Source organism: Cavia porcellus, unplaced genomic scaffold (genome assembly GCF_034190915.1).
Source record: "Cavia porcellus strain 051 isolate PalLab524CR breed Dunkin Hartley unplaced genomic scaffold, mCavPor4.1 scaffold_41, whole genome shotgun sequence".
NCBI classification, from domain to species: domain Eukaryota; kingdom Metazoa; phylum Chordata; class Mammalia; order Rodentia; family Caviidae; genus Cavia; species Cavia porcellus.
This window is the reverse complement of record NW_026947524.1, coordinates 82,967-227,145: the sequence shown is the minus strand read 5'-3', so window position 1 is coordinate 227,145 and position 144,179 is coordinate 82,967.

Genomic DNA, 144,179 nt, shown 5'->3' with positions numbered 1-144,179 from the left:
GGTTTCTGTTGTCCTCTTTTTGGAAACAGCATCTTATGTAGTTGTTGAAAGAGGCCTTGAGATAAATTCGTAGCCCAAGATGGACTGGAACTCCCAAGGATCCTTCCACCTCAGCCCCCAGATTGCTGGGATTATAGGCATGAGCCACCATGCCAAGCATGTGCACAGAGATTCTTACATAATTTGTGAAATCCCACTACTGGTCTATAGGTAGCTTCTGTGCTTCAGGCTTTAGGAATATGCCTCTCTTTGTTTTGGCTCCCCTTGTTCAGGTGTCCATTTCTATTGGGATAAGCTCCAAGGACCCAGGCAAGGGGGGGGCTGCCCTTCCTCTGGTGTGTCCTTGGATGATTACAGCCCAGGTGAACAGGGTTCAAATATATTGGATCCTGTGCATTTGAAGAGGAAATGAGTAAAGATTCATGAGTTAATGTGGACCTGCCAGGGAATTGAGGGCCCATGATAGAGACAAAACTTCAGGCCATGGGCTGAAGGCTGAGGCTTCTGTACCTCTAGCTTCTTGAATAGTGGGCCTGCTGAGCAATTGTGTGCTCTCAAATGTAATTTGATGGGTTTTGTTTTAATTTATTTTGTTTTTTTGCTTTGGTTTTTTACATGGAAGGAACAGTACCATGGTTTGAAGAAGTTGGAGTGTCTTACCTAAGAGAAATTTGAAAAAAGGGACAATTCAGCAGCCAAGAATTTCTCAAATGCCCTTGTGGTTTTAAAAAAAGTGACATAAAGTTGAGCGCATCATGTCCATGTCTCTTTACAAAAGATTGTACCTCCTATGTCATAGGAATTACTGTTTCTTTGAAAGGTCAACCTGCACTGAAATAAAGATAATCCCTCCTTTCCTTATTCTGCTTGAAACCACATCCTTTGTTAGTTATATTTTCTTACCCAGAAACACTTGGAGATGACTACAGCAAGAGTTTCCCATTGGTGGAATTTCCACGGAGACACATGAAGTAATACTGCGCAACTTCAAGTGAAGTGCACTGTCCCTTGACAATGGCAAGTCTGGGCAAACCTCTAGTAACTGAAAACCTTAGAAAGTGTGAAAGTGAGTGAATGAAAATGGGCCTCTCCACATTTGGACAGGGCCTCTCCTGAAGCACACATTTGTGGAAAAAGTAATTATGAGAGAGGAATGAACTCGCAAAACGGAATGGAAATTTTCTTGTTTGGGCCTGGAACGCTATGGCCTGGAGCCCTGTGGTTCTAACTGGATGAGCAAAGTGTGAGCAGAGATCAAAGTAAAACGCACACCATTTAGGGAACTCGATATTTAACCAGGCGTCCAGAGTAGTGGCAAACTGTACTTGGGTCAATTTGCTCAAATCCTGTCTTCACACGAAGTAAATTCCAGCACGACCAGTGACTAAAGGAGGACACATTTCAAAGGACTTGTAAAAAGTCCAACACTGAATTTAGATGAAAAGTAGCAGAGTCTGTTTGTATTTCAAGTTTTAATAGCAGAAACTTATAACATGTAATAGCTGTTACATGAATAACTTCAGAGCTTTTGGAGAGGTCTAAATCACTATGAGTGAGGGCTTCCCTGAGTCACAAAGTTAAAAATAGTAAAAGAAACAATTTGAAAAACCAATCAACCAATAAAATACAAACACTAAGTCCAAAGGGTTTCACTGGTTTTAAAACCACTTATGGAATGCACAACCATTGAAGAGGCTTACTCTGCATTCTGCTTTACTCAGGCCCGGTACATGAGCAACTGTGAAAGCAAAATTCAAAATGTTATGTGAAGTGACCATTTCATTGTTGAAACCATGACCCAGTAGACATTTTCTCTTTTGAAACATCGTACATTATCCATATATGTTCTCAAATGGAAGGAATACACAGGATTTAGTCTGAATTTTTTTTTCAGTATTTTGTGTTCCACCAGATTTATCTGAAGATCTCCTGTCCTGCATCCACTGCCCAAAGCAGAAGGCCACACATAGGAGAACCAACATGAGAAGTTCACTTCTACAGCCTCATTATATCATAATGAGAATATAATTTTCCTTTCATCATCAAAGTTTTTTACGTCAGATTAACCAGCTCTCTTGCTTTCCCATGTTTTTCCCTGGTTTTTGTACCTTGAAATGGGTGTGCACTCTTCTCAGCCTTGATCTCCATCTTCCCCCATATTTCCAAACATATTCATCTGGGAAACATGTAAAGATCTTATTCAGGGCTTGTTTCATTGTTTTCAAATATCTGCCCTTGAAATTCAACTTCCACCACTGTCTCTCATATCCAAAGCTATGTGCTTGCAGAGGATTTCTGCTGAGAAATTTCACAGAAAACTCTTATACTGCATGTGAATGATGCCAGCAAGTCTTGACTGAATAGCTTAGGGAACAGGACTCAGCCAAATGACAGACATGACAAGGGAAAAGCGTATGCTCAAGGATAGGACATGGCAGAGATCATCTGCCAGGCCCTGTCATATTTCATATCCCATTGAAAGTACATCCATGTGTAGTTTGGCAAGCATTTCCATCCACAAATTCTGAGCAGTGAAGCCTTCAGAGAGAATATTGTGGCATACCAGGCCAAGAATATTCATCCTATTTAAATCTTGCCCTACAAGGTCCTCTTTGCCACTGAGGTCTCCATGGCAACGCCCAGCATTGTGACTCAGGTCTCCTACTGCACACTTGTATCCAAGAGCCTAAAGTCCAGCTCACAATGGTGCTCAGCCAATCACAGCCCAGTGTGGTTGCCTGGCAACCACAAGCTTGTGGATTTCTGTGAACTGTTTCAGCCCAACTCTGCAGCTTTCCACCTCATACAACCATAGCCATTCCAATCGTGCAATATTTGATTAGCCTCGCTATGTTGCCTCAGAATTTTTTTCACAGTTGTAGTGATCAAGAAAATTTGACATATTTTGAGAAGTGGAGGGAAGTAATTGGAAAACATTTTGGTATGTCTGAGGTCTATGGGTTCCATACTTGACTACCCCAGTCTTTTAAATTTGCAAACCTAGAGCCTAAAATCCACCTCACAGTGATGTTCAGCCAATCTCAGCCCAGTGTGGTTGCCTGGCAACCACAAGCCTGTGGATTTCTGTGAACAGTTTCAGCCCAAATCTGGAGCTTTCCACCTCATACAACCAAAGCCATTCCAATCATGCAGTATTTGATTCACCTCTCTAAGTTGCCTCAGAATTTTCTTTGAAGTTGTGGTGATCACACAAATTTGACATATTTTGACAAGTGGAGGGAAGTAATTGGCTCTGTCTTTAGCTCTGTTGGTGGTCTATGGGGTCCAAACTTGGCTAGCCCAGTCTATTCAATTTTCAAACTTAGAAAGCCAAATGTTTCAGGGGAGGAAAGAAAATGCCACAATTATTTGGGTTCTGCCAAGTTTCTGGTGGCTTGGGAAGCAAACCTGCAAACCATACATGCAGTCTCTGCTGGATTACTGCCACCATGGTAGTATCAGTTAGCACTAAATGCCAGCAACCAGAAGATGAGTCCCAAAATGAAAGTGAATCCTTGCAGTGCATGAATATTTGGAGTGCCTGCTTCAACTATCCAGCTTCCTCGGGGTTCACTTGTCTGCAATCGCTATTTCAAGGAGGTCTGCAGCCATTCCAGCATAACCCTGGACACTAAACATGAGGTACTAGCTCAATACCTAAACCAACATAATGCTAGATAGCTTATCACCAGCAGGTTTTCCCAGAATTCAAATGTAACATGGTGAAAGGGAAACCCTTAGAAAAGGGATGCAAATGCCCCTTTCTCTAAAAATCCCAGGTATTTTCTCATGGCATGGAATATTTAGACTCCACAACTCATGTAGTGAACCCAGGGACCTAGACCAAGTGTGTCTAGGTTTCTGTTGTCCTCTTTTTGGAAACAGCATTTATGTAGTTGTTGAAAGAGGCCTTGAGATAAATTCGTAGCCCAAGATGGACTGGAACTCCCAAGGATCCATCCACCTCAGCCCCCAGATTGCTGGGATTATAGGCATGAGCCACCATGCCAAGCATGTGCACAGAGATTCTTACATAATTTGTGAAATCCCACTACTGGTCTATAGGTAGCTTCTGTGCTTCAGGCTTTAGGAATATGCCTCTCTTTGTTTTGGCTCCCCTTGTTCAGGTGTCCATTTCTATTGTGAGAAGCTCCAGGCCGCAGGCAAGGGGGAGGCTGCCCTTCCTCTGGTGTGTCCTTGGAAGATTGCAGCCCAGGTGAACAGGGATCAAATATATTGGATCCTGTGCATTTGAAGAGGAAATGAGTAAAGATTCATGAGTTAATGTGGACATGCCAGGGAATTGAGGGCCCATGATAGAGACAAAACTTCAGGCCATGGGCTGAAGGCTGAGGATTCTGTACCTCTAGATTCTTGAATAGTGGGCCTGCTGAGCAATTGTGTGCTCTCAAATGTAATTTGATGGGTTTTGTTGTAATTTATTTTGTTTTTTTTGCTTTGTTTTTTTTACATGGAAGGAACAGGACCATGGTTTGAAGAAGTTGGAGTGTCTTACCTAAGAGAAATTTGAAAAAAGGGACAATTCAGCAGCCAAGAATTTCTCAAATGCCCTTGTCATTTTAAAAAAAGTGACATAAAGTTGAGCGCGTCATGTCCATGTCTCTTTACAAAAGATTTTACCTCCTATTTCATAGGAATTACTGTTTCTTTGAAAGGTCAACCTGCACTGAAATAAAGATAATCCCTCGTTTCCTCATTCTGCTTGAAACCACATCCTTTGTTAGTTATATTTTCTTACCCAGAAACACTTGGAGATGACTACAGCAAGAGTTTCCCATTGGTGGAATTTCCACGGAGACACATGAAGTAATACTGCACAACTTCAAGTGAAGTGCACTGTCCCTTGACAATGGCAAGTCTGGGCAAACCTCTAGTAACTGAAAACCTTAGAAAGTCTGAAAGTGAGTGAATGAAAATGGGCCTCTCCACATTTGGACAGGGCCTCTCCTGAAGCACACATTTGTGGAAAAAGTAATTATGAGAGAGGAATGAACTCCCAAAACGGAATGGAAATTTTCTTGTTTAGGCCTGGAACGCTATGGCCTGGAGCCCTGTGGTTCTAACTGGATGAGCAAAGTGTGAGCAGAGATCAAAGTAAAACGCACACCATTTAGGGAACTCGATATTTAACCAGGCGTGCAGAGTAGTGGCAAACTGTACTTGTGTCAATTTGCTCAAATCCTGTCTTCACAAGAAAGTAAATTCCAGCACGACCAGTGACTAGAGGAGGACACATTTCAAAGGACTTGGAAAAGTCCAACACTGAATTTAGCCCAAAACTGAATTTAGATGAAAAGTAGCAGAGTCTGTTTGTATTTCAAGTTTTAATAGCAGAAATTTATAACATGTAATAGCTGTTACATGAATAACTTCAGAGCTTTTGGAGAGGTCTAAATCACTATAAGTGAGGGCTTCCCTGAGTCACAAAGTTAAAAATAGTAAAAGAAACAATTTGAAAAACCAATCAACCAATAAATACAAACACTAAGTCCAAGGGTTTCACTGGTTTTAAAACCACTTATGGAATGCACAACTATTGAAGAGGCTTTCTCTGCATTCTGCTTTACTCAGGCCCGGTACATGAGCAACTGTGAAAACAAAATTCAAAATGTTATGTGAAGTGACCATTTCATTGTTGAAACCATGACGCAACAGACATTTTCTCTTTTGAAACTTCACACATTATCCATATATGTTCTCAAATGGAAGGAATACACAGGATTTAGGCTGAATTTTTTTTTTTCAGTATTTTGTGTTCCACCAGATTTATCTGAAGATCTCCTGTCCTGCATCCACTGGCCAATGCAGAAGGCCACACATAGGAGAACCAACATGAGAAGTTCACTTCTACAGCCTGATTATATCATCATGAGAATATAATTTTCCTTTCATCATCAAAGATTTTTACATCAGATTAACCAGCTCTCTTGCTTTCCCATGTTTTTCCCTGGTTTTTGTACCTTGAAATGGGTGTGCACTCTTCTCAGGCTTGATCTCCATCTTCCCCCGTATTTCCAAACATATTCGTCTGGGAAACATGTAAAGATCTTATTCGGGGCTTGTTTCATTGTTTTCAAATATCTGCCCTTGAAATTCAACTTCCACCACTGTCTCTCATATCCAAAGCTATGTGCTTGCAGAGGATTTCTGCTGAGAAATTTCACAGAAAACTCTTATACTGCAGGTGAATGATGCCAGCAAGTCTTGACTGAATAGCTTAGGGAACAGGACTCAGCCAAATGACAGACATGACAAGGGAAAAGCGTATGCTCAAGGATAGGACATGGGAGAGATCATCTGCCAGGCCCTGTCATATTTCATATCCCATTGAAAGTACATCCATGTGTAGTTTGGCAAGCATTTCCATCCACAAATTCTGAGCAGTGAAGCCTTCAGAGAGAATATTGTGGCATACCAGGCCAAGAATATTCATCCTATTTAAATCTTGCCCTACAAGGTCCTCTGTGCCACTGAGGTCTCCATGGCAACGCCCAGCATTGTGACTCAGGTCTCCTACTGCACACTTGTATCCAAGAGCCTAAAGTCCAGCTCACAATGGTGCTCAGCCAATCACAGCCCAGTGTGGTTGCCTGGCAACCACAAGCTTGTGGATTTCTGTGAACTGTTTCAGCCCAACTCTGCAGCTTTCCACCTCATAAAACCACAGCCATTCCAATCGTGCAATATTTGATTAGCCTCACTATGTTGCCTCAGAATTTTTTTCAGAGTTGTAGTGATCAAGAAAATTTGACATATTTTGAGAAGTGGAGGGAAGTAATTGGAAAACATTTTGGTATGTCTGAGGTCTATGGGTTCCAAACTTGACTACCCCAGTCTTTTAAATTTGCAAACCTAGAGCCTAAAATCCACCTCACAGTGATGTTCAGCCAATCTCAGCCCAGTGTGGTTGCCTGGCAACCACAAGCCTGTGGATTTCTGTGAACAGTTTCAGCCCAACTCTGGAGCTTTCCACCTCATACAACCAAAGCCATTCCAATCATGCAGTATTTGATTCACCTCTCTAAGTTGCCTCAGAATTTTCTTTGAAGTTGTGGTGATCACACAAATTTGACATATTTTGACAAGTGGAGGGAAGTAATTGGCTCTGTCTTTAGCTCTGTTGGTGGTCTATGGGGTCCAAACTTGGCTAGCCCAGTCTATTCAATTTTCAAACTTAGAAAGACAAATGTTTCAGGGGAGGAAAGAAAATGCCACAATGATTTGGGTTCTGCCAAGTTTCTGGTGGCTTGGGAAGCAAACCTGCAAACCATACATGCAGTCTCTGCTGGATTACTGCCACCGTGGTAGTATCAGTTAGCACTAAATGCCAGCAACCAGAAGATGAGTCCCAAAATGAAAGTGAATCCTTGCAGTGCATGAATATTTGGAGTGCCTGCTTCAACTATCCAGCTTCCTCGGGGTTCACTTGTCTGCAATCGCTATTTCAAGGAGGTCTGCAGCCATTCCAGCATAACCCTGGACACTAAACATGAGGTACTAGCTCAATACCTAAACCAACATAATGCTAGATAGCTTATCACCAGCAGGTTTTCCCAGAATTCAAATGTAACATGGTGAAAGGGAAACCCTTAGAAAAGGGATGCAAATGCACCTTTCCCTAAAAATCCCACGTATTTTCTCATGGCATGGAATATTTAGACTCCACAACTCATGTAGTGAACCCAGGGACATAGACCAAGTGTGTCTAGGTTTCTGTTGTCCTCTTTTTGGAAACAGCATCTTATGTAGTTGTTGAAAGAGGCCTTGAGATAAATTCGTAGCCCAAGATGGACTGGAACTCCCAAGGATCCATCCACCTCAGCCCCCAGATTGCTGGGATTATAGGCAGGAGCCACCATGCCAAGCATGTGCACAGAGATTCTTACATAATTTGTGAAATCCCACTACTGGTCTATAGGTAGCTTCTGTGCTTCAGGCTTTAGGAATATGCCTCTCTTTGTTTCGGCTCCCCTTGTTCAGGTGTCCATTTCTATTGTGAGAAGCTCCAGGCCGCAGGCAAGGGGGAGGCTGCCCTTCCTCTGGTGTGTCCTTGGATGATTACAGCCCAGGTGAACAGGGATCAAATATATTGGATCCTGTGCATTTGAAGAGGAAATGAGTAAAGATTCATGAGTTAATGTGGACATGCCAGGGAATTGAGGGCCCATGATAGAGACAAAACTTCAGGCCATGGGCTGAAGGCTGAGGCTTCTGTACCTCTAGCTTCTTGAATAGTGGGCCTGTGGAGCAATTGTGTGCTCTCAAATGTAATTTGATGGGTTTTGTTTTAATTTATTTTTTTTTTTGCTTTGTTTTTTTTACATGGAAGGAACAGGACCATGGTTTCAAGAAGTTGGAGTGTCTTACCTAAGAGAAATTTGAAAAAAGGGACAATTCAGCAGCCAAGAATTTCTCAAATGCCCTTGTCGTTTTAAAAAAAGTGACATAAAGTTGAGCGCGTCATGTCCATGTCTCTTTACAAAAGATTTTACCTCCTATTTCATAGGAATTACTGTTTCTTTGAAAGGTCAACCTGCACTGAAATAAAGATAATCCCTCCTTTCCTCATTCTGCTTGAAACCACATCCTTTGTTAGTTATATTTTCTTACCCAGAAACACTTGGAGATGACTACAGCAAGAGTTGCCCATTGGTGGAATTTCCACGGAGACACATGAAGTAATACTGCACAACTTCAAGTGAAGTGCACTGTCCCTTGACAATGGCAAGTCTGGGCAAACCTCTAGTAACTGAAAACCTTAGAAAGTCTGAAAGTGAGTGAATGAAAATGGGCCTCTCCACATTTGGACAGGGCCTCTCCTGAAGCACACATTTGTGGAAAAAGTAATTATGAGAGAGGAATGAACTCCCAAAACGGAATGGAAATTTTCTTGTTTAGGCCTGGAACGCTATGGCCTGGAGCCCTGTGGTTCTAACTGGATGAGCAAAGTGTGAGCAGAGATCAAAGTAAAACGCACACCATTTAGGGAACTCGATATTTAACCAGGCGTGCAGAGTAGTGGCAAACTGTACTTGTGTCAATTTGCTCAAATCCTGTCTTCACAAGAAAGTAAATTCCAGCACGACCAGTGACTAGAGGAGGACACATTTCAAAGGACTTGGAAAAGTCCAACACTGAATTTAGCCCAACACTGAATTTAGATGAAAAGTAGCAGAGTCTGTTGGTATTTCAAGTTTTAATAGCAGAAACTTATAACATGTAATAGCTGTTACATGAATAACTTCAGAGCTTTTGGAGAGGTCTAAATCACTATAAGTGAGGGCTTCCCTGAGTCACAAAGTTAAAAATAGTAAAAGAAACAATTTGAAAAACCAATCAACCAATAAATACAAACACTAAGTCCAAGGGTTTCACTGGTTTTAAAACCACTTATGGAATGCACAACTATTGAAGAGGCTTTCTCTGCATTCTGCTTTACTCAGGCCCGGTACATGAGCAACTGTGAAAACAAAATTCAAAATGTTATGTGAAGTGACCATTTCATTGTTGAAACCATGACGCAACAGACATTTTCTCTTTTGAAACTTCACACATTATCCATATATGTTCTCAAATGGAAGGAATACACAGGATTTTGGCTGAATTTTTTTTTCAGTATTTTGTGTTCCACCAGATTTATCTGAAGATCTCCTGTCCTGCATCCACTGGCCAATGCAGAAGGCCACACATAGGAGAACCAACATGAGAAGTTCACTTCTACAGCCTGATTATATCATCATGAGAATATAATTTTCCTTTCATCATCAAAGATTTTTACATCAGATTAACCAGCTCTCTTGCTTTCCCATGTTTTTCCCTGGTTTTTGTACCTTGAAATGGGTGTGCACTCTTCTCAGGCTTGATCTCCATCTTCCCCCGTATTTCCAAACATATTCATCTGGGAAACATGTAAAGATCTTATTTGGGGCTTGTTTCATTGTTTTCAAATATCTGCCCTTGAAATTCAACTTCCACCACTGTCTCTCATATCCAAAGCTATGTGCTTGCAGAGGATTTCTGCTGAGAAATTTCACAGAAAACTCTTATACTGCAGGTGAATGATGCCAGCAAGTCTTGACTGAATAGCTTAGGGAAAAGGACTCAGCCAAATGACAGACATGACAAGGGAAAAGCGTATGCTCAAGGATAGGACATGGCAGAGATCATCTGCCAGGCCCTGTCATATTTCATATCCCATTGAAAGTACATCCATGTGTAGTTTGGCAAGCATTTCCATCCACGAATTCTGAGCAGTGAAGCCTTCAGAGAGAATATTGTGGCATACCAGGCCAAGAATATTCATCCTATTTAAATCTTGCCCTACAAGGTCCTCTGTGCCACTGAGGTCTCCATGGCAACGCCCAGCATTGTGACTCAGGTCTCCTACTGCACACTTGTATCCTAGAGCCTAAAGTCCAGCTCACAATGGTGCTCAGCCAATCACAGCCCAGTGTGGTTGCCTGGCAACCACAAGCTTGTGGATTTCTGTGAACTGTTTCAGCCCAACTCTGCAGCTTTCCACCTCATACAACCACAGCCATTCCAATCGTGCAATATTTGATTAGACTCGCTATGTTGCCTCAGAATATTTTTTACAGTTGTAGTGATCAAGAAAATTTGACATATTTTGAGAAGTGGAGGGAAGTAATTGGAAAACATTTTGGTATGTCTGAGGTCTATGGGTTCCAAACTTGAGTACCCCAGTCTTTTAAATTTGCAAACCTAGAGCCTAAAATCCACCTCACAGTGATGTTCAGCCAATCTCAGCCCAGTGTGGTTGCCTGGCAACCACAAGCCTGTGGATTTCTGTGAAGAGTTTCATCCCAACTCTGGAGCTTTCCACCTCATACAACCAAAGCCATTCCAATCATGCAGTATTTGATTCACCTCTCTAAGTTGCCTCAAAATTTTCTTTGAAGTTGTGGTGATCAGGCAAATTTGACATATTTTGACAAGTGGAGGGAAGTAATGGGCTCTGTCTTTAGCTCTGTTGGTGGTCTATGGGGTCCAAACTTGACTAGCCCAGTCTATTCAATTTTCAAACTTAGAAAGCCAAATGTTTCAGGGGAGGAAAGAAAATGCCACAATGATTTGGGTTCTGCCAAGTTTCTGGTGGCTTGGGAAGCAAACCTGCAAACCATACATGCAGTCTCTGCTGGATTACTGCCACCATGGTAGTATCAGTTAGCACTAAATGCCAGCAACCAGAAGATGAGTCCCAAAATGAAAGTGAATCCTTGCAGTGCATGAATATTTGGAGTGCCTGCTTCAACTATCCAGCTTCCTCGGGGTTCACTTGTCTGCATTCGCTATTTCAAGGAGGTCTGCAGCCATTCCAGCATAACCCTGGACACTAAACATGAGGTACTGGCTCAATACCTAAACCAACATAATGCTAGATAGCTTATCACCAGCAGGTTTTCCCAGAATTCAAATGTAACATGGTGAAAGGGAAACCCTTAGAAAAGGGACGCAAATGCCCCTTTCCCTAAAAATCCCAGGTATTTTCTCATGGCATGGAATATTTAGACTCCACAACTCATGTAGTGAACCCAGGGACCTGGACCAAGTGTGTCTAGGTTTCTGTTGTGCTCTTTTTGGAAACAGCATCTTATGTACTTGTTGAAAGAGGCCTTGAGATAAATTCGTAGGCCAAGATGGACTGGAACTCCCAAGGATCCTTCCACCTCAGCCCCCAGATTGCTGAGATTATAGGCATGAGCCACCATGCCAAGCATGTGCACAGAGATTCTTACATAATTTGTGAAATCCCACTACTGGTCTATAGGTAGCTTCTGTGCTTCAGGCTTTAGGAATATGCCTCTCTTTGTTTTGGCTCCCCTTGTTCAGGTGTCCATTTCTATTGTGATAAGCTCCATGGCCCCAGGCAAGGGGGTGGCTGCTCTTCCTCTGGTGTGTCCTTGGATGATTACAGCCCAGGTGAACAGGGTTCAAATATATTGGATCCTGTGCATTTGAAGAGGAAATGAGTAAAGATTCATGAGTTAATGTGGACATGCCAGGGAATTGAGGGCCCATGATAGAGACAAAACTTCAGGCCATGGGCTGAAGGCTGAGGTTTCTGTACCTCGAGCTTCTTGAATAGTGGGCCTGCTGAGCAATTGTGTGCTCTCAAATGTAATTTGATGGGTTTTGTTTTAATTTATTTTGTTTTTTTGCTTTGGTTTTTTACATGAAAGGAACAGTACCATGGTTTGAAGAAGTTGGAGTGTCTTACCTAAGAGAAATTTGAAAAAAGGGACAATTCAGCAGCCAAGAATTTCTCAAATGCCCTTGTCGTTTTAAAAAAAAAGTGACATAAATTTGAGCGCCTCATGTCCATGTCTCTTTACAAAAGATTGTACCTCCTATGTCATAGGAATTACTGTTTCTTTGAAAGGTAACCTGCACTGAAATAAAGATAATCCCTCCTTTCCTTATTCTGCTTGAAACCACATCCTTTGTTAGTTATATTTTCTTACCCAGAAACACTTGGAGATGACTACAGCAAGAGTTTCCCATTGGTGGAATTTCCACGGAGACACATGAAGTAATACTGCACAACTTCAAGTGAAGTGCACTGTCCCTTGACAATGGCAAGTCTGGGAAAACCTCTAGTAACTGAAAACCTTAGAAAGTCTGAAAGTGAGTGAATGAAAATGGGCCTCTCCACATTTGGACAGGGCCTCTCCTGAAGCACACATTTGTGGAAAAATTAATTATGAAAGAGGAATGAACTCGCAAAACGGAATGGAAATTTTCTTGTTTGGGCCTGGAACGCTATGGCCTGGAGCCCTGTGGTTCTAACTGCATGAGCAAAGTGTGAGCAGAGATCAAAGTAAAATGCACACCATTTAGGGAACTCGATATTTAACCAGGCGTCCAGAGTAGTGGCAAACTGTACTTGGGTCAATTTGCTCAAATCCTGTCTTCACACGAAGTAAATTCCAGCACGACCAGTGACTAAAGGAGGACACATTTCAAAGGACTTGTAAAAAGTCCAACACTGAATTTAGCCCAACACTGAATTTAGATGAAAAGTAGCAGAGTCTGTTTGTATTTCAAGTTTTAATAGCAGAAACTTATAACATGTAATAGCTGTTACATGAATAACTTCAGAGCTTTTGGAGAGGTCTAAATCACTATGAGTGAGGGCTTCCCTGAGTCACAAAGTTAAAAATAGGAAAAGAAACAATTTGAAAAACCAATCAACCAATAAAATACAAACACTAAGTCCAAAGGGTTTCACTGGTTTTAAAACCACTTATGGAATGCACAACTATTGAAGAGGCTTTCTCTGCATTCTGCTTTACTCAGGCCCGGTACATGAGCAACTGTGAAAGCAAAATTCAAAATGTTATGTGAAGTGACCATTTCATTGTTGAAACCATGATGCAATAGACATTTTCTCTTTTGAAACTTCGTACATTATCCATATATGTTCTCAAATGGAAGGAATACACAGGATTTAGGCTGAATTTTTTTTTTCAGTATTTTGTGTTCCACCAGATTTATCTGAAGATCTCCTGTCCTGCATCCACTGGCCAATGCAGAAGGCCACACATAGGAGAACCAACATGAGAAGTTCACTTCTACAGCCTGATTATATCATCATGAGAATATAATTTTCCTTTCATCATCAAAGATTTTTACATCAGATTAACCAGCTCTCTTGCTTTCCCATGTTTTTCCCTGGTTTTTGTACCTTGAAATGGGTGTGCACTCTTCTCAGCCTTGTTCTCCATCTTCCCCCGTATTTCCAAACATATTCATCTGGGAAACATGTAACGATCTTATTCGGGGCTTGTTTCATTGTTTTCAAATATCTGCCCTTGAAATTCAACTTCCACCACTGTCTTTCATATCCAAAGCTATGTGCTTGCAGAGGATTTCTGCTGAGAAATTTCACAGAAAGCTCTTATACTGCATGTGAATGATGCCAGCAAGTCTTGACTGAATAGCTTAGGGAACAGGACTCAGCCAAATGACAGACATGACAAGGGAAAAGCGTATGCTCAAGGATAAGACATGGCAGAGATCATCTGCCAGGCCCTGGCATATTTCATATCCCATTGAAAGTACATCCATGTGTAGTTTGGCAAGCATTTCCATCCACGAATTCTGAGCAGTGAAGCCTTCAGAGAGAATATTGTGGCATACCAGGCCAAGAATATTCATCCTATTTAAATCTTGCCCTACAAGGTCCTCTGTGCCACTGAGGTCTCCATGGCAACGCCCAGCATTGTGACTCAGGTCTCCTACTGCACACTTGTATCCTAGAGCCTAAAGTCCAGCTCACAATGGTGCTCAGCCAATCACAGCCCAGTGTGGTTGCCTGGCAACCACAAGCTTGTGGATTTCTGTGAACTGTTTCAGCCCAACTCTGCAGCTTTCCACCTCATACAACCACAGCCATTCCAATCGTGCAATATTTGATTAGACTCGCTATGTTGCCTCAGAAGCTTTTTTACAGTTGTAGTGATCAAGAAAATTTGACATATTTTGAGAAGTGGAGGGAAGTAATTGGAAAACATTTTGGTATGTCTGAGGTCTATGGGTTCCAAACTTGACTACCCCAGTCTTTTAAATTTGCAAACCTAGAGCCTAAAATCCACCTCACAGTGATGTTCAGCCAATCTCAGCCCAGTGTGGTTGCCTGGCAACCACAAGCCTGTGGATTTCTGTGAACAGTTTCAGCCCAAATCTGGAGCTTTCCACCTCATACAACCAAAGCCATTCCAATCATGCAGTATTTGATTCACCTCTCTAAGTTGCCTCAGAATTTTCTTTGAAGTTGTGGTGATCATGCAAATTTGACATATTTTGACAAGTGGAGGGAAGTAATGGGCTGTCTTTAGCTCTGTTGGTGGTCTATGGGGTCCAAACTTGACTAGCCCAGTCTATTCAATTTTCAAACTTAGAAAGCCAAATGTTTCAGGGGAGGAAAGAAAATGCCACAATGATTTGGGTTCTGCCAAATTTCCGGTGGCTTGGGAAGCAAACCTGCAAACCATACATGCAGTCTCTGCTGGATTACTGCCACCATGGTAGTATCAGTTAGCACCAAATGCCAGCAACCAGAAGATGAGTCCCAAAATGAAAGTGAATCCTTGCAGTGCATGAATATTTGGAGTGCCTGCTTCAACTATCCAGCTTCCTTGGGGTTCACTTGTCTGCAATCGCTATTTCAAGGAGGTCTGCAGCCATTCCAGCATAACCCTGGACACTAAACATGAGGTACTGGCTCAATACCTAAACCAACATAATGCTAGATAGCTTATCACCAGCAGGTTTTCCCAGAATTCAAATGTAACATGGTGAAAGGGAAACCCTTAGAAAAGGGACGCAAATGCCCCTTTCCCTAAAAATCCCAGGTATTTTCTCATGGCATGGAATATTTAGACTCCACAACTCATGTAGTGAACCCAGGGACCTAGACCAACTGTGTCTAGGTTTCTGTTGTCCTCTTTTTGGAAACAGCATCTTATGTAGTTGTTGAAAGAGGCCTTGAGATAAATTCGTAGCCCAAGATGGACTGGAACTCCCAAGGATCCATCCACCTCAGCCCCCAGATTGCTGGGATTATAGGCATGAGCCACCATGCCAAGCATGTGCACAGAGATTCTTACATAATTTGTGAAATCCCACTACTGGTCTATAGGTAGCTTCTGTGCTTCAGGCTTTAGGAGTATGCATCTCTTTGTTTTGGCTCCCCTTGTTCAGGTGTCCATTTCTATTGTGATAAGCTCCAAGGCCCCAGCCAAGGGGGTGGCTGCCCTTAATCTGGTGTGTCCTTGGATGATTACAGCCCAGGTGAAAAGGGTTCAAATATATTGGATCCTGTGCATTTGAAGAGGAAATGAGTAAAGATTCATGAGTTAATGTGGACATGCCAGGGAATTGAGGGCCCATGATAGAGACAAAACTTCAGGCCATGGGCTGAAGGCTGAGGCTTCTGTACCTCTAGCTTCTTGAATATTGGGCCTGCTGAGCAATTTTGTGCTCTCAAATGTAATTTGATGGGTTTTGTTTTAATTTATTTTGTTTTTTTGCTTTGATTTTTTACATGGAAGGAACAGTACCATGGTTTGAAGAAGTTGGAGTGTCTTACCTAAGAGAAATTTGAAAAAAGGGACAATTCAGCAGCCAAGAATTTGTCAAATGCCCTTGTCGTTTTAAAAAAAAGTGACATAAAGTTGAGCGCGTCATGTCCATGTCTCTTTACAAAAGATTGTACCTCCTATGTCATAGGAATTACTGTTTCTTTGAAAGGTCAACCTGCACTGAAATAAAGATAATCCCTCCTTTCCTTATTCTGCTTGAAACCACATCCTTTGTTAGTTATATTTTCTTACCCAGAAACACTTGGAGATGACTACAGCAAGAGTTTCCCATTGGTGGAATTTCCACGGAGACACATGAAGTAATACTGCACAACTTAAAGTGAAGTGCACTGTCCCTTGACAATGGCAAGTCTGGGCAAACCTCTAGTAACTGAAAACCTTAGAAAGTCTGAAAGTGAGTGAATGAAAATGGGCCTCTCCACATTTGGACAGGGCCTCGCCTGAAGCACACATTTGTGGAAAAAGTAATTATGAGAGAGGAATGAACTCGCAAAACGGAATGGAAATTTTCTTGTTTGGGCCTGGAACGCTATGGCCTGGAGCCCTGTGGTTCTAACTGGATGAGCAAAGTGTGAGCAGAGATCAAAGTAAAACGCACACCACTTAGGGAACTCGATATTTAACCAGGCGTCCAGAGTAGTGGCAAACTGTACTTGGGTCAATTTGCTCAAATCCTGTCTTCACACGAAGTAAATTCCAGCACGACCAGTGACTAAAGGAGGACACATTTCAAAGGACTTGTAAAAAGTCCAACACTGAATTTAGCCCAACACTGAATTTAGATGAAAAGTAGCAGAGTCTGTTTGTATTTCAAGTTTTAATAGCAGAAACTTATAACATGTAATAGCTGTTACATGAATAACTTCAGAGCTTTTGGAGAGGTCTAAATCACTATGAGTGAGGGCTTCCCTGAGTCACAAAGTTAAAACTAGTAAAAGAAACAATTTGAAAAACCAATCAACCAATAAAATACAAACACTAAGTCCAAAGGGTTTCACTGGTTTTAAAACCACTTATGGAATGCACAACTATTGAAGAGGCTTTCTCTGCATTCTGCTTTACTCAGGACCGGTACATGAGCAACTGTGAAAGCAAAATTCAAAATGTTATGTGAAGTGACCATTTCATTGTTGAAACCATGATCCAGTAGACATTTTCTCTTTTGAAACTTCGTACATTATCCATATATGTTCTCAAATGGAAGGAATACACAGGATTTAGGCTGAATTTTTTTTTCAGTATTTTGTGTTCCACCAGATTTATCTGAAGATCTCCTGTCCTGCATCCACTGCCCAAAGCAGAAGGCCACACATAGGAGGACCAACATGAGAAGTTCACTTCTACAGCCTCATTATATCATAATGAGAATATAATTTTCCTTTCATCATCAAAGATTTTTACGTCAGATTAACCAGCTCTCTTGCTTTCCCATGTTTTTCCCTGGTTTTTGTACCTTGAAATGGGTGTGCACTCTTCTCAGCCTTGATCTCCATCTTCCCCCATATTTCCAAACATATTCATCTGGGAAACATGTAAAGATCTTATTCGGGGCTTGTTTCATTGTTTTCAAATATCTGCCCTTGAAATTCAACTTCCACCACTGTCTCTCATATCCAAAGCTATGTTCTTGCAGAGGATTTCTGCTGAGAAATTTCACAGAAAACTCTTATACTGCAGGTGAATGATGCCAGCAAGTCTTGACTGAATAGCTTAGGGAACAGGACTCAGCCAAATGACAGACATGACAAGGGAAAAGCGTATGCTCAAGGATAAGACATGGCAGAGATGATCTGCCAGGTCCTGGCATATTTCATATCCCATTGAAAGTACATCCATGTGTAGTTTGGCAAGTATTTCCATCCACGAATTCTGAGCAGTGAAGCCTTCAGAGAGAATATTGTGGCATACCAGGCCAAGAATATTCATCCTATTTAAATCTTGCCCTACAAGGTCCTCTGTGCCACTGAGGTCTCCATGGCAACGCCCAGCATTGTGACTCAGGTCTCCTACTGCACACTTGTATCCTAGAGCCTAAAGTCCAGCTCACAATGGTGCTCAGCCAATCACAGCCCAGTGTGGTTGCCTGGCAACCACAAGCTTGTGGATTTCTGTGAACTGTTTCAGCCCAACTCTGCAGCTTTCCACCTCATACAACCACAGCCATTCCAATCGTGCAATATTTGATTAGCCTCGCTATGTTGCCTCAGAATATTTTTCACAGTTGTAGTGATCAAGAAAATTTGACATATTTTGAGAAGTGGGGTTCAATTGTCTGCATTCGCTATTTCAAGGAGGTCTGCAGCCATTCCAGCATAACCCTGGACGTTAAACATGAGGTACTGGCTCAATACCTAAACCAACATAATGCTAGATAGCTTATCACCAGCAGGTTTTCCCAGAATTCAAATGTAACATGGTGAAAGGGAAACCCTTAGAAAAGGGATGCAAATGCCCCTTTCCCTAAAAATCACAGGTATTTTCTCATGGCATGGAATATTTAGAATCCACAACTCATGTAGTGAACCCAGGGACCTAGACCAACTGTGTCTAGGTTTCTATTGTCCTCTTTTTGGAAACAGCATCTTATGTAGTTGTTGAAAGAGGCCTTGAGATAAATTCGTAGGCCAAGATGGACTGGAACTCCCAAGGATCCTTCCACCTCAGCCCCCAGATTGCTGGGATTATAGGCATGAGCCACCATGCCAAGCATGTGCACAGAGATTCTTACATAATTTGTGAAATCCCACTACTGGTCTATAGGTAGCTTCTGTGCTTCAGGCTTTAGGAATATGCCTCTCTTTGTTTTGGCTCCCCTTGTTCAGGTGTCCATTTCTATTGTGATAAGCTCCAAGGCCCCAGGCAAGGGGGTGGCTGCCCTTCCTCTGGTGTGTCCTTGGATGATTACAGCCCAGGTGATCAGGGTTCAAATATATTGGATCCTGTGCATTTGAAGAGGAAATGAGTAAAGATTCATGAGTTAATGTGGACATGCCAGGGAATTGAGGGCCCATGATAGAGACAAAATTTCAGGCCATGGGCTGAAGGCTGAGGCTTCTGTACCTCTAGCTTCTTGAATAGTGGGCCTGCTGAGAAATTGTGTGCTCTCAAATGTAATTTGATGGGTTTTGTTTTAATTTATTTTGTTTTTTTGCTTTGATTTTTTACATGGAAGGAACAGTACCATGGTTTGAAGAAGTTGGAGTGTCTTACCTAAGAGAAATTTGAAAAAAGGGACAATTCAGCAGCCAAGAATTTGTCAAATGCCCTTGTCGTTTTAAAAAAAAGTGACATAAAGTTGAGCGCGTCATGTCCATGTCTCTTTACAAAAGATTGTACCTCCTATGTCATAGGAATTACTGTTTCTTTGAAAGGTCAACCTGCACTGAAATAAAGATAATCCCTCCTTTCCTTATTCTGCTTGAAACCACATCCTTTGTTAGTTATATTTTCTTACCCAGAAACACTTGGAGATGACTACAGCAAGAGTTTCCCATTGGTGGAATTTCCACGGAGACACATGAAGTAATACTGCACAACTTCAAGTGAAGTGCACTGTCCCTTGACAATGGCAAGTCTGGGCAAACCTCTAGTAACTGAAAACCTTGGAAAGTCTGAAAGTGAGTGAATGAAAATGGGCCTCTCCACATTTGGACAGGGCCTCTCCTGAAGCACACATTTGTGGAAAAAGTAATTATGAGAGAGGAATGAACTCGCAAAACGGAATGGAAATTTTCTTGTTTGGGCCTGGAACGCTATGGCCTGGAGCCCTGTGGTTCTAACTGGATGAGCAAAGTGTGAGCAGAGATCAAACTAAAACGCACACCACTTAGGGAACTCTATATTTAACCAGGCGTCCAGAGTAGTGGCAAACTGTACTTGGGTCAATTTGCTCAAATCCTGTCTTCACACGAAGTAAATTCCAGCACGACCAGTGACTAAAGGAGGACACATTTCAAAGGACTTGTAAAAAGTCCAACACTGAATTTAGCCCAACACTGAATTTAGATGAAAAGTAGCAGTGTCTGTTTGTATTTCAAGTTTTAATAACAGAAACTTATAACATGTAATAGCTGTTACATGAATAACTTCAGAGCTTTTGGAGAGGTCTAAATCACTATGAGTGAGGGCTTCCCTGAGTCACAAAGTTAAAACTAGTAAAAGAAACAATTTGAAAAACCAATCAACCAATAAAATACAAACACTAAGTCCAAAGGGTTTCACTGGTTTTAAAACCACTTATGGAATGCACAACTATTGAAGAGGCTTTCTCTGCATTCTGCTTTACTCAGGCCCGGTACATGAGCAACTGTGAAAGCAAAATTCAAAATGTTATGTGAAGTGACCATTTCATTGTTGAAACCATGATCCAGTAGACATTTTCTCTTTTGAAACTTCGTACATTATCCATATATGTTCTCAAATGGAAGGAATACACAGGATTTAGTCTGAATTTTTTTTTCAGTATTTTGTGTTCCACCAGATTTATCTGAAGATCTCCTGTCCTGCATCCACTGCCCAAAGCAGAAGGCCACACATAGGAGAACCAACGTGAGAAGTTCACTTCTACAGCCTCATTATATCATAATGAGAATATAATTTTCCTTTCATCATCAAAGTTTTTTACGTCAGATTAACCAGCTCTCTTGCTTTCCCATGTTTTTCCCTGGTTTTTGTACCTTGAAATGGGTGTGCACTCTTCTCAGCCTTGATCTCCATCTTCCCCCATATTTCCAAACATATTCATCTGGGAAACATGTAAAGATCTTATTCGGGGCTTGTTTCATTGTTTTCAAATATCTGCCCTTGAAATTCAACTTCCACCACTGTCTCTCATATCCAAAGCTATGTGCTTGCAGAGGATTTCTGCTGAGAAATTTCACAGAAAGCTCTTATACTGCAGGTGAATGATGCCAGCAAGTCTTGACTGAATAGCTTAGGGAACAGGACTCAGCCAAATGACAGACATGACAAGGGAAAAGCGTATGCTCAAGGATAAGACATGGCAGAGATGATCTGCCAGGTCCTGCCATATTTCATATCCCATTGAAAGTACATCCATGTGTAGTTTGGCAAGTATTTCCATCCACGAATTCTGAGCAGTGAAGCCTTCAGAGAGAATATTGTGGCATACCAGGCCAAGAATATTCATCCTATTTAAATCTTGCCCTACAAGGTCCTCTGTGCCACTGAGGTCTCCATGGCAACGCCCAGCATTGTGACTCAGGTCTCCTACTGCACACTTGTATCCTAGAGCCTAAAGTCCAGCTCACAATGGTGCTCAGCCAATCACAGCCCAGTGTGGTTGCCTGGCAACCACAAGCTTGTGGATTTCTGTGAACTGTTTCAGCCCAACTCTGCAGCTTTCCACCTCATACAACCACAGCCATTCCAATCGTGCAATATTTGATTAGCCTCGCTATGTTGCCTCAGAATATTTTTCACAGTTGTAGTGATCAAGAAAATTTGACATATTTTGAGAAGTGGGGTTCACTTGTCTGCATTCGCTATTTCAAGGAGGTCTGCAGCCATTCCAGCATAACCCTGGACGTTAAACATGAGGTACTGGCTCAATACCTAAACCAACATAATGCTAGATAGCTTATCACCAGCAGGTTTTCCCAGAATTCAAATGTAACATGGTGAAAGGGAAACCCTTAGAAAAGGGATGCAAATGCCCCTTTCCCTAAAAATCACAGGTATTTTCTCATGGCATGGAATATTTAGAATCCACAACTCATGTAGTGAACCCAGGGACCTAGACCAACTGTGTCTAGGTTTCTATTGTCCTCTTTTTGGAAACAGCATCTTATGTAGTTGTTGAAAGAGGCCTTGAGATAAATTCGTAGGCCAAGATGGACTGGAACTCCCAAGGATCCTTCCACCTCAGCCCCCAGATTGCTGGGATTATAGGCATGAGCCACCATGCCAAGCATGTGCACAGAGATTCTTACATAATTTGTGAAATCCCACTACTGGTCTATAGGTAGCTTCTGTGCTTCAGGCTTTAGGAATATGCCTCTCTTTGTTTTGGCTCCCCTTGTTCAGGTGTCCATTTCTATTGTGATAAGCTCCAAGGCCCCAGGCAAGGGGGTGGCTGCCCTTCCTCTGGTGTGTCCTTGGATGATTACAGCCCAGGTGATCAGGGTTCAAATATATTGGATCCTGTGCATTTGAAGAGGAAATGAGTAAAGATTCATGAGTTAATGTGGACATGCCAGGGAATTGAGGGCCCATGATAGAGACAAAATTTCAGGCCATGGGCTGAAGGCTGAGGCTTCTGTACCTCTAGCTTCTTGAATAGTGGGCCTGCTGAGAAATTGTGTGCTCTCAAATGTAATTTGATGGGTTTTGTTTTAATTTATTTTGTTTTTTTGCTTTGATTTTTTACATGGAAGGAACAGTACCATGGTTTGAAGAAGTTGGAGTGTCTTACCTAAGAGAAATTTGAAAAAAGGGACAATTCAGCAGCCAAGAATTTGTCAAATGCCCTTGTCGTTTTAAAAAAAAGTGACATAAAGTTGAGCGCGTCATGTCCATGTCTCTTTACAAAAGATTGTACCTTCTATGTCATAGGAATTACTGTTTCTTTGAAAGGTCAACCTGCACTGAAATAAAGATAATCCCTCCTTTCCTTATTCTGCTTGAAACCACATCCTTTGTTAGTTATATTTTCTTACCCAGAAACACTTGGAGATGACTACAGCAAGAGTTTCCCATTGGTGGAATTTCCACGGAGACACATGAAGTAATACTGCACAACTTCAAGTGAAGTGCACTGTCCCTTGACAATGGCAAGTCTGGGCAAACCTCTAGTAACTGAAAACCTTGGAAAGTCTGAAAGTGAGTGAATGAAAATGGGCCTCTCCACATTTGGACAGGGCCTCTCCTGAAGCACACATTTGTGGAAAAAGTAATTATGAGAGAGGAATGAACTCGCAAAACGGAATGGAAATTTTCTTGTTTGGGCCTGGAACGCTATGGCCTGGAGCCCTGTGGTTCTAACTGGATGAGCAAAGTGTGAGCAGAGATCAAACTAAAACGCACACCACTTAGGGAACTCGATATTTAACCAGGCGTCCAGAGTAGTGGCAAACTGTACTTGGGTCAATTTGCTCAAATCCTGTCTTCACACGAAGTAAATTCCAGCACGACCAGTGACTAAAGGAGGACACATTTCAAAGGACTTGTAAAAAGTCCAACACTGAATTTAGCCCAACACTGAATTTAGATGAAAAGTAGCAGTGTCTGTTTGTATTTCAAGTTTTAATAACAGAAACTTATAACATGTAATAGCTGTTACATGAATAACTTCAGAGCTTTTGGAGAGGTCTAAATCACTATGAGTGAGGGCTTCCCTGAGTCACAAAGTTAAAACTAGTAAAAGAAACAATTTGAAAAACCAATCAACCAATAAAATACAAACACTAAGTCCAAAGGGTTTCACTGGTTTTAAAACCACTTATGGAATGCACAACTATTGAAGAGGCTTTCTCTGCATTCTGCTTTACTCAGGCCCGGTACATGAGCAACTGTGAAAGCAAATTCAAAATGTTATGTGAAGTGACCATTTCATTGTTGAAACCATGATCCAGTAGACATTTTCTCTTTTGAAACTTCGTACATTATCCATATATGTTCTCAAATGGAAGGAATACACAGGATTTAGTCTGAATTTTTTTTTCAGTATTTTGTGTTCCACCAGATTTATCTGAAGATCTCCTGTCCTGCATCCACTGCCCAAAGCAGAAGGCCACACATAGGAGAACCAACGTGAGAAGTTCACTTCTACAGCCTCATTATATCATAATGAGAATATAATTTTCCTTTCATCATCAAAGTTTTTTACGTCAGATTAACCACCTCTCTTGCTTTCCCATGTTTTTCCCTGGTTTTTGTACCTTGAAATGGGTGTGCACTCTTCTCAGCCTTGATCTCCATCTTCCCCCATATTTCCAAACATATTCATCTGGGAAACATGTAAAGATCTTATTCGGGGCTTGTTTCATTGTTTTCAAATATCTGCCCTTGAAATTCAACTTCCACCACTGTCTCTCATATCCAAAGCTATGTGCTTGCAGAGGATTTCTGCTGAGAAATTTCACAGAAAGCTCTTATACTGCAGGTGAATGATGCCAGCAAGTCTTGACTGAATAGCTTAGGGAACAGGACTCAGCCAAATGACAGACATGACAAGGGAAAAGCGTATGCTCAAGGATAAGACATGGCAGAGATGATCTGCCAGGTCCTGCCATATTTCATATCCCATTGAAAGTACATCCATGTGTAGTTTGGCAAGTATTTCCATCCACGAATTCTGAGCAGTGAAGCCTTCAGAGAGAATATTGTGGCATACCAGGCCAAGAATATTCATCCTATTTAAATCTTGCCCTACAAGGTCCTCTGTGCCACTGAGGTCTCCATGGCAACGCCCAGCATTGTGACTCAGGTCTCCTACTGCACACTTGTATCCTAGAGCCTAAAGTCCAGCTCACAATGGTGCTCAGCCAATCACAGCCCAGTGTGGTTGCCTGGCAACCACAAGCTTGTGGATTTCTGTGAACTGTTTCAGCCCAACTCTGCAGCTTTCCACCTCATACAACCACAGCCATTCCAATCGTGCAATATTTGATTAGCCTCGCTATGTTGCCTCAGAATATTTTTCACAGTTGTAGTGATCAAGAAAATTTGACATATTTTGAGAAGTGGGGTTCACTTGTCTGCATTCGCTATTTCAAGGAGGTCTGCAGCCATTCCAGCATAACCCTGGACGTTAAACATGAGGTACTGGCTCAATACCTAAACCAACATAATGCTAGATAGCTTATCACCAGCAGGTTTTCCCAGAATTCAAATGTAACATGGTGAAAGGGAAACCCTTAGAAAAGGGATGCAAATGCCCCTTTCCCTAAAAATCCCAGGTATTTTCTCATGGCATGGAATATTTAGAATCCACAACTCATGTAGTGAACCCAGGGACCTAGACCAACTGTGTCTAGGTTTCTATTGTCCTCTTTTTGGAAACAGCATCTTATGTAGTTGTTGAAAGAGGCCTTGAGATAAATTCGTAGGCCAAGATGGACTGGAACTCCCAAGGATCCTTCCACCTCAGCCCCCAGATTGCTGGGATTATAGGCATGAGCCACCATGCCAGGCATGTGCACAGAGATTCTTACATAATTTGTGAAATCCCACTACTGGTCTATAGGTAGCTTCTGTGCTTCAGGCTTTAGGAATATGCCTCTCTTTGTTTTGGCTCCCCTTGTTCAGGTGTCCATTTCTATTGTGATAAGCTCCAAGGCCCCAGGCAAGGGGGTGGCTGCCCTTCCTCTGGTGTGTCCTTGGATGATTACAGCCCAGGTGATCAGGGTTCAAATATATTGGATCCTGTGCATTTGAAGAGGAAATGAGTAAAGATTCATGAGTTAATGTGGACATGCCAGGGAATTGAGGGCCCATGATAGAGACAAAACTTCAGGCCATGGGCTGAAGGCTGAGGTTTCTGTACCTCGAGCTTCTTGAATAGTGGGCCTGCTGAGCAATTGTGTGCTCTCAAATGTAATTTTCTGGGTTTTGTTTTAATTTATTTTGTTTTTTGCTTTGGTTTTTTACATGGAAGGAACAGTACCATGGTTTGAAGAAGTTGGAGTGTCTTACCTAAGAGAAATTTGAAAAAAGGGACAATTCAGCAGCCAAGAATTTCTCAAATGCCCTTGTCGTTTTAAAAAAAAGTGACATAAAGTTGAGCGCGTCATGTCCATGTCTCTTTACAAAAGATTTTACCTCCTATTTCATAGGAATTACTGTTTCTTTGAAAGGTCAACCTGCACTGAAATAAAGATAATCCCTCCTTTCCTTATTCTGCTTGAAATCACATCCTTTGTTAGTTATATATTCTTACCCAGAAACACTTGGAGATGACTACAGCAAGAGTTTCCCATTGGTGGAATTTCCACGGAGACACATGAAGTAATACTGCACAACTTCAAGTGAAGTGCACTGTCACTTGACAATGGCAAGTCTGGGCAAACCTCTAGTAACTGAAAACCTTAGAAAGTCTGAAAGTGAGTGAATGAAAATGGGCCTCTCCACATTTGGACAGGGCCTCTCCTGAAGCACACATTTGTGGAAAAAGTAATTATGAGAGAGGAATGAATTCGCAAAATGGAATGGAAATATTCTTGTTTGGGCCTGGAACGCTATGGCCTGGAGCCCTCTGGTTCTAACTGGATGAGCAAAGTGTGAGCAGAGATCAAAGTAAAATGCACACCATTTAGGGAACTCGATATTTAACCAGGCGTCCAGAGTAGTGGCAAACTGTACTTGTGTCAATTTGCTCAAATCCTGTCTTCACAAGAAAGTAAATTCCAGCAGGACCAGTGACTAGAGGAGGACACATTTCAAAGGACTTGTAAAAAGTCCAACACTGAATTTAGCCCAACACTGAATTTAGATGAAAAGTAGCAGAGTCTGTTTGTATTTCAAGTTTTAATAGCAGAAACTTATAACATGTAATAGCTGTTACATGAATAACTTCAGAGCTTTTGGAGAGGTCTAAATCACTATAAGTGAGGACTTCCCTGAGTGACAAAGTTAAAAATAGTAAAAGAAACAATTTGAAAAACCAATCAACCAATAAAATACAAACACTAAGTCCAAGGGTTTCACTGGTTTTAAAACCACTTATTTAATGCACAACTATTGAAGAGGCTTTCTCTGCATTCTGCTTTACTCAGGCCCGGTACATGAGCAACTGTGAAAACAAAATTCAAAATGTTATGTGAAGTGACCATTTCATTGTTGAAACCATGACGCAATAGACATTTTCTCTTTTGAAACTTCATACATTATCCATATATGTTCTCAAATGGAAGGAATACACAGGATTTAGGCTGAATTTTTTTTTTCAGTATTTTGTGTTCCACCAGATTTATCTGAAGATCTCCTGTCCTGCATCCACTGGCCAATGCAGAAGGCCACACATAGGAGAATCAACATGAGAAGTTCACTTCTACAGCTGATTATATCATCATGAGAATATAATTTTCCTTTCATCATCAAAGATTTTTACATCAGATTAACCAGCTCTCTTGCTTTCCCATGTTTTTCCCTGGTTTTTGTACCTTGAAATGGTTGTGCACTCTTCTCAGGCTTGATCTCCATCTTCCCCCGTATTTCCAAACATATTCATCTGGGAAACATGTAAAGATCTTATTCGGGGCTTGTTTCATTGTTTTCAAATATCTGCCCTTGAAATTCAACTTCCACCACTGTCTCTCATATCCAAAGCTATGTGCTTGCAGAGGATTTCTGCTGAGAAATTTCACAGAAAGCTCTTATACTGCAGGTGAATGATGCCAGCAAGTCTTGACTGAATAGCTTAGGGAACAGGACTCAGCCAAATGACAGACATGACAAGGGAAAAGCGTTTGCTCAAGGATAAGACATGGCAGAGATCATCTGCCAGGCCCTGGCATATTTCATATCCCATTGAAAGTACATCCATGTGTAGTTTGGCAAGCATTTCCATCCACGAATTCTGAGCAGTGAAGCCTTCAGAGAGAATATTGTGGCATACCAGGCCAAGAATATTCATCCTATTTAAATCTTGCCCTACAAGGTCCTCTGTGCCACTGAGGTCTCCATGGCAACGCCCAGCATTGTGACTCAGGTCTCCTACTGCACACTTGTATCCTAGAGCCTAAAGTCCAGCTCACAATGGTGCTCAGCCAATCACAGCCCAGTGTGGTTGCCTGGCAACCACAAGCTTGTGGATTTCTGTGAACTGTTTCAGCCCAACTCTGCAGCTTTCCACCTCATACAACCACAGCCATTCCAATCGTGCAATATTTGATTAGACTCGCTATGTTGCCTCAGAATTTTTTTTACAGTTGTAGTGATCAAGAAAATTTGACATATTTTGAGAAGTGGAGGGAAGTAATTGGAAAACATTTTGGTATGTCTGAGGTCTATGGGTTCCAAACTTGACTACCCCAGTCTTTAAATTTGCAAACCTAGAGCCTAAAATCCACCTCACAGTGATGTTCAGCCAATCTCAGCCCAGTGTGGTTGCCTGGCAACCACAAGCCTGTGGATTTCTGAGAACAGTTTCAGCCCAACTCTGGAGCTTTCCACCTCATACAACCAAAGCCATTCCAATCATGCAATATTTGATTCACCTCTCTAAGTTGCCTCAGAATTTTCTTTGAAGTTGTGGTGATCACTCAAATTTGACATATTTTGACAAGTGGAGGGAAGTAATGGGCTCTGTCTTTAGCTCTGTTGGTGGTCTAGGGGGTCCAAACTTGACTAGCCCAGTCTATTCAATTTTCAAACTTAGAAAGCCAAATGTTTCAGGGGAGGAAAGGAAATGCCACAATGATTTGGGTTCTGCCAAGTTTCTGGTGGCTTGGGAAGCAAACCTGCAAACCATACATGCAGTCTCTGCTGGATTACTGCCACCATGGTAGTATCAGTTAGCACTAAATGCCAGCAACCAGAAGATGAGTCCCAAATTGAAAGTGAATCCTTGCAGTGCATGAATATTTGGAGTGCCTGCTTCAACTATCCAGCTTCCTCGGGGTTCACTTGTCTGCATTCGCTATTTCAAGGAGGTCTGCAGCCATTCCAGCATAACCCTGGACATTAAACATTGAGGTACTGGCTCAATACCTAAACCAACATAATGCTAGATAGCTTATCACCAGCAGGTTTTCCCAGAATTCAAATGTAACATGGTGAAATGGAAACCCTTAGAAAAGGGATGCAAATGCCCCTTTCCCTAAAAATCCCAGGTATTTTCTCATGGCATGGAATATTTAGACTCCACAACTCATGTAGTGAACCCAGGGACCTGGACCAAGTGTGTCTAGGTTTCTGTTGTCCTCTTTTTGGAAACAGCATCTTATGTAGTTGTTGAAAGAGGCCTTGAGATAAATTCGTAGGCCAAGATGGACTGGAACTCCCAAGGATCCTTCCACCTCAGCCCCCAGATTGCTGGGATTATAGGCATGAGCCACCATGCCAAGCATGTGCACAGAGATTCTTACATAATTTGTGAAATCCCACTACTGGTCTATAGGTAGCTTCTGTGCTTCAGGCTTTAGGAATATGCCTCTCTTTGTTTTGGCTCCCCTTGTTCAGGTGTCCATTTCTATTGTGATAAGCTCCAAGGCCCCAGGCAAGGGGGTGGCTGCCCTTCCTCTGGTGTGTCCTTGGATGATTACAGCCCAGGTGAACAGGGTTCAAATATATTGGATCCTGTGCATTTGAAGAGGAAATGAGTAAAGATTCATGAGTTAATGTGGACATGCCAGGGAATTGAGGGCCCATGATAGAGACAAAACTTCAGGCCATGGGCTGAAGGCTGAGGTTTCTGTACCTCGAGCTTCTTGAATAGTGGGCCTGCTGAGCAATTGTGTGCTCTCAAATGTAATTTTCTGGGTTTTGTTTTAATTTATTTTGTTTTTTGCTTTGGTTTTTTACATGGAAGGAACAGTACCATGGTTTGAAGAAGTTGGAGTGGCTTACCTAAGAGAAATTTGAAAAAAGGGACAATTCAGCAGCCAAGAATTTCTCAAATGCCCTTGTCGTTTTAAAAAAAAGTGACATAAAGTTGAGCGCGTCATGTCCATGTCTCTTTACAAAAGATTTTACCTCCTATTTCATAGGAATTACTGTTTCTTTGAAAGGTCAACCTGCACTGAAATAAAGATAATCCCTCCTTTCCTTATTCTGCTTGAAATCACATCCTTTGTTAGTTATATATTCTTACCCAGAAACACTTGGAGATGACTACAGCAAGAGTTTCCCATTGGTGGAATTTCCACGGAGACACATGAAGTAATACTGCACAACTTCAAGTGAAGTGCACTGTCACTTGACAATGGCAAGTCTGGGCAAACCTCTAGTAACTGAAAACCTTAGAAAGTCTGAAAGTGAGTGAATGAAAATGGGCCTCTCCACATTTGGACAGGGCCTCTCCTGAAGCACACATTTGTGGAAAAAGTAATTATGAGAGAGGAATGAATTCGCAAAATGGAATGGAAATATTCTTGTTTGGGCCTGGAACGCTATGGCCTGGAGCCCTCTGGTTCTAACTGGATGAGCAAAGTGTGAGCAGAGATCAAAGTAAAATGCACACCATTTAGGGAACTCGATATTTAACCAGGCGTCCAGAGTAGTGGCAAACTGTACTTGTGTCAATTTGCTCAAATCCTGTCTTCACAAGAAAGTAAATTCCAGCAGGACCAGTGACTAGAGGAGGACACATTTCAAAGGACTTGTAAAAAGTCCAACACTGAATTTAGCCCAACACTGAATTTAGATGAAAAGTAGCAGAGTCTGTTTGTATTTCAAGTTTTAATAGCAGAAACTTATAACATGTAATAGCTGTTACATGAATAACTTCAGAGCTTTTGGAGAGGTCTAAATCACTATAAGTGAGGACTTCCCTGAGTGACAAAGTTAAAAATAGTAAAAGAAACAATTTGAAAAACCAATCAACCAATAAAATACAAACACTAAGTCCAAGGGTTTCACTGGTTTTAAAACCACTTATTTAATGCACAACTATTGAAGAGGCTTTCTCTGCATTCTGCTTTACTCAGGCCCGGTACATGAGCAACTGTGAAAACAAAATTCAAAATGTTATGTGAAGTGACCATTTCATTGTTGAAACCATGACGCAATAGACATTTTCTCTTTTGAAACTTCATACATTATCCATATATGTTCTCAAATGGAAGGAATACACAGGATTTAGGCTGAATTTTTTTTTTCAGTATTTTGTGTTCCACCAGATTTATCTGAAGATCTCCTGTCCTGCATCCACTGGCCAATGCAGAAGGCCACACATAGGAGAATCAACATGAGAAGTTCACTTCTACAGCTGATTATATCATCATGAGAATATAATTTTCCTTTCATCATCAAAGATTTTTACATCAGATTAACCAGCTCTCTTGCTTTCCCATGTTTTTCCCTGGTTTTTGTACCTTGAAATGGTTGTGCACTCTTCTCAGGCTTGATCTCCATCTTCCCCCGTATTTCCAAACATATTCATCTGGGAAACATGTAAAGATCTTATTCGGGGCTTGTTTCATTGTTTTCAAATATCTGCCCTTGAAATTCAACTTCCACCACTGTCTCTCATATCCAAAGCTATGTGCTTGCAGAGGATTTCTGCTGAGAAATTTCACAGAAAGCTCTTATACTGCAGGTGAATGATGCCAGCAAGTCTTGACTGAATAGCTTAGGGAACAGGACTCAGCCAAATGACAGACATGACAAGGGAAAAGCGTTTGCTCAAGGATAAGACATGGCAGAGATCATCTGCCAGGCCCTGGCATATTTCATATCCCATTGAAAGTACATCCATGTGTAGTTTGGCAAGCATTTCCATCCACGAATTCTGAGCAGTGAAGCCTTCAGAGAGAATATTGTGGCATACCAGGCCAAGAATATTCATCCTATTTAAATCTTGCCCTACAAGGTCCTCTGTGCCACTGAGGTCTCCATGGCAACGCCCAGCATTGTGACTCAGGTCTCCTACTGCACACTTGTATCCTAGAGCCTAAAGTCCAGCTCACAATGGTGCTCAGCCAATCACAGCCCAGTGTGGTTGCCTGGCAACCACAAGCTTGTGGATTTCTGTGAACTGTTTCAGCCCAACTCTGCAGCTTTCCACCTCATACAACCACAGCCATTCCAATCGTGCAATATTTGATTAGACTCGCTATGTTGCCTCAGAATTTTTTTTACAGTTGTAGTGATCAAGAAAATTTGACATATTTTGAGAAGTGGAGGGAAGTAATTGGAAAACATTTTGGTATGTCTGAGGTCTATGGGTTCCAAACTTGACTACCCCAGTCTTTAAATTTGCAAACCTAGAGCCTAAAATCCACCTCACAGTGATGTTCAGCCAATCTCAGCCCAGTGTGGTTGCCTGGCAACCACAAGCCTGTGGATTTCTGAGAACAGTTTCAGCCCAACTCTGGAGCTTTCCACCTCATACAACCAAAGCCATTCCAATCATGCAATATTTGATTCACCTCTCTAAGTTGCCTCAGAATTTTCTTTGAAGTTGTGGTGATCACTCAAATTTGACATATTTTGACAAGTGGAGGGAAGTAATGGGCTCTGTCTTTAGCTCTGTTGGTGGTCTAGGGGGTCCAAACTTGACTAGCCCAGTCTATTCAATTTTCAAACTTAGAAAGCCAAATGTTTCAGGGGAGGAAAGGAAATGCCACAATGATTTGGGTTCTGCCAAGTTTCTGGTGGCTTGGGAAGCAAACCTGCAAACCATACATGCAGTCTCTGCTGGATTACTGCCACCATGGTAGTATCAGTTAGCACTAAATGCCAGCAACCAGAAGATGAGTCCCAAATTGAAAGTGAATCCTTGCAGTGCATGAATATTTGGAGTGCCTGCTTCAACTATCCAGCTTCCTCGGGGTTCACTTGTCTGCATTCGCTATTTCAAGGAGGTCTGCAGCCATTCCAGCATAACCCTGGACATTAAACATGAGGTACTGGCTCAATACCTAAACCAACATAATGCTAGATAGCTTATCACCAGCAGGTTTTCCCAGAATTCAAATGTAACATGGTGAAATGGAAACCCTTAGAAAAGGGATGCAAATGCCCCTTTCCCTAAAAATCCCAGGTATTTTCTCATGGCATGGAATATTTAGACTCCACAACTCATGTAGTGAACCCAGGGACCTGGACCAAGTGTGTCTAGGTTTCTGTTGTCCTCTTTTTGGAAACAGCATCTTATGTAGTTGTTGAAAGAGGCCTTGAGATAAATTCGTAGGCCAAGATGGACTGGAACTCCCAAGGATCCTTCCACCTCAGCCCCCAGATTGCTGGGATTATAGGCATGAGCCACCATGCCAAGCATGTGCACAGAGATTCTTACATAATTTGTGAAATCCCACTACTGGTCTATAGGTAGCTTCTGTGCTTCAGGCTTTAGGAATATGCCTCTCTTTGTTTTGGCTCCCCTTGTTCAGGTGTCCATTTCTATTGTGATAAGCTCCAAGGCCCCAGGCAAGGGGGTGGCTGCCCTTCCTCTGGTGTGTCCTTGGATGATTACAGCCCAGGTGAACAGGGTTCAAATATATTGGATCCTGTGCATTTGAAGAGGAAATGAGTAAAGATTCATGAGTTAATGTGGACATGCCAGGGAATTGAGGGCCCATGATAGAGACAAAACTTCAGGCCATGGGCTGAAGGCTGAGGTTTCTGTACCTCGAGCTTCTTGAATAGTGGGCCTGCTGAGCAATTGTGTGCTCTCAAATGTAATTTTCTGGGTTTTGTTTTAATTTATTTTGTTTTTTGCTTTGGTTTTTTACATGGAAGGAACAGTACCATGGTTTGAAGAAGTTGGAGTGGCTTACCTAAGAGAAATTTGAAAAAAGGGACAATTCAGCAGCCAAGAATTTCTCAAATGCCCTTGTCGTTTTAAAAAAAAGTGACATAAAGTTGAGCGCGTCATGTCCATGTCTCTTTACAAAAGATTTTACCTCCTATTTCATAGGAATTACTGTTTCTTTGAAAGGTCAACCTGCACTGAAATAAAGATAATCCCTCCTTTCCTTATTCTGCTTGAAATCACATCCTTTGTTAGTTATATATTCTTACCCAGAAACACTTGGAGATGACTACAGCAAGAGTTTCCCATTGGTGGAATTTCCACGGAGACACATGAAGTAATACTGCACAACTTCAAGTGAAGTGCACTGTCACTTGACAATGGCAAGTCTGGGCAAACCTCTAGTAACTGAAAACCTTAGAAAGTCTGAAAGTGAGTGAATGAAAATGGGCCTCTCCACATTTGGACAGGGCCTCTCCTGAAGCACACATTTGTGGAAAAAGTAATTATGAGAGAGGAATGAATTCGCAAAATGGAATGGAAATATTCTTGTTTGGGCCTGGAACGCTATGGCCTGGAGCCCTCTGGTTCTAACTGGATGAGCAAAGTGTGAGCAGAGATCAAAGTAAAATGCACACCATTTAGGGAACTCGATATTTAACCAGGCGTCCAGAGTAGTGGCAAACTGTACTTGTGTCAATTTGCTCAAATCCTGTCTTCACAAGAAAGTAAATTCCAGCAGGACCAGTGACTAGAGGAGGACACATTTCAAAGGACTTGTAAAAAGTCCAACACTGAATTTAGCCCAACACTGAATTTAGATGAAAAGTAGCAGAGTCTGTTTGTATTTCAAGTTTTAATAGCAGAAACTTATAACATGTAATAGCTGTTACATGAATAACTTCAGAGCTTTTGGAGAGGTCTAAATCACTATAAGTGAGGACTTCCCTGAGTGACAAAGTTAAAAATAGTAAAAGAAACAATTTGAAAAACCAATCAACCAATAAAATACAAACACTAAGTCCAAGGGTTTCACTGGTTTTAAAACCACTTATTTAATGCACAACTATTGAAGAGGCTTTCTCTGCATTCTGCTTTACTCAGGCCCGGTACATGAGCAACTGTGAAAACAAAATTCAAAATGTTATGTGAAGTGACCATTTCATTGTTGAAACCATGACGCAATAGACATTTTCTCTTTTGAAACTTCATACATTATCCATATATGTTCTCAAATGGAAGGAATACACAGGATTTAGGCTGAATTTTTTTTTTCAGTATTTTGTGTTCCACCAGATTTATCTGAAGATCTCCTGTCCTGCATCCACTGGCCAATGCAGAAGGCCACACATAGGAGAATCAACATGAGAAGTTCACTTCTACAGCCTGATTATATCATCATGAGAATATAATTTTCCTTTCATCATCAAAGATTTTTACATCAGATTAACCAGCTCTCTTGCTTTCCCATGTTTTTCCCTGGTTTTTGTACCTTGAAATGGTTGTGCACTCTTCTCAGGCTTGATCTCCATCTTCCCCCGTATTTCCAAACATATTCATCTGGGAAACATGTAAAGATCTTATTCGGGGCTTGTTTCATTGTTTTCAAATATCTGCCCTTGAAATTCAACTTCCACCACTGTCTCTCATATCCAAAGCTATGTGCTTGCAGAGGATTTCTGCTGAGAAATTTCACAGAAAGCTCTTATACTGCAGGTGAATGATGCCAGCAAGTCTTGACTGAATAGCTTAGGGAACAGGACTCAGCCAAATGACAGACATGACAAGGGAAAAGCGTTTGCTCAAGGATAAGACATGGCAGAGATCATCTGCCAGGCCCTGGCATATTTCATATCCCATTGAAAGTACATCCATGTGTAGTTTGGCAAGCATTTCCATCCACGAATTCTGAGCAGTGAAGCCTTCAGAGAGAATATTGTGGCATACCAGGCCAAGAATATTCATCCTATTTAAATCTTGCCCTACAAGGTCCTCTGTGCCACTGAGGTCTCCATGGCAACGCCCAGCATTGTGACTCAGGTCTCCTACTGCACACTTGTATCCTAGAGCCTAAAGTCCAGCTCACAATGGTGCTCAGCCAATCACAGCCCAGTGTGGTTGCCTGGCAACCACAAGCTTGTGGATTTCTGTGAACTGTTTCAGCCCAACTCTGCAGCTTTCCACCTCATACAACCACAGCCATTCCAATCGTGCAATATTTGATTAGACTCGCTATGTTGCCTCAGAATTTTTTTTACAGTTGTAGTGATCAAGAAAATTTGACATATTTTGAGAAGTGGAGGGAAGTAATTGGAAAACATTTTGGTATGTCTGAGGTCTATGGGTTCCAAACTTGACTACCCCAGTCTTTAAATTTGCAAACCTAGAGCCTAAAATCCACCTCACAGTGATGTTCAGCCAATCTCAGCCCAGTGTGGTTGCCTGGCAACCACAAGCCTGTGGATTTCTGAGAACAGTTTCAGCCCAACTCTGGAGCTTTCCACCTCATACAACCAAAGCCATTCCAATCATGCAATATTTGATTCACCTCTCTAAGTTGCCTCAGAATTTTCTTTGAAGTTGTGGTGATCACTCAAATTTGACATATTTTGACAAGTGGAGGGAAGTAATGGGCTCTGTCTTTAGCTCTGTTGGTGGTCTAGGGGGTCCAAACTTGACTAGCCCAGTCTATTCAATTTTCAAACTTAGAAAGCCAAATGTTTCAGGGGAGGAAAGGAAATGCCACAATGATTTGGGTTCTGCCAAGTTTCTGGTGGCTTGGGAAGCAAACCTGCAAACCATACATGCAGTCTCTGCTGGATTACTGCCACCATGGTAGTATCAGTTAGCACTAAATGCCAGCAACCAGAAGATGAGTCCCAAATTGAAAGTGAATCCTTGCAGTGCATGAATATTTGGAGTGCCTGCTTCAACTATCCAGCTTCCTCGGGGTTCACTTGTCTGCATTCGCTATTTCAAGGAGGTCTGCAGCCATTCCAGCATAACCCTGGACATTAAACATGAGGTACTGGCTCAATACCTAAACCAACATAATGCTAGATAGCTTATCACCAGCAGGTTTTCCCAGAATTCAAATGTAACATGGTGAAAGGGAAACCCTTAGAAAAGGGATGCAAATGCCCCTTTCCCTAAAAATCCCAGGTATTTTCTCATGGCATGGAATATTTAGACTCCACAACTCATGTAGTGAACCCAGGGACCTGGACCAAGTGTGTCTAGGTTTCTGTTGTCCTCTTTTTGGAAACAGCATCTTATGTAGTTGTTGAAAGAGGCCTTGAGATAAATTCGTAGGCCAAGATGGACTGGAACTCCCAAGGATCCTTCCACCTCAGCCCCCAGATTGCTGGGATTATAGGCATGAGCCACCATGCCAAGCATGTGCACAGAGATTCTTACATAATTTGTGAAATCCCACTACTGGTCTATAGGTAGCTTCTGTGCTTCAGGCTTTAGGAATATGCCTCTCTTTGTTTTGGCTCCCCTTGTTCAGGTGTCCATTTCTATTGTGATAAGCTCCAAGGCCCCAGGCAAGGGGGTGGCTGCCCTTCCTCTGGTGTGTCCTTGGATGATTACAGCCCAGGTGAACAGGGTTCAAATATATTGGATCCTGTGCATTTGAAGAGGAAATGAGTAAAGATTCATGAGTTAATGTGGACATGCCAGGGAACTGAGGGCCCATGATAGAGACAAAACTTCAGGCCATGGGCTGAAGGCTGAGGTTTCTGTACCTCGAGCTTCTTGAATAGTGGGCCTGCTGAGCAATTGTGTGCTCTCAAATGTAATTTTCTGGGTTTTGTTTTAATTTATTTTGTTTTTTGCTTTGGTTTTTTACATGGAAGGAACAGTACCATGGTTTGAAGAAGTTGGAGTGTCTTACCTAAGAGAAATTTGAAAAAAGGGACAATTCAGCAGCCAAGAATTTCTCAAATGCCCTTGTCGTTTTAAAAAAAAGTGACATAAAGTTGAGCGCGTCATGTCCATGTCTCTTTACAAAAGATTTTACCTCCTATTTCATAGGAATTACTGTTTCTTTGAAAGGTCAACCTGCACTGAAATAAAGATAATCCCTCCTTTCCTTATTCTGCTTGAAATCACATCCTTTGTTAGTTATATATTCTTACCCAGAAACACTTGGAGATGACTACAGCAAGAGTTTCCCATTGGTGGAATTTCCACGGAGACACATGAAGTAATACTGCACAACTTCAAGTGAAGTGCACTGTCACTTGACAATGGCAAGTCTGGGCAAACCTCTAGTAACTGAAAACCTTAGAAAGTCTGAAAGTGAGTGAATGAAAATGGGCCTCTCCACATTTGGACAGGGCCTCTCCTGAAGCACACATTTGTGGAAAAAGTAATTATGAGAGAGGAATGAATTCGCAAAATGGAATGGAAATATTCTTGTTTGGGCCTGGAACGCTATGGCCTGGAGCCCTCTGGTTCTAACTGGATGAGCAAAGTGTGAGCAGAGATCAAAGTAAAATGCACACCATTTAGGGAACTCGATATTTAACCAGGCGTCCAGAGTAGTGGCAAACTGTACTTGTGTCAATTTGCTCAAATCCTGTCTTCACAAGAAAGTAAATTCCAGCAGGATCAGTGACTAGAGGAGGACACATTTCAAAGGACTTGTAAAAAGTCCAACACTGAATTTAGCCCAACACTGAATTTAGATGAAAAGTAGCAGAGTCTGTTTGTATTTCAAGTTTTAATAGCAGAAACTTATAACATGTAATAGCTGTTACATGAATAACTTCAGAGCTTTTGGAGAGGTCTAAATCACTATAAGTGAGGACTTCCCTGAGTGACAAAGTTAAAAATAGTAAAAGAAACAATTTGAAAAACCAATCAACCAATAAAATACAAACACTAAGTCCAAGGGTTTCACTGGTTTTAAAACCACTTATTTAATGCACAACTATTGAAGAGGCTTTCTCTGCATTCTGCTTTACTCAGGCCCGGTACATGAGCAACTGTGAAAACAAAATTCAAAATGTTATGTGAAGTGACCATTTCATTGTTGAAACCATGACGCAATAGACATTTTCTCTTTTGAAACTTCATACATTATCCATATATGTTCTCAAATGGAAGGAATACACAGGATTTAGGCTGAATTTTTTTTTTCAGTATTTTGTGTTCCACCAGATTTATCTGAAGATCTCCTGTCCTGCATCCTGGCAAATGCAGAAGGCCACACATAGGAGAATCAACATGAGAAGTTCACTTCTACAGCCTGATTATATCATCATGAGAATATAATTTTCCTTTCATCATCAAAGATTTTTACATCAGATTAACCAGCTCTCTTGCTTTCCCATGTTTTTCCCTGGTTTTTGTACCTTGAAATCGTTGTGCACTCTTCTCAGGCTTGATCTCCATCTTCCCCCGTATTTCCAAACATATTCATCTGGGAAACATGTAAAGATCTTATTCGGGGCTTGTTTCATTGTTTTCAAATATCTGCCCTTGAAATTCAACTTCCACCACTGTCTCTCATATCCAAAGCTATGTGCTTGCAGAGGATTTCTGCTGAGAAATTTCACAGAAAGCTCTTATACTGCAGGTGAATGATGCCAGCAAGTCTTGACTGAATAGCTTAGGGAACAGGACTCAGCCAAATGACAGACATGACAAGGGAAAAGCGTTTGCTCAAGGATAAGACATGGCAGAGATCATCTGCCAGGCCCTGGCATATTTCATATCCCATTGAAAGTACATCCATGTGTAGTTTGGCAAGCATTTCCATCCACGAATTCTGAGCAGTGAAGCCTTCAGAGAGAATATTGTGGCATACGAGGCCAAGAATATTCATCCTATTTAAATCTTGCCCTACAAGGTCCTCTGTTCCACTGAGGTCTCCATGGCAACGCCCAGCATTGTGACTCAGGTCTCCTACTGCACACTTGTATCCTATAGCCTAAAGTCCAGCTCACAATGGTGCTCAGCCAATCACAGCCCAGTGTGGTTGCCTGGCAACCACAAGCTTGTGGATTTCTGTGAACTGTTTCAGCCCAACTCTGCAGCTTTCCACCTCATACAACCACAGCCATTCCAATCGTGCAATATTTGATTAGACTCGCTATGTTGCCTCAGAATTTTTTTTACAGTTGTAGTGATCAAGATAATTTGACATATTTTGAGAAGTGGAGGGAAGTAATTGGAAAACATTTTGGTATATCTGAGGTCTATGGGTTCCAAACTTGACTACCCCAGTCTTTAAATTTGCAAACCTAGAGCCTAAAATCCACCTCACAGTGATGTTCAGCCAATCTCAGCCCAGTGTGGTTGCCTGGCAACCACAAGCCTGTGGATTTCTGAGAACAGTTTCAGCCCAACTCTGGAGCTTTCCACCTCATACAACCAAAGCCATTCCAATCATGCAGTATTTGATTCACCTCTCTAAGTTGCCTCAGAATTTTCTTTGAAGTTGTGGTGATCACGCAAATTTGACATATTTTGACAAGTGGAGGGAAGTAATGGGCTGTCTTTAGCTCTGTTGGTGGTCTATGGGGTCCAAACTTGACTAGCCCAGTCTATTCAATTTTCAAACTTAGAAAGCCAAATGTTTCAGGGGAGGAAAGAAAATGCCACAATGATTTGGGTTCTGCCAAGTTTCCGGTGGCTTGGGAAGCAAACCTGCAAACCATACATGCAGTCTCTGCTGGATTACTGCCACCATGGTAGTATCAGTTAGCACTAAATGCCAGCAACCAGAAGATGAGTCCCAAAATGAAAGTGAATCCTTGCAGTGCATGAATATTTGGAGTGCCTGCTTCAACTATCCAGCTTCCTCGGGGTTCACTTGTCTGCATTCGCTATTTCAAGGAGGTCTGCAGCCATTCCAGCATAACCCTGGACATTAAACATGAGGTACTGGCTCAATACCTAAACCAACATAATGCTAGATAGCTTATCACCAGCAGGTTTTCCCAGAATTCAAATGTAACATGGTGAAAGGGAAACCCTTAGAAAAGGGATGCAAATGCCCCTTTCCCTAAAAATCCCAGGTATTTTCTCATGGCATGGAATATTTAGACTCCACAACTCATGTAGTGAACCCAGGGACCTGGACCAAGTGTGTCTAGGTTTCTGTTGTCCTCTTTTTGGAAACAGCATCTTATGTAGTTGTTGAAAGAGGCCTTGAGATAAATTCGTAGGCCAAGATGGACTGGAACTCCCAAGGATCCTTCCACCTCAGCCCCCAGATTGCTGGGATTATAGGCATGAGCCACCATGCCAAGCATGTGCACAGAGATTCTTACATAATTTGTGAAATCCCACTACTGGTCTATAGGTAGCTTCTGTGCTTCAGGCTTTAGGAATATGCCTCTCTTTGTTTTGGCTCCCCTTGTTCAGGTGTCCATTTCTATTGTGATAAGCTCCAAGGCCCCAGGCAAGCGGGTGGCTGCCCTTCCTCTGGTGTGTCCTTGGATGATTACAGCCCAGGTGAACAGGGTTCAAATATATTGGATCCTGTGCATTTGAAGAGGAAATGAGTAAAGATTCATGAGTTAATGTGGACATGCCAGGGAATTGAGGGCCCATGATAGAGACAAAACTTCAGGCCATGGGCTGAAGGCTGAGGTTTCTGTACCTCGAGCTTCTTGAATAGTGGGCCTGCTGAGCAATTGTGTGCTCTCAAATGTAATTTTCTGGGTTTTGTTTTAATTTATTTTGTTTTTTGCTTTGGTTTTTTACATGGAAGGAACAGTACCATGGTTTGAAGAAGTTGGAGTGTCTTACCTAAGAGAAATTTGAAAAAAGGGACAATTCAGCAGCCAAGAATTTCTCAAATGCCCTTGTCGTTTTAAAAAAAAGTGACATAAAGTTGAGCGCGTCATGTCCATGTCTCTTTACAAAAGATTTTACCTCCTATTTCATAGGAATTACTGTTTCTTTGAAAGGTCAACCTGCACTGAAATAAAGATAATCCCTCCTTTCCTTATTCTGCTTGAAATCACATCCTTTGTTAGTTATATATTCTTACCCAGAAACACTTGGAGATGACTACAGCAAGAGTTTCCCATTGGTGGAATTTCCACGGAGACACATGAAGTAATACTGCACAACTTCAAGTGAAGTGCACTGTCACTTGACAATGGCAAGTCTGGGCAAACCTCTAGTAACTGAAAACCTTAGAAAGTCTGAAAGTGAGTGAATGAAAATGGGCCTCTCCACATTTGGACAGGGCCTCTCCTGAAGCACACATTTGTGGAAAAAGTAATTATGAGAGAGGAATGAATTCGCAAAATGGAATGGAAATATTCTTGTTTGGGCCTGGAACGCTATGGCCTGGAGCCCTCTGGTTCTAACTGGATGAGCAAAGTGTGAGCAGAGATCAAAGTAAAATGCACACCATTTAGGGAACTCGATATTTAACCAGGCGTCCAGAGTAGTGGCAAACAGTACTTGTGTCAATTTGCTCAAATCCTGTCTTCACAAGAAAGTAAATTCCAGCAGGACCAGTGACTAGAGGAGGACACATTTCAAAGGACTTGTAAAAAGTCCAACACTGAATTTAGCCCAACACTGAATTTAGATGAAAAGTAGCAGAGTCTGTTTGTATTTCAAGTTTTAATAGCAGAAACTTATAACATGTAATAGCTGTTACATGAATAACTTCAGAGCTTTTGGAGAGGTCTAAATCACTATAAGTGAGGACTTCCCTGAGTGACAAAGTTAAAAATAGTAAAAGAAACAATTTGAAAAACCAATCAACCAATAAAATACAAACACTAAGTCCAAGGGTTTCACTGGTTTTAAAACCACTTATTTAATGCACAACTATTGAAGAGGCTTTCTCTGCATTCTGCTTTACTCAGGCCCGGTACATGAGCAACTGTGAAAACAAAATTCAAAATGTTATGTGAAGTGACCATTTCATTGTTGAAACCATGACGCAATAGACATTTTCTCTTTTGAAACTTCATACATTATCCATATATGTTCTCAAATGGAAGGAATACACAGGATTTAGGCTGAATTTTTTTTTTCAGTATTTTGTGTTCCACCAGATTTATCTGAAGATCTCCTGTCCTGCATCCACTGGCCAATGCAGAAGGCCACACATAGGAGAATCAACATGAGAAGTTCACTTCTACAGCCTGATTATATCATCATGAGAATATAATTTTCCTTTCATCATCAAAGATTTTTACATCAGATTAACCAGCTCTCTTGCTTTCCCATGTTTTTCCCTGGTTTTTGTACCTTGAAATGGTTGTGCACTCTTCTCAGGCTTGATCTCCATCTTCCCCCGTATTTCCAAACATATTCATCTGGGAAACATGTAAAGATCTTATTCGGGGCTTGTTTCATTGTTTTCAAATATCTGCCCTTGAAATTCAACTTCCACCACTGTCTCTCATATCCAAAGCTATGTGCTTGCAGAGGATTTCTGCTGAGAAATTTCACAGAAAGCTCTTATACTGCAGGTGAATGATGCCAGCAAGTCTTGACTGAATAGCTTAGGGAACAGGACTCAGCCAAATGACAGACATGACAAGGGAAAAGCGTTTGCTCAAGGATAAGACATGGCAGAGATCATCTGCCAGGCCCTGGCATATTTCATATCCCATTGAAAGTACATCCATGTGTAGTTTGGCAAGCATTTCCATCCACGAATTCTGAGCAGTGAAGCCTTCAGAGAGAATATTGTGGCATACCAGGCCAAGAATATTCATCCTATTTAAATCTTGCCCTACAAGGTCCTCTGTGCCACTGAGGTCTCCATGGCAACGCCCAGCATTGTGACTCAGGTCTCCTACTGCACACTTGTATCCTAGAGCCTAAAGTCCAGCTCACAATGGTGCTCAGCCAATCACAGCCCAGTGTGGTTGCCTGGCAACCACAAGCTTGTGGATTTCTGTGAACTGTTTCAGCCCAACTCTGCAGCTTTCCACCTCATACAACCACAGCCATTCCAATCGTGCAATATTTGATTAGACTCGCTATGTTGCCTCAGAATTTTTTTTACAGTTGTAGTGATCAAGAAAATTTGACATATTTTGAGAAGTGGAGGGAAGTAATTGGAAAACATTTTGGTATGTCTGAGGTCTATGGGTTCCAAACTTGACTACCCCAGTCTTTTAAATTTGCAAACCTAGAGCCTAAAATCCACCTCACAGTGATGTTCAGCCAATCTCAGCCCAGTGTGGTTGCCTGGCAACCACAAGCCTGTGGATTTCTGAGAACAGTTTCAGCCCAACTCTGGAGCTTTCCACCTCATACAACCAAAGCCATTCCAATCATGCAATATTTGATTCACCTCTCTAAGTTGCCTCAGAATTTTCTTTGAAGTTGTGGTGATCACTCAAATTTGACATATTTTGACAAGTGGAGGGAAGTAATGGGCTCTTTCTTTAGCTCTGTTGGTGGTCTAGGGGGTCCAAACTTGACTAGGCAAGTCTATTCAATTTTCAAACTTAGAAAGCCAAATGTTTCAGGGGAGGAAAGGAAATGCCACAATGATTTGGGTTCTGCCAAGTTTCTGGTGGCTTGGGAAGCAAACCTGCAAACCATACATGCAGTCTCTGCTGGATTACTGCCACCATGGTAGTATCAGTTAGCACTAAATGCCAGCAACCAGAAGATGAGTCCCAAATTGAAAGTGAATCCTTGCAGTGCATGAATATTTGGAGTGCCTGCTTCAACTATGCAGCTTCCTCGGGGTTCACTTGTCTGCATTCGCTATTTCAAGGAGGTCTGCAGCCATTCCAGCATAACCCTGGACATTAAACATGAGGTACTGGCTCAATACCTAAACCAACATAATGCTAGATAGCTTATCACCAGCAGGTTTTCCCAGAATTCAAATGTAACATGGTGAAAGGGAAACCCTTAGAAAAGGGATGCAAATGCCCCTTTCCCTAAAAATTGCAGCTATTTTCTCATGGCATGGAATATTTAGACTCCACAACTCATGTAGTGAACCCAGGGACCGGGACCAAGTGTGTCTAGGTTTCTGTTGTCCTCTTTTTGGAAACAGCATCTTATGTAGTTGTTGAAAGAGGCCTTGAGATAAATTCGTAGGCCAAGATGGACTGGAACTCCCAAGGATCCTTCCACCTCAGCCCCCAGATTGCTGGGATTATAGGCATGAGCCACCATGCCAAGCATGTGCACAGAGATTCTTACATAATTTGTGAAATCCCACTACTGGTCTATAGGTAGCTTCTGTGCTTCAGGCTTTAGGAATATGCCTCTCTTTGTTTTGGCTCCCCTTGTTCAGGTGTCCATTTCTATTGTGATAAGCTCCAAGGCCCCAGGCAAGGGGGTGGCTGCCCTTCCTCTGGTGTGTCCTTGGATGATTACAGCCCAGGTGAACAGGGTTCAAATATATTGGATCCTGTGCATTTGAAGAGGAAATGAGTAAAGATTCATGAGTTAATGTGGACATGCCAGGGAATAGAGGGCCCATGATAGAGACAAAACTTCAGGCCATGGGCTGAAGGCTGAGGTTTCTGTACCTCGAGCTTCTTGAATAGTGGGCCTGCTGAGCAATTGTGTGCTCTCAAATGTAATTTTCTGGGTTTTGTTTTAATTTTTTTTGTTTTTTTGCTTTGGTTTTTTACATGGAAGGAACAGTACCATGGTTTGAAGAAGTTGGAGTGTCTTACCTAAGAGAAATTTGAAAAAAGGGACAATTCAGCAGCCAAGAATTTCTCAAATGCCCTTGTCGTTTTAAAAAAAAGTGACATAAAGTTGAGCGCGTCATGTCCATGTCTCTTTAGAAAAGATTTTACCTCCTATTTCATAGGAATTACTGTTTCTTTGAAAGGTCAACCTGCACTGAAATAAAGATAATCCCTCCTTTCCTTATTCTGCTTGAAATCACATCCTTTGTTAGTTATACATTCTTACCCAGAAACACTTGGAGATGACTACAGCAAGAGTTTCCCATTGGTGGAATTTCCACGGAGACACATGAAGTAATACTGCACAGCTTCAAGTGAAGTGCAATGTCCCTTGACAATGGCAAGTCTGGGCAAACCTCTAGTAACTGAAAACCTTAGAAAGTCTGAAAGTGAGTGAATGAAAATGGGCCTCTCCACATTTGGACAGGGCCTCTCCTGAAGCACACATTTGTGGAAAAAGTAATTATGAGAGAGGAATGAACTCGCAAAATGGAATGGAAATTTTCTTGTTTGGGCCTGGAACGCTATGGCCTGGAGCCCTCTGGTTCTAACTGGATGAGCAAAGTGTGACCAGAGATCAAAGTAAAATGCACACCATTTAGGGAACTCGATATTTAACCAGGCATCCAGAGTAGTGGCAAACTGTACTTGTGTCAATTTGCTCAAATCCTGTCTTCACAAGAAAGTAAATTCCAGCAGGACCAGTGACTAGAGGAGGACACATTTCAAAGGACTTGTAAAAAGTCCAACACTGAATTTAGCCCAACACTGAATTTAGATGAAAAGTAGCAGAGTCTGTTTGTATTTCAAGTTTTAATAGCAGAAACTTATAACATGTAATAGCTGTTACATGAATAACTTCAGAGCTTTTGGAGAGGTCTAAATCACTATGAGTGAGGGCTTCCCTGAGTCACAAAGTTAAAAATAGTAAAAGAAACAATTTGAAAAACCAATCAACCAATAAAATACAAACACTAAGTCCAAGGGTTTCACTGGTTTTAAAACCACTTATTTAATGCACAACTATTGAAGAGGCTTTCTCTGCATTCTGCTTTACTCAGGCCCGGTACATGAGCAACTGTGAAAACAAAATTCAAAATGTTATGTGAAGTGACCATTTCATTGTTGAAACCATGACGCAATAGACATTTTCTCTTTTGAAACTTCATACATTATCCATATATGTTCTCAAATGGAAGGAATACACAGGATTTAGGCTGAATTTTTTTTTTCAGTATTTTGTGTTCCACCAGATTTATCTGAAGATCTCCTGTCCTGCATCCACTGGCCAATGCAGAAGGCCACACATAGGAGAATCAACATGAGAAGTTCACTTCTACAGCCTGATTATATCATCATGAGAATATAATTTTCCTTTCATCATCAAAGATTTTTACATCAGATTAACCAGCTCTCTTGCTTTCCCATGTTTTTCCCTGGTTTTTGTACCTTGAAATGGTTGTGCACTCTTCTCAGGCTTGATCTCCATCTTCCCCCGTATTTCCAAACATATTCATCTGGGAAACATGTAAAGATCTTATTCGGGGCTTGTTTCATTGTTTTCAAATATCTGCCCTTGAAATTCAACTTCCACCACTGTCTCTCATATCCAAAGCTATGTGCTTGCAGAGGATTTCTGCTGAGAAATTTCACAGAAAGCTCTTATACTGCAGGTGAATGATGCCAGCAAGTCTTGACTGAATAGCTTAGGGAACAGGACTCAGCCAAATGACAGACATGACAAGGGAAAAGCGTTTGCTCAAGGATAAGACATGGCAGAGATCATCTGCCAGGCCCTGGCATATTTCATATCCCATTGAAAGTACATCCATGTGTAGTTTGGCAAGCATTTCCATCCACGAATTCTGAGCAGTGAAGCCTTCAGAGAGAATATTGTGGCATACCAGGCCAAGAATATTCATCCTATTTAAATCTTGCCCTACAAGGTCCTCTGTGCCACTGAGGTCTCCATGGCAACGCCCAGCATTGTGACTCAGGTCTCCTACTGCACACTTGTATCCTAGAGCCTAAAGTCCAGCTCACAATGGTGCTCAGCCAATCACAGCCCAGTGTGGTAGCCTGGCAACCACAAGCTTGTGGATTTCTGTGAACTGTTTCAGCCCAACTCTGCAGCTTTCCACCTCATACAACCACAGCCATTCCAATCGTGCAATATTTGATTAGACTCGCTATGTTGCCTCAGAATTTTTTTTACAGTTGTAGTGATCAAGAAAATTTGACATATTTTGAGAAGTGGAGGGAAGTAATTGGAAAACATTTTGGTATGTCTGAGGTCTATGAGTTCCAAACTTGACTACCCCAGTCTTTTAAATTTGCAAACCTAGAGCCTAAAATCCACCTCACAGTGATGTTCAGCCAATCTCAGCCCAGTGTGGTTGCCTGGCAACCACAAGCCTGTGGATTTCTGAGAACAGTTTCAGCCCAACTCTGGAGCTTTCCACCTCATACAACCAAAGCCATTCCAATCATGCAATATTTGATTCACCTCTCTAAGTTGCCTCAGAATTTTCTTTGAAGTTGTGGTGATCACTCAAATTTGACATATTTTGACAAGTGGAGGGAAGTAATGGGCTCTGTCTTTAGCTCTGTTGGTGGTCTAGGGGGTCCAAACTTGACTAGCCCAGTCTATTCAATTTTCAAACTTAGAAAGCCAAATGTTTCAGGGGAGGAAAGGAAATGCCACAATGATTTGGGTTCTGCCAAGTTTCTGGTGGCTTGGGAAGCAAACCTGCAAACCATACATGCAGTCTCTGCTGGATTACTGCCACCATGGTAGTATCAGTTAGCACTAAATGCCAGCAACCAGAAGATGAGTACCAAATTGAAAGTGAATCCTTGCAGTGCATGAATATTTGGAGTGCCTGCTTCAACTATGCAGCTTCCTCGGGGTTCACTTGTCTGCATTCGCTATTTCAAGGAGGTCTGCAGCCATTCCAGCATAACCCTGGACATTAAACATGAGGTACTGGCTCAATACCTAAACCAACATAATGCTAGATAGCTTATCACCAGCAGGTTTTCCCAGAATTCAAATGTAACATGGTGAAAGGGAAACCCTTAGAAAAGGGATGCAAATGCCCCTTTCCCTAAAAATCACAGGTATTTTCTCATGGCATGGAATATTTAGAATCCACAACTCATGTAGTGAACCCAGGGACCTAGACCAAGTGTGTCTAGGTTTCTGTTGTCCTCTTTTTGGAAACAGCATCTTATGTAGTTGTTGAAAGAGGCCTTGAGATAAATTCGTAGGCCAAGATGGACTGGAACTCCCAAGGATCCTTCCACCTCAGCCCCCAGATTGCTGGGATTATAGGCATGAGCCACCATGCCAAGCATGTGCACAGAGATTCTTACATAATTTGTGAAATCCCACTACTGGTCTATAGGTAGCTTCTGTGCTTCAGGCTTTAGGAATATGCCTCTCTTTGTTTTGGCTCCCCTTGTTCAGGTGTCCATTTCTATTGTGATAAGCTCCAAGGCCCCAGGCAAGGGGGTGGCTGCCCTTCCTCTGGTGTGTCCTTGGATGATTACAGCCCAGGTGAACAGGGTTCAAATATATTGGATCCTGTGCATTTGAAGAGGAAATGAGTAAAGATTCATGAGTTAATGTGGACATGCCAGGGAATAGAGGGCCCATGATAGAGACAAAACTTCAGGCCATGGGCTGAAGGCTGAGGTTTCTGTACCTCGAGCTTCTTGAATAGTGGGCCTGCTGAGCAATTGTGTGCTCTCAAATGTAATTTTCTGGGTTTTGTTTTAATTTATTTTGTTTTTTTGCTTTGGTTTTTTACATGGAAGGAACAGTACCATGGTTTGAAGAAGTTGGAGTGTCTTACCTAAGAGAAATTTGAAAAAAGGGACAATTCAGCAGCCAAGAATTTCTCAAATGCCCTTGTCGTTTTAAAAAAAAGTGACATAAAGTTGAGCGCGTCATGTCCATGTCTCTTTAGAAAAGATTTTACCTCCTATTTCATAGGAATTACTGTTTCTTTGAAAGGTCAACCTGCACTGAAATAAAGATAATCCCTCCTTTCCTTATTCTGCTTGAAATCACATCCTTTGTTAGTTATATATTCTTACCCAGAAACACTTGGAGATGACTACAGCAAGAGTTTCCCATTGGTGGAATTTCCACGGAGACACATGAAGTAATACTGCACAGCTTCAAGTGAAGTGCAATGTCCCTTGACAATGGCAAGTCTGGGCAAACCTCTAGTAACTGAAAACCTTAGAAAGTCTGAAAGTGAGTGAATGAAAATGGGCCTCTCCACATTTGGACAGGGCCTCTCCTGAAGCACACATTTGTGGAAAAAGTAATTATGAGAGAGGAATGAACTCGCAAAATGGAATGGAAATTTTCTTGTTTGGGCCTGGAACGCTATGGCCTGGAGCCCTCTGGTTCTAACAGGATGAGCAAAGTGTGAGCAGAGATCAAAGTAAAATGCACACCATTTAGGGAACTCGATATTTAACCAGGCGTCCAGAGTAGTGGCAAACTGTACTTGTGTCAATTTGCTCAAATCCTGTCTTCACAAGAAAGTAAATTCCAGCAGGACCAGTGACTAGAGGAGGACACATTTCAAAGGACTTGTAAAAAGTCCAACACTGAATTTAGCCCAACACTGAATTTAGATGAAAAGTAGCAGAGTCTGTTTGTATTTCAAGTTTTAATAGCAGAAACTTATAACATGTAATAGCTGTTACATGAATAACTTCAGAGCTTTTGGAGAGGTCTAAATCACTATGAGTGAGGGCTTCCCCGAGTCACAAAGTTAAAAATAGTAAAAGAAACAATTTGAAAAACCAATCAACCAATAAAATACAAACACTAAGTCCAAGGGTTTCACTGGTTTTAAAACCACTTATTTAATGCACAACTATTGAAGAGGCTTTCTCTGCATTCTGCTTTACTCAGGCCCGGTACATGAGCAACTGTGAAAACAAAATTCAAAATGTTATGTGAAGTGACCATTTCATTGTTGAAACCATGACGCAATAGACATTTTCTCTTTTGAAACTTCATACATTATCCATATATGTTCTCACATGGAAGGAATACACAGGATTTAGGCTGAATTTTTTTTTCAGTATTTTGTGTTCCACCAGATTTATCTGAAGATCTCCTGTCCTGCATCCACTGGCCAATGCAGAAGGCCACACATAGGAGAATCAACATGAGAAGTTCACTTCTACAGCCTGATTATATCATCATGAGAATATAATTTTCCTTTCATCATCAAAGATTTTTACATCAGATTAACCAGCTCTCTTGCTTTCCCATGTTTTTCCCTGGTTTTTGTACCTTGAAATGGTTGTGCACTCTTCTCAGGCTTGATCTCCATCTTCCCCCGTATTTCCAAACATATTCATCTGGGAAACATGTAAAGATCTTATTCGGGGCTTGTTTCATTGTTTTCAAATATCTGCCCTTGAAATTCAACTTCCACCACTGTCTCTCATATCCAAAGCTATGTGCTTGCAGAGGATTTCTGCTGAGAAATTTCACAGAAAGCTCTTATACTGCAGGTGAATGATGCCAGCAAGTCTTGACTGAATAGCTTAGGGAACAGGACTCAGCCAAATGACAGACATGACAAGGGAAAAGCGTTTGCTCAAGGATAAGACATGGCAGAGATCATCTGCCAGGCCCTGGCATATTTCATATCCCATTGAAAGTACATCCATGTGTAGTTTGGCAAGCATTTCCATCCACGAATTCTGAGCAGTGAAGCCTTCAGAGAGAATATTGTGGCATACCAGGCCAAGAATATTCATCCTATTTAAATCTTGCCCTACAAGGTCCTCTGTGCCACTGAGGTCTCCATGGCAACGCCCAGCATTGTGACTCAGGTCTCCTACTGCACACTTGTATCCTAGAGCCTAAAGTCCAGCTCACAATGGTGCTCAGCCAATCACAGCCCAGTGTGGTAGCCTGGCAACCACAAGCTTGTGGATTTCTGTGAACTGTTTCAGCCCAACTCTGCAGCTTTCCACCTCATACAACCACAGCCATTCCAATCGTGCAATATTTGATTAGACTCGCTATGTTGCCTCAGAATTTTTTTTACAGTTGTAGTGATCAAGAAAATTTGACATATTTTGAGAAGTGGAGGGAAGTAATTGGAAAACATTTTGGTATGTCTGAGGTCTATGAGTTCCAAACTTGACTACCCCAGTCTTTTAAATTTGCAAACCTAGAGCCTAAAATCCACCTCACAGTGATGTTCAGCCAATCTCAGCCCAGTGTGGTTGCCTGGCAACCACAAGCCTGTGGATTTCTGAGAACAGTTTCAGCCCAACTCTGGAGCTTTCCACCTCATACAACCAAAGCCATTCCAATCATGCAATATTTGATTCACCTCTCTAAGTTGCCTCAGAATTTTCTTTGAAGTTGTGGTGATCACTCAAATTTGACATATTTTGACAAGTGGAGGGAAGTAATGGGCTCTGTCTTTAGCTCTGTTGGTGGTCTAGGGGGTCCAAACTTGACTAGCCCAGTCTATTCAATTTTCAAACTTAGAAAGCCAAATGTTTCAGGGGAGGAAAGAAAATGCCACAATGATTTGGGTTCTGCCAAGTTTCTGGTGGCTTGGGAAGCAAACCTGCAAACCATACATGCAGTCTCTGCTGGATTACTCCCACCATGGTAGTATCAGTTAGCACTAAATGCCAGCAACCAGAAGATGAGTCCCAAAATGAAAGTGAATCCTTGCAGTGCATGAATATTTGGAGTGCCTGCTTCAACTATCCAGCTTCCTGGGGGTTCACTTGTCTGCAATCGCTATTTCAAGGAGGACTGCAGCCATTCCAGCATAACCCTGGACATTAAACATGAGGTACTGGCTCAATACCTAAACCAACATAATGCTAGATAGCTTATCACCAGCAGGTTTTCCCAGAATTCAAATGTAACATGGTGAAAGGGAAACCCTTAGAAAAGGGACGCAAATGCCCCTTTCCCTAAAAATCACAGGTATTTTCTCATGGCATGGAATATTTAGACTCCACAACTCATGTAGTGAACCCAGGGACCTAGACCAAGTGTGTCTAGGTTTCTGTTGTCCTCTTTTTGGAAACAGCATCTTATGTAGTTGTTGAAAGAGGCCTTGAGATAAATTCGTAGGCCAAGATGGACTGGAACTCCCAAGGATCCTTCCACCTCAGCCCCCAGATTGCTGGGATTATAGGCATGAGCCACCATGCCAAGCATGTGCACAGAGATTCTTACATAATTTGTGAAATCCCACTACTGGTCTATAGGTAGCTTCTGTGCTTCAGGCTTTAGGAATATGCCTCTCTTTGTTTTGGCTCCCCTTGTTCAGGTGTCCATTTCTATTGTGATAAGCTCCAAGGCCCCAGGCAAGGGGGTGGCTGCCCTTCCTCTGGTGTGTCCTTGGATGATTACAGCCCAGGTGAACAGGGTTCAAATATATTGGATCCTGTGCATTTGAAGAGGAAATGAGTAAAGATTCATGAGTTAATGTGGACATGCCAGGGAATAGAGGGCCCATGATAGAGACAAAACTTCAGGCCATGGGCTGAAGGCTGAGGTTTCTGTACCTCGAGCTTCTTGAATAGTGGGCCTGCTGAGCAATTGTGTGCTCTCAATTGTAATTTTCTGGGTTTTGTTTTAATTTATTTTGTTTTTTTGCTTTGGTTTTTTACATGGAAGGAACAGTACCATGGTTTGAAGAAGTTGGAGTGTCTTACCTAAGAGAAATTTGAAAAAAGGGACAATTCAGCAGCCAAGAATTTCTCAAATGCCCTTGTCGTTTTAAAAAAAAGTGACATAAAGTTGAGCGCGTCATGTCCGTGTCTCTTTACAAAAGATTTTACCTCCTATTTCATAGGAATTACTGTTTCTTTGAAAGGTCAACCTGCACTGAAATAAAGATAATCCCTCCTTTCCTTATTCTGCTTGAAATCACATCCTTTGTTAGTTATATATTCTTACCCAGAAACACTTGGAGATGACTACAGCAAGAGTTTCCCATTGGTGGAATTTCCACGGAGACACATGAAGTAATACTGCACAGCTTCAAGTGAAGTGCAATGTCCCTTGACAATGGCAAGTCTGGGCAAACCTCTAGTAACTGAAAACCTTAGAAAGTCTGAAAGTGAGTGAATGAAAATGGGCCTCTCCACATTTGGACAGGGCCTCTCCTGAAGCACACATTTGTGGAAAAAGTAATTATGAGAGAGGAATGAACTCGCAAAACGGAATGGAAATTTTCTTGTTTGGGCCTGGAACGCTATGGCCTGGAGCCCTGTGGTTCTAACTGGATGAGCAAAGTGTGAGCAGAGATCAAAGTAAAACGCACACCATTTAGGGAACTCGATATTTAACCAGGCGTCCAGAGTAGTGGCAAACTGTACTTGGGTCAATTTGCTCAAATCCTGTCTTCACAAGAAAGTAAATTCCAGCAGGACCAGTGACTAGAGGAGGACACATTTCAAAGGACTTGTAAAAAGTCCAACACTGAATTTAGCCCAACACTGAATTTAGATGAAAAGTAGCAGAGTCTGTTTGTATTTCAAGTTTTAATAGCAGAAACTTATAACATGTAATAGCTGTTACATGAATAACTTCAGAGCTTTTGGAGAGGTCTAAATCACTATGAGTGAGGGCTTCCCTGAGTCACAAAGTTAAAAATAGTAAAAGAAACAATTTGAAAAACCAATCAACCAATAAAATACAAACACTAAGTCCAAGGGTTTCACTGGTTTTAAAACCACTTATTTAATGCACAACTATTGAAGAGGCTTTCTCTGCATTCTGCTTTACTCAGGCCCGGTACATGAGCAACTGTGAAAGCAAAATTCAAAATGTTATGTGAAGTGACCACTTCATTGTTGAAACCATGACGCAATAGACATTTTCTCTTTTGAAACTTCATACATTATCCATATATGTTCTCAAATGGAAGGAATACACAGGATTTAAGCTGAATTTTTTTTTCAGTATTTTGTGTTCCACCAGATTTATCTGAAGATCTCCTGTCCTGCATCCACTGGCCAATGCAGAAGGCCACACATAGGAGAATCAACATGAGAAGTTCACTTCTACAGCCTGATTATATCATCATGAGAATATAATTTTCCTTTCATCATCAAAGATTTTTACATCAGATTAACCAGCTCTCTTGCTTTCCCATGTTTTTCCCTGGTTTTTGTACCTTGAAATGGTTGTGCACTCTTCTCAGCCTTGATCTCCATCTTCCCCCGTATTTCCAAACATATTCATCTGGGAAACATGTAAAGATCTTATTCGGGGCTTGTTTCATTGTTTTCAAATATCTGCCCTTGAAATTCAACTTCCACCACTGTCTCTCATATCCAAAGCTATGTGCTTGCAGAGGATTTCTGCTGAGAAATTTCACAGAAAACTCTTATACTGCAGGTGAATGATGCCAGCAAGTCTTGACTGAATAGCTTAGGGAACAAGACTCAGCCAAATGACAGACATGACAAGGGAAAAGCGTTTGCTCAAGGATAAGACATGGCAGAGATCATCTGCCAGGCCCTGGCATATTTCATATCCCATTGAAAGTACATCCATGTGTAGTTTGGCAAGCATTTCCATCCACGAATTCTGAGCAGTGAAGCCTTCAGAGAGAATATTGTGGCATACCAGGCCAAGAATATTCATCCTATTTAAATCTTGCCCTACAAGGTCCTCTGTGCCACTGAGGTCTCCATGGCAACGCCCAGCATTGTGACTCAGGTCTCCTACTGCACACTTGTATCCTAGAGCCTAAAGTCCAGCTCACCATGGTGCTCAGCCAATCACAGCCCAGTGTGGTTGCCTGGCAACCACAAGCTTGTGGATTTCTGTGAACTGTTTCAGCCCAACTCTGCAGCTTTCCACCTCATACAACCACAGCCATTCCAATCGTGCAATATTTGATTAGACTCGCTATGTTGCCTCAGAATATTTTTTACAGTTGTAGTGATCAAGAAAATTTGACATATTTTGAGAAGTGGAGGGAAGTAATTGGAAAACATTTTGGTATGTCTGAGGTCTATGGGTTCCAAACTTGACTACACCAGTCTTTTAAATTTGCAAACGTAGAGCCTAAAATCCACCTCACAGTGATGTTCAGCCAATCTCAGCCCAGTGTGGTTGCCTGGCAACCACAAGCCTGTGGATTTCTGTGAACAGTTTCAGCCCAACTCTGGAGCTTTTCACCTCATACAACCAAAGCCATTCCAATCATGCAGTATTTGATTCACCTCTCTAAGTTGCCTCAGAATTTTCTTTGAAGTTGTGGTGATCATGCAAATTTGACATATTTTGACAAGTGGAGGGAAGTAATTTGCTCTGTCTTTAGCTCTGTTGGTGGTATATGGGGTCCAAACTTGACTAGCCCAGTCTATTCAATTTTCAAACTAAGAAAGCCAAATGTTTCAGGGGAGGAAAGAAAATGCCACAATGATTTGGGTTCTGCCAAGTTTCTGGTGGCTTGGGAAGCAAACCTGCAAACCATACATGCAGTCTCTGCTGGATTACTGCCACCATGGTAGTATCAGTTAGCACTAAATGCCAGCAACCAGAAGATGAGTCCCAAAATGAAAGTGAATCCTTGCAGTGCATGAATATTTGGAGTGCCTGCTTCAACTATCCAGCTTCCTCGGGGTTCACTTGTCTGCATTCGCTATTTCAAGGAGGTCTGCAGCCATTCCAGCATAACCCTGGACACTAAACATGAGGTACTGGCTCAATACCTAAACCAACATAATGCTAGATAGCTTATCACCAGCAGGTTTTCCCAGAATTCAAATGTAACATGGTGAAAGGGAAACCCTTAGAAAAGGGACGCAAATGCCCCTTTCCCTAAAAATCCCAGGTATTTTCTCATGGCATGGAATATTTAGAATCCACAACTCATGTAGTGAACCCAGGGACCTAGACCAAGTGTGTCTAGGTTTCTGTTGTCCTCTTTTTGGAAACAGCATCTTATGTAGTTGTTGAAAGAGGCCTTGAGATAAATTCGTAGGCCAAGATGGACTGGAACTCCCAAGGATCCTTCCACCTCAGCCCCCAGATTGCTGGGATTATAGGCATGAGCCACCATGCCAAGCATGTGCACAGAGATTCTTACATAATTTGTGAAATCCCACTACTGGTCTATAGGTAGCTTCTGTGCTTCAGGCTTTAGGAATATGCCTCTCTTTGTTTTGGCTCCCCTTGTTCAGGTGTCCATTTCTATTGTGAGAAGCTCCAAGGCCCCAGGCAAGGGGGTGGCTGCCCTTCCTCTGGTGTGTCCTTGGATGATTACAGCCCAGGTGAACAGGGTTCAAATATATTGGATCCTGTGCATTTGAAGAGGAAATGAGTAAAGATTCATGAGTTAATGTGGACATGCCAGGGAATAGAGGGCCCATGATCGAGACAAAACTTCAGGCCATGGGCTGAAGGCTGAGGTTTCTGTACCTCGAGCTTCTTGAATAGTGGGCCTGCTGAGCAATTGTGTGCTCTCAAATGTAATTTTCTGGGTTTTGTTTAAATTTATTTTGTTTTTTTGCTTTGGTTTTTTACATGGAAGGAACAGTACCATGGTTTGAAGAAGTTGGAGTGTCTTACCTAAGAGAAATTTGAAAAAAGGGACAATTCAGCAGCAAAGAATTTCTCAAATGCCCTTGTCGTTTTAAAAAAAAGTGACATAAAGTTGAGCGCGTCATGTCCATGTCTCTTTAGAAAAGATTTTACCTCCTATTTCATAGGAATTACTGTTTCTTTGAAAGGTCAACCTGCACTGAAATAAAGATAATCCCTCCTTTCCTTATTCTGCTTGAAATCACATCCTTTGTTAGTTATATATTCTTACCCAGAAACACTTGGAGATGACTACAGCAAGAGTTTCCCATTGGTGGAATTTCCACGGAGACACATGAAGTAATACTGCACAGCTTCAAGTGAAGTGCAATGTCCCTTGACAATGGCAAGTCTGGGCAAACCTCTAGTAACTGAAAACCTTAGAAAGTCTGAAAGTGAGTGAATGAAAATGGGCCTCTCCACATTTGGACAGGGCCTCTCCTGAAGCACACATTTGTGGAAAAAGTAATTATGAGAGAGGAATGAACTCGCAAAACGGAATGGAAATTTTCTTGTTTGGGCCTGGAACGCTATGGCCTGGAGCCCTGTGGTTCTAACTGGATGAGCAAAGTGTGAGCAGAGATCAAAGTAAAACGCACACCATTTAGGGAACTCGATATTTAACCAGGCGTCCAGAGTAGTGGCAAACTGTACTTGGGTCAATTTGCTCAAATCCTGTCTTCACAAGAAAGTAAATTCCAGCAGGACCAGTGACTAGAGGAGGACACATTTCAAAGGACTTGTAAAAAGTCCAACACTGAATTTAGCCCAACACTGAATTTAGATGAAAAGTAGCAGAGTCTGTTTGTATTTCAAGTTTTAATAGCAGAAACTTATAACATGTAATAGCTGTTACATGAATAACTTCAGAGCTTTTGGAGAGGTCTAAATCACTATGAGTGAGGGCTTCCCTGAGTCACAAAGTTAAAAATAGTAAAAGAAACAATTTGAAAAACCAATCAACCAATAAAATACAAACACTAAGTCCAAGGGTTTCACTGGTTTTAAAACCACTTATTTAATGCACAACTATTGAAGAGGCTTTCTCTGCATTCTGCTTTACTCAGGCCCGGTACATGAGCAACTGTGAAAACAAAATTCAAAATGTTATGTGAAGTGACCACTTCATTGTTGAAACCATGACGCAATAGACATTTTCTCTTTTGAAACTTCATACATTATCCATATATGTTCTCAAATGGAAGGAATACACAGGATTTAAGCTGAATTTTTTTTTTCAGTATTTTGTGTTCCACCAGATTTATCTGAAGATCTCCTGTCCTGCATCCACTGGCCAATGCAGAAGGCCACACATTGGAGAATCAACATGAGAAGTTCACTTCTACAGCCTGATTATATCATCATGAGAATATAATTTTCCTTTCATCATCAAAGATTTTTACATCAGATTAACCAGCTCTCTTGCTTTCCCATGTTTTTCCCTGGTTTTTGTACCTTGAAATGGGTGTGCACTCTTCTCAGCCTTGATCTCCATCTTCCCCCGTATTTCCAAACATATTCATCTGGGAAACATGTAAAGATCTTATTCGGGGCTTGTTTCATTGTTTTCAAATATCTGCCCTTGAAATTCAACTTCCACCACTGTCTCTCATATCCAAAGCTATGTGCTTGCAGAGGATTTCTGCTGAGAAATTTCACAGAAAACTCTTATACTGCAGGTGAATGATGCCAGCAAGTCTTGACTGAATAGCTTAGGGAACAAGACTCAGCCAAATGACAGACATGACAAGGGAAAAGCGTTTGCTCAAGGATAAGACATGGCAGAGATCATCTGCCAGGCCCTGGCATATTTCATATCCCATTGAAAGTACATCCATGTGTAGTTTGGCAAGCATTTCCATCCACGAATTCTGAGCAGTGAAGCCTTCAGAGAGAATATTGTGGCATACCAGGCCAAGAATATTCATCCTATTTAAATCTTGCCCTACAAGGTCCTCTGTGCCACTGAGGTCTCCATGGCAACTCCCAGTATTGTGACTCAGGTCTCCTACTGCACACTTGTATCCTAGAGCCTAAAGTCCAGCTCACAATGGTGCTCAGCCAATCACAGCCCAGTGTGGTTGCCTGGCAACCACAAGCTTGTGGATTTCTGTGAACTGTTTCAGCCCAACTCTGCAGCTTTCCACCTCATACAACCACAGCCATTCCAATCGTGCAATATTTGATTAGACTCGCTATGTTGCCTAAGAATTTTTTTTACAGTTGTAGTGATCAAGAAAATTTGACATATTTTGAGAAGTGGAGGGAAGTAATTGGAAAACATTTTGGTATGTCTGAGGTCTGTGGGTTCCAAACTTGACTACCCCAGTCTTTTAAATTTGCAAACCTAGAGCCTAAAATCCACCTCACAGTGATGTTCAGCCAATCTCAGCCCAGTGTGGTTGCCTGGCAACCACAAGCCTGTGGATTTCTGTGAACAGTTTCAGCCCAACTCTGGAGCTTTCCACCTCCTACAACCAAAGCCATTCCAATCATGCAGTATTTGATTCACCTCTCTAAGTTGCCTCAGAATTTTCTTTGAAGTTGTGGTGATCACGCAAATTTGACATATTTTGACAAGTGGAGGGAAGTAATTGGCTCTGTCTTTAGCTCTGTTGCTGGTATATGGGGTCCAAACTTGACTAGCCCAGTCTATTCAATTTTCAAACTTAGAAAGCCAAATGTTTCAGGGGAGGAAAGAAAATGCCACAATGATTTGGGTTCTGCCAAGTTTCTGGTGGCTTGGGAAGCAAACCTGCAAACCATACATGCAGTCTCTGCTGGATTACTGCCACCATGGTAGTATCATTTAGCACTAAATGCCAGCAACCAGAAGATGAGTCCCAAAATAAAAGTGAATCCTTGCAGTGCATGAATATTTGGAGTGCCTGCTTCAACTATCCAGCTTCCTCGGGGTTCACTTGTCTGCAATCGCTATTTCAAGGAGGTCTGCAGCCATTCCAGCATAACCCTGGACATTAAACATGAGGTACTGGCTCAATACCTAAACCAACATAATGCTAGATAGCTTATCACCAGCAGGTTTTCCCAGAATTCAAATGTAACATGGTGAAAGGGAAACCCTTAGAAAAGGGATGCAAATGCCCCTTTCCCTAAAAATCACAGGTATTTTCTCATGGCATGGAATATTTAGAATCCACAACTCATGTAGTGAACCCAGGGACCTAGACCAAGTGTGTCTAGGTTTCTGTTGCCCTCTTTTTGGAAACAGCATCTTATGTAGTTGTTGAAAGAGGCCTTGAGATAAATTCGTAGGCCAAGATGGACTGGAACTCCCAAGGATCCTTCCACCTCAGCCCCCAGATTGCTGGGATTATAGGCATGAGCCACCATGCCAAGCATGTGCACAGAGATTCTTACATAATTTGTGAAATCCCACTACTGGTCTATAGGTAGCTTCTGTGCTTCAGGCTTTAGGAATATGCCTCTCTTTGTTTTGGCTCCCCTTGTTCAGGTGTCCATTTCTATTGTGAGAAGCTCCAAGACCCCAGGCAAGGGGGTGGCTGCCCTTCCTCTGCTGTGTCCTTGGATGATTACAGCCCAGGTGAACAGGGTTCAAATATATTGGATCCTGTGCATTTGAAGAGGAAATGAGTAAAGATTCATGAGTTAATGTGGACATGCCAGGGAATAGAGGGCCCATGATAGAGACAAAACTTCAGGCCATGGGCTGAAGGCTGAGGTTTCTGTACCTCTAGCTTCTTGAATAGTGGGCCTGCTGAGCAATTGTGTGCTCTCAAATGTAATTTTCTGGGTTTTGTTTTAATTTATTTTGTTTTTTTGCTTTGGTTTTTTACATGGAAGGAACAGTACCATGGTTTGAAGAAGTTGGAGTGTCTTACCTAAGAGAAATTTGAAAAAAGGGACAATTCAGCAGCCAAGAATTTCTCAAATGCCCTTGTCGTTTTAAAAAAAAGTGACATAAAGTTGAGCGCGTCATGTCCATGTCTCTTTAGAAAAGATTTTACCTCCTATTTCATAGGAATTACTGTTTCTTTGAAAGGTCAACCTGCACTGAAATAAAGATAATCCCTCCTTTCCTTATTCTGCTTGAAATCACATCCTTTGTTAGTTATATATTCTTACCCAGAAACACTTGGAGATGACTACAGCAAGAGTTTCCCATTGGTGGAATTTCCACGGAGACACATGAAGTAATACTGCACAGCTTCAAGTGAAGTGCAATGTCCCTTGACAATGGCAAGTCTGGGCAAACCTCTAGTAACTGAAAACCTTAGAAAGTCTGAAAGTGAGTGAATGAAAATGGGCCTCTCCACATTTGGACAGGGCCTCTCCTGAAGCACACATTTGTGGAAAAAGTAATTATGAGAGAGGAATGAACTCGCAAAATGGAATGGAAATTTTCTTGTTTGGGCCTGGAACGCTATGGCCTGGAGCCCTCTGGTTCTAACTGGATGAGCAAAGTGTGAGCAGAGATCAAAGTAAAATGCACACCATTTAGGGAACTCGATATTTAACCAGGCGTCCAGAGTAGTGGCAAACTGTACTTGTGTCAATTTGCTCAAATCCTGTCTTCACAAGAAAGTAAATTCCAGCAGGACCAGTGACTAGAGGAGGACACATTTCAAAGGACTTGTAAAAAGTCCAACACTGAATTTAGCCCAACACTGAATTTAGATGAAAAGTAGCAGAGTCTGTTTGTATTTCAAGTTTTAATAGCAGAAACTTATAACATGTAATAGCTGTTACATGAATAACTTCAGAGCTTTTGGAGAGGTCTAAATCACTATGAGTGAGGGCTTCCCTGAGTCACAAAGTTAAAAATAGTAAAAGAAACAATTTGAAAAACCAATCAACCAATAAAATACAAACACTAAGTCCAAGGGTTTCACTGGTTTTAAAACCACTTATTTAATGCACAACTATTGAAGAGGCTTTCTGTGCATTCTGCTTTACTCAGGCCCGGTACATGAGCAACTGTGAAAACAAAATTCAAAATGTTATGTGAAGTGACAATTTCATTGTTGAAACCATGACGCAATAGACATTTTCTCTTTTGAAACTTCATACATTATCCATATATGTTCTCAAATGGAAGGAATACACAGGATTTAGGCTGAATTTTTTTTTCAGTATTTTGTGTTCCACCAGATTTATCTGAAGATCTCCTGTCCTGCATCCACTGGCCAATGCAGAAGGCCACACATAGGAGAATCAACATGAGAAGTTCACTTCTACAGTCTGATTATATCATCATGAGAATATAATTTTCCTTTCATCATCAAAGATTTTTACATCAGATTAACCAGCTCTCTTGCTTTCCCATGTTTTTCCCTGGTTTTTGTACCTTGAAATGGTTGTGCACTCTTCTCAGCATTGATCTCCATCTTCCCCCGTATTTCCAAACATATTCATCTGGGAAACATGTAAAGATCTTATTCGGGGCTTGTTTCATTGTTTTCAAATATCTGCCCTTGAAATTCAACTTCCACCACTGTCTCTCATATCCAAAGCTATGTGCTTGCAGAGGATTTCTGCTGAGAAATTTCACAGAAAGCTCTTATACTGCAGGTGAATGATGCCAGCAAGTCTTGACTGAATAGTTTAGGGAACAGGACTCAGCCAAATGACAGACATGACAAGGGAAAAGCGTTTGCTCAAGGATAAGACATGGCAGAGATCATCTGCCAGGCCCTGGCATATTTCATATCCCATTGAAAGTACATCCATGTGTAGTTTGGCAAGTATTTCCATCCACGAATTCTGAGCAGTGAAGCCTTCAGAGAGAATATTGTGGCATACCAGGCCAAGAATATTCATCCTATTTAAATCTTGCCCTACAAGGTCCTCTGTGCCACTGAGGTCTCCATGGCAACGCCCAGCATTGTGACTCAGGTCTCCTACTGCACACTTGTATTCTAGAGGCTAAAGTCCAGCTCACAATGGTGCTCAGCCAATCACAGCCCAGTGTGGTTGCCTGGCAACCACAAGCTTGTGGATTTCTGTGAACTGTTTCAGCCCAACTCTGCAGCTTTCCACCTCATACAACCACAGCCATTCCAATCGTGCAATATTTGATTAGACTCGCTATGTTGCCTCAGAATTTTTTTTACAGTTGTAGTGATCAAGAAAATTTGACATATTTTGAGAAGTGGAGGGAAGTAATTGGAAAACATTTTGGTATGTCTGAGGTCTATGGGTTCCAAACTTGACTACCCCAGTCTTTTAAATTTGCAAACCTAGAGCCTAAAATCCACCTCACAGTGATGTTCAGCCAATCTCAGCCCAGTGTGGTTGCCTGGCAACCACAAGCCTGTGGATTTCTGTGAACAGTTTCAGCCCAACTATGGAGCTTTCCACCTCATACAACCAAAGCCATTCCAATCATGCAGTATTTGATTCACCTCTATAAGTTGCCTCAGAATTTTCTTTGAAGTTGTGGTGATCACGCAAATTTGACATATTTTGACAAGTGGAGGGAAGTAATGGGCTCTGTCTTTAGCTCTGTTGCTGGTATATGGGGTCCAAACTTGACTAGCCCAGTCTATTCAATTTTCAAACTTAGAAAGCCAAATGTTTCAGGGGAGGAAAGAAAATGCCACAATGATTTGGGGTCTGCCAAGTTTCTGGTGGCTTGGGAAGCAAACCTGCAAACCATACATGCAGTCTCTGCTGGATTACTGCCACCATGTTAGTATCAGTTAGCACTAAATGCCAGCAACCAGAAGATGAGTCCCAAAATGAAAGTGAATCCTTGCAGTGCATGAATATTTGGAGTGCCTGCTTCAACTATCCAGCTTCCTCGGGGTTCACTTGTCTGCAATCGCTATTTCAAGGAGGTCTGCAGCCATTCCAGCATAACCCTGGACATTAAACATGAGGTACTGTCTCAATACCTAAACCAACATAATGCTAGATAGCTTATCACCAGCAGGTTTTCCCAGAATTCAAATGTAACATGGTGAAAGGGAAACCCTTAGAAAAGGGATGCAAATGCCCCTTTCCCTAAAAATCACAGGTATTTTCTCATGGCATGGAATATTTAGAATCCACAACTCATGTAGTGAACCCAGGGACCTAGACCAAGTGTGTCTAGGTTTCTGTTGTCCTCTTTTTGGATACAGCATCTTACGTAGTTGTTGAAAGAGGCCTTGAGATAAATTCGTAGGCCAAGATGGACTGGAACTCCCAAGGATCCTTCCACCTCAGCCCCCAGATTGCTGGGATTATAGGCATGAGCCACCATGCCAAGCATGTGCACAGAGATTCTTACATAATTTGTGAAATCCCACTACTGGTCTATAGGTAGCTTCTGTGCTTCAGGCTTTAGGAATATGCCTCTCTTTGTTTTGGCTCCCCTTGATCAGGTGTCCATTTCTATTGTGAGAAGCTCCAAGGCCCCAGGCAAGGGGGTGGCTGCCCTTCCTCTGGTGTGTCCTTGGATGATTACAGCCCAGGTGAACAGGGTTCAAATATATTGGATCCTGTGCATTTGAAGAGGAAATGAGTAAAGATTCATGAGTTAATGTGGACATGCCAGGGAATAGAGGGCCCATGATCGAGACAAAACTTCAGGCCATGGGCTGAAGGCTGAGGTTTCTGTACCTCGAGCTTCTTGAATAGTGGGCCTGCTGAGCAATTGTGTGCTCTCAAATGTAATTTTCTGGGTTTTGTTTTAATTTATTTTGTTTTTTTGCTTTGGTTTTTTACATGGAAGGAACAGTACCATGGTTTGAAGAAGTTGGAGTGTCTTACCTAAGAGAAATTTGAAAAAAGGGACAATTCAGCAGCCAAGAATTTCTCAAATGCCCTTGTCGTTTTAAAAAAAAGTGACATAAAGTTGAGCGCGTCATGTCCATGTCTCTTTAGAAAAGATTTTACCTCCTATTTCATAGGAATTACTGTTTCTTTGAAAGGTCAACCTGCACTGAAATAAAGATAATCCCTCCTTTCCTTATTCTGCTTGAAATCACATCCTTTGTTAGTTATATATTCTTACCCAGAAACACTTGGAGATGACTACAGCAAGAGTTTCCCATTGGTGGAATTTCCACGGAGACACATGAAGTAATACTGCACAGCTTCAAGTGAAGTGCAATGTCCCTTGACAATGGCAAGTCTGGGCAAACCTCTAGTAACTGAAAACCTTAGAAAGTCTGAAAGTGAGTGAATGAAAATGGGCCTCTCCACATTTGGACAGGGCCTCTCCTGAAGCACACATTTGTGGAAAAAGTAATTATGAGAGAGGAATGAACTCGCAAAATGGAATGGAAATTTTCTTGTTTGGGCCTGGAACGCTATGGCCTGGAGCCCTCTGGTTCTAACTGGATGAGCAAAGTGTGAGCAGAGATCAAAGTAAAATGCACACCATTTAGGGAACTCGATATTTAACCAGGCGTCCAGAGTAGTGGCAAACTGTACTTGTGTCAATTTGCTCAAATCCTGTCTTCACAAGAAAGTAAATTCCAGCAGGACCAGTGACTAGAGGAGGACACATTTCAAAGGACTTGTAAAAAGTCCAACACTGAATTTAGCCCAACACTGAATTTAGATGAAAAGTAGCAGAGTCTGTTTGTATTTCAAGTTTTAATAGCAGAAACTTATAACATGTAATAGCTGTTACATGAATAACTTCAGAGCTTTTGGAGAGGTCTAAATCACTATGAGTGAGGGCTTCCCTGAGTCACAAAGTTAAAAATAGTAAAAGAAACAATTTGAAAAACCAATCAACCAATAAAATACAAACACTAAGTCCAAGGGTTTCACTGGTTTTAAAACCACTTATTTAATGCACAACTATTGAAGAGGCTTTCTGTGCATTCTGCTTTACTCAGGCCCGGTACATGAGCAACTGTGAAAACAAAATTCAAAATGTTATGTGAAGTGACAATTTCATTGTTGAAACCATGACGCAATAGACATTTTCTCTTTTGAAACTTCATACATTATCCATATATGTTCTCAAATGGAAGGAATACACAGGATTTAGGCTGAATTTTTTTTTCAGTATTTTGTGTTCCACCAGATTTATCTGAAGATCTCCTGTCCTGCATCCACTGGCCAATGCAGAAGGCCACACATAGGAGAATCAACATGAGAAGTTCACTTCTACAGTCTGATTATATCATCATGAGAATATAATTTTCCTTTCATCATCAAAGATTTTTACATCAGATTAACCAGCTCTCTTGCTTTCCCATGTTTTTCCCTGGTTTTTGTACCTTGAAATGGTTGTGCACTCTTCTCAGCATTGATCTCCATCTTCCCCCGTATTTCCAAACATATTCATCTGGGAAACATGTAAAGATCTTATTCGGGGCTTGTTTCATTGTTTTCAAATATCTGCCCTTGAAATTCAACTTCCACCAGTGTCTCTCATATCCAAAGCTATGTGCTTGCAGAGGATTTCTGCTGAGAAATTTCACAGAAAGCTCTTATACTGCAGGTGAATGATGCCAGCAAGTCTTGACTGAATAGTTTAGGGAACAGGACTCAGCCAAATGACAGACATGACAAGGGAAAAGCGTTTGCTCAAGGATAAGACATGGCAGAGATCATCTGCCAGGCCCTGGCATATTTCATATCCCATTGAAAGTACATCCATGTGTAGTTTGGCAAGTATTTCCATCCACGAATTCTGAGCAGTGAAGCCTTCAGAGAGAATATTGTGGCATACCAGGCCAAGAATATTCATCCTATTTAAATCTTGCCCTACAAGGTCCTCTGTGCCACTGAGGTCTCCATGGCAACGCCCAGCATTGTGACTCAGGTCTCCTACTGCACACTTGTATTCTAGAGCCTAAAGTCCAGCTCACAATGGTGCTCAGCCAATCACAGCCCAGTGTGGTTGCCTGGCAACCACAAGCTTGTGGATTTCTGTGAACTGTTTCAGCCCAACTCTGCAGCTTTCCACCTCATACAACCACAGCCATTCCAATCGTGCAATATTTGATTAGACTCGCTATGTTGCCTCAGAATTTTTTTTACAGTTGTAGTGATCAAGAAAATTTGACATATTTTGAGAAGTGGAGGGAAGTAATTGGAAAACATTTTGGTATGTCTGAGGTCTATGGGTTCCAAACTTGACTACCCCAGTCTTTTAAATTTGCAAACCTAGAGCCTAAAATCCACCTCACAGTGATGTTCAGCCAATCTCAGCCCAGTGTGGTTGCCTGGCAACCACAAGCCTGTGGATTTCTGTGAACAGTTTCAGCCCAACTATGGAGCTTTCCACCTCATACAACCAAAGCCATTCCAATCATGCAGTATTTGATTCACCTCTATAAGTTGCCTCAGAATTTTCTTTGAAGTTGTGGTGATCACGCAAATTTGACATATTTTGACAAGTGGAGGGAAGTAATGGGCTCTGTCTTTAGCTCTGTTGCTGGTATATGGGGTCCAAACTTGACTAGCCCAGTCTATTCAATTTTCAAACTTAGAAAGCCAAATGTTTCAGGGGAGGAAAGAAAATGCCACAATGATTTGGGGTCTGCCAAGTTTCTGGTGGCTTGGGAAGCAAACCTGCAAACCATACATGCAGTCTCTGCTGGATTACTGCCACCATGGTAGTATCAGTTAGCACTAAATGCCAGCAACCAGAAGATGAGTCCCAAAATGAAAGTGAATCCTTGCAGTGCATGAATATTTGGAGTGCCTGCTTCAACTATCCAGCTTCCTCGGGGTTCACTTGTCTGCAATCGCTATTTCAAGGAGGTCTGCAGCCATTCCAGCATAACCCTGGACATTAAACATGAGGTACTGTCTCAATACCTAAACCAACATAATGCTAGATAGCTTATCACCAGCAGGTTTTCCCAGAATTCAAATGTAACATGGTGAAAGGGAAACCCTTAGAAAAGGGATGCAAATGCCCCTTTCCCTAAAAATCACAGGTATTTTCTCATGGCATGGAATATTTAGAATCCACAACTCATGTAGTGAACCCAGGGACCTAGACCAAGTGTGTCTAGGTTTCTGTTGTCCTCTTTTTGGATACAGCATCTTACGTAGTTGTTGAAAGAGGCCTTGAGATAAATTCGTAGGCCAAGATGGACTGGAACTCCCAAGGATCCTTCCACCTCAGCCCCCAGATTGCTGGGATTATAGGCATGAGCCACCATGCCAAGCATGTGCACAGAGATTCTTACATAATTTGTGAAATCCCACTACTGGTCTATAGGTAGCTTCTGTGCTTCAGGCTTTAGGAATATGCCTCTCTTTGTTTTGGCTCCCCTTGATCAGGTGTCCATTTCTATTGTGAGAAGCTCCAAGGCCCCAGGCAAGGGGGTGGCTGCCCTTACTCTGGTGTGTCCTTGGATGATTACAGCCCAGGTGAACAGGGTTCAAATATATTGGATCCTGTGCATTTGAAGAGGAAATGAGTAAAGATTCATGAGTTAATGTGGACATGCCAGGGAATAGAGGGCCCATGATCGAGACAAAACTTCAGGCCATGGGCTGAAGGCTGAGGTTTCTGTACCTCGAGCTTCTTGAATAGTGGGCCTGCTGAGCAATTGTGTGCTCTCAAATGTAATTTTCTGGGTTTTGTTTTAATTTATTTTGTTTTTTTGCTTTGGTTTTTTACATGGAAGGAACAGTACCATGGTTTGAAGAAGTTGGAGTGTCTTACCTAAGAGAAATTTGAAAAAAGGGACAATTCAGCAGCCAAGAATTTCTCAAATGCCCTTGTCGTTTTAAAAAAAAGTGACATAAAGTTGAGCGCGTCATGTCCATGTCTCTTTAGAAAAGATTTTACCTCCTATTTCATAGGAATTACTGTTTCTTTGAAAGGTCAACCTGCACTGAAATAAAGATAATCCCTCCTTTCCTTATTCTGCTTGAAATCACATCCTTTGTTAGTTATATATTCTTACCCAGAAACACTTGGAGATGACTACAGCAAGAGTTTCCCATTGGTGGAATTTCCACGGAGACACATGAAGTAATACTGCACAGCTTCAAGTGAAGTGCAATGTCCCTTGACAATGGCAAGTCTGGGCAAACCTCTAGTAACTGAAAACCTTAGAAAGTCTGAAAGTGAGTGAATGAAAATGGGCCTCTCCACATTTGGACAGGGCCTCTCCTGAAGCACACATTTGTGGAAAAAGTAATTATGAGAGAGGAATGAACTCGCAAAATGGAATGGAAATTTTCTTGTTTGGGCCTGGAACGCTATGGCCTGGAGCCCTCTGGTTCTAACTGGATGAGCAAAGTGTGAGCAGAGATCAAAGTAAAATGCACACCATTTAGGGAACTCGATATTTAACCAGGCGTCCAGAGTAGTGGCAAACTGTACTTGTGTCAATTTGCTCAAATCCTGTCTTCACAAGAAAGTAAATTCCAGCAGGACCAGTGACTAGAGGAGGACACATTTCAAAGGACTTGTAAAAAGTCCAACACTGAATTTAGCCCAACACTGAATTTAGATGAAAAGTAGCAGAGTCTGTTTGTATTTCAAGTTTTAATAGCAGAAACTTATAACATGTAATAGCTGTTACATGAATAACTTCAGAGCTTTTGGAGAGGTCTAAATCACTATGAGTGAGGGCTTCCCTGAGTCACAAAGTTAAAAATAGTAAAAGAAACAATTTGAAAAACCAATCAACCAATAAAATACAAACACTAAGTCCAAGGGTTTCACTGGTTTTAAAACCACTTATTTAATGCACAACTATTGAAGAGGCTTTCTGTGCATTCTGCTTTACTCAGGCCCGGTACATGAGCAACTGTGAAAACAAAATTCAAAATGTTATGTGAAGTGACAATTTCATTGTTGAAACCATGACGCAATAGACATTTTCTCTTTTGAAACTTCATACATTATCCATATATGTTCTCAAATGGAAGGAATACACAGGATTTAGGCTGAATTTTTTTTTCAGTATTTTGTGTTCCACCAGATTTATCTGAAGATCTCCTGTCCTGCATCCACTGGCCAATGCAGAAGGCCACACATAGGAGAATCAACATGAGAAGTTCACTTCTACAGTCTGATTATATCATCATGAGAATATAATTTTCCTTTCATCATCAAAGATTTTTACATCAGATTAACCAGCTCTCTTGCTTTCCCATGTTTTTCCCTGGTTTTTGTACCTTGAAATGGTTGTGCACTCTTCTCAGCATTGATCTCCATCTTCCCCCGTATTTCCAAACATATTCATCTGGGAAACATGTAAAGATCTTATTCGGGGCTTGTTTCATTGTTTTCAAATATCTGCCCTTGAAATTCAACTTCCACCACTGTCTCTCATATCCAAAGCTATGTGCTTGCAGAGGATTTCTGCTGAGAAATTTCACAGAAAGCTCTTATACTGCAGGTGAATGATGCCAGCAAGTCTTGACTGAATAGTTTAGGGAACAGGACTCAGCCAAATGACAGACATGACAAGGGAAAAGCGTTTGCTCAAGGATAAGACATGGCAGAGATCATCTGCCAGGCCCTGGCATATTTCATATCCCATTGAAAGTACATCCATGTGTAGTTTGGCAAGCATTTCCATCCACGAATTCTGAGCAGTGAAGCCTTCAGAGAGAATATTGTGGCATACCAGGCCAAGAATATTCATCCTATTTAAATCTTGCCCTACAAGGTCCTCTGTGCCACTGAGGTCTCCATGGCAACGCCCAGCATTGTGACTCAGGTCTCCTACTGCACACTTGTATTCTAGAGCCTAAAGTCCAGCTCACAATGGTGCTCAGCCAATCACAGCCCAGTGTGGTTGCCTGGCAACCACAAGCTTGTGGATTTCTGTGAACTGTTTCAGCCCAACTCTGCAGCTTTCCACCTCATACAACCACAGCCATTCCAATCGTGCAATATTTGATTAGACTCGCTATGTTGCCTCAGAATTTTTTTTACAGTTGTAGTGATCAAGAAAATTTGACATATTTTGAGAAGTGGAGGGAAGTAATTGGAAAACATTTTGGTATGTCTGAGGTCTATGGGTTCCAAACTTGACTACCCCAGTCTTTTAAATTTGCAAACCTAGAGCCTAAAATCCACCTCACAGTGATGTTCAGCCAATCTCAGCCCAGTGTGGTTGCCTGGCAACCACAAGCCTGTGGATTTCTGTGAACAGTTTCAGCCCAACTATGGAGCTTTCCACCTCATACAACCAAAGCCATTCCAATCATGCAGTATTTGATTCACCTCTATAAGTTGCCTCAGAATTTTCTTTGAAGTTGTGGTGATCACGCAAATTTGACATATTTTGACAAGTGGAGGGAAGTAATGGGCTCTGTCTTTAGCTCTGTTGCTGGTATATGGGGTCCAAACTTGACTAGCCCAGTCTATTCAATTTTCAAACTTAGAAAGCCAAATGTTTCAGGGGAGGAAAGAAAATGCCACAATGATTTGGGGTCTGCCAAGTTTCTGGTGGCTTGGGAAGCAAACCTGCAAACCATACATGCAGTCTCTGCTGGATTACTGCCACCATGGTAGTATCAGTTAGCACTAAATGCCAGCAACCAGAAGATGAGTCCCAAAATGAAAGTGAATCCTTGCAGTGCATGAATATTTGGAGTGCCTGCTTCAACTATCCAGCTTCCTCGGGGTTCACTTGTCTGCAATCGCTATTTCAAGGAGGTCTGCAGCCATTCCAGCATAACCCTGGACATTAAACATGAGGTACTGTCTCAATACCTAAACCAACATAATGCTAGATAGCTTATCACCAGCAGGTTTTCCCAGAATTCAAATGTAACATGGTGAAAGGGAAACCCTTAGAAAAGGGATGCAAATGCCCCTTTCCCTAAAAATCGCAGGTATTTTCTCATGGCATGGAATATTTAGAATCCACAACTCATGTAGTGAACCCAGGGACCTAGACCAAGTGTGTCTAGGTTTCTGTTGTCCTCTTTTTGGATACAGCATCTTACGTAGTTGTTGAAAGAGGCCTTGAGATAAATTCGTAGGCCAAGATGGACTGGAACTCCCAAGGATCCTTCCACCTCAGCCCCCAGATTGCTGGGATTATAGGCATGAGCCACCATGCCAAGCATGTGCACAGAGATTCTTACATAATTTGTGAAATCCCACTACTGGTCTATAGGTAGCTTCTGTGCTTCAGGCTTTAGGAATATGCCTCTCTTTGTTTTGGCTCCCCTTGTTCAGGTGTCCATTTCTATTGTGAGAAGCTCCAAGGCCCCAGGCAAGGGGGTGGCTGCCCTTCCTCTCGTGTGTCCTTGGATGATTACAGCCCAGGTGAACAGGGTTCAAATATATTGGATCCTGTGCATTTGAAGAGGAAATGAGTAAAGATTCATGAGTTAATGTGGACATGCCAGGGAATAGAGGGCCCATGATCGAGACAAAACTTCAGGCCATGGGCTGAAGGCTGAGGTTTCTGTACCTCTAGCTTCTTGAATAGTGGGCCTGCTGAGCAATTGTGTGCTCTCAAATGTAATTTTCTGGGTTTTGTTTTAATTTATTTTGTTTTTTTGCTTTGGTTTTTTACATGGAAGGAACAGTACCATGGTTTGAAGAAGTTGGAGTGTCTTACCTAAGAGAAATTTGAAAAAAGGGACAATTCAGCAGCCAAGAATTTCTCAAATGCCCTTGTCGTTTTAAAAAAAAGTGACATAAAGTTGAGCGCGTCATGTCCATGTCTCTTTAGAAAAGATTTTACCTCCTATTTCATAGGAATTACTGTTTCTTTGAAAGGTCAACCTGCACTGAAATAAAGATAATCCCTCCTTTCCTTATTCTGCTTGAAATCACATCCTTTGTTAGTTATATATTCTTACCCAGAAACACTTGGAGATGACTACAGCAAGAGTTTCCCATTGGTGGAATTTCCACGGAGACACATGAAGTAATACTGCACAGCTTCAAGTGAAGTGCAATGTCCCTTGACAATGGCAAGTCTGGGCAAACCTCTAGTAACTGAAAACCTTAGAAAGTCTGAAAGTGAGTGAATGAAAATGGGCCTCTCCACATTTGGACAGGGCCTCTCCTGAAGCACACATTTGTGGAAAAAGTAATTATGAGAGAGGAATGAACTCGCAAAACGGAATGGAAATTTTCTTGTTTGGGCCTGGAACGCTATGGCCTGGAGCCCTGTGGTTCTAACTGGATGAGCAAAGTGTGAGCAGAGATCAAAGTAAAACGCACACCATTTAGGGAACTCGATATTTAACCAGGCGTCCAGAGTAGTGGCAAACTGTACTTGGGTCAATTTGCTCAAATCCTGTCTTCACAAGAAAGTAAATTCCAGCAGGACCAGTGACTAGAGGAGGACACATTTCAAAGGACTTGTAAAAAGTCCAACACTGAATTTAGCCCAACACTGAATTTAGATGAAAAGTAGCAGAGTCTGTTTGTATTTCAAGTTTTAATAGCAGAAACTTATAACATGTAATAGCTGTTACATGAATAACTTCAGAGCTTTTGGAGAGGTCTAAATCACTATGAGTGAGGGCTTCCCTGAGTCACAAAGTTAAAAATAGTAAAAGAAACAATTTGAAAAACCAATCAACCAATAAAATACAAACACTAAGTCCAAGGGTTTCACTGGTTTTAAAACCACTTATTTAATGCACAACTATTGAAGAGGCTTTCTCTGCATTCTGCTTTACTCAGGCCCGGTACATGAGCAACTGTGAAAACAAAATTCAAAATGTTATGTGAAGTGACCACTTCATTGTTGAAACCATGACGCAATAGACATTTTCTCTTTTGAAACTTCATACATTATCCATATATGTTCTCAAATGGAAGGAATACACAGGATTTAAGCTGAATTTTTTTTTTCAGTATTTTGTGTTCCACCAGATTTATCTGAAGATCTCCTGTCCTGCATCCACTGGCCAATGCAGAAGGCCACACATTGGAGAATCAACATGAGAAGTTCACTTCTACAGCCTGATTATATCATCATGAGAATATAATTTTCCTTTCATCATCAAAGATTTTTACATCAGATTAACCAGCTCTCTTGCTTTCCCATGTTTTTCCCTGGTTTTTGTACCTTGAAATGGGTGTGCACTCTTCTCAGCCTTGATCTCCATCTTCCCCCGTATTTCCAAACATATTCATCTGGGAAACATGTAAAGATCTTATTCGGGGCTTGTTTCATTGTTTTCAAATATCTGCCCTTGAAATTCAACTTCCACCACTGTCTCTCATATCCAAAGCTATGTGCTTGCAGAGGATTTCTGCTGAGAAATTTCACAGAAAACTCTTATACTGCAGGTGAATGATGCCAGCAAGTCTTGACTGAATAGCTTAGGGAACAGGACTCAATCAAATGACAGACATGACAAGGGAAAAGCGTTTGCTCAAGGATAAGACATGGCAGAGATCATCTGCCAGGCCCTGGCATATTTCATATCCCATTGAAAGTACATCCATGTGTAGTTTGGCAAGCATTTCCATCCACGAATTCTGAGCAGTGAAGCCTTCAGAGAGAATATTGTGGCATACCAGGCCAAGAATATTCATCCTATTTAAATCTTGCCCTACAAGGTCCTCTGTGCCACTGAGGTCTCCATGGCAACTCCCAGTATTGTGACTCAGGTCTCCTACTGCACACTTGTATCCTAGAGCCTAAAGTCCAGCTCACAATGGTGCTCAGCCAATCACAGCCCAGTGTGGTTGCCTGGCAACCACAAGCTTGTGGATTTCTGTGAACTGTTTCAGCCCAACTCTGCAGCTTTCCACCTCATACAACCACAGCCATTCCAATCGTGCAATATTTGATTAGACTCGCTATGTTGCCTCAGAATTTTTTTTACAGTTGTAGTGATCAAGAAAATTTGACATATTTTGAGAAGTGGAGGGAAGTAATTGGAAAACATTTTGGTATGTCTGAGGTCTGTGGGTTCCAAACTTGACTACCCCAGTCTTTTAAATTTGCAAACCTAGAGCCTAAAATCCACCTCACAGTGATGTTCAGCCAATCTCAGCCCAGTGTGGTTGCCTGGCAACCACAAGCCTGTGGATTTCTGTGAACAGTTTCAGCCCAACTCTGGAGCTTTCCACCTCCTACAACCAAAGCCATTCCAATCATGCAGTATTTGATTCACCTCTCTAAGTTGCCTCAGAATTTTCTTTGAAGTTGTGGTGATCACGCAAATTTGACATATTTTGACAAGTGGAGGGAAGTAATTGGCTCTGTCTTTAGCTCTGTTGCTGGTATATGGGGTCCAAACTTGACTAGCCCAGTCTATTCAATTTTCAAACTTAGAAAGCCAAATGTTTCAGGGGAGGAAAGAAAATGCCACAATGATTTGGGTTCTGCCAAGTTTCTGGTGGCTTGGGAAGCAAACCTGCAAACCATACATGCAGTCTCTGCTGGATTACTGCCACCATGGTAGTATCATTTAGCACTAAATGCCAGCAACCAGAAGATGAGTCCCAAAATAAAAGTGAATCCTTGCAGTGCATGAATATTTGGAGTGCCTGCTTCAACTATCCAGCTTCCTCGGGGTTCACTTGTCTGCAATCGCTATTTCAAGGAGGTCTGCAGCCATTCCAGCATAACCCTGGACATTAAACATGAGGTACTGGCTCAATACCTAAACCAACATAATGCTAGATAGCTTATCACCAGCAGGTTTTCCCAGAATTCAAATGTAACATGGTGAAAGGGAAACCCTTAGAAAAGGGATGCAAATGCCCCTTTCCCTAAAAATCACAGGTATTTTCTCATGGCATGGAATATTTAGAATCCACAACTCATGTAGTGAACCCAGGGACCTAGACCAAGTGTGTCTAGGTTTCTGTTGCCCTCTTTTTGGAAACAGCATCTTCTGTAGTTGTTGAAAGAGGCCTTGAGATAAATTCGTAGGCCAAGATGGACTGGAACTCCCAAGGATCCTTCCACCTCAGCCCCCAGATTGCTGGGATTATAGGCATGAGCCACCATGCCAAGCATGTGCACAGAGATTCTTACATAATTTGTGAAATCCCACTACTGGTCTATAGGTAGCTTCTGTGCTTCAGGCTTTAGGAATATGCCTCTCTTTGTTTTGGCTCCCCTTGTTCAGGTGTCCATTTCTATTGTGAGAAGCGCCAAGACCCCAGGCAAGGGGGTGGCTGCCCTTCCTCTGCTGTGTCCTTGGATGATTACAGCCCAGGTGAACAGGGTTCAAATATATTGGATCCTGTGCATTTGAAGAGGAAATGAGTAAAGATTCATGAGTTAATGTGGACATGCCAGGGAATAGAGGGCCCATGATAGAGACAAAACTTCAGGCCATGGGCTGAAGGCTGAGGTTTCTGTACCTCTAGCTTCTTGAATAGTGGGCCTGCTGAGCAATTGTGTGCTCTCAAATGTAATTTTCTGGGTTTTGTTTTAATTTATTTTGTTTTTTTGCTTTGGTTTTTTACATGGAAGGAACAGTACCATGGTTTGAAGAAGTTGGAGTGTCTTACCTAAGAGAAATTTGAAAAAAGGGACAATTCAGCAGCCAAGAATTTCTCAAATGCCCTTGTCGTTTTAAAAAAAAGTGACATAAAGTTGAGCGCGTCATGTCCATGTCTCTTTAGAAAAGATTTTACCTCCTATTTCATAGGAATTACTGTTTCTTTGAAAGGTCAACCTGCACTGAAATAAAGATAATCCCTCCTTTCCTTATTCTGCTTGAAATCACATCCTTTGTTAGTTATATATTCTTACCCAGAAACACTTGGAGATGACTACAGCAAGAGTTTCCCATTGGTGGAATTTCCACGGAGACACATGAAGTAATACTGCACAGCTTCAAGTGAAGTGCAATGTCCCTTGACAATGGCAAGTCTGGGCAAACCTCTAGTAACTGAAAACCTTAGAAAGTCTGAAAGTGAGTGAATGAAAATGGGCCTCTCCACATTTGGACAGGGCCTCTCCTGAAGCACACATTTGTGGAAAAAGTAATTATGAGAGAGGAATGAACTCGCAAAATGGAATGGAAATTTTCTTGTTTGGGCCTGGAACGCTATGGCCTGGAGCCCTCTGGTTCTAACTGGATGAGCAAAGTGTGAGCAGAGATCAAAGTAAAATGCACACCATTTAGGGAACTCGATATTTAACCAGGCGTCCAGAGTAGTAGCAAACTGTACTTGTGTCAATTTGCTCAAATCCTGTCTTCACAAGAAAGTAAATTCCAGCAGGACCAGTGACTAGAGGAAGACACATTTCAAAGGACTTGTAAAAAGTCCAACACTGAATTTAGCCCAACACTGAATTTAGATGAAAAGTAGCAGAGTCTGTTTGTATTTCAAGTTTTAATAGCAGAAACTTATAACATGTAATAGCTGTTACATGAATAACTTCAGAGCTTTTGGAGAGGTCTAAATCACTATGAGTGAGGGCTTCCCTGAGTCACAAAGTTAAAAATAGTAAAAGAAACAATTTGAAAAACCAATCAACCAATAAAATACAAACACTAAGTCCAAGGGTTTCACTGGTTTTAAAACCACTTATTTAATGCACAACTATTGAAGAGGCTTTCTGTGCATTCTGCTTTACTCAGGCCCGGTACATGAGCAACTGTGAAAACAAAATTCAAAATGTTATGTGAAGTGACAATTTCATTGTTGAAACCATGACGCAATAGACATTTTCTCTTTTGAAACTTCATACATTATCCATATATGTTCTCAAATGGAAGGAATACACAGGATTTAGGCTGAATTTTTTTTTCAGTATTTTGTGTTCCACCAGATTTATCTGAAGATCTCCTGTCCTGCATCCACTGGCCAATGCAGAAGGCCACACATAGGAGAATCAACATGAGAAGTTCACTTCTACAGTCTGATTATATCATCATGAGAATATAATTTTCCTTTCATCATCAAAGATTTTTACATCAGATTAACCAGCTCTCTTGCTTTCCCATGTTTTTCCCTGGTTTTTGTACCTTGAAATGGTTGTGCACTCTTCTCAGCATTGATCTCCATCTTCCCCCGTATTTCCAAACATATTCATCTGGGAAACATGTAAAGATCTTATTCGGGGCTTGTTTCATTGTTTTCAAATATCTGCCCTTGAAATTCAACTTCCACCACTGTCTCTCATATCCAAAGCTATGTGCTTGCAGAGGATTTCTGCTGAGAAATTTCACAGAAAGCTCTTATACTGCAGGTGAATGATGCCAGCAAGTCTTGACTGAATAGTTTAGGGAACAGGACTCAGCCAAATGACAGACATGACAAGGGAAAAGCGTTTGCTCAAGGATAAGACATGGCAGAGATCATCTGCCAGGCCCTGGCATATTTCATATCCCATTGAAAGTACATCCATGTGTAGTTTGGCAAGCATTTCCATCCACGAATTCTGAGCAGTGAAGCCTTCAGAGAGAATATTGTGGCATACCAGGCCAAGAATATTCATCCTATTTAAATCTTGCCCTACAAGGTCCTCTGTGCCACTGAGGTCTCCATGGCAACGCCCAGCATTGTGACTCAGGTCTCCTACTGCACACTTGTATTCTAGAGCCTAAAGTCCAGCTCACAATGGTGCTCAGCCAATCACAGCCCAGTGTGGTTGCCTGGCAACCACAAGCTTGTGGATTTCTGTGAACTGTTTCAGCCCAACTCTGCAGCTTTCCACCTCATACAACCACAGCCATTCCAATCGTGCAATATTTGATTAGACTCGCTATGTTGCCTCAGAATTTTTTTTACAGTTGTAGTGATCAAGAAAATTTGACATATTTTGAGAAGTGGAGGGATGTAATTGGAAAACATTTTGGTATGTCTGAGGTCTATGGGTTCCAAACTTGACTACCCCAGTCTTTTAAATTTGCAAACCTAGAGCCTAAAATCCACCTCACAGTGATGTTCAGCCAATCTCAGCCCAGTGTGGTTGCCTGGCAACCACAAGCCTGTGGATTTCTGTGAACAGTTTCAGCCCAACTATGGAGCTTTCCACCTCATACAACCAAAGCCATTCCAATCATGCAGTATTTGATTCACCTCTATAAGTTGCCTCAGAATTTTCTTTGAAGTTGTGGTGATCACGCAAATTTGACATATTTTGACAAGTGGAGGGAAGTAATGGGCTCTGTCTTTAGCTCTGTTGCTGGTATATGGGGTCCAAACTTGACTAGCCCAGTCTATTCAATTTTCAAACTTAGAAAGCCAAATGTTTCAGGGGAGGAAAGAAAATGCCACAATGATTTGGGGTCTGCCAAGTTTCTGGTGGCTTGGGAAGCAAACCTGCAAACCATACATGCAGTCTCTGCTGGATTACTGCCACCATGGTAGTATCAGTTAGCACTAAATGCCAGCAACCAGAAGATGAGTCCCAAAATGAAAGTGAATCCTTGCAGTGCATGAATATTTGGAGTGCCTGCTTCAACTATCCAGCTTCCTCGGGGTTCACTTGTCTGCAATCGCTATTTCAAGGAGGTCTGCAGCCATTCCAGCATAACCCTGGACATTAAACATGAGGTACTGTCTCAATACCTAAACCAACATAATGCTAGATAGCTTATCACCAGCAGGTTTTCCCAGAATTCAAATGTAACATGGTGAAAGGGAAACCCTTAGAAAAGGGATGCAAATGCCCCTTTCCCTAAAAATCACAGGTATTTTCTCATGGCATGGAATATTTAGAATCCACAACTCATGTAGTGAACCCAGGGACCTAGACCAAGTGTGTCTAGGTTTCTGTTGTCCTCTTTTTGGATACAGCATCTTACGTAGTTGTTGAAAGAGGCCTTGAGATAAATTCGTAGGCCAAGATGGACTGGAACTCCCAAGGATCCTTCCACCTCAGCCCCCAGATTGCTGGGATTATAGGCATGAGCCACCATGCCAAGCATGTGCACAGAGATTCTTACATAATTTGTGAAATCCCACTACTTGTCTATAGGTAGCTTCTGTGCTTCAGGCTTTAGGAATATGCCTCTCTTTGTTTTGGCTCCCCTTGTTCAGGTGTCCATTTCTATTGTGAGAAGCTCCAAGGCCCCAGCCAAGGGGGTGGCTGCCCTTCCTCTGGTGTGTCCTTGGATGATTACAGCCCAGGTGAACAGGGTTCAAATATATTGGATCCTGTGCATTTGAAGAGGAAATGAGTAAAGATTCATGAGTTAATGTGGACATGCCAGGGAATTGAGGGCCCATGATCGAGACAAAACTTCAGGCCATGGGCTGAAGGCTGAGGTTTCTGTACCTCTAGCTTCTTGAATAGTGGGCCTGTTGAGCAATTGTGTGCTCCCAAATGTAATTTTCTGGGTTTTGTTTTAATTTATTTTGTTTTTTTGCTTTGGTTTTTTACATGGAAGGAACAGTACCATGGTTTGAAGAAGTTGGAGTGTCTTACCTAAGAGAAATTTGAAAAAAGGGACAATTCAGCAGCCAAGAATTTCTCAAATGCCCTTGTCGTTTTAAAAAAAAGTGACATAAATTTGAGCGCATCATGTCCATGTCTCTTTAGAAAAGATTTTACCTCCTATTTCATAGGAATTACTGTTTCTTTGAAAGGTCAACCTGCACTGAAATAAAGATAATCCCTCCTTTCCTTATTCTGCTTGAAATCACATCCTTTGTTAGTTATATATTCTTACCCAGAAACACTTGGAGATGACTACAGCAAGAGTTTCCCATTGGTGGAATTTCCACGGAGACACATGAAGTAATACTGCACAACTTCAAGTGAAGTGCAATGTCCCTTGACAATGGCAAGTCTGGGCAAACCTCTAGTAACTGAAAACCTTAGAAAGTCTGAAAGTGAGTGAATGAAAATGGGCCTCTCCACATTTGGACAGGGCCTCTCCTGAAGCACACATTTGTGGAAAAAGTAATTATGAGAGAGGAATGAACTCGCAAAATGGAATGGAAATATTCTTGTTTGGGCCTGGAACGCTATGGCCTGGTGCCCTGTGGTTCTAACTGGATGAGCAAAGTGTGAGCAGAGATCAAAGTAAAACACACACCATTTAGGGAACTCGATATTTAACCAAGCATCCAGAGTAGTGGCAAACTGTACTTGGGTCAATTTGCTCAAATCCTGTCTTCACAAGAAAGTAAATTCCAGCAGGACCAGTGACTAGAGGAGAACACATTTCAAAGGACTTGTAAAAAGTCCAACACTAAATTTAGCCCAACACTGAATTTAGATGAAAAGTAGCAGAGTCTGTTTGTATTTCAAGTTTTAATAGCAGAAACTTATAACATGTAATAGCTGTTACATGAATAACTTCAGAGCTTTGGAGAGGTCTAAATCACTATGAGTGAGGGCTTCCCTGAGTCACAAAGTTAAAAATAGTAAAAGAAACAATTTGAAAAACCAATCAACCAATAAAATACAATCACTAAGTCCAAAGGGTTTCACTGGTTTTAAAACCACTTATGGATGCACAACCATTGAAGAGGCTTACTCTGCATTCTGCTTTACTCAGGCCCGGTACATGAGCAACTGTGAAAGCAAAATTCAAAATGTTATGTGAAGTGACCATTTCATTGTTGAAACCATGACCCAATAGACATTTTCTCTTTTGAAACTTCGTACATTATCCATATATGTTCTCAAAAAGAAGGAATACACAGGATTTAGGCTGAATTTTTTTTTCAGTATTTTGTGTTCCACCAGATTTATCTGAAGATCTCCTGTCCTGCATCCACTGCCCAAAGCAGAAGGCCACACTTAGGAAAACCAACATGAGAAGTTCACTTCTACAGCCTCATTATATCATAATGAGAATATAATTTTCCTTTCATCATCAAAGTTTTTTACGTCAGATTAACCAGCTCTCTTGCTTTCCCATGTTTTTCCCTGGTTTTTGTACCTTGAAATGGGTGTGCACTCTTCTCAGCCTTGATCTCCATCTTCCCCCGTATTTCCAAACATATTCATCTGGGAAACATGTAAAGATCTTATTCAGGGCTTGTTTCATTGTTTTCAAATATCTGCCCTTGAAATTCAACTTCCACCACTGTCTCTCATATCCAAAGCTATGTGCTTGCAGAGGATTTCTGCTGAGAAATTTCACAGAAAGCTCTTATACTGCAGGTGAATGATGCCAGCAAGTCTTGACTGAATAGCTTAGGGAACAGGACTCAGCCAAATGACAGACATGACAAGGGAAAAGCGTATGCTCAAGGATAAGACATGGCAGAGATCATCTGCCAGGCCCTGGCATATTTCATATCCCATTGAAAGTACATCCATGTGTAGTTTGGCAAGCATTTCCATCCACGAATTCTGAGCAGTGAAGCCTTCAGAGAGAATATTGTGGCATACCAGGCCAAGAATATTCATCCTATTTAAATCTTGCTCTACAAGGTCCTCTGTGCCACTGAGGTCTCCATGGCAACGCCCAGCATTGTGACTCAGGTCTCCTACTGCACACTTGTATCCTAGAGCCTAAAGTCCAGCTCACAATGGTGCTCAGCCAATCACAGCCCAGTGTGGTTGCCTGGCAACCACAAGCTTGTGGATTTCTGTGAACTGTTTCAGCCCAACTCTGCAGCTTTCCACCTCATACAACCACAGCCATTCCAATCGTGCAATATTTGATTAGACTCGCTATTTTGCCTCAGACTTTTTTTTACAGTTGTAGTGATCAAGAAAATTTGACATATTTTGAGAAGTGGAGGGAAGTAATTGGAAAACATTTTGGTATGTCTGAGGTCTATGGGTTCCAAACTTGACTACCCCAGTCTTTTAAATTTGCAAACCTAGAGCCTAAAATCCACCTCACAGTGATGTTCAGCCAATCTCAGCCCAGTGTGGTTGCCTGGCAACCACAAGCCTGTGGATTTCTGTGAACAGTTTCAGCCCAACTCTGGAGCTTTCCACCTCATACAACCAAAGCCATTCCAATCATGCAGTATTTGATTCACCTCTCTAAGTTGCCTCAGAATTTTCTTTGAAGTTGTGGTGATCACGCAAATTTGACATATTTTGACAAGTGGAGGGAAGTAATGGGCTCTGTCTTTAGCTCTGTTGGTGGTATATGGGGTCCAAACTTGACTAGCCCAGTCTATTCAATTTTCAAACTTAGAAAGCCAAATGTTTCAGGGGAGGAAAGAAAATGCCACAATGATTTGGGTTCTGCCAAGTTTCTGGTGGCTTGGGAAGCAAACCTGCAAACCATACATGCAGTCTCTGCTGGATTACTGCCACCATGGTAGTATCAGTTAGCACTAAATGCCAGCAACCAGAAGAAGAGTCCCAAAATGAAAGTGAATCCTTGCAGTGCATGAATATTTGGAGTGCCTGCTTCAACTATCTAGCTTCCTCGGGGTTCACTTGTCTGCAATCGCTATTTCAAGGAGGTCTGCAACCATTCCAGCATAACCCTGGACATTAAACATGAGGTACTGGCTCAATACCTAAACCAACATAATGCTAGATAGCTTATCACCAGCAGGTTTTCCCAGAATTCAAATGTAACATGGTGAAAGGGAAACCCTTAGAAAAGGGATGCAAATGCCCGTTTCCCTAAAAATCCCAGGTATTTTCTCATGGCATGGAATATTTAGAATCCACAACTCATGTAGTGAACCCAGGGACCTAGATCAAGTGTGTCTAGGTTTCTGTTGTCCTCTTTTTGGAAACAGCATCTTATGTAGTTGTTGAAAGAGGCCTTGAGATAAATTCGTAGGCCAAGATGGACTGGAACTCCCAAGGATCCTTCCACCTCAGCCCCCAGATTGCTGGGATTATCAGGCATGAGCCACCATGCCAAGCATGTGCACAGAGATTCTTACATAATTTGTGAAATCCCACTACTGGTCTATAGGTAGCTTCTGTGCTTCAGGCTTTAGGAATATGCCTCTCTTTGTTTTGGCTCCCCTTGTTCAGGTGTCCATTTCTATTGTGATAAGCTCCAAGGCCCCAGCCAAGGGGGTGGCTGCCCTTCCTCTGGTGTGTCCTTGGATGATTACAGCCCAGGTGAACAGGGTTCAAATATATTGGATCCTGTGCATTTGAAGAGGAAATGAGTAAAGATTCATGAGTTAATGTGGACATGCCAGGGAATAGAGGGCCCATGATAGAGACAAAACTTCAGGCCATGGGCTGAAGGCTGAGGCTTCTGTATCTCTAGCTTCTTGAATAGTGGGCCTGCTGAGCAATTGTGTGCTCTCAAATGTAATTTGATGGTTTTTGTTTTAATTTATTTTGTTTATTTGCTTTGATTTTTTACATGGAAGGAACAGTACCATGGTTTGAAGAAGTTGGAGTGTCTTACCTAAGAGAAATTTGAAAAAAGGGACAATTCAGCAGCCAAGAATTTCTCAAATGCCCTTGTCGTTTTAAAAAAAAGTGACATAAAGTTGAGCGCGTCATGTCCATGTCTCTTTACAAAAGATTGTACCTCCTATGTCATAGGAATTACTGTTTCTTTGAAAGGTCAACCTGCACTGAAATAAATATAATCCCTCCTTTCCTTATTCTGCTTGAAACCACATCCTTTGTTAGTTATATTTTCTTACCCAGAAACACTTGGAGATGACTACAGCAAGAGTTTCCCATTGGTGGAATTTCCACGGAGACACAAGAAGTAATACTGCAAAACTTCAAGTGAAGTGCACTGTCACTTGACAATGGCAAGTCTGGGCAAACCTCTTGTAACTGAAAACCTTAGAAAGTCTGAAAGTGAGTGAATGAAAATGGGCCTCTCCACATTTGGACAGGGCCTCTCCTGAAGCACACATTTGTGGAAAAAGTAATTATGAGAGAGGAACGAACTCGCAAAACGGAATGGAAATTTTCTTGTTTGGGCCTGGAACGCTATGGCCTGGAGCCCTGTGGTTCTAACTGGATGAGCAAAGTGTGAGCAGAGATCAAAGTAAAACGCACACCATTTAGGGAACTCGATATTTAACCAGGCGTCCAGAGTAGTGGCAAACTGTACTTGGGTCAATTTGCTCAAATCCTGTCTTCACAGGAAGTAAATTCCAGCACGACCAGTGACTAAAGGAGGACACATTTCAAAGGACTTGTAAAAAGTCCAACACTGAATTTATCCCAACACTGAATTTAGATGAAAAGTAGCAGAGTCTGCTTGTATTTCAAGTTTTAATAGCAGAAACTTATAACATGTAATAGATGTTACATGAATAACTTCAGAGCTTTTGGAGAGGTCTAAATCACTATGAGTGAGGGCTTCCCTGAGTCACAAAGTTAAAAATAGTAAAAGAAACAATTTGAAAAACCAATCAACCAATAAAATACAAACACTAAGTCCAAGGGTTTCACTGGTTTTAAAACCACTTATTTAATGCACAACTATTGAAGAGGCTTTCTCTGCATTCTGCTTTACTCAGGCCCGGTACATGAGCAACTGTGAAAACAAAATTCAAAATGTTATGTGAAGTGACCATTTCATTGTTGAAACCATGACGCAATAGACATTTTCTCTTTTGAAACTTCATACATTATCCATATATGTTCTCAAATGGAAGGAATACACAGGATTTAGGCTGAATTTTTTTTTTCAGTATTTTGTGTTCCACCAGATTTATCTGAAGATCTCCTGTCCTGCATCCACTGGCCAATGCAGAAGGCCACACATAGGAGAACCAACATGAGAAGTTCACTTCTACAGCCTGATTATATCATCATGAGAATATAATTTTCCTTTCATCATCAAAGATTTTTACATCAGATTAACCAGCTCTCTTGCTTTCCCATGTTTTTCCCTGGTTTTTGTACCTTGAAATGGGTGTGCACTCTTCTCAGCCTTGATCTCCATCTTCCCCCATATTTCCAAACATATTCATCTGGGAAACATGTAAAGATCTTATTCGGGGCTTGTTTCATTGTTTTCAAATATCTGCCCTTGAAATTCAACTTCCACCACTGTCTCTCATATACAAAGCTATGTGCTTGCAGAGGATTTCTGCTGAGAAATTTCACAGAAAGCTCTTATACTGCAGATGAATGATGCCAGCAAGTCTTGACTGAATAGCTTAGGGAACAGGACTCAGCCAAATGACAGACATGACAAGGGAAAAGCGTATGCTCAAGGATAGGACATGGCAGAGATCATCTGCCAGGCCCTGGCATATTTCATATCCCATTGAAAGTACATCCATGTGTAGTTTGGCAAGCATTTCCATCCACAAATTCTGAGCAGTGAAGCCTTCAGAGAGAATATTGTGGCATACCAGGCCAAGAATATTCATCCTATTTAAATCTTGCCCTACAAGGTCCTCTGTGCCACTGAGGTCTCCATGGCAACGCCCAGCATTGTGACTCAGGTCTCCTACTGCACACTTGTATCCAAGAGCCTAAAGTCCAGCTCACAATGGTGCTCAGCCTATCACAGCCCAGTGTGGTTGCCTGGCAACCACAAGCTTGTGGATTTCTGTGAACTGTTTCAGCCCAACTCTGCAGCTTTCCACCTCATACAACCACAGCCATTCCAATCGTGCAATATTTGATTAGCCTCGCTATGTTGCCTCAGAATTTTTTTCACAGTTGTAGTGATCAAGAAAATTTGACATATTTTGAGAAGTGGAGGGAAGTAATTGGAAAACATTTTGGTATGTCTGAGGTCTATGGGTTCCAAACTTGACTACCCCAGTCTTTTAAATTTGCAAACCTAGAGCCTAAAATCCACCTCACAGTGATGTTCAGCCAATCTCAGCCCAGTGTGGTTGCCTGGCAACCACAAGCCTGTGGATTTCTGTGAACAGTTTCAGCCCAACTCTGGAGCTTTCCACCTCATACAACCAAAGCCATTCCAATCATGCAATATTTGATTCACCTCTCTAAGTTGCCTCAGAATTTTCTTTGAAGTTGTGGTGATCACTCAAATTTGACATATTTTGACAAGTGGAGGGAAGTAATGGGCTCTGTCTTTAGCTCTGTTGGCGGTCTATGGGGTCCAAACTTGACTAGCCCAGTCTATTCAATTTTCAAACTTAGAAAGCCAAATGTTTCAGGGGAGGAAAGAAAATGCCACAATGATTTGGGTTCTGCCAAGTTTCTGGTGGCTTGGGAAGCAAACCTGCAAACCATACATGCAGTCTCTGCTGGATTACTGCCACCATGGTAGTATCAGTTAGCACTAAATGCCAGCAACGAGATGATGAGTCCCAAAATGAAAGTGAATCCTTGCAGTGCATGAATATTTGGAGTGCCTGCTTCAACTATCCAGCTTCCTCGGGGTTCACTTGTCTGCATTCGCTATTTCAAGGAGGTCTGCAGCCATTCCAGCATAACCCTGGACATTAAACATGAGGTACTGGCTCAATACCTAAACCAACATAATGCTATATAGCTTATCACCAGCAGGTTTTCCCAGAATTCAAATGTAACATGGTGAAAGGGAAACCCTTAGAAAAGGGATGCAAATGCCCCTTTCCTAAAAATCCCAGGTATTTTCTCATGGCATGGAATATTTAGAATCCACAACTCATGTAGTGAACCCAGGGACCTAGACCAAGTGTGTCTAGGTTTCTGTTGTCCTCTTTTTGGAAACAGCATCTTATGTAGTTGTTGAAAGAGGCCTTGAGATAAATTCGTAGGCCAAGATGGACTGGAACTCCCAAGGATCCTTCCACCTCAGCCCCCAGATTGCTGGGATTATAGGCATGAGCCACCATGCCAAGCATGTGCACAGAGATTCTTACATAATTTGTGAAATCCCACTACTGGTCTATAGGTAGCTTCTGTGCTTCAGGCTTTAGGAATATGCCTCTCTTTGTTTTGGCTCCCCTTGTTCAGGTGTCCATTTCTATTGGGATAAGCTCCAAGGCCCCAGCCAAGGGGGTGGCTGCCCTTCCTCTGGTGTGTCCTTGGATGATTACAGCCCAGGTGAACAGGGTTCAAATATATTGGATCCTGTGCATTTGAAGAGAAAATGAGTAAAGATTCATGAGTTAATGTGGACATGCCAGGGAATTGAGGGCCCATGACAGAGACAAAACTTCAGGCCATGGGCTGAAGGCTGAGGTTTCTGTACCTTGAGCTTCTTGAATAGTGGGCCTGCTGAGCAATTGTGTGCTCTCAAATGTAATTTTCTGGGTTTTATTTTAATTTATTTTGTTTTTTTGCTTTGGTTTTTTACATGGAAGGAACAGTACCATGGTTTGAAGAAGTTGGAGTGTCTTACCTAAGAGAAATTTGAAAAAAGGGACAATTCAGCAGCCAAGAATTTCTCAAATGCCCTTGTCGTTTTGAAAAAAAGTGACATAAAGTTGAGCGCGTCATGTCCATGTCTCTTTACAAAAGACTTTACCTCCTATTTCATAGGAATTACTGTTTCTTTGAAAGTTCAACCTGCACTGAAATAAAGATAATCCCTCCTTTCCTTATTCTGCTTGAAATCACATCCTTTGTTAGTTATATTTTCTTACCCAGAAACACTTGGAGATGACTACAGCAAGAATTTCCCATTGGTGGAATTTCCACGGAGACACATGAAGTAATACTGCACAACTTCAAGTGAAGTGCAATGTCCCTTGACAATGGCAAGTCTGGGCAAACCTCTAGTAACTGAAAACCTTAGAAAGTCTGAAAGTGAGTGAATGAAAATGGGCCTCTCCACATTTGGACAGGGCCTCTCCTGAAGCACACATTTGTGGAAAAAGTAATTATGAGAGAGGAATGAACTCGCAAAATGGAATGGAAATTTTCTTGTTTGGGCCTGGAACGCTATGGCCTGGAGCCCTGTGGTTCTAACTGGATGAGCAAAGTGTGAGCAGAGATCAAAGTAAAATGCACACCATTTAGGGAACTCCATATTTAACCAGGCGTCCAGAGTAGTGGCAAACTGTACTTGTGTCAATTTGCTCAAATCCTGTCTTCACAAGAAAGTAAATTCCAGCAGGACCAGTGACTAGAGGAGGACACATTTCAAAGGACTTGTAAAAAGTCCAACACTGAATTTAGCCCAACACTGAATTTCGATGAAAAGTAGCAGAGTCTGTTTGTATTTCAAGTTTTAATAGCAGAAACTTATAACATGTAATAGCTGTTACATGAATAACTTCAGAGCTTTTGGAGAGGTATAAATCACTATAAGTGAGGGCTTCCCTGAGTCACAAAGTTAAAAATAGTAAAAGAAACAAGTTGAAAAACCAATCAACCAATAAAATACAAACACTAAGTCCAAGGGTTTCACTGGTTTTAAAACCACTTATTTAATGCACAACTATTGAAGAGGCTTTCTCTGCATTCTGCTTTACTCAGGCCCGGTACATGAGCAACTGTGAAAACAAAATTCAAAATGTTATGTGAAGTGACCATTTCATTGTTGAAACCATGACGCAATAGACATTTTCTCTTTTGAAACTTCATACATTATCCATATATGTTCTCAAATGGAAGGAATACACAGGATTTAGGCTGAATTTTTTTTTCAGTATTTTGTGTTCCACCAGATTTATCTGAAGATCTCCTGTCCTGCATCCACTGGCCAATGCAGAAGGCCACACATAGGAGAACCAACATGAGAAGTTCACTTCTACAGCCTGATTATATCATCATGAGAATATAATTTTCCTTTCATCATCAAAGATTTTTACATCAGATTAACCAGCTCTCTTGCTTTCCCATGTTTTTCCCTGGTTTTTGTACCTTGAAATGGGTGTGCACTCTTCTCAGCCTTGATCTCCATCTTCCCCCATATTTCCAAACATATTCATCTGGGAAACATGTAAAGATCTTATTCAGGGCTTGTTTCATTGTTTTCAAATATCTGCCCTTGAAATTCAACTTCCACCACTGTCTCTCATATACAAAGCTATGTGCTTGCAGAGGATTTCTGCTGAGAAATTTCACAGAAAGCTCTTATACTGCAGATGAATGATGCCAGCAAGTCTTGACTGAATAGCTTAGGGAACAGGACTCAGCCAAATGACAGACATGACAAGGGAAAAGCGTATGCTCAAGGATAGGACATGGCAGAGATCATCTGCCAGGCCCTGGCATATTTCATATCCCATTGAAAGTACATCCATGTGTAGTTTGGCAAGCATTTCCATCCACAAATTCTGAGCAGTGAAGCCTTCAGAGAGAATATTGTGGCATACCAGGCCAAGAATATTCATCCTATTTAAATCTTGCCCTACAAGGTCCTCTGTGCCACTGAGGTCTCCATGGCAACGCCCAGCATTGTGACTCAGGTCTCCTACTGCACACTTGTATCCAAGAGCCTAAAGTCCAGCTCACAATGGTGCTCAGCCTATCACAGCCCAGTGTGGTTGCCTGGCAACCACAAGCTTGTGGATTTCTGTGAACTGTTTCAGCCCAACTCTGCAGCTTTCCACCTCATACAACCACAGCCATTCCAATCGTGCAATATTTGATTAGCCTCGCTATGTTGCCTCAGAATTTTTTTCACAGTTGTAGTGATCAAGAAAATTTGACATATTTTGAGAAGTGGAGGGAAGTAATTGGAAAACATTTTGGTATGTCTGAGGTCTATGGGTTCCAAACTTGACTACCCCAGTCTTTTAAATTTGCAAACCTAGAGCCTAAAATCCACCTCACAGTGATGTTCAGCCAATCTCAGCCCAGTGTGGTTGCCTGGCAACCACAAGCCTGTGGATTTCTGTGAACAGTTTCAGCCCAACTCTGGAGCTTTCCACCTCATACAACCAAAGCCATTCCAATCATGCAATATTTGATTCACCTCTCTAAGTTGCCTCAGAATTTTCTTTGAAGTTGTGGTGATCACTCAAATTTGACATATTTTGACAAGTGGAGGGAAGTAATGGGCTCTGTCTTTAGCTCTGTTGGCGGTCTATGGGGTCCAAACTTGACTAGCCCAGTCTATTCAATTTTCAAACTTAGAAAGCCAAATGTTTCAGGGGAGGAAAGAAAATGCCACAATGATTTGGGTTCTGCCAAGTTTCTGGTGGCTTGGGAAGCAAACCTGCAAACCATACATGCAGTCTCTGCTGGATTACTGCCACCATGGTAGTATCAGTTAGCACTAAATGCCAGCAACGAGATGATGAGTCCCAAAATGAAAGTGAATCCTTGCAGTGCATGAATATTTGGAGTGCCTGCTTCAACTATCCAGCTTCCTCGGGGTTCACTTGTCTGCATTCGCTATTTAAAGGAGGTCTGCAGCCATTCCAGCATAACCCTGGACATTAAACATGAGGTACTGGCTCAATACCTAAACCAACATAATGCTATATAGCTTATCACCAGCAGGTTTTCCCAGAATTCAAATGTAACATGGTGAAAGGGAAACCCTTAGAAAAGGGATGCAAATGCCCCTTTCCTAAAAATCCCAGGTATTTTCTCATGGCATGGAATATTTAGAATCCACAACTCATGTAGTGAACCCAGGGACCTAGACCAAGTGTGTCTAGGTTTCTGTTGTCCTCTTTTTGGAAACAGCATCTTATGTAGTTGTTGAAAGAGGCCTTGAGATAAATTCGTAGGCCAAGATGGACTGGAACTCCCAAGGATCCTTCCACCTCAGCCCCCAGATTGCTGGGATTATAGGCATGAGCCACCATGCCAAGCATGTGCACAGAGATTCTTACATAATTTGTGAAATCCCACTACTGGTCTATAGGTAGCTTCTGTGCTTCAGGCTTTAGGAATATGCCTCTCTTTGTTTTGGCTCCCCTTGTTCAGGTGTCCATTTCTATTGGGATAAGCTCCAAGGCCCCAGCCAAGGGGGTGGCTGCCCTTCCTCTGGTGTGTCCTTGGATGATTACAGCCCAGGTGAACAGGGTTCAAATATATTGGATCCTGTGCATTTGAAGAGAAAATGAGTAAAGATTCATGAGTTAATGTGGACATGCCAGGGAATTGAGGGCCCATGACAGAGACAAAACTTCAGGCCATGGGCTGAAGGCTGAGGTTTCTGTACCTCGAGCTTCTTGAATAGTGGGCCTGCTGAGCAATTGTGTGCTCTCAAATGTAATTTTCTGGGTTTTATTTTAATTTATTTTGTTTTTTTGCTTTGGTTTTTTACATGGAAGGAACAGTACCATGGTTTGAAGAAGTTGGAGTGTCTTACCTAAGAGAAATTTGAAAAAAGGGACAATTCAGCAGCCAAGAATTTCTCAAATGCCCTTGTCGGTTTGAAAAAAAGTGACATAAAGTTGAGCGCGTCATGTCCATGTCTCTTTACAAAAGATTTTACCTCCTATTTCATAGGAATTACTGTTTCTTTGAAAGTTCAACCTGCACTGAAATAAAGATAATCCCTCCTTTCCTTATTCTGCTTGAAATCACATCCTTTGTTAGTTATATATTCTTACCCAGAAACACTTGGAGATGACTACAGCAAGAATTTCCCATTGGTGGAATTTCCACGGAGACACATGAAGTAATACTGCACAACTTCAAGTGAAGTGCAATGTCCCTTGACAATGGCAAGTCTGGGCAAACCTCTAGTAACTGAAAACCTTAGAAAGTCTGAAAGTGAGTGAATGAAAATGGGCCTCTCCACATTTGGACAGGGCCTCTCCTGAAGCACACATTTGTGGAAAAAGTAATTATGAGAGAGGAATGAACTCGCAAAATGGAATGGAAATTTTCTTGTTTGGGCCTGGAACGCTATGGCCTGGAGCCCTCTGGTTCTAACTGGATGAGCAAAGTGTGAGCAGAGATCAAAGTAAAACACACACCATTTAGGGAACTCCATATTTAACCAGGCGTCCAGAGTAGTGGCAAACTGTACTTGTGTCAATTTGCTCAAATCCTGTCTTCACAAGAAAGTAAATTCCAGCAGGACCAGTGACTAGAGGAGGACACATTTCAAAGGACTTGTAAAAAGTCCAACACTGAATTTAGCCCAACACTGAATTTAGATGAAAAGTAGCAGAGTCTGTTTGTATTTCAAGTTTTAATAGCAGAAACTTATAACATGTAATAGCTGTTACATGAATAACTTCAGAGCTTTTGGAGAGGTATAAATCACTATAAGTGAGGGCTTCCCTGAGTCACAAAGTTAAAAATAGTAAAAGAAACAAGTTGAAAAACCAATCAACCAATAAAATACAAACACTAAGTCCAAGGGTTTCACTGGTTTTAAAACCACTTATTTAATGCACAACTATTGAAGAGGCTTTCTCTGCATTCTGCTTTACTCAGGTCCGGTACATGAGCAACTGTGAAAACAAAATTCAAAATGTTATGTGAAGTGACCATTTCATTGTTGAAACCATGACGCAATAGACATTTTCTCTTTTGAAACTTCATACATTATCCATATATGTTCTCAAATGGAAGGAATACACAGGATTTAGGCTGAATTTTTTTTTCAGTATTTTGTGTTCCACCAGATTTATCTGAAGATCTCCTGTCCTGCATCCACTGGCCAATGCAGAAGGCCACACATAGGAGAACCAACATGAGAAGTTCACTTCTACAGCCTGATTATATCATCATGAGAATATAATTTTCCTTTCATCATCAAAGATTTTTACATCAGATTAACCAGCTCTCTTGCTTTCCCATGTTTTTCCCTGGTTTTTGTACCTTGAAATGGGTGTGCACTCTTCTCAGCCTTGATCTCCATCTTCCCCCATATTTCCAAACATATTCATCTGGGAAACATGTAAAGATCTTATTCGGGGCTTGTTTCATTGTTTTCAAATATCTGCCCTTGAAATTCAACTTCCACCACTGTCTCTCATATCCAAAGCTATGTGCTTGCAGAGGATTTCTGCTGAGAAATTTCACAGAAAGCTCTTATACTGCAGATGAATGATGCCAGCAAGTCTTGACTGAATAGCTTAGGGAACAGGACTCAGCCAAATGACAGACATGACAAGGGAAAAGCGTATGCTCAAGGATAGGACATGGCAGAGATCATCTGCCAGGCCCTGGCATATTTCATATCCCATTGAAAGTACATCCATGTGTAGTTTGGCAAGCATTTCCATCCACAAATTCTGAGCAGTGAAGCCTTCAGAGAGAATATTGTGGCATACCAGGCCAAGAATATTCATCCTATTTAAATCTTGCCCTACAAGGTCCTCTGTGCCACTGAGGTCTCCATGGCAACGCCCAGCATTGTGACTCAGGTCTCCTACTGCACACTTGTATCCAAGAGCCTAAAGTCCAGCTCACAATGGTGCTCAGCCAATCACAGCCCAGTGTGGTTGCCTGGCAACCACAAGCTTGTGGATTTCTGTGAACTGTTTCAGCCCAACTCTGCAGCTTTCCACCTCATACAACCACAGCCATTCCAATCGTGCAATATTTGATTAGCCTCGCTATGTTGCCTCAGAATTTTTTTCACAGTTGTAGTGATCAAGAAAATTTGACATATTTTGAGAAGTGGAGGGAAGTAATTGGAAAACATTTTGGTATGTCTGAGGTCTATGGGTTCCAAACTTGACTACCCCAGTCTTTTAAATTTGCAAACCTAGAGCCTAAAATCCACCTCACAGTGATGTTCAGCCAATCTCAGCCCAGTGTGGTTGCCTGGCAACCACAAGCCTGTGGATTTCTGTGAACAGTTTCAGCCCAACTCTGGAGCTTTCCACCTCATACAACCAAAGCCATTCCAATCATGCAATATTTGATTCACCTCTCTAAGTTGCCTCAGAATTTTCTTTGAAGTTGTGGTGATCACTCAAATTTGACATATTTTGACAAGTGGAGGGAAGTAATGGGCTCTGTCTTTAGCTCTGTTGCTGGTATATGGGGTCCAAACTTGACTAGCCCAGTCTATTCAATTTTCAAACTTAGAAAGCCAAATGTTTCAGGGGAGGAAAGAAAATGCCACAATGATTTGGGTTCTGCCAAGTTTCTGGTGGCTTGGGAAGCAAACCTGCAAACCATACATGCAGTCTCTGCTGGATTACTGCCACCATGGTAGTATCAGTTAGCACTAAATGCCAGCAACCAGAAGATGAGTCCCAAAATGAAAGTGAATCCTTGCAGTGCATGAATATTTGGAGTGCCTGCTTCAACTATCCAGCTTCCTCGGGGTTCACTTGTCTGCAATCGCTATTTCAAGGAGGTCTGCAGCCATTCCAGCATAGCCCTGGACATTAAACATGAGGTACTGGCTCAATACCTAAACCAACATAATGCTAGATAGCTTATCACCAGCAGGTTTTCCCAGAATTCAAATGTAACATGGTGAAAGGGAAACCCTTAGAAAAGGGACGCAAATGCCCCTTTCCCTAAAAATCCCAGGTATTTTCTCATGGCATGGAATATTTAGAATCCACAACTCATGTAGTGAACCCAGGGACCTAGACCAAGTGTGTCTAGGTTTCTGTTGTCCTCTTTTTGGAAACAGCATCTTATGTAGTTGTTGAAAGAGGCCTTGAGATAAATTCGTAGGCCAAGATGGACTGGAACTCCCAAGGATCCTTCCACCTCAGCCCCCAGATTGCTGGGATTATAGGCATGAGCCACCATGCCAAGCATGTGCACAGAGATTCTTACATAATTTGTGAAATCCCACTACTGGTCTATAGGTAGCTTCTGTGCTTCAGGCTTTAGGAATATGCCTCTCTTTGTTTTGGCTCCCCTTGTTCAGGTGTCCATTTCTATTGTGATAAGCTCCAAGGCCCCAGCCAAGGGGGTGGCTGCCCTTCCTCTGGTGTGTCCTTGGATGATTACAGCCCAGGTGAACAGGGTTCAAATATATTGGATCCTGTGCATTTGAAGAGGAAATGAGTAAAGATTCATGAGTTAATGTGGACATGCCAGGGAATTGAGGGCCCATGATAGAGACAAAACTTCAGGCCATGGGCTGAAGGCTGAGGTTTCTGTACCTCGAGCTTCTTGAATAGTGGGCCTGCTGAGCAATTTTGTGCTGTCAAATGTAATTTGATGGGTTTTGTTTTAATTTATTTTGTTTTTTTGCTTTGGTTTTTTACATGGAAGGAACAGTACCATGGTTTGAAGAAGTTGGAGTGTCTTACCTAAGAGAAATTTGAAAAAAGGGACAATTCAGCAGCCAAGAATTTCTCAAATGCCCTTGTCGTTTTAAAAAAAAGTGACATAAAGTTGAGCGCGTCATGTCCATGTCTCTTTACAAAAGATTGTACCTCCTATGTCATAGGAATTACTGTTTCTTTGAAAGGTCAACCTGCACTGAAATAAAGATAATCCCTCCTTTCCTTATTCTGCTTGAAACCACATCCTTTGTTAGTTATATTTTCTTACCCAGAAACACTTGGAGATGACTACAGCAAGAGTTTCCCATTGGTGGAATTTCCACGGAGACACATGAAGTAATACTGCACAACTTCAAGTGAAGTGCAATGTCCCTTGACAATGGAAAGTCTGGGCAAACCTCTAGTAACTGAAAACCTTAGAAAGTCTGAAAGTGAGTGAATGAAAATGGTCCTCTCCACATTTGGACAGGGCCTCTCCTGAAGCACACATTTGTGGAAAAAGTGATTATGAGAGAGGAATGAACTCGCAAAACGGAATGGAAATTTTCTTGTTTGGGCCTGGAACGCTATGGCCTGGAGCCCTGTGGTTCTAACTGGATGAGCAAAGTGTGAGCAGAGATCAAAGTAAAACGCACACCATTTAGGGAACTCGATATTTAACCAGGCGTCCAGAGTAGTGGCAAACTGTACTTGGGTCAATTTGCTCAAATCCTGTCTTCACAAGAAAGTAAATTCCAGCAGGACCAGTGACTAGAGGAGGACACATTTCAAAGGACTTGTAAAAAGTCCAAAACTAAATTTAGCCCAACACTGAATTTAGATGAAAAGTAGCAGAGTCTGTTTGTATTTCAAGTTTTAATAGCAGAAACTTATAACATGTAATAGCTGTTATATGAATAACTTCAGAGCTTTGGAGAGGTCTAAATCACTATGAGTGAGGGCTTCCCTGAGTCACAAAGTTAAAAATAGTAAAAGAAACAATTTGAAAAACCAATCAACCAATAAAATACAATCACTAAGTCCAAAGGGTTTCACTGGTTTTAAAACCACTTATGGAATGCACAACCATTGAAGAGGCTTACTCTGCATTCTGCTTTACTCAGGCCCGGTACATGAGCAACTGTGAAAGCAAAATTCAAAATGTTATGTGAAGTGACCATTTCATTGTTGAAACCATGACCCAATAGACATTTTCTCTTTTGAAACTTCGTACATTATCCATATATGTTCTCAAATGGAAGGAATACACAGGATTTAGTCTGAATTTTTTTTTTCAGTATTTTGTGTTCCACCAGATTTATCTGAAGATCTCCTGTCCTGCATCCACTGCCCAAAGCAGAAGGCCACACATAGGAGAACCAACATGAGAAGTTCACTTCTACAGCCTCATTATATCATAATGAGAATATAATTTTCCTTTCATCATCAAAGTTTTTTACGTCAGATTAACCAGCTCTCTTGCTTTCCCATGTTTTTCCCTGGTTTTTGTACCTTGAAATGGGTGTGCACTCTTCTCAGCCTTGATCTCCATCTTCCCCCATATTTCCAAACATATTCATCTGGGAAACATGTAAAGATCTTATTCAGGGCTTGATTCATTGTTTTCAAATATCTGCCCTTGAAATTCAACTTCCACCACTGTCTCTCATATCCAAAGGTATGTGCTTGCAGAGGATTTCTGCTGAGAAATTTCACAGAAAGCTCTTATACTGCAGGTGAATGATACCAGCAAGTCTTGACTGAATAGCTTAGGGAACAGGACTCAGCCAAATGACAGACATGACAAGGGAAAAGCGTATGCTCAAGGATAAGACATGGCAGAGATCATCTGCCAGGTCCTGGCATATTTCATATCCCATTGAAAGTACATCCATGTGTAGTTTGGCAAGTATTTCCATCCACGAATTCTGAGCAGTGAAGCCTTCAGAGAGAATATTCTGGCTTACCAGGCCAAGAATATTCATCCTATTTAAATCTTGCCCTACAAGGTCCTCTGTGCCACTGAGGTCTCCATGGCAACGCCCAGCATTGTGACTCAGGTCTCCTACTGCACACTTGTATCCTAGAGCCTAAAGTCCAGCTCACAATGGTGCTCAGCCAATCACAGCCCAGTGTGGTTGCCTGGCAACCACAAGCTTGTGGATTTCTGTGAAATGTTTCAGCCCAACTCTGCAGTTTTCCACCTCGTACAACCACAGCCATTCCAATCGTGCAATATTTGATTAGACTCGCTATGTTGCCTCAGAATTTTTTTTACAGTTGTAGTGATCAAGAAAATTTGACATATTTTGAGAAGTGGAGGGAAGCAATTGGAAAACATTTTGGTATGTCTGAGGTCTATGGGTTCCAAACTTGACTACCCCAGTCTTTTAAATTTGCAAACCTAGAGCCTAAAATCCACCTCACAGTGATGTTCAGCCAATCTCAGCCCAGTGTGGTTGCCTGGCAACCACAAGCCTGTGGATTTCTGTGAACAGTTTCAGCCCAACTCTGGAGCTTTCCACCTCATACAACCAAAGCCATTCCAATCATGCAGTATTTGATTCACCTCTCTAAGTTGCCTCAGAATTTTCTTTGAAGTTGTGGTGATCACGCAAATTTGACATATTTTGACAAGTGGAGGGAAGTAATGGGCTCTGTCTTTAGCTCTGTTGGTGGTATATGGGGTCCAAACTTGACTAGCCCAGTCTATTCAATTTTCAAACTTAGAAAGCCAAATGTTTCAGGGGAGGAAAGAAAATGCCACAATGATATGGGTTCTGCCAAGTTTCTGGTGGCTTGGGAAGCAAACCTGCAAACCATACATGCAGTCTCTGCTGGATTACTGCCACCATGGTAGTATCAGTTAGCACTAAATGCCAGCAACCAGAAGATGAGTCCCAAAATGAAAGTGAATCCTTGCAGTGCATGAATATTTGGAGTGCCTGCTTCAACTATCCAGCTTCCTCGGGGTTCACTTGTCTGCAATCGCTATTTCAAGGAGGTCTGCAGCCATTCCAGCATAACCCTGGACACTAAACATGAGGTACTGGCTCAATACCTAAACCAACATAATGCTAGATAGCTTATCACCAGCAGATTTTCCCAGAATTCAAATGTAACATGGTGAAAGGGAAACCCTTAGAAAAGGGACGCAAATGCCAGTTTCCCTAAAAATCCTAGGTATTTTCTCATGGCATGGAATATTTAGACTCCACAACTCATGTAGTGAACCCAGGGACCTAGACCAAGTGTGTCTAGGTTTCTGTTGTCCTCTTTTTGGAAACAGCATCTTATGTAGTTGTTGAAAGAGGCCTTGAGATAAATTCGTAGCCCAAGATGGACTGGAACTCCCAAGGATCCTTCCACCTCAGCCCCCAGATTGCTGGGATTATAGGCATGAGCGACCATGCCAAGCATGTGCACAGAGATTCTTACATAATTTGTGAAATCCCACTACTGATCTATAGGTAGCTTCTGTGCTTCAGGCTTTAGGAATATGCCTCTCTTTGTTTTGGCTCCCCTTGTTCAGGTGTCCATTTCTATTGTGAGAAGCTCCAAGGCCCCAGGCAAGGGGGTGGCTGCCCTTCCTCTGGTGTGTCCTTGGATGATTACAGCCCAGGTGAACAGGGTTCAAATATATTGGATCCTGTGCATTTGATGAGGAAATGAGTAAAGATTCATGAGTTAATGTGGACATGCCAGGGAATTGAGGGCCCATGATAGAGACAAAACTTCAGGCCATGGGCTGAAGCCTGAGGCTTCTGTACCTCTAGCTTCTTGAATAGTGGGCCTGCTGAGCAATTTTGTGCTCTCAAATGTAATTTGATGGGTTTTGTTTTAATTTATTTTGTTTTTTTGCTTTGGTTTTTTACATGGAAGGAACAGTACCATGGTTTGAAGAAGTTGGAGTGTCTTACCTAAGAGAAATTTGAAAAAAGGGACAATTCAGCAGCCAAGAATTTCTCAAATGCCCTTGTCGTTTTAAAAAAAGTGACATAAAGTTGAGCGCGTCATGTCCATGTCTCTTTACAAAAGATTGTACCTCCTATGTCATAGGAATTACTGTTTCTTTGAAAGGTCAACCTGCACTGAAATAAAGATTATCCCTCCTTTCCTTATTCTGCTTGAAACCACATCCTTTGTTAGTTATATTTTCTTACCCAGAAACACTTGGGGATGACTACAGCAAGAGTTTCCCATTGGTGGAAATTCCACGGAGACACAAGAAGTAATACTGCACAACTTCAAGTGAAGTGCACTGTCCCTTGACAATGGCAAGTCTGGGCAAACCTCTAGTAACTGAAAACCTTAGAAAGTCTGAAAGTGAGTGAATGAAAATGGGCCTCTCCACATTTGGACAGGGCCTCTCCTGAAGCACACATTTGTGGAAAAAGTAATTATGAGAGAGGAATGAACTCGCAAAACGGAATGGAAATTTTCTTGTTTGGGCCTGGAACGCTATGGCCTGGAGCCCTGTGGTTCTAACTGGATGAGCAAAGTGTGAGCAGAGATCAAAGTAAAACGCACACCATTTAGGGAACTCGATATTTAACCAGGCGTCCAGAGTAGTGGCAAACTGTACTTGGGTCAATTTGCTCAAATCCTGTCTTCACACGAAGTAAATTACAGCACGACCAGTGACTAAAGGAGGACACATTTCAAAGGACTTGTAAAAAGTCCAACAGTGAATTTAGCCCAACACTGAATTTAGATGAAAAGTAGCAGAGTCTGTTTGTATTTCAAGTTTTAATAGCAGAAACTTATAACATGTAATAGCTGTTATATGAATAACTTCAGAGCTTTGGAGAGGTCTAAATCACTATGAGTGAGGGCTTCCCTGAGTCACAAAGTTAAAAATAGTAAAAGAAACAATTTGAAAAACCAATCAACCAATAAAATACAATCACTAAGTCCAAAGGGTTTCACTGGTTTTAAAACCACTTATGGAATACACAACCATTGAAGAGGCTTACTCTGCATTCTGCTTTACTCAGGCCCGGTACATGAGCAACTGTGAAAGCAAAATTCAAAATGTTATGTGAAGTGACCATTTCATTGTTGAAACCATGACCCAGTAGACATTTTCTCTTTTGAAACTTCGTACATTATCCATATATGTTCTCAAATGGAAGGAATACACAGGATTTAGTCTGAATTTTTTTTTTCAGTATTTTGTGTTCCACCAGATTTATCTGAAGATCTCCTGTCCTGCATCCACTGCCCAAAGCAGAAGGCCACACATAGGAGAACCAACATGAGAAGTTCACTTCTACAGCCTCATTATATCATAATGAGAATATAATTTTCCTTTCATCATCAAGGATTTTTACATCAGATTAACCAGCTCTCTTGCTTTCCCATGTTTTTCCCTGGTTTTTGTACCTTGAAATGGGTGTGCACTCTTCTCAGCCTTGATCTCCATCTTCCCCCATATTTCCAAACATATTCATCTGGGAAACATGTAAAGATCTTATTCAGGGCTTGTTTCATTGTTTTCAAATATCTGCCCTTGAAATTCAACTTCCACCACTGTCTCTCATATCCAAAGCTATGTGCTTGCAGAGGATTTCTGCTGAGAAATTTCACAGAAAGCTCTTATACTGCAGGTGAATGATGCCAGCAAGTCTTGACTGAATAGCTTAGGGAACAGGACTCAGCCAAATGACAGACATGACAAGGGAAAAGCGTATGCTCAAGGATAAGACATGGCAGAGATCATCTGCCAGGCCCTGGCATATTTCATATCCCATTGAAAGTACATCCATGTGTAGTTTGGCAAGTATTTCCATCCACGAATTCTGAGCAGTGAAGCCTTCAGAGAGAATACTGTGGCATACCAGGCCAAGAATATTCATCCTATTTAAATCTTGCCCTACAAGTTCCTCTGTGCCACTGAGGTCTCCATGGCAACGCCCAGCATTGTGACTCAGGTCTCCTACTGCACACTTGTATCCTAGAGCCTAAAGTCCAGCTCACAATGGTGCTCAGCCAATCACAGCCCAGTGTAGTTGCCTGGCAACCACAAGCTTGTGGATTTCTGTGAAATGTTTCAGCCCAACTCTGCAGTTTTCCACCTCGTACAACCACAGCCATTCCAATCGTGCAATATTTGATTAGACTCGCTATGTTGCCTCAGAATTTTTTTTACAGTTGTAGTGATCAAGAAAATTTGACATATTTTGAGAAGTGAAGGGAAGTAATTGGAAAACATTTTGGTATGTCTGAGGTCTATGGGTTCCAAACTTGACTACACCAGTCTTTTAAATTTGCAAACCTAGAGCCTAAAATCCACCTCACAGTGATGTTCAGCCAATCTCAGCCCAGTGTGGTTGCCTGGCAACCACAAGCCTGTGGATTTCTGTGAACAGTTTCAGCCCAACTCTGGAGCTTTCCACCTCATACAACCAAAGCCATTCCAATCATGCAGTATTTGATTCACCTCTCTAAGTTGCCTCAGAATTTTCTTTGAAGTTGTGGTGATCACGCAAATTTGACATATTTTGACAAGTGGAGGGAAGTAATGGGCTCTGTCTTTAGCTCTGTTGGTGGTCTATGGGGTCCAAACTTGACTAGCCCAGTCTATACAATTTTCAAACTTAGAAAGCCAAATGTTTCAGGGGAGGAAAGAAAATGCCACAATGATTTGGGTTCTGCCAAGTTTCGGGTGGCTTGGGAAGCAAACCTGCAAACCATACATGCAGTCTCTGCTGGATTACTGCCACCATGGTAGTATCAGTTAGCACTAAATGCCAGAAACCAGAAGATGAGTCCCAAAATGAAAGTGAATCCTTGCAGTGCATGAATATTTGGAGTGCCTGCTTCAACTATCCAGCTTCCTTGGGGTTCACTTGTCTGCAATTGCTATTTCAAGGAGGTCTGCAGCCTTTCCAGCATAACCCTGGACACTAAACATGAGGTAATGGCTCAATACCTAAACCAACATAATGCTAGATAGCTTATCACCAGCAGGTTTTCCCAGAATTCAAATGTAACATGGTGAAAGGGAAACCCTTAGAAAAGGGACACAAATGCCCCTTTCCCTAAAAATCCCAGGTATTTTCTCATGGCATGGAATATTTAGACTCCACAACTCATGTAGTGAACCCAGGGACCTAGACCAACTGTGTCTAGGTTTCTGTTGTCCTCTTTTGGAAACAGCATCTTATGTAGTTGTTGAAAGAGGCCTTGAGATAAATTCGTAGCCCAAGATGGACTGGATCTCCCAAGGATCCATCCACCTCAGCCCCCAGATTGCTGGGATTATAGGCATGAGCCACCATGCCAAGCATGTGCACAGAGATTCTTACATAATTTGTGAAATCCCACTACTGGTCTATAGGTAGCTTCTGTGCTTCAGGCTTTAGGAATATGCCTCTCTTTGTTTTGGCTCCCCTTGTTCAGGTGTCCATTTCTATTGTGATAAGCTCCAAGGCCCCAGCCAAGGGGGTGGCTGCCCTTCCTCTGGTGTGTCCTTGGATGATTACAGCCCAGGTGAACAGGGTTCAAATATATTGGATCCTGTGCATTTGAAGAGGAAATGAGTAAAGATTCATGAGTTAATGTGGACATGCCAGGGAATTGAGGGACCATGATAGAGACAAAACTTCAGGCCATGGGCTGAAGGCTGAGGCTTCTGTACCTCTAGCTTCTTGAATAGTGGGCCTGCTGAGCAATTTTGTGCTGTCAAATGTAATTTGATGGGTTTTGTTTTAATTTATTTTGTTTTTTTGCTTTGGTTTTTTACATGGAAGGAACAGTACCATGGTTTGAAGAAGTTGGAGTGTCTTACCTAAGAGAAATTTGAAAAAAGGGACAATTCAGGAGCCAAGAATTTCTCAAATGCCCTTGTCGTTTTAAAAAAAAGTGACATAAAGTTGAGCGCGTCATGTCCATGTCTCTTTACAAAAGATTGTACCTCCTATGTCATACGAATTACTGTTTCTTTGAAAGGTCAACCTGCACTGAAATAAAGATAATCCCTCCTTTCCTTATTCTGCTTGAAACCACATCCTTTGTTAGTTATATTTTCTTACCCAGAAACACTTGGAGATGACTACAGCAAGAGTTTCCCATTGGTGGAATTTCCACGGAGACACATGAAGTAATACTGCACAACTTCAAGTGAAGTGCAATGTCCCTTGACAATGGAAAGTCTGGGCAAACCTCTAGTAACTGAAAACCTTAGAAAGTCTGAAAGTGAGTGAATGAAAATGGTCCTCTCCACATTTGGACAGGGCCTCTCCTGAAGCACACATTTGTGGAAAAAGTGATTATGAGAGAGGAATGAACTCGCAAAACGGAATGGAAATTTTCTTGTTTGGGCCTGGAACGCTATGGCCTGGAGCCCTGTGGTTCTAACTGGATGAGCAAAGTGTGAGCAGAGATCAAAGTAAAACGCACACCATTTAGGGAACTCGATATTTAACCAGGCGTCCAGAGTAGTGGCAAACTGTACTTGGGTCAATTTGCTCAAATCCTGTCTTCACAAGAAAGTAAATTCCAGCAGGACCAGTGACTAGAGGAGGACACATTTCAAAGGACTTGTAAAAAGTCCAAAACTAAATTTAGCCCAACACTGAATTTAGATGAAAAGTAGCAGAGTCTGTTTGTATTTCAAGTTTTAATAGCAGAAACTTATAACATGTAATAGCTGTTATATGAATAACTTCAGAGCTTTGGAGAGGTCTAAATCACTATGAGTGAGGGCTTCCCTGAGTCACAAAGTTAAAAATAGTAAAAGAAACAATTTGAAAAACCAATCAACCAATAAAATACAATCACTAAGTCCAAAGGGTTTCACTGGTTTTAAAACCACTTATGGAATGCACAACCATTGAAGAGGCTTACTCTGCATTCTGCTTTACTCAGGCCCGGTACATGAGCAACTGTGAAAGCAAAATTCAAAATGTTATGTGAAGTGACCATTTCATTGTTGAAACCATGACCCAGTAGACATTTTCTCTTTTGAAACTTCGTACATTATCCATATATGTTCTCAAATGGAAGGAATACACAGGATTTAGTCTGAATTTTTTTTTCAGTATTTTGTGTTCCACCAGATTTATCTGAAGATCTCCTGTCCTGCATCCACTGCCCAAAGCAGAAGGCCACACATAGGAGAACCAACATGAGAAGTTCACTTCTACAGCCTCATTATATCATAATGAGAATATAATTTTCCTTTCATCATCAAAGTTTTTTACGTCAGATTAACCAGCTCTCTTGCTTTCCCATGTTTTTCCCTGGTTTTTGTACCTTGAAATGGGTGTGCACTCTTCTCAGCCTTGATCTCCATCTTCCCCCATATTTCCAAACATATTCATCTGGGAAACATGTAAAGATCTTATTCAGGGCTTGATTCATTGTTTTCAAATATCTGCCCTTGAAATTCAACTTCCACCACTGTCTCTCATATCCAAAGGTATGTGCTTGCAGAGGATTTCTGCTGAGAAATTTCACAGAAAGCTCTTATACTGCAGGTGAATGATACCAGCAAGTCTTGACTGAATAGCTTAGGGAACAGGACTCAGCCAAATGACAGACATGACAAGGGAAAAGCGTATGCTCAAGGATAAGACATGGCAGAGATCATCTGCCAGGTCCTGGCATATTTCATATCCCATTGAAAGTACATCCATGTGTAGTTTGGCAAGTATTTCCATCCACGAATTCTGAGCAGTGAAGCCTTCAGAGAGAATATTCTGGCTTACCAGGCCAAGAATATTCATCCTATTTAAATCTTGCCCTACAAGGTCCTCTGTGCCACTGAGGTCTCCATGGCAACGCCCAGCATTGTGACTCAGGTCTCCTACTGCACACTTGTATCCTAGAGCCTAAAGTCCAGCTCACAATGGTGCTCAGCCAATCACAGCCCAGTGTGGTTGCCTGGCAACCACAAGCTTGTGGATTTCTGTGAAATGTTTCAGCCCAACTCTGCAGTTTTCCACCTCGTACAACCACAGCCATTCCAATCGTGCAATATTTGATTAGACTCGCTATGTTGCCTCAGAATTTTTTTTACAGTTTTAGTGATCAAGAAAATTTGACATATTTTGAGAAGTGGAGGGAAGCAATTGGAAAACATTTTGGTATGTCTGAGGTCTATGGGTTCCAAACTTGACTACCCCAGTCTTTTAAATTTGCAAACCTAGAGCCTAAAATCCACCTCACAGTGATGTTCAGCCAATCTCAGCCCAGTGTGGTTGCCTGGCAACCACAAGCCTGTGGATTTCTGTGAACAGTTTCAGCCCAACTCTGGAGCTTTCCACCTCATACAACCAAAGCCATTCCAATCATGCAGTATTTGATTCACCTCTCTAAGTTGCCTCAGAATTTTCTTTGAAGTTGTGGTGATCACGCAAATTTGACATATTTTGACAAGTGGAGGGAAGTAATGGGCTCTGTCTTTAGCTCTGTTGGTGGTATATGGGGTCCAAACTTGACTAGCCCAGTCTATTCAATTTTCAAACTTAGAAAGCCAAATGTTTCAGGGGAGGAAAGAAAATGCCACAATGATATGGGTTCTGCCAAGTTTCTGGTGGCTTGGGAAGCAAACCTGCAAACCATACATGCAGTCTCTGCTGGATTACTGCCACCATGGTAGTATCAGTTAGCACTAAATGCCAGCAACCAGAAGATGAGTCCCAAAATGAAAGTGAATCCTTGCAGTGCATGAATATTTGGAGTGCCTGCTTCAACTATCCAGCTTCCTCGGGGTTCACTTGTCTGCAATCGCTATTTCAAGGAGGTCTGCAGCCATTCCAGCATAACCCTGGACACTAAACATGAGGTACTGGCTCAATACCTAAACCAACATAATGCTAGATAGCTTATCACCAGCAGATTTTCCCAGAATTCAAATGTAACATGGTGAAAGGGAAACCCTTAGAAAAGGGACGCAAATGCCAGTTTCCCTAAAAATCCTAGGTATTTTCTCATGGCATGGAATATTTAGACTCCACAACTCATGTAGTGAACCCAGGGACCTAGACCAAGTGTGTCTAGGTTTCTGTTGTCCTCTTTTTGGAAACAGCATCTTATGTAGTTGTTGAAAGAGGCCTTGAGATAAATTCGTAGCCCAAGATGGACTGGAACTCCCAAGGATCCTTCCACCTCAGCCCCCAGATTGCTGGGATTATAGGCATGAGCGACCATGCCAAGCATGTGCACAGAGATTCTTACATAATTTGTGAAATCCCACTACTGATCTATAGGTAGCTTCTGTGCTTCAGGCTTTAGGAATATGCCTCTCTTTGTTTTGGCTCCCCTTGTTCAGGTGTCCATTTCTATTGTGAGAAGCTCCAAGGCCCCAGGCAAGGGGGTGGCTGCCCTTCCTCTGGTGTGTCCTTGGATGATTACAGCCCAGGTGAACAGGGTTCAAATATATTGGATCCTGTGCATTTGATGAGGAAATGAGTAAAGATTCATGAGTTAATGTGGACATGCCAGGGAATTGAGGGCCCATGATAGAGACAAAACTTCAGGCCATGGGCTGAAGCCTGAGGCTTCTGTACCTCTAGCTTCTTGAATAGTGGGCCTGCTGAGCAATTTTGTGCTCTCAAATGTAATTTGATGGGTTTTGTTTTAATTTATTTTGTTTTTTTGCTTTGGTTTTTTACATGGAAGGAACAGTACCATGGTTTGAAGAAGTTGGAGTGTCTTACCTAAGAGAAATTTGAAAAAAGGGACAATTCAGCAGCCAAGAATTTCTCAAATGCCCTTGTCGTTTTAAAAAAAGTGACATAAAGTTGAGCGCGTCATGTCCATGTCTCTTTACAAAAGATTGTACCTCCTATGTCATAGGAATTACTGTTTCTTTGAAAGGTCAACCTGCACTGAAATAAAGATTATCCCTCCTTTCCTTATTCTGCTTGAAACCACATCCTTTGTTAGTTATATTTTCTTACCCAGAAACACTTGGGGATGACTACAGCAAGAGTTTCCCATTGGTGGAAATTCCACGGAGACACAAGAAGTAATACTGCACAACTTCAAGTGAAGTGCACTGTCCCTTGACAATGGCAAGTCTGGGCAAACCTCTAGTAACTGAAAACCTTAGAAAGTCTGAAAGTGAGTGAATGAAAATGGGCCTCTCCACATTTGGACAGGGCCTCTCCTGAAGCACACATTTGTGGAAAAAGTAATTATGAGAGAGGAATGAACTCGCAAAACGGAATGGAAATTTTCTTGTTTGGGCCTGGAACGCTATGGCCTGGAGCCCTGTGGTTCTAACTGGATGAGCAAAGTGTGAGCAGAGATCAAAGTAAAACGCACACCATTTAGGGAACTCGATATTTAACCAGGCGTCCAGAGTAGTGGCAAACTGTACTTGGGTCAATTTGCTCAAATCCTGTCTTCACACGAAGTAAATTACAGCACGACCAGTGACTAAAGGAGGACACATTTCAAAGGACTTGTAAAAAGTCCAACAGTGAATTTAGCCCAACACTGAATTTAGATGAAAAGTAGCAGAGTCTGTTTGTATTTCAAGTTTTAATAGCAGAAACTTATAACATGTAATAGCTGTTATATGAATAACTTCAGAGCTTTGGAGAGGTCTAAATCACTATGAGTGAGGGCTTCCCTGAGTCACAAAGTTAAAAATAGTAAAAGAAACAATTTGAAAAACCAATCAACCAATAAAATACAATCACTAAGTCCAAAGGGTTTCACTGGTTTTAAAACCACTTATGGAATACACAACCATTGAAGAGGCTTACTCTGCATTCTGCTTTACTCAGGCCCGGTACATGAGCAACTGTGAAAGCAAAATTCAAAATGTTATGTGAAGTGACCATTTCATTGTTGAAACCATGACCCAGTAGACATTTTCTCTTTTGAAACTTCGTACATTATCCATATATGTTCTCAAATGGAAGGAATACACAGGATTTAGTCTGAATTTTTTTTTTCAGTATTTTGTGTTCCACCAGATTTATCTGAAGATCTCCTGTCCTGCATCCACTGCCCAAAGCAGAAGGCCACACATAGGAGAACCAACATGAGAAGTTCACTTCTACAGCCTCATTATATCATAATGAGAATATAATTTTCCTTTCATCATCAAGGATTTTTACATCAGATTAACCAGCTCTCTTGCTTTCCCATGTTTTTCCCTGGTTTTTGTACCTTGAAATGGGTGTGCACTCTTCTCAGCCTTGATCTCCATCTTCCCCCATATTTCCAAACATATTCATCTGGGAAACATGTAAAGATCTTATTCAGGGCTTGTTTCATTGTTTTCAAATATCTGCCCTTGAAATTCAACTTCCACCACTGTCTCTCATATCCAAAGCTATGTGCTTGCAGAGGATTTCTGCTGAGAAATTTCACAGAAAGCTCTTATACTGCAGGTGAATGATGCCAGCAAGTCTTGACTGAATAGCTTAGGGAACAGGACTCAGCCAAATGACAGACATGACAAGGGAAAAGCGTATGCTCAAGGATAAGACATGGCAGAGATCATCTGCCAGGCCCTGGCATATTTCATATCCCATTGAAAGTACATCCATGTGTAGTTTGGCAAGTATTTCCATCCACGAATTCTGAGCAGTGAAGCCTTCAGAGAGAATATTGTGGCATACCAGGCCAAGAATATTCATCCTATTTAAATCTTGCCCTACAAGTTCCTCTGTGCCACTGAGGTCTCCATGGCAACGCCCAGCATTGTGACTCAGGTCTCCTACTGCACACTTGTATCCTAGAGCCTAAAGTCCAGCTCACAATGGTGCTCAGCCAATCACAGCCCAGTGTAGTTGCCTGGCAACCACAAGCTTGTGGATTTCTGTGAAATGTTTCAGCCCAACTCTGCAGTTTTCCACCTCGTACAACCACAGCCATTCCAATCGTGCAATATTTGATTAGACTCGCTATGTTGCCTCAGAATTTTTTTTACAGTTGTAGTGATCAAGAAAATTTGACATATTTTGAGAAGTGAAGGGAAGTAATTGGAAAACATTTTGGTATGTCTGAGGTCTATGGGTTCCAAACTTGACTACACCAGTCTTTTAAATTTGCAAACCTAGAGCCTAAAATCCACCTCACAGTGATGTTCAGCCAATCTCAGCCCAGTGTGGTTGCCTGGCAACCACAAGCCTGTGGATTTCTGTGAACAGTTTCAGCCCAACTCTGGAGCTTTCCACCTCATACAACCAAAGCCATTCCAATCATGCAGTATTTGATTCACCTCTCTAAGTTGCCTCAGAATTTTCTTTGAAGTTGTGGTGATCACGCAAATTTGACATATTTTGACAAGTGGAGGGAAGTAATGGGCTCTGTCTTTAGCTCTGTTGGTGGTCTATGGGGTCCAAACTTGACTAGCCCAGTCTATTCAATTTTCAAACTTAGAAAGCCAAATGTTTCAGGGGAGGAAAGAAAATGCCACAATGATTTGGGTTCTGCCAAGTTTCGGGTGGCTTGGGAAGCAAACCTGCAAACCATACATGCAGTCTCTGCTGGATTACTGCCACCATGGTAGTATCAGTTAGCACTAAATGCCAGAAACCAGAAGATGAGTCCCAAAATGAAAGTGAATCCTTGCAGTGCATGAATATTTGGAGTGCCTGCTTCAACTATCCAGCTTCCTTGGGGTTCACTTGTCTGCAATTGCTATTTCAAGGAGGTCTGCAGCCTTTCCAGCATAACCCTGGACACTAAACATGAGGTAATGGCTCAATACCTAAACCAACATAATGCTAGATAGCTTATCACCAGCAGGTTTTCCCAGAATTCAAATGTAACATGGTGAAAGGGAAACCCTTAGAAAAGGGACACAAATGCCCCTTTCCCTAAAAATCCCAGGTATTTTCTCATGGCATGGAATATTTAGACTCCACAACTCATGTAGTGAACCCAGGGACCTAGACCAACTGTGTCTAGGTTTCTGTTGTCCTCTTTTGGAAACAGCATCTTATGTAGTTGTTGAAAGAGGCCTTGAGATAAATTCGTAGCCCAAGATGGACTGGATCTCCCAAGGATCCATCCACCTCAGCCCCCAGATTGCTGGGATTATAGGCATGAGCCACCATGCCAAGCATGTGCACAGAGATTCTTACATAATTTGTGAAATCCCACTACTGGTCTATAGGTAGCTTCTGTGCTTCAGGCTTTAGGAATATGCCTCTCTTTGTTTTGGCTCCCCTTGTTCAGGTGTCCATTTCTATTGTGATAAGCTCCAAGGCCCCAGCCAAGGGGGTGGCTGCCCTTCCTCTGGTGTGTCCTTGGATGATTACAGCCCAGGTGAACAGGGTTCAAATATATTGGATCCTGTGCATTTGAAGAGGAAATGAGTAAAGATTCATGAGTTAATGTGGACATGCCAGGGAATTGAGGGACCATGATAGAGACAAAACTTCAGGCCATGGGCTGAAGGCTGAGGCTTCTGTACCTCTAGCTTCTTGAATAGTGGGCCTGCTGAGCAATTTTGTGCTGTCAAATGTAATTTGATGGGTTTTGTTTTAATTTATTTTGTTTTTTTGCTTTGGTTTTTTACATGGAAGGAACAGTACCATGGTTTGAAGAAGTTGGAGTGTCTTACCTAAGAGAAATTTGAAAAAAGGGACAATTCAGGAGCCAAGAATTTCTCAAATGCCCTTGTCGTTTTAAAAAAAAGTGACATAAAGTTGAGCGCGTCATGTCCATGTCTCTTTACAAAAGATTGTACCTCCTATGTCATACGAATTACTGTTTCTTTGAAAGGTCAACCTGCACTGAAATAAAGATAATCCCTCCTTTCCTTATTCTGCTTGAAACCACATCCTTTGTTAGTTATATTTTCTTACTCAGAAACACTTGGAGATGACTACAGCAAGAGTTTCCCATTGGTGGAATTTCCACGGAGACACATGAAGTAATACTGCACAACTTCAAGTGAAGTGCACTGTCCCTTGACAATGGCAAGTCTGGGCAAACCTCTAGTAACTGAAAACCTTAGAAAGTCTGAAAGTGAGTGAATGAAAATGGGCCTCTCCACATTTGGACAGGGCCTCTCCTGAAGCACACATTTGTGGAAAAAGTAATTATGAGAGAGGAATGAACTTGCAAAACGGAATGGAAATTTTCTTGTTTGGGCCTGGAACGCTATGGCCTGGAGCCCTGTGGTTCTAACTGGATGAGCAAAGTGTGAGCAGAGATCAAAGTAAAATGCACACCATTTAGGGAACTCGATATTTAACCAGGCATCCAGAGTAGTGGCAAACTGTACTTGGGTCAATTTGCTCAAATCCTGTCTTCACAAGAAAGTAAATTCCAGCAGGACCAGTGACTAGAGGAGGACACATTTCAAAGGACTTGTAAAAAGTCCAACACTAAATTTAGCCCAACACTGAATTTAGATGAAAAGTAGCAGAGTCTGTTTGTATTTCAAGTTTTAATAGCAGAAACTTATAACATGTAATAGCTGTTATATGAATAACTTCAGAGCTTTGGAGAGGTCTAAATCACTATGAGTGAGGGCTTCCCTGAGTCACAAAGTTAAAAATAGTAAAAGAAACAATTTGAAAAACCAATCAACCAATAAAATACAATCACTAAGTCCAAAGGGTTTCACTGGTTTTAAAACCACTTATGGAATGCACAACCATTGAAGAGGCTTACTCTGCATTCTGCTTTACTAAGGCCCGGTACATGAGCAACTGTGAAAGCAAAATTCAAAATGTTATGTGAAGTGACCATTTCATTGTTGAAACCATGACCCAGTAGACATTTTCTCTTTTGAAACTTCGTACATTATCCATATATGTTCTCAAATGGAAGGAATACACATGATTTAGTCTGAATTTTTTTTTTCAGTATTTTGTGTTCCACCAGATTTATCTGAAGATCTCCTGTCCTGCATCCACTGCCCAAAGCAGAAGGCCACACATAGGAGAACCAACATGAGAAGTTCACTTCTACAGCCTCATTATATCATAATGAGAATATAATTTTCCTTTCATCATCAAAGTTTTTTACGTCAGATTAACCAGCTCTCTTGCTTTCCCATGTTTTTCCCTGGTTTTTGTACCTTGAAATGGGTGTGCACTCTTCTCAGCCTTGATCTCCATCTTCCCCCATATTTCCAAACATATTCATCTGGGAAACATGTAAAGATCTTATTCAGGGCTTGATTCATTGTTTTCAAATATCTGCCCTTGAAATTCAACTTCCACTACTGTCTCTCATATCCAAAGGTATGTGCTTGCAGAGGATTTCTGCTGAGAAATTTCACAGAAAGCTCTTATACTGCAGGTGAATGATACCAGCAAGTCTTGACTGAATAGCTTAGGGAACAGGACTCAGCCAAATGACAGACATGACAAGGGAAAAGCGTATGCTCAAGGATAAGACATGGCAGAGATCATCTGCCAGGTCCTGGCATATTTCATATCCCATTGAAAGTACATCCATGTGTAGTTTGGCAAGTATTTCCATCCACGAATTCTGAGCAGTGAAGCCTTCAGAGAGAATATTCTGGCTTACCAGGCCAAGAATATTCATCCTATTTAAATCTTGCCCTACAAGGTCCTCTGTGCCACTGAGGTCTCCATGGCAACGCCCAGCATTGTGACTCAGGTCTCCTACTGCACACTTGTATCCTAGAGCCTAAAGTCCAGCTCACAATGGTGCTCAGCCAATCACAGCCCAGTGTGGTTGCCTGGCAACCACAAGCTTGTGGATTTCTGTGAACTGTTTCAGCCCAACTCTGCAGCTTTCCACCTCATACAACCACAGCCATTCCAATCGTGCAATATTTGATTAGACTCGCTATGTTGCCTCAGAATATTTTTTACAGTTGTAGTGATCAAGAAAATTTGACATATTTTGAGAAGTGGAGGGAAGTAATTGGAAAACATTTTGGTATGTCTGAGGTCTATGGGTTCCAAACTTGACTACACCAGTCTTTTAAATTTGCAAACGTAGAGCCTAAAATCCACCTCACAGTGATGTTCAGCCAATCTCAGGCCAGTGTGGTTGCCTGGCAACCACAAGCCTGTGGATTTCTGTGAACAGTTTCAGCCCAACTCTGGAGCTTTTCACCTCATACAACCAAAGCCATTCCAATCATGCAGTATTTGATTCACCTCTCTAAGTTGCCTCAGAATTTTCTTTGAAGTTGTGGTGATCATGCAAATTTGACATATTTTGACAAGTGGAGGGAAGTAATTTGCTCTGTCTTTAGCTCTGTTGGTGGTATATGGGGTCCAAACTTGACTAGCCCAGTCTATTCAATTTTCAAACTAAGAAAGCCAAATGTTTCAGGGGAGGAAAGAAAATGCCACAATGATATGGGTTCTGCCAAGTTTCTGGTGGCTTGGGAAGCAAACCTGCAAACCATACATGCAGTCTCTGCTGGATTACTGCCACCATGGTAGTATCAGTTAGCACTAAATGCCAGCAACCAGAAGATGAGTCCCAAAATGAAAGTGAATCCTTGCAGTGCATGAATATTTGGAGTGCCTGCTTCAACTATCCAGCTTCCTCGGGGTTCACTTGTCTGCAATCGCTATTTCAAGGAGGTCTGCAGCCATTCCAGCATAACCCTGGACACTAAACATGAGGTACTGGCTCAATACCTAAACCAACATAATGCTAGATAGCTTATCACCAGCAGATTTTCCCAGAATTCAAATGTAACATGGTGAAAGGGAAACCCTTAGAAAAGGGACGCAAATGCCAGTTTCCCTAAAAATCCTAGGTATTTTCTCATGGCATGGAATATTTAGACTGCACAACTCATGTAGTGAACCCAGGGACCTAGACCAAGTGTGTCTAGGTTTCTGTTGTCCTCTTTTTGGAAACAGCATCTTATGTAGTTGTTGAAAGAGGCCTTGAGATAAATTCGTAGCCCAAGATGGACTGGAACTCCCAAGGATCCTTCCACCTCAGCCCCCAGATTGCTGGGGTTATAGGCATGAGCGACCATGCCAAGCATGTGCACAGAGATTCTTACATAATTTGTGAAATCCCACTACTGATCTATAGGTAGCTTCTGTGCTTCAGGCTTTAGGAATATGCCTCTCTTTGTTTTGGCTCCCCTTGTTCAGGTGTCCATTTCTATTGTGAGAATCTCCAAGGCCCCAGGCAAGGGGGTGGCTGCCCTTCCTCTGGTGTGTCCTTGGATGATTACAGCCCAGGTGAACAGGGTTCAAATATATTGGATCCTGTGCATTTGATGAGGAAATGAGTAAAGATTCATGAGGTAATGTGGACATGCCAGGGAATTGAGGGCCCATGATAGAGACAAAACTTCAGGCCATGGGCTGAAGCCTGAGGCTTCTGTACCTCTAGCTTCTTGAATAGTGGGCCTGCTGAGCAATTTTGTGCTCTCAAATGTAATTTGATGGGTTTTGTTTTAATTTATTTTGTTTTTTTGCTTTGGTTTTTTACATGGAAGGAACAGTACCATGGTTTGAAGAAGTTGGAGTGTCTTACCTAAGAGAAATTTGAAAAAAGGGACAATTCAGCAGCCAAGAATTTCTCAAATGCCCTTGTCGTTTTAAAAAAAGTGACATAAAGTTGAGCGCGTCATGTCCATGTCTCTTTACAAAAGATTGTACCTCCTATGTCATAGGAATTACTGCTTCTTTGAAAGGTCAACCTGCACTGAAATAAAGATTATCCCTCCTTTCCTTATTCTGCTTGAAACCACATCCTTTGTTAGTTATATTTTCTTACCCAGAAACACTTGGGGATGACTACAGCAAGAGTTTCCCATTGGTGGAAATTCCACAGAGACACAAGAAGTAATACTGCACAACTTCAAGTGAAGTGCACTGTCCCTTGACAATGGCAAGTCTGGGCAAACCTCTAGTAACTGAAAACCTTAGAAAGTCTGAAAGTGAGTGAATGAAAATGGGCCTCTCCACATTTGGACAGGGCCTCTCCTGAAGCACACATTTGTGGAAAAAGTAATTATGAGAGAGGAATGAACTCGCAAAACGGAATGGAAATCTTCTTGTTTGGGCCTGGAACGCTATGGCCTGGAGCCCTGTGGTTCTAACTGGATGAGCAAAGTGTGAGCAGAGATCAAAGTAAAACGCACACCATTTAGGGAACTCGATATTTAACCAGGCGTCCAGAGTAGTGGCAAACTGTACTTGGGTCAATTTGCTCAAATCCTGTCTTCACACGAAGTAAATTCCAGCACGACCAGTGACTAAAGGAGGACACATTTCAAAGGACTTGTAAAAAGTCCAACACTGAATTTAGCCCAACACTGAATTTAGATGAAAAGTAGCAGAGTCTGTTTGTATTTCAAGTTTTAATAGCAGAAACTTATAACATGTAATAGCTGTTACATGAATAACTTCAGAGCTTTTGGAGGGTCTAAATCACTATGAGTGAGGGCTTCCCTGAGTCACAAAGTTAAAAATAGTAAAAGAAACAATTTGAAAAACGAATCAACCAATAAAATACAAACACTAAGTCCAAAGGGTATCACTGGTTTTAAAACCACTTATGGAATGCACAACTATTGAAGAGGCTTTCTCTGCATTCTGCTTTACTCAGGCCCGGTACATGAGCAACTGTGAAAGCAAAATTCAAAATGTTATGTGAAGTGACCATTTCATTGTTGAAACCATGACCCAACAGACATTTTCTCTTTTGAAACTTCATACATTATCCATATAGGTTCTCAAATGGAAGGAATACACAGCATTTAGGCTGAATTTTTTTTTTCAGTATTTTGTGTTCCACCAGATTTATCTGAAGATCTCCTGTCCTGCATCCACTGGCCAATGCAGAAGGAAACACATAGGAGAACCAACATGAGAAGTTCACTTCTACAGCCTGATTATATCATCATGAGAATATAATTTTCCTTTCATCATCAAAGATTTTTACATCAGATTAACCAGCTCTCTTGCTTTCCCATGTTTTTCCCTGGTTTTTGTACCTTGAAATGGGTGTGCACTCTTCTCAGCCTTGATCTAAATCTTCCCCCGTATTTCCAAACATATTCATCTGGGAAACATGTAAAGATCTTATTCGGGGCTTGTTTCATTGTTTTCAAATATCTGCCCTTGAAATTCAACTTCCACCACTGTCTCTCATATCCAAAGCTATGTGCTTGCAGAGGAATTCTGCTGAGAAATTTCACAGAAAGCTCTTATACTGCAGGTGAATGATGCCAGTAAGTCTTGACTGAATAGCTTAGGGAACAGGACTCAGCCAAATGACAGACATGACAAGGGAAAAGCGTATGCTCAAGGATAAGACATGGCAGAGATCATCTGCCAGGCCCTGGCATATTTCATATCCCATTGAAAGTACATCCATGTGTAGTTTGGCAAGCATTTCTATCCACGAATTCTGAGCAGTGAATCTTTCAGAGAGAATATTTTGGCATACCAGGCCAAGAATATTCATCCTATTTAAATCTTGCCCTACAAGGTCCTCTGTGCCACTGAGGTCTCCATGGCAACGCCCAGCATTGTGACTCAGGTCTCCTACTGCACACTTGTATCCTAGAGCCTAAAGTCCAGCTCACAATGGTGCTCAGCCAATCACAGCCCAGTGTGGTTGCCTGGCAACCACAAGCTTGTGGATTTCTGTGAACTGTTTCAGCCCAACTCTGCAGCTTTCCACCTCATACAACCACAGCCATTCCAATCGTGCAATATTTGATTAGCCTCGCTATGTTGCCTCAGAATTTTTTTTACAGTTGTAGTGATCAAGAAAATTTGACATATTTTGAGAAGTGGAGGGAAGTAATTGGAAAACATTTTGGTATGTCTGAGGTCTATGGGTTCCAAACTTGACTACCCCAGTCTTTTAAATTTGCAAACCTAGAGCCTAAAATCCACCTCACAGTGATGTTCAGACAATCTCAGCCCAGTGTGGTTGCCTGGCAACCACAAGCCTGTGGATTTCTGTGAACAGTTTCAGCCCAACTCTGGAGCTTTCCACCTCATACAACCAAAGCCATTCCAATCATGCAGTATTTGATTCACCTCTCTAAGTTGCCTCAGAATTTTCTTTGAAGTTGTGGTGATCACGCAAATTTGACATATTTTGACAAGTGGAGGGAAGTAATTGGCTCTGTCTTTAGCTCTGTTGGTGGTATATGTGGTCCAAACTTGACTAGCCCAGTCTATTCAATTTTCAAACTTAGAAAGCCAAATGTTTCAGGGGAGGAAAGAAAGCGCCACAATGATTTGGGTTCTGCCAAGTTTCTGGTGGCTTGGGAAGCAAACCTGCAAGCGATACATGCAGTCTCTGCTGGATTACTGCCACCATGGTAGTATCAGTTAGCACTAAATGCCAGCAACCAGAAGATGAGTCCCAAAATGAAAGTGAATGCTTGCAGTGCATGGATATTTGGAGTGCCTGCTTCAACTATCCAACTTCCTCGGGGTTCACTTGTCTGCAATCGCTATTTCAAGGAGGTCTGCAGCCATTCCAGCATAACACTGGACACTAAACATGAGGTACTGGCTCAATACCTAAACCAACATAATGCTAGATAGCTTATCACCAGCAGGTTTTCCCAGAATTCAAATGTAACATGGTGAAAGGGAAACCCTTAGAAAAGGGACGCAAATGCCCCTTTCCCTAAAAATCCCAGGTATTTTCTCATGGCATGGAATATTTAGACTCCACAACTCATGTAGTGAACCCAGGGACCTAGACCAACTGTGTCTAGGTTTCTGTTGTCCTCTTTTTGGAAACAGCATCTTATGTAGTTGTTGAAAGAGGCCTTGAGATAAATTCGTAGCCCAAGATGGACTGGAACTCCCAAGGATCCTTCCACCTCAGCCCCCAGATTGCTGGGATTATAGGCATGAGCGACCATGCCAAGCATGTGCACAGAGATTCTTACATAATTTGTGAAATCCCACTACTGATCTATAGGTAGCTTCTGTGCTTCAGGCTTTAGGAATATGCTTCTCTTTGTTTTGGCTCCCCTTGTTCAGGTGTCCATTTCTATTGTGAGAAGCTCCAAGGCCCCAGGCATGGGGGTGGCTGCCCTTCCTCTGGTGTGTCCTTGGATGATTACAGCCCAGGTGAACAGGGTTCAAATATATTGGATTCTGTGCATTTGAAGAGGAAATGAGTAAAGATTCATGAGTTAATGTGGACATGCCAGGGAATTGAGGGCCCATGATAGAGACAAAACTTCAGGCCATGGGCTGAAGGCTGAGGCTTCTGTACCTCTAGCTTCTTGAATAGTGGGCCTGCTGAGCAATTGTGTGCTCTCAAATATAATTTGATGAGTTTTGTTTTAATTTATTTTGTTTTATTGCATTGGTATTTTACATGGAAGGAACAGTACCATGGTTTGAAGAAGTTGGAGTGTCTTACCGAAGAGAAATTTGAAAAAAGGGACAATTCAGCAGCCAAGAATTTCTCAAATGCCCTTGTCGTTTTAAAAAAAGTGACATAAATTTGAGCGCGTCATGTCCATGTCTCTTTACAAAAGATTGTACCTCCTATGTCATAGGAATTACTGTTTCTTTGAAAGGTCAACCTGCTCTGAAATAAAGATAATCCCTCCTTTCCTTATTCTGCTTGAAACCACATCCTTTGTTAGTTATATTTTCTTACCCAGAAACACTTGGAGATGACTACAGCAAGAGTTTCCCATTGGTGGAATTTCCACGGAGACACATGAAGTAATACTGCACAACTTCAAGTGAAGTGCACTGTCCCTTGACAATGGCAAGTCTGGGCAAACCTCTAGTAACTGAAAACCTTAGAAAGTCTGAAAGTGAGTGAATGAAAATGGGCCTCTCCACATTTGGACAGGGCCTCTCCTGAAGCACACATTTGTGGAAAAAGTAATTATGAGAGAGGAATGAACTCGCAAAACGGAATGGAAATTTTCTTGTTTGGGCCTGGAACGCTATGGCCTGGAGCCCTGTGGTTCTAACTGGATGAGCAAAGTGTGAGCAGAGATCAAAGTAAAACACACACCATTTAGGGAACTCGATATTTAACCAGGCGTGCAGAGTAGTGGCAAACTGTACTTGGGTCAATTTGCTCAAATCCTGTCTTCACACGAAGTAAATTCCAGCACGACCAGTGACTAAAGGAGGACACATTTCAAAGGACTTGTAAAAAGTCCAACACTGAATTTAGCCCAACACTGTATTTAGATGAAAAGTAGCAGAGTCTGTTTGTATTTCAAGTTTTAATAGCAGAAACTTATAACATGTAATAGCTGTTACATGAATAACTTCAGAGCTTTTGGAGAGGTCTAAATCACTATGAGTGAGGGCTTCCCTGAGTCACAAAGTTAAAAATAGTAAAAGAAACAATTTGAAAAACCAATCAACCAATAAAATACAAACACTAAGTCCAAAGGGTTTCACTGGTTTTAAAACCACTTATGGAATGCACAACTATTGAAGAGGCTTTCTCTGCATTCTGCTTTACTCAGGCCCGGTACATGAGCAACTGTGAAAGCAAAATTCAAAATGTTATGTGAAGTGACCATTTCATTGTTGAAACCATGACCCAATAGACATTTTCTCTTTTGAAACTTCATACATTATCCATATATGTTCTCAAATGGAAGGAATACACAGGATTTAGGCTGAATTTTTTTTTTCAGTATTTTGTGTTCCACCAGATTTATCTGAAGATCTCCTGTCCTGCATCCACTGGCCAATGCAGAAGGCCACACATAGGAGAATCAACATGAGAAGTTCACTTCTACAGCCTGATTATATCATCATGAGAATATAATTTTCCTTTCATCATCAAAGATTTTTACATCAGATTAACGAGCTCTCTTGCTTTCCCATGTTTTTCCCTGGTTTTTGTACCTTGAAATGGGTGTGCACTCTTCTCAGCCTTGATCTCCATCTTCCCCCGTATTTCCAAACATATTCATCTGGGACACATGTAAAGATCTTATTCGGGGCTTGTTTCATTGTTTTCAAATATCTGCCCTTGAAATTCCACTTCCACCACTGTCTCTCATATCCAAAGCTATGTGCTTGCAGAGGAATTCTGCTGAGAAATTTCACAGAAAGCTCTTATACTGCAGGTGAATGATGCCAGCAAGTCTTGACTGAATAGCTTAGGGAACAGGACTCAGCCAAACGACAGACATGACAAGGGAAAAGCGTATGCTCAAGGATAAGACATGGCAGAGATCATCTGCCAGGCCCTGGCATATTTCATATCCCATTGAAAGTACATCCATGTGTAGTTTGGCAAGCATTTCCATCCACGAATTCTGAGCAGTGAAGCTTTCAGAGAGAATATTGTGGCATACCAGGCCAAGAATATTCATCCTATTTAAATCTTGCCCTACAAGGTCCTCTGTGCCACTGAGGTCTCCATGGCAACGCCCAGCATTGTGACTCAGGTCTCCTACTGCACACTTGTATCCTAGAGCCTAAAGTCCAGCTCACAATGGTGCTCAGCCAATCACAGCCCAGTGTGGTTGCCTGGCAACCACAAGCTTGTGGATTTCTGTGAACTGTTTCAGCCCAACTCTGCAGCTTTCCACCTCATACAACCACAGCCATTCCAATCGTGCAATATTTGATTAGACTCGCTATGTTGCCTCAGAATATTTTTTACAGTTGTAGTGATCAAGAAAATTTGACATATTTTGAGAAGTGGAGGGAAGTAATTGGAAAACATTTTGGTATGTCTGAGGTCTATGGGTTCCAAACTTGACTACACCAGTCTTTTAAATTTGCAAACGTAGAGCCTAAAATCCACCTCACAGTGATGTTCAGCCAATCTCAGCCCAGTGTGGTTGCCTGGCAACCACAAGCCTGTGGATTTCTGTGAACAGTTTCAGCCCAACTCTGGAGCTTTTCACCTCATACAACCAAAGCCATTCCAATCATGCAGTATTTGATTCACCTCTCTAAGTTGCCTCAGAATTTTCTTTGAAGTTGTGGTGATCATGCAAATTTGACATATTTTGACAAGTGGAGGGAAGTAATTTGCTCTGTCTTTAGCTCTGTTGGTGGTATATGGGGTCCAAACTTGACTAGCCCAGTCTATTCAATTTTCAAACTAAGAAAGCCAAATGTTTCAGGGGAGGAAAGAAAATGCCACAATGATTTGGGTTCTGCCAAGTTTCTGGTGGCTTGGGAAGCAAACCTGCAAACCATACATGCAGTCTCTGCTGGATTACTGCCACCATGGTAGTATCAGTTAGCACTAAATGCCAGCAACCAGAAGATGAGTCCCAAAATGAAAGTGAATCCTTGCAGTGCATGAATATTTGGAGTGCCTGCTTCAACTATCCAGCTTCCTCGGGGTTCACTTGTCTGCAATCGCTATTTCAAGGAGGTCTGCAGCCATTCCAGCATAACCCTGGACACTAAACATGAGGTACTGGCTCAATACCTAAACCAACATAATGCTAGATAGCTTATCACCAGCAGATTTTCCCAGAATTCAAATGTAACATGGTGAAAGGGAAACCCTTAGAAAAGGGACGCAAATGCCAGTTTCCCTAAAAATCCTAGGTATTTTCTCATGGCATGGAATATTTAGACTCCACAACTCATGTAGTGAACCCAGGGACCTAGACCAAGTGTGTCTAGGTTTCTGTTGTCCTCTTTTTGGAAACAGCATCTTATGTAGTTGTTGAAAGAGGCCTTGAGATAAATTCGTAGCCCAAGATGGACTGGAACTCCCAAGGATCCTTCCACCTCAGCCCCCAGATTGCTGGGGTTATAGGCATGAGCGACCATGCCAAGCATGTGCACAGAGATTCTTACATAATTTGTGAAATCCCACTACTGATCTATAGGTAGCTTCTGTGCTTCAGGCTTTAGGAATATGCCTCTCTTTGTTTTGGCTCCCCTTGTTCAGGTGTCCATTTCTATTGTGAGAATCTCCAAGGCCCCAGGCAAGGGGGTGGCTGCCCTTCCTCTGGTGTGTCCTTGGATGATTACAGCCCAGGTGAACAGGGTTCAAATATATTGGATCCTGTGCATTTGATGAGGAAATGAGTAAAGATTCATGAGTTAATGTGGACATGCCAGGGAATTGAGGGCCCATGATAGAGACAAAACTTCAGGCCATGGGCTGAAGCCTGAGGCTTCTGTACCTCTAGCTTCTTGAATAGTGGGCCTGCTGAGCAATTTTGTGCTCTCAAATGTAATTTGATGGGTTTTGTTTTAATTTATTTTGTTTTTTTGCTTTGGTTTTTTACATGGAAGGAACAGTACCATGGTTTGAAGAAGTTGGAGTGTCTTACCTAAGAGAAATTTGAAAAAAGGGACAATTCAGCAGCCAAGAATTTCTCAAATGCCCTTGTCGTTTTAAAAAAAGTGACATAAAGTTGAGCGCGTCATGTCCATGTCTCTTTACAAAAGATTGTACCTCCTATGTCATAGGAATTACTGCTTCTTTGAAAGGTCAACCTGCACTGAAATAAAGATTATCCCTCCTTTCCTTATTCTGCTTGAAACCACATCCTTTGTTAGTTATATTTTCTTACCCAGAAACACTTGGGGATGACTACAGCAAGAGTTTCCCATTGGTGGAAATTCCACGGAGACACAAGAAGTAATACTGCACAACTTCAAGTGAAGTGCACTGTCCCTTGACAATGGCAAGTCTGGGCAAACCTCTAGTAACTGAAAACCTTAGAAAGTCTGAAAGTGAGTGAATGAAAATGGGCCTCTCCACATTTGGACAGGGCCTCTCCTGAAGCACACATTTGTGGAAAAAGTAATTATGAGAGAGGAATGAACTCGCAAAACGGAATGGAAATCTTCTTGTTTGGGCCTGGAACGCTATGGCCTGGAGCCCTGTGGTTCTAACTGGATGAGCAAAGTGTGAGCAGAGATCAAAGTAAAACGCACACCATTTAGGGAACTCGATATTTAACCAGGCGTCCAGAGTAGTGGCAAACTGTACTTGGGTCAATTTGCTCAAATCCTGTCTTCACACGAAGTAAATTCCAGCACGACCAGTGACTAAAGGAGGACACATTTCAAAGGACTTGTAAAAAGTCCAACACTGAATTTAGCCCAACACTGAATTTAGATGAAAAGTAGCAGAGTCTGTTTGTATTTCAAGTTTTAATAGCAGAAACATATAACATGTAATAGCTGTTACATGAATAACTTCAGAGCTTTTGGAGGGTCTAAATCACTATGAGTGAGGGCTTCCCTGAGTCACAAAGTTAAAAATAGTAAAAGAAACAATTTGAAAAACCAATCAACCAATAAAATACAAACACTAAGTCCAAAGGGTTTCACTGGTTTTAAAACCACTTATGGAATGCACAACTATTGAAGAGGCTTTCTCTGCATTCTGCTTTACTCAGGCCCGGTACATGAGCAACTGTGAAAGCAAAATTCAAAATGTTATGTGAAGTGACCATTTCATTGTTGAAACCATGACCCAACAGACATTTTCTCTTTTGAAACTTCATACATTATCCATATATGTTCTCAAATGGAAGGAATACACAGCATTTAGGCTGAATTTTTTTTTTCAGTATTTTGTGTTCCACCAGATTTATCTGAAGATCTCCTGTCCTGCATCCACTGCCCAAAGCAGAAGGCCACACATAGGAGAACCAACATGAGAAGTTCACTTCTACAGCCTCATTATATCATAATGAGAATATAATTTTCCTTTCATCATCAAAGATTTTACGTCAGATTAACCAGCTCTCTTGCTTTCCCATGTTTTTCCCTGGTTTTTGTACCTTGAAATGGGTGTGCACTCTTCTCAGGCTTGATCTCCATCTTCCCCCGTATTTCCAAACATATTCATCTGGGAAACATGTAAAGATCTTATTCGGGGCTTGTTTCATTGTTTTCAAATATCTGCCCTTGAAATTCAACTTCCACCACTGTCTCTCATATCCAAAGCTATGTGCTTGCAGAGGAATTCTGCTGAGAAATTTCACAGAAAGCTCTTATACTGCAGGTGAATGATGCCAGCAAGTCTTGACTGAATAGCTTAGGGAACAGGACTCAGCCAAATGACAGACATGACAAGGGAAAAGCGTATGCTCAAGGATAAGACATGGCAGAGATCATCTGCCAGGCCCTGGCATATTTCATATCCCATTGAAAGTACATCCATGTGTAGTTTGGCAAGCATTTCTATCCACGAATTCTGAGCAGTGAATCTTTCAGAGAGAATATTGTGGCATACCAGGCCAAGAATATTCATCCTATTTAAATCTTGCCCTACAAGGTCCTCTGTGCCACTGAGGTCTCCATGGCAACGCCCAGCATTGTGACTCAGGTCTCCTACTGCACACTTGTATCCTAGAGCCTAAAGTCCAGCTCACAATGGTGCTCAGCCAATCACAGCCCAGTGTGGTTGCCTGGCAACCACAAGCTTGTGGATTTCTGTGAACTGTTTCAGCCCAACTCTGCAGCTTTCCACCTCATACAACCACAGCCATTCCAATCGTGCAATATTTGATTAGCCTCGCTATGTTGCCTCAGAATTTTTTTTACAGTTGTAGTGATCAAGAAAATTTGACATATTTTGAGAAGTGGAGGGAAGTAATTGGAAAACATTTTGGTATGTCTGAGGTCTATGGGTTCCAAACTTGACTACCCCAGTCTTTTAAATTTGCAAACCTAGAGCCTAAAATCCACCTCACAGTGATGTTCAGACAATCTCAGCCCAGTGTGGTTGCCTGGCAACCACAAGCCTGTGGATTTCTGTGAACAGTTTCAGCCCAACTCTGCAGCTTTCCACCTCATACAACCAAAGCCATTCCAATCATGCAGTATTTGATTCACCTCTCTAAGTTGCCTCAGAATTTTCTTTGAAGTTGTGGTGATCACGCAAATTTGACATATTTTGACAAGTGGAGGGAAGTAATTGGCTCTGTCTTTAGCTCTGTTGGTGGTATATGTGGTCCAAACTTGACTAGCCCAGTCTATTCAATTTTCAAACTTAGAAAGCCAAATGTTTCAGGGGAGGAAAGAAAGCGCCACAATGATTTGGGTTCTGCCAAGTTTCTGGTGGCTTGGGAAGCAAACCTGCAAGCGATACATGCAGTCTCTGCTGGATTACTGCCACCATGGTAGTATCAGTTAGCACTAAATGCCAGCAACCAGAAGATGAGTCCCAAAATGAAAGTGAATCCTTGCAGTGCATGGATATTTGGAGTGCCTGCTTCAACTATCCAACTTCCTCGGGGTTCACTTGTCTGCAATCGCTATTTCAAGGAGGTCTGCAGCCATTCCAGCATAACCCTGGACACTAAACATGAGGTACTGGCTCAATACCTAAACCAACATAATGCTAGATAGCTTATCACCAGCAGGTTTTCCCAGAATTCAAATGTAACATGGTGAAAGGGAAACCCTTAGAAAAGGGACGCAAATGCCCCTTTCCCTAAAAATCCCAGGTATTTTCTCATGGCATGGAATATTTAGACTCCACAACTCATGTAGTGAACCCAGGGACCTAGACCAACTGTGTCTAGGTTTCTGTTGTCCTCTTTTTGGAAACAGCATCTTATGTAGTTGTTGAAAGAGGCCTTGAGATAAATTCGTAGCCCAAGATGGACTGGAACTCCCAAGGATCCTTCCACCTCAGCCCCCAGATTGCTGGGATTATAGGCATGAGCGACCATGCCAAGCATGTGCACAGAGATTCTTACATAATTTGTGAAATCCCACTACTGATCTATAGGTAGCTTCTGTGCTTCAGGCTTTAGGAATATGCTTCTCTTTGTTTTGGCTCCCCTTGTTCAGGTGTCCATTTCTATTGTGAGAAGCTCCAAGGCCCCAGGCATGGGGGTGGCTGCCCTTCCTCTGGTGTGTCCTTGGATGATTACAGCCCAGGTGAACAGGGTTCAAATATATTGGATCCTGTGCATTTGAAGAGGAAATGAGTAAAGATTCATGAGTTAATGTGGACATGCCAGGGAATTGAGGGACCATGATAGAGACAAAACTTCAGGCCATGGGCTGAAGGCTGAGGCTTCTGTACCTCTAGCTTCTTGAATAGTGGGCCTGCTGAGCAATTTTGTGCTGTCAAATGTTATTTGATGGGTTTTGTTTTAATTTATTTTGTTTTTTTGCTTTGGTTTTTTACATGGAAAGAACAGTACCATGGTTTGAAGAAGTTGGAGTGTCTTACCTAAGAGAAATTTGAAAAAAGGGACAATTCAGCAGCCAAGAATTTCTCAAATGCCCTTGTCATTTTAAAAAAAAAGTGACATAAAGTTGAGCGTGTCATGTCCATGTCTCTTTACAAAAGATTGTACCTCCTATGTCATAGGAATTACTGTTTCTTTGAAAGGTCAACCTGCACTGAAATAAAGATAATCCCTCCTTTCCTTATTCTGCTTGAAACCACATCCTTTGTTAGTTATATTTTCTTACCCAGAAATACTTGGAGATGACTACAGCAAGAGTTTCCCATTGGTGGAATTTCCACGGAGACACATGAAGTAATACTGCACAACTTCAAGTGAAGTGCACTGTCCCTTGACAATGGCAAGTCTGGGCAAACCTCTAGTAACTGAAAACCTTAGAAAGTCTGAAAGTGAGTGAATGAAAATGGGCCTCTCCACATTTGGACAGGGCCTCTCCTGAAGCACACATTTGTGGAAAAAGTAATTATGAGAGAGGAATGAACTCGCAAAATGGAATGGAAATTTTCTTGTTTGGGCCTGGAACGCTATGGCCTGGAGCCCTCTGGTTCTAACTGGATGAGCAAAGTGTGAGCAGAGATCAAAGTAAAATGCACACCATTTAGGGAACTCGATATTTAACCAGGCGTCCAGAGTAGTGGCAAACTGTACTTGTGTCAATTTGCTCAAATCCTGTCTTCACAAGAAAGTAAATTCCAGTAGGACCAGTGACTAGAGGAGGACACATTTCAAAGGACTTGTAAAAAGTCCAACACTGAATTTAGCCCAACACTGAATTTAGATGAAAAGTAGCAGAGTCTGTTTGTATTTCAAGTTTTAATAGCAGAAACTTATAACATGTAATAGCTGTTACATGAATAACTTCAGAGCTTTGGAGAGGTCTATATCACTATGAGTGAGGGCTTCCCTGAGTCACAAAGTTAAAAATAGTAAAAGAAACAATTTGAAAAACCAATCAACCAATAAAATACAATCACTAAGTCCAAAGGGTTTCACTGGTTTTAAAACCACTTATGGAATGCACAACCATTGAAGAGGCTTACTCTGCATTCTGCTTTACTCAGGCCCGGTACATGAGCAACTGTGAAAGCAAAATTCAAAATGTTATGTGAAGTGACCATTTCATTGTTGAAACCATGACCCAGTAGACATTTTCTCTTTTGAAACTTCGTACATTATCCATATATGTTCTCAAATGGAAGGAATACACAGGATTTAGGCTGAATTTTTTTTTCAGTATTTTGTGTTCCACCAGATTTATCTGAAGATCTCCTGTCCTGCATCCACTGCCCAAAGCAGAAGGCCACACATAGGAGAACCAACATGAGAAGTTCACTTCTACAGCCTCATTATATCATAATGAGAATATAATTTTCCTTTCATCATCAAAGATTTTACGTCAGATTAACCAGCTCTCTTGCTTTCCCATGTTTTTCCCTGGTTTTTGTACCTTGAAATGGGTGTGCACTCTTCTCATCCTTGATCTCCATCTTCCCCCATATTTCCAAACATATTCATCTGGGAAACATGTAAAGGTCTTATTCAGGGCTTGTTTCATTGTTTTCAAATATCTGCCCTTGAAATTCAACTTCCACCACTGTCTCTCATATCCAAAGCTATGTGCTTGCAGAGGATTTCTGCTGAGAAATTTCACAGAAAGCTCTTATACTGCAGGTGAATGATGCCAGCAAGTCTTGACTGAATAGCTTAGGGAACAGGACTCAGCCAAATGACAGACATGACAAGGGAAAAGCGTATGCTCAAGGATAAGACATGGCAGAGATCATCTGCCAGGCCCTGGCATATTTCATATCCCATTGAAAGTACATCCATATGTAGTTTGGCAAGTATTTCCATCCACGAATTCTGAGCAGTGAAGCCTTCAGAGAGAATATTGTGGCATACCAGGCCAAGAATATTCATCCTATTTAAATCTTGCCCTACAAGGTCCTCTGTGCCACTGAGGTCTCCATGGCAACGCCCAGCATTGTGACTCAGGTCTCCTACTGCACACTTGTATCCTAGAGCCTAAAGTCCAGCTCACAATGGTGCTCAGCCAATCACAGCCCAGTGTGGTTGCCTGGCAACCACAAGCTTGTGGATTTCTGTGAAATGTTTCAGCCCAACTCTGCAGCTTTCCACCTCATACAACCACAGCCATTCCAATCGTGCAATATTTGATTAGACTCACTATGTTGCCTCAGAATTTTTTTTACAGTTGTAGTGATCAAGAAAATTTGACATATTTTGAGAAGTGGAGGGAAGTAATTGGAAAACATTTTGGTATGTCTGAGGTCTATGGGTTCCAAACTTGACTACCCCAGTCTTTTAAATTTGCACACCTAGAGCCTAAAATCCACCTCACAATGATGTTCAGCCAATCTCAGCCCAGTGTGGTTGCCTGGAAACCACAAGCCTGTGGATTTCTGTGAACAGTTTCAGCCCAACTCTGGAGCTTTCCACCTCATACAACCAAAGCCATTCCAATCATGCAGTAATTGATTCACCTCTCTAAGTTGCCTCAGAATTTTCTTTGAAGTTGTGGTGATCACGCAAATTTGACATATTTTGACAAGTGGAGGGAAGTAATGGGCTCTGTCTTTAGCTCTGTTGCTGGTATATGGGGTCCAAACTTGACTAGCCCAGTCTATTCAATTTTCAAACTTAGAAAGCCAAATGTTTCAGGGGAGGAAAGAAAATGCCACAATGATTTGGGTTCTGCCAAGTTTCTGGTGGCTTGGGAAGCAAACCTGCAAACCATACATGCAGTCTCTGCTGGATTACTGCCACCATGGTAGTATCAGTTAGCAATAAATGCCAGCAACCAGAAGATGAGTCCCAAAATGAAAGTGAATCCTTGCAGTGCATGAATATTTGGAGTGCCTGCTTCAACTATCCAGCTTCCTCGGGGTTCACTTTTCTGCATTCGTTATTTCAAGGAGGTCTGCAACCTTTCCAGCATAACCCTGGACACTAAACATGAGGTACTGGCTCAATACCTAAACCAACATAATGCTAGATAGCTTATCACCAGCAGGTTTTCCCAGAATTCAAATGTAACATGGTGAAAGGGAAACCCTTAGAAAAGGGATGCAAATGCCCCTTTCCCTAAAAATCCCAGGTATTTTCTCATTGCATGGAATATTTAGACTCCACAACTCATGTAGTGAACCCAGGGACCTAGACCAACTGTGTCTAGGTTTCTGTTGTCCTCTTTTTGGAAACAGCATCTTATGTAGTTGTTGAAAGAGGCCTTGAGATAAATTCGTAGCCCAAGATGGACTGGAACTCCCAAGGATCCTTCCACCTCAGCCCCCAGATTACTGGGATTATAGGCATGAGCCACCATGCCAAGCATGTGCACAGAGATTCTTACATAATTTGTGAAATCCCACTACTGGTCTATAGGTAGCTTCTGTGCTTCAGGCTTTAGGAATATGCCTCTCTTTGTTTTGGCTCCCCTTGTTCAGGTGTCCATTTCTATTGTGATAAGCTCCAAGGCCCCAGGCAAGGGGGTGGCTGCCCTACCTCTGGTGTGTCCTAAGATGATTACAGCCCAGGTGAACAGGGTTCAAATATATTGGATCCTGTGCATTTGAAGAGGAAATGAGTAAAGATTCATGAGTTAATGTGGACATGCCAGGGAATTGAGGGACCATGATAGAGACAAAACTTCAGGCCATGGGCTGAAGGCTGAGGCTTCTGTACCTCTAGCTTCTTGAATAGTGGGCCTGCTGAGCAATTTTGTGCTCTCAAATGTAATTTGATGGGTTTTGTTTTAATTTATTTTGTTTTTTTGCTTTGGTTTTTTACATGGAAGGAACAGTACCATGGTTTGAAGAAGTTGGAGTGTCTTACCTAAGAGAAATTTGAAACAAGGGACAATTCAGCAGCCAAGAATTTCTCAAATGCCCTTGTCATTTTAAAAAAAAGTGACATAAAGTTGAGCGCGTCATGTCCATGTCTCTTTACAAAAGATTGTACCTCCTATGTCATAGGAATTACTGTTTCTTTGAAAGGTCAACCTGCACTGAAATAAAGATAATCCCTCCTTTCCTTATTCTGCTTGAAACCACATCCTTTGTTAGTTATATTTTCTTACCCAGAAACACTTGGAGATGACTACAGCAAGAGTTTCCCATTGGTGGAATTTCCACGGAGACACATGAAGTAATACTGCACAACTTCAAGTGAAGTGCACTGTCCCTTGACAATGGCAAGTCTGGGCAAACCTCTAGTAACTGAAAACCTTAGAAAGTCTGAAAGTGAGTGAATGAAAATGGGCCTCTCCACATTTGGACAGGGCCTCTCCTGAAGCACACATTTATGGAAAAAGTAATTATGATAGAGGAATGAACTCGCAAAACGGAATGGAAATTTTCTTGTTTGGGCCTGGAACGCTATGGCCTGGAGCCCTGTGGTTCTAACTGGATGAGCAAAGTGTGAGCAGAGATCAAAGTAAAATGCACACCATTTAAGGAACTCGATATTTAACCAGGCGTCCAGAGTAGTGGCAAACTGTACTAGGGTCAATTTGCTCAAATCCTGTCTTCACAAGAAAGTAAATTCCAGTAGGACCAGTGACTAGAGGAGGACACATTTCAAAGGACTTGTAAAAAGTCCAACACTAAATTTAGCCCAACACTGAATTTAGATGAAAAGTAGCAGAGTCTGTTTGTATTTCAAGTTTTAATAGCAGGAACTTATAACATGTAATAGCTGTTACATGAATAACTTCAGAGCTTTGGAGAGGTCTAAATCACTATGAGTGAGGGCTTCCCTGAGTCACAAAGTTAAAAATAGTAAAAGAAACAATTTGAAAAACCAATCAACCAATAAAATACAATCACTAAGTCCAAAGGGTTTCACTGGTTTTAAAACCACTTATGGAATGCACAACCATTGAAGAGGCTTACTCTTCATTCTGCTTTACTCAGGCCCGGTACATGAGCAACTGTGAAAGCAAAATTCAAAATGTTATGTGAAGTGACCATTTCATTGTTGAAACCATGACCCAGACATTTTCTCTTTTGAAACTTCGTACATTATCCATATATGTTCTCAAATGGAAGGAATACACAGGATTTAGGCTGAATTTTTTTTTCAGTATTTTGTGTTCCACCAGATTTATCTGAAGATCTCCTGTCCTGCATCCACTGCCCAAAGCAGAAGGCCACACATAGGAGAACCAACATGAGAAGTTCACTTCTACAGCCTCATTATATCATAATGAGAATATAATTTTCCTTTCATCATCAAAGATTTTACGTCAGATTAACCAGCTCTCTTGCTTTCCCATGTTTTTCCCTGGTTTTTGTACCTTGAAATGGGTGTGCACTCTTCTCATCCTTGATCTCCATCTTCCCCCATATTTCCAAACATATTCATCTGGGAAACATGTAAAGGTCTTATTCAGGGCTTGTTTCATTGTTTTCAAATATCTGCCCTTGAAATTCAACTTCCACCACTGTCTCTCATATCCAAAGCTATGTGCTTGCAGAGGAATTCTGCTGAGAAATTTCACAGAAAGCTCTTATACTGCAGGTGAATGATGCCAGCAAGTCTTGACTGAATAGCTTAGGGAACAGGACTCAGCCAAATGACAGACATGACAAGGGAAAAGCGTATGCTCAAGGATAAGACATGGCAGAGATCATCTGCCAGGCCCTGGCATATTTCATATCCCATTGAAAGTACATCCATGTGTAGTTTGGCAAGTATTTCCATCCACGAATTCTGAGCAGTGAAGCCTTCAGAGAGAATATTGTGGCATACCAGGCCAAGAATATTCATCCTATTTAAATCTTGCCCTACAAGGTCCTCTGTGCCACTGAGGTCTCCATGGCAACGCCCAGCATTGTGACTCAGGTCTCCTACTGCACACTTGTATCCTAGAGCCTAAAGTCCAGCTCACAATGGTGCTCAGCCAATCACAGCCCCGTGTGGTTGCCTGGCAACCACAAGCTTGTGGATTTCTGTGAAATGTTTCAGCCCAACTCTGCAGCTTTCCACCTCATACAACCACAGCCATTCCAATCGTGCAATATTTGATTAGACTCACTATGTTGCCTCAGAATTTTTTTTACAGTTGTAGTGATCAAGAAAATTTGACATATTTTGAGAAGTGGAGGGAAGTAATTGGAAAACATTTTGGTATGTCTGAGGTCTATGGGTTCCAAACTTGACTACCCCAGTCTTTTAAATTTGCAAACCTAGAGCCTAAAATCCACCTCACAATGATGTTCAGCCAATCTCAGCCCAGTGTGGTTGCCTGGCAACCACAAGCCTGTGGATTTCTGTGAACAGTTTCAGCCCAACTCTGGAGCTTTCCACCTCATACAACCAAAGCCATTCCAATCATGCAGTATTTGATTCACCTCTCTAAGTTGCCTCAGAATTTTCTTTGAAGTTGTGGTGATCACGCAAATTTGACATATTTTGACAAGTGGAGGGAAGTAATGGGCTCTGTCTTTAGCTCTGTTGGTGGTCTATGGGGTCCAAACTTGACTAGCCCAGTCTATTCAATTTTCAAACTTAGAAAGCCAAATGTTTCAGGGGAGGAAAGAAAATGCCACAATGATTTGGGTTCTGCCAAGTTTCTGGTGGCTTGGGAAGCAAACCTGCAAACCATACATGCAGTCTCTGCTGGATTACTGCCACCATGGTAGTATCAGTTAGCACTAAATGCCAGCAACCAGAAGATGAGTCCCAAAATGAAAGTGAATCCTTGCAGTGCATGAATATTTGGAGTGCCTGCTTCAACTATCCAGCTTCCTCGGGGTTCACTTGTCTGCAATCGCTATTTCAAGGAGGTCTGCAGCCATTCCAGCATAACCCTGGACACTAAACATGAGGTACTGGCTCAATACCTAAACCAACATAATGCTAGATAGCTTATCACCAGCAGGTTTTCCCAGAATTCAAATGTAACATGGTGAAAGGGAAACCCTTAGAAAAGGGACGCAAATGCCCCTTTCCCTAAAAATCCCAGGTATTTTCTCATGGCATGGAATATTTAGACTCCACAACTCATGTAGTGAACCCAGGGACCTAGACCAACTGTGTCTAGGTTTCTGTTGTCCTCTTTTTGGAAACAGCATCTTATGTAGTTGTTGAAAGAGGCCTTGAGATAAATTCGTAGGCCAAGATGGACTGGAACTCCCAAGGATCCTTCCACCTCAGCCCCCAGATTGCTGGGATTATAGGCATGAGCCACCATGCCAAGCATGTGCACAGAGATTCTTACGTAATTTGTGAAATCCCACTACTGGTCTATAGGTAGCTTCTGTGCTTCAGGCTTTAGGAATATGCCTCTCTTTGTTTTGGCTCCCCTTGTTCAGGTGTCCATTTCTATTGTGATAAGCTCCAAGGCCCCAGCCAAGGGGGTGGCTGCCCTTCCTCTGGTGTGTCCTTGGATGATTACAGCCCAGGTGAACAGGGTTCAAATATATTGGATCCTGTGCATTTGAAGAGGAAATGAGTAAAGATTCATGAGTTAATGTGGACATGCCAGGGAATTGAGGGCCCATGATAGAGACAAAACTTCAGGCCATGGGCTGAAGGCTGAGGCTTCTGTAACTCTAGCTTCTTGAATAGTGGGCCTGCTGAGCAATTTTGTGCTCTCAAATGTAATTTGATGAGTTTTGTTTTAATTTATTTTGTTTTTTTGCTTTGGTTTTTTACATGGAAGGAACAGTACCATGGTTTGAAGAAGTTGGAGTGTCTTACCTAAGAGAAATTTGAAAAAAGGGACAATTCAGCAGCCAAGAATTTCTCAAATGCCCTTGTCGTTTTAAAAAAAAGTGACATAAAGTTGAGCGCGTCATGTCCATGTCTCTTTACAAAAGATTGTACCTCCTATGTCATAGGAATTACTGTTTCTTTGAAAGGTCAACCTGCACTGAAATAAAGATAATCCCTCCTTTCCTTATTCTGCTTGAAACCACATCCTTTGTTAGTTATATTTTCTTACCCAGAAACACTTGGAGATGACTGCAGCAAGAGTTTCCCATTGGTGGAATTTTCACGGAGACACATGAAGTAATACTGCACAACTTCAAGTGAAGTGCACTGTCCCTTGACAATGGCAAGTCTGGGCAAACCTCTAGCAACTGAAAACCTTAGAAAGTCTGAAAGTGAGTGAATGAAAATGGGCCTCTCCACATTTGGACAGGGCCTCTCCTGAAGCACACATTTGTGGAAAAAGTAATTATGATAGAGGAATGAACTCGCAAAACGGAATGGAAATTTTCTTGTTTGGGCCTGGAACGCTATGGCCTGGAGCCCTGTGGTTCTAACTGGATGAACAAAGTGTGAGCAGAGATCAAAGTAAAATGCACACCATTTAAGGAACTCGATATTGAACCAGGCGTCCAGAGTAGTGGCAAACTGTACTTGGGTCAATTTGCTCAAATCCTGTCTTCACAAGAAAGTAAATTCCACCAGGACCAGTGACTAGAGGAGGACACATTTCAAAGGACTTGTAAAAAGTCCAACACTAAATTTAGCCCAACACTGAATTTAGATGAAAAGTAGCAGAGTCTGTTTGTATTTCAAGTTTTAATAGCAGAAACTTATAACATGTAATAGCTGTTACATGAATAACTTCAGAGCTTTGGAGAGGTCTAAATCACTATGAGTGAGGGCTTCCCTGAGTCACAAAGTTAAAAATAGTAAAAGAAACAATTTGAAAAACCAATCAACCAATAAAATACAATCACTAAGTCCAAAGGGTTTCACTGGTTTTAAAACCACTTATGGAATGCACAACCATTGAAGAGGCTTACTCTGCATTCTGCTTTACTCAGGCCCGGTACATGAGCAACTGTGAAAGCAAAATTCAAAATGTTATGTGAAGTGACCATTTCATTGTTGAAACCATGACCCAGTAGACATTTTCTCTTTTGAAACTTCGTACATTATCCATATATGTTCTCAAATGGAAGGAATACACAGGTTTTAGGCTGAATTTTTTTTTCAGTATTTTGTGTTCCACCAGATTTATCTGAAGATCTCCTGTCCTGCATCCACTGCCCAAAGCAGAAGTCCACACATAGGAGAACCAACATGAGAAGTTCACTTCTACAGCCTCATTATATCATAATGAGAATATAATTTTCCTTTCATCATCAAAGATTTTACGTCAGATTAACCAGCTCTCTTGCTTTCCCATGTTTTTCCCTGGTTTTTGTACCTTGAAATGGGTGTGCACTCTTCTCATCCTTGATCTCCATCTTCCCCCATATTTCCAAACATATTCATCTGGGAAACATGTAAAGGTCTTATTCAGGGCTTGTTTCATTGTTTTCAAATATCTGCCCTTGAAATTCAACTTCCACCACTGTCTCTCATATCCAAAGCTATGTGCTTGCAGAGGAATTCTGCTGAGAAATTTCACAGAAAGCTCTTATACTGCAGGTGAATGATGCCAGCAAGTCTTGACTGAATAGCTTAGGGAACAGGACTCAGCCAAATGAAAGACATGACAAGGGAAATGCGTATGCTCAAGGATAAGACATGGCAGAGATCATCTGCCAGGCCCTGGCATATTTCATATCCCATTGAAAGTACATCCATGTGTAGTTTGGCAAGTATTTCCATCCACGAATTCTGAGCAGTGAAGCCTTCAGAGAGAATATTGTGGCATACCAGGCCAAGAATATTCATCCTATTTAAATCTTGCCCTACAAGGTCCTCTGTGCCACTGAGGTCTCCATGGCAACGCCCAGCATTGTGACTCAGGTCTCCTACTGCACACTTGTATCCTAGAGCCTAAAGTCCAGCTCACAATGGTGCTCAGCCAATCACAGCCCAGTGTGGTTGCCTGGCAAGCACAAGCTTGTGGATTTCTGTGAAATGTTTCAGCCCAACTCTGCAGCTTTCCACCTCATACAACCACAGCCATTCCAATCGTGCAATATTTGATTAGACTCACTATGTTGCCTCAGAATTTTTTTTACAGTTGTAGTGATCAAGAAAATTTGACATATTTTGAGAAGTGGAGGGAAGTAATTGGAAAACATTTTGGTATGTCTGAGGTCTATGGGTTCCAAACTTGACTACCCCAGTCTTTTAAATTTGCAAACCTAGAGCCTAAAATCCACCTCACAATGATGTTCAGCGAATCTCGGCCCAGTGTGGTTGCCTGGCAACCACAAGCCTGTGGATTTCTGTGAACAGTTTCAGCCCAACTCTGGAGCTTTCCACCTCATACAACCAAAGCCATTCCAATCATGCAGTATTTGATTCACCTCTCTAAGTTGCCTCAGAATTTTCTTTGAAGTTGTGGTGATCACGCAAATTTGACATATTTTGACAAGTGGAGGGAAGTAATGGGCTCTGTCTTTAGCTCTGTTGGTGGTCTATGGGGTCCAAACTTGACTAGCCCAGTCTATTCAATTTTCAAACTTAGAAAGCCAAATGTTTCAGGGGAGGAAAGAAAATGCCACAATGATTAGGGTTCTGCCAAGTTTCTGGTGGCTTGGGAAGCAAACCTGCAAACCATACATGCAGTCTCTGCTGGATTACTGCCACCATGGTAGTATCAGTTAGCAATAAATGCCAGCAACCAGAAGATGAGTCCCAAAATGAAAGTGAATCCTTGCAGTGCATGAATATTTGGAGTGCCTGCTTCAACTATCCAGCTTCCTCGGGGTTCACTTGTCTGCAATCGCTATTTCAAGGAGGTCTGCAGCCATTCCAGCATAACCCTGGACACTAAAAATGAGGTACTGGCTCAATACCTAAACCAACATAATGCTAGATAGCTTATCACCAGCAGGTTTTCCCAGAATTCAAATGTAACATGGTGAAAGGGAAACCCTTAGAAAAGGGATGCAAATGCCCCTTTCCCTAAAAATCCCATGTATTTTCTCATGGCATGGAATATTTAGACTCCACAACTCATGTAGTGAACCCAGGGACCTAGACCAACTGTGTCTAGGTTTCTGTTGTCCTCTTTTTGGAAACAGCATCTTATGTAGTTGTTGAAAGAGGCCTTGAGATAAATTCGTAGGCCAAGATGGACTGGAACTCCCAAGGATCCTTCCACCTCAGCCCCCAGATTGCTGGGATTATAGGCATGAGCCACCATGCCAAGCATGTGCACAGAGATTCTTACGTAATTTGTGAAATCCCACTACTGGTCTATAGGTAGCTTCTGTGCTTCAGGCTTTAGGAATATGCCTCTCTTTGTTTTGGCTCCCCTTGTTCAGGTGTCCATTTCTATTGTGATAAGCTCCAAGGCCCCAGGCAAGGGGGTGGCTGCCCTTCCTCTGGTGTGTCCTTGGATGATTACAGCCCAGGTGAACAGGGTTCAAATATATTGGATCCTGTGCATTTGAAGAGGAAATGAGTAAAGATTCATGAGTTAATGTGGACATGCCAGGGAATAGAGGGCCCATGATAGAGACAAAACTTCAGGCCATGGGCTGAAGGCTGAGGTTTCTGTACCTCGAGCTTCTTGAATAGTGGGCCTGCTGAGCAATTTTGTGCTCTCAAATGTTATTTGATGGGTTTTGTTTTAATTTATTTTGTTTTTTTGCTTTGGTTTTTTACATGGAAGGAACAGTACCATGGTTTGAAGAAGTTGGAGTGTCTTACCTAAGAGAAATTTGAAAAAAGGGACAATTCAGCAGCCAAGAATTTCTCAAATGCCCTTGTCATTTTAAAAAAAAGTGACATAAAGTTGAGCGTGTCATGTCCATGTCTCTTTACAAAAGATTGTACCTCCTATGTCATAGGAATTACTGTTTCTTTGAAAGGTCAACCTGCACTGAAATAAAGATAATCCCTCCTTTCCTTATTCTGCTTGAAACCACATCCTTTGTTAGTTATATTTTCTTACCCAGAAACACTTGGAGATGACTACAGCAAGAGTTTCCCATTGGTGGAATTTCCACGGAGACACATGAAGTAATACTGCACAACTTCAAGTGAAGTGCACTGTCCCTTGACAATGGCAAGTCTGGGCAAACCGCTAGTAACTGAAAACCTTAGAAAGTCTGAAAGTGAGTGAATGAAAATGGGCCTCTCCACATTTGGACAGGGCCTCTCCTGAAGCACACATTTGTGGAAAAAGTAATTATGAGAGAGGAATGAACTCGCAAAATGGAATGGAAATTTTCTTGTTTGGGCCTGGAACGCTATGGTCTGGAGCCCTCTGGTTCTAACTGGATGAGCAAAGTGTGAGCAGAGATCAAAGTAAAATGCACACCATTTAGGGAACTCGATATTTAACCAGGCGTCCAGAGTAGTGGCAAACTGTACTTGTGTCAATTTGCTCAAATCCTGTCTTCACAAGAAAGTAAATTCCAGTAGGACCAGTGACTAGAGGAGGACACATTTCAAAGGACTTGTAAAAAGTCCAACACTGAATTTAGCCCAACACTGAATTTAGATGAAAAGTAGCAGAGTCTGTTTGTATTTCAAGTTTTAATAGCAGAAACTTATAACATGTAATAGCTGTTACATGAATAACTTCAGAGCTTTGGAGAGGTCTAAATCACTATGAGTGAGGGCTTCCCTGAGTCACAAAGTTAAAAATAGTAAAAGAAACAATTTGAAAAACCAATCAACCAATAAAATACAATCACTAAGTCCAAAGGGTTTCACTGGTTTTAAAACCACTTATGGAATGCACAACCATTGAAGAGGCTTACTCTTCATTCTGCTTTACTCAGGCCCGGTACATGAGCAACTGTGAAAGCAAAATTCAAAATGTTATGTGAAGTGACCATTTCATTGTTGAAACCATGACCCAGACATTTTCTCTTTTGAAACTTCGTACATTATCCATATATGTTCTCAAATGGAAGGAATACACAGGATTTAGGCTGAATTTTTTTTTCAGTATTTTGTGTTCCACCAGATTTATCTGAAGATCTCCTGTCCTGCATCCACTGCCCAAAGCAGAAGGCCACACATAGGAGAACCAACATGAGAAGTTCACTTCTACAGCCTCATTATATCATAATGAGAATATAATTTTCCTTTCATCATCAAAGATTTTACGTCAGATTAACCAGCTCTCTTGCTTTCCCATGTTTTTCCCTGGTTTTTGTACCTTGAAATGGGTGTGCACTCTTCTCATCCTTGATCTCCATCTTCCCCCATATTTCCAAACATATTCATCTGGGAAACATGTAAAGGTCTTATTCAGGGCTTGTTTCATTGTTTTCAAATATCTGCCCTTGAAATTCAACTTCCACCACTGTCTCTCATATCCAAAGCTATGTGCTTGCAGAGGAATTCTGCTGAGAAATTTCACAGAAAGCTCTTATACTGCAGGTGAATGATGCCAGCAAGTCTTGACTGAATAGCTTAGGGAACAGGACTCAGCCAAATGACAGACATGACAAGGGAAAAGCGTATGCTCAAGGATAAGACATGGCAGAGATCATCTGCCAGGCCCTGGCATATTTCATATCCCATTGAAAGTACATCCATGTGTAGTTTGGCAAGTATTTCCATCCACGAATTCTGAGCAGTGAAGCCTTCAGAGAGAATATTGTGGCATACCAGGCCAAGAATATTCATCCTATTTAAATCTTGCCCTACAAGGTCCTCTGTGCCACTGAGGTCTCCATGGCAACGCCCAGCATTGTGACTCAGGTCTCCTACTGCACACTTGTATCCTAGAGCCTAAAGTCCAGCTCACAATGGTGCTCAGCCAATCACAGCCCAGTGTGGTTGCCTGGCAACCACAAGCTTGTGGATTTCTGTGAAATGTTTCAGCCCAACTCTGCAGCTTTCCACCTCATACAACCACAGCCATTCCAATCGTGCAATATTTGATTAGACTCACTATGTTGCCTCAGAATTTTTTTTACAGTTGTAGTGATCAAGAAAATTTGACATATTTTGAGAAGTGGAGGGAAGTAATTGGAAAACATTTTGGTATGTCTGAGGTCTATGGGTTCCAAACTTGACTACCCCAGTCTTTTAAATTTGCAAACCTAGAGCCTAAAATCCACCTCACAATGATGTTCAGCCAATCTCAGCCCAGTGTGGTTGCCTGGCAACCACAAGCCTGTGGATTTCTGTGAACAGTTTCAGCCCAACTCTGGAGCTTTCCACCTCATACAACCAAAGCCATTCCAATCATGCAGTATTTGATTCACCTCTCTAAGTTGCCTCAGAATTTTCTTTGAAGTTGTGGTGATCACGCAAATTTGACATATTTTGACAAGTGGAGGGAAGTAATGGGCTCTGTCTTTAGCTCTGTTGGTGGTCTATGGGGTCCAAACTTGACTAGCCCAGTCTATTCAATTTTCAAACTTAGAAAGCCAAATGTTTCAGGGGAGGAAAGAAAATGCCACAATGATTTGGGTTCTGCCAAGTTTCTGGTGGCTTGGGAAGCAAACCTGCAAACCATACATGCAGTCTCTGCTGGATTACTGCCACCATGGTAGTATCAGTTAGCACTAAATGCCAGCAACCAGAAGATGAGTCCCAAAATGAAAGTGAATCCTTGCAGTGCATGAATATTTGGAGTGCCTGCTTCAACTATCCAGCTTCCTCGGGGTTCACTTGTCTGCAATCGCTATTTCAAGGAGGTCTGCAGCCATTCCAGCATAACCCTGGACACTAAACATGAGGTACTGGCTCAATACCTAAACCAACATAATGCTAGATAGCTTATCACCAGCAGGTTTTCCCAGAATTCAAATGTAACATGGTGAAAGGGAAACCCTTAGAAAAGGGACGCAAATGCCCCTTTCCCTAAAAATCCCAGGTATTTTCTCATGGCATGGAATATTTAGACTCCACAACTCATGTAGTGAACCCAGGGACCTAGACCAACTGTGTCTAGGTTTCTGTTGTCCTCTTTTTGGAAACAGCATCTTATGTAGTTGTTGAAAGAGGCCTTGAGATAAATTCGTAGGCCAAGATGGACTGGAACTCCCAAGGATCCTTCCACCTCAGCCCCCAGATTGCTGGGATTATAGGCATGAGCCACCATGCCAAGCATGTGCACAGAGATTCTTACGTAATTTGTGAAATCCCACTACTGGTCTATAGGTAGCTTCTGTGCTTCAGGCTTTAGGAATATGCCTCTCTTTGTTTTGGCTCCCCTTGTTCAGGTGTCCATTTCTATTGTGATAAGCTCCAAGGCCCCAGGCAAGGGGGTGGCTGCCCTTCCTCTGGTGTGTCCTTGGATGATTACAGCCCAGGTGAACAGGGTTCAAATATATTGGATCCTGTGCATTTGAAGAGGAAATGAGTAAAGATTCATGAGTTAATGTGGACATGCCAGGGAATTGAGGGCCCATGATAGAGACAAAACTTCAGGCCATGGGCTGAAGGCTGAGGCTTCTGTAACTCTAGCTTCTTGAATAGTGGGCCTGCTGAGCAATTTTGTGCTCTCAAATGTAATTTGATGAGTTTTGTTTTAATTTATTTTGTTTTTTTGCTTTGGTTTTTTACATGGAAGGAACAGTACCATGGTTTGAAGAAGTTGGAGTGTCTTACCTAAGAGAAATTTGAAAAAAGGGACAATTCAGCAGCCAAGAATTTCTCAAATGCCCTTGTCGTTTTAAAAAAAAGTGACATAAAGTTGAGCGCGTCATGTCCATGTCTCTTTACAAAAGATTGTACCTCCTATGTCATAGGAATTACTGTTTCTTTGAAAGGTCAACCTGCACTGAAATAAAGATAATCCCTCCTTTCCTTATTCTGCTTGAAACCACATCCTTTGTTAGTTATATTTTCTTACCCAGAAACACTTGGAGATGACTGCAGCAAGAGTTTCCCATTGGTGGAATTTCCACGGAGACACATGAAGTAATACTGCACAACTTCAAGTGAAGTGCACTGTCCCTTGACAATGGCAAGTCTGGGCAAACCTCTAGCAACTGAAAACCTTAGAAAGTCTGAAAGTGAGTGAATGAAAATGGGCCTCTCCACATTTGGACAGGGACTCTCCTGAAGCACACATTTGTTGAAAAAGTAATTATGAGAGAGGAATGAACTCGCAAAACGGAATGGAAATTTTCTTGTTTGGGCCTGGAACGCTATGGCCTGGAGCCCTGTGGTTCTAACTGGATGAACAAAGTGTGAGCAGAGATCAAAGTAAAATGCACACCATTTAAGGAACTCGATATTGAACCAGGCGTCCAGAGTAGTGGCAAACTGTACTTGGGTCAATTTGCTCAAATCCTGTCTTCACAAGAAAGTAAATTCCACCAGGACCAGTGACTAGAGGAGGACACATTTCAAAGGACTTGTAAAAAGTCCAACACTAAATTTAGCCCAACACTGAATTTAGATGAAAAGTAGCAGAGTCTGTTTGTATTTCAAGTTTTAATAGCAGAAACTTATAACATGTAATAGCTGTTACATGAATAACTTCAGAGCTTTGGAGAGGTCTAAATCACTATGAGTGAGGGCTTCCCTGAGTCACAAAGTTAAAAATAGTAAAAGAAACAATTTGAAAAACCAATCAACCAATAAAATACAATCACTAAGTCCAAAGGGTTTCACTGGTTTTAAAACCACTTATGGAATGCACAACCATTGAAGAGGCTTACTCTGCATTCTGCTTTACTCAGGCCCGGTACATGAGCAACTGTGAAAGCAAAATTCAAAATGTTATGTGAAGTGACCATTTCATTGTTGAAACCATGACCCAGTAGACATTTTCTCTTTTGAAACTTCGTACATTATCCATATATGTTCTCAAATGGAAGGAATACACAGGTTTTAGGCTGAATTTTTTTTTCAGTATTTTGTGTTCCACCAGATTTATCTGAAGATCTCCTGTCCTGCATCCACTGCCCAAAGCAGAAGTCCACACATAGGAGAACCAACATGAGAAGTTCACTTCTACAGCCTCATTATATCATAATGAGAATATAATTTTCCTTTCATCATCAAAGATTTTACGTCAGATTAACCAGCTCTCTTGCTTTCCCATGTTTTTCCCTGGTTTTTGTACCTTGAAATGGGTGTGCACTCTTCTCATCCTTGATCTCCATCTTCCCCCATATTTCCAAACATATTCATCTGGGAAACATGTAAAGGTCTTATTCAGGGCTTGTTTCATTGTTTTCAAATATCTGCCCTTGAAATTCAACTTCCACCACTGTCTCTCATATCCAAAGCTATGTGCTTGCAGAGGAATTCTGCTGAGAAATTTCACAGAAAGCTCTTATACTGCAGGTGAATGATGCCAGCAAGTCTTGACTGAATAGCTTAGGGAACAGGACTCAGCCAAATGAAAGACATGACAAGGGAAATGCGTATGCTCAAGGATAAGACATGGCAGAGATCATCTGCCAGGCCCTGGCATATTTCATATCCCATTGAAAGTACATCCATGTGTAGTTTGGCAAGTATTTCCATCCACGAATTCTGAGCAGTGAAGCCTTCAGAGAGAATATTGTGGCATACCAGGCCAAGAATATTCATCCTATTTAAATCTTGCCCTACAAGGTCCTCTGTGCCACTGAGGTCTCCATGGCAACGCCCAGCATTGTGACTCAGGTCTCCTACTGCACACTTGTATCCTAGAGCCTAAAGTCCAGCTCACAATGGTGCTCAGCCAATCACAGCCCAGTGTGGTTGCCTGGCAAGCACAAGCTTGTGGATTTCTGTGAAATGTTTCAGCCCAACTCTGCAGCTTTCCACCTCATACAACCACAGCCATTCCAA